Genomic DNA, 122,604 nt, shown 5'->3' with positions numbered 1-122,604 from the left:
TCAAACCACTGAGTTGTGAACATGTTGCGTCATCATCCATAGTCAAAATATATATTTGATACATAAACACGGAGGAGCCTAAAGATAAAGACTAGATTCTGAATAAAATAACACACATTTAATACAGCAAGTAATGCAAATATTTTAACTAACCCCTGAAATCACTTAAAGCAGATGAATGTGCACAAATATATTCAAAAAACTGATGCAATTACAAAATCTGTTTGTTGACAGAATCCTGTGTCAACTTGTTTTGAAGTTGCGTCCACGTGTCTCTAAAAGTGAGGTTGGCATAGCTAAACAAATCATGTAAGGTTGCGTACATGATTGTAACTTGCGTGTTTATTGTATTTGTTCTGTTTACTCCACTCTCTGCCACAGTCATAATTTGATGTTTTCCCAAGTGGGCTCCAGTTGGCATCAGCAGGGGTCCTTGTGTTATTCAAGGGGAGGCCGACAAAATAAGGAATACTTTAATTCAGCAATTGTTGCCCTGATTATTGAATTAATGTGTATGCTTGACTGTTGACTGCATGTTCAGATTATTAAATAAACAATAACAAAAGTCACAATGCCATATGTAGACTGTACAAATCCCGTTGAGGGGATTTTCACCCTTAAACTTGTGACAAATATCTCGTAAAACGTCAGTCTTTTTGTCAATTAATGATAGTTTATGTTTTGATGTAAACGGGAAAACTTTGGCACAAATAGATGTGCAGGCCCCTGCCTGTTTGGGCCCCTGGGCTGCACCGACTGTACCTTTAAAGACTCTTGTCCCAATTAAAGCCAAGCCCCGCCTCTGGAGCTGACATCCCATGAGTCATAAAGTTTGATGTCCTGCCCAAAGTTTAGACTCGACTGGAGCAAAAGTTTTTTTTTTTCTAGAAAGTGAGCTGCGGAGATTTGTTCTGCGAACTATGAATCTCTCTCGTAAAGATCTAACCTAACAGCTTCTCTTTGGACGCAAGGCATAAAAAAGTGGGACTCTTGCAGCCAAGCGTTTGTTGTGTTTGTTTTTTTTTTTTTCGTCTTTTGTGGCTACGTCTGCTTTTTTTTTGTGTGGAAAAGTCGGGGCCGGGACGACAACATAGATTCCAGTGTGGAGTAGATATGCGCTTTGTTACGTTCACAAGTATGCCAGCGAGAAACACCAGGAAAGCGCTGTCTTTCACTGCAGACTTCGACAGCTAACACACTTTGGGAGATAATAAAGTAGTCGGCTGTTAAACATTAGAATGACTCGGGATCACCTTTACTGAGTGCCGTCGAGATTTCCTGCTGTGTGAAAAAAAAAAGTTTGGGATTGGCTCCAACTTTTTTTGGGTGACTTTCTGAACGCGACATTTTCCGACGCATAAAGTTTGCAGACTGTTCTGGGACAATGGATCCGAGTCAGCACAACCCTCCTGCCGGACACCAGATCGTCCATGTACGGGGCGACTCAGAGACCGACCTGGAGGCTCTTTTTAACGCCGTGATGAACCCGAAAAACACTATCGTCCCCCCTTCCGTACCCATGAGGATGAGGAAACTGCCAGACTCCTTCTTCAAACCCCCTGAACCAAAGTCCCATTCCAGACAAGTAAGCCCACCCTGTCTCTCCTCTGCCCGTTCCCAGAAATCACGACTCAGCCCATCCTGTGGGGGCTCGGGCCCGCACTACGTGACTGGTAGCCTCCAGTCAGTTCAAAGCTACTACTTTATCCTACCCTGTTTGTATTTGCAGCCTTTAGGATATCACCACTGTGCCCTAACAGGGTATTTGTAGTCGCTCCCCAAATTATAGGATAAAGTAGCATTTTTTAAATATTATTAATAATAGCTGTATGCAGTCAACAGCTTTACTTTTTTATTACAGTACATTTGCTTTAAGTTTTTCCAACAAGTTGCACTTTTGGTAAAAATCATTGCAAAGAAAAGGGGCCCGTGGGGCCTGTGCGTAAAAGTTATAGAGTAACCAAAAGACCCTCAAAGCCATTTGGTTTTGTGGTTTGCCTATAGTGAAAAAACTGGATCCGCAGAAAATAGGAGCATATGATTGCACTTGAAGTGAGAGTTGTCAGATTGAGCGAACCTACAGAGTATATCTGAAGTCGCTCTTCTGTGGAAATGTTTTGATTCGTGGCTGTATCTTTATAGAAGTGTAGCAGTCGTGTGGAAATGCTCAGAGGTTGTCTCTAAAACAGACTTTTTGGTATCAAGATGATTTACAATCTATAAATCATAAGATGCATGAATTCTTACTATTTAACCCCTTCCCCCTTTCCTCCCCCTACCGTTCCCCACAACTGTTACTTGTGGTATGTGGAGTTTTGGAGGCAGTGCGCATGCGTTGTTGTGCAGCGAGTCTGCGCTGTGCTCTATCCCGCACAATAATATTCATGTAAAGGCATTAGAACGCATAAGAAGTTACCTCGACTTTGTTTGAATCCTTACTATTTTTTTTGGTGAACTGATCTCAGTTAAACTGACATTTTTCTATTCAAAAAGAACTATATTTTATTGTGACATTCATATGATGTCCATGGATTAAATAAAAAAGTATTCTGATAATAACTGTTTAACTATAACCCTTTTTACTAATGATAGATAAACAAAGTTTAGTTTTGAACAACTCTGTTTTGATTCCTTACACTATAAGATGAAATGATCAAATAAAAATCACATTATTTTTAAACACTATGGGACTGCATTCACACTGCTTCTCTTCCACCCCCTACACAGGCCAGCACTGATGCTGGGAGCGGCGGAGTACTCACACCCCACCATGTCCGTGCACATTCGTCTCCGGCCTCCCTGCAGTTGGGAGCTGTTACTGGGGGCTCCCTGTCTGGCATGCCCCCTCCAGGTGCTTCCCCTCAACATCTCCGTCAGGGTTCATATGAGATTCCTGATGACGTGCCCCTGCCCCCGGGGTGGGAGATGGCCAAGACCGCCTCCGGCCAGAGATACTTCCTCAAGTAAGTGTGCTGGAAACAAGTGTCAACACTGTTTCTTGCATTTTTGAGCCCTCGATCAAACTGGAGAGTTAGCAACTTAAAAGTTTTTGAAAATGAATGGCTGGCTTTGAAAATAGACAGAGTTTTTATATATAGCACATAGTCATAAATATACCTCAGCCCTCTACAAATCTCTATATGGCCTTTTGAAATTAAACGATCCCATCTTCATATTTTTTGTTCTCTCCTGGCGTCTCACACCAGACCCGGACTGGACCGGACTGGACCACAGCTAGATTGACTGACAAGGGCGCCAAAAAGAAAAGATGGCTCTTAGAATGGGCGCACGTCCACTGACCCTTTTACAATATCATTTATAGTTACAATTTAAATGTGACAATAAAGGCTCTGAGAGTCTGGGAACTGTTGGTTGAGATACATTGAAAGTGCTTGAAAACCGCTTGAATATGTTTCTTAAAAAGCTGTATGGACCCTGCATGCCAGTCTTCTTGACTTTCACGTTCTTGTGAGTGTGGAAAACCCTGCTTTTAATAGCTGGTGTCCTTTTTATCACATCTCAGAATGCAACAAGTCCAGAGGAGTCTCTGCAATATGTTTCATTGTCAGCAAAATGGATATAATGAAAGGAGTCAAGACTTATGAGGGAAAACAATCGTAAACATTAACATCCGAGTTCAACAGAAATGTAACGGAACCTTCCAGTGTGCAACTTATCCAGCGTTATGAGCACATGTTGAAAATTTATTTTACAATTTTTAGAGCAGGGGAAATTGTAGCTTGCACTAACCGTCGAGACAAGTCCAAGATTCCATAGAAGTGTTCTTGAGATTTGACTTTCATAGTACAGCTCTGTTCAGTATACATTATGCTGACAATAAGTTGCAAATCAGCTACACTGCACAATGATGGCCAGTGTGCCAGAAAGGAGACAGTTGCAATAGTTGAATTGTAGGTTATTAAATTTGGTGACCTCTAGAAACAAGAGAGAAGTCTTTTGAGGGGCTGCTGCTGTATCTAGTGTTTCTTGGGTTCAGGTTTCAGTAGAAACAATGGATCATTGTAGCTTCCCCAGACAGCAAAGGACAGATATCTCTAAAAAACTCATCTGCTAACCAGCAGATCTCCACATTAATGATCCAAAGTCAACTTTTTTAAATAGTAGGTTGTGGGTTTACCAGAGCCCTTTAGGCCTGTCACAGAGTTTCTTATTAACAACTTGAGTTGTGATGTTTTTTTTTCATTCTTCATTACTTTCTTGTGTCTTTTACTTAATTTCTTATAGTTCCATGAAAAGATGGATGGAATTATTCCTAAAAGCGAAATCCATATCAAAAGTTTGTGTTAAGATATTTTGCTTATTGTGAAATGTTTCACACTTTTTTAGCTCATGTTTGGAGATGATCTCACATTGAAAGTTGTCATTCTTACTCCTCTTAGAGGCAAGATGTTGTAGGAAATATTACTCTCTGACAAGGGGTCTGAACCAACATGATAGCCTCAAATTTACTTGGATCCAAAGAGGGCTTTCAGTACCAGATGTTTTCAGGTTTCACATCTGGAGAACATCTGGGCCATTTTGAGGAGGCTCTTCTAAAATTGTACAAAAGGACTGGGGGGTAGGAGAGAGAAAACACTATTCTCATAGACTCTCCCAGGATCACGGCAGTTGTTTAGAAACTGACTGATCCAATGCGCCTCCAGACAATGAAGCAATTTTATAAACTGAATTGGAAAACCCAATCTTGTATAACTTCTAGTCCAACAACTATAGTTGTTGCACTATTACGTTTTGTTGTTTGTAGGAATAAATTGAAACAATGTGTAATTTTTTCCATTGTTGTATAACAACTGCGTAATTGTCAAGGTTTGAGTTGAGCGTTGTTTTTTTTTACTGCTTTTATATCGAAAAAAACAGGACTGTGATTGATTATTGTTTAAACATTGATAAGGCACAATGGACCATAGAATAAGACCGTCTTCTACCAACTTGTCTGTTGTGTCAGGAGAACATCTTTCTCTATACAATTAGAACAATTTACTCTCAATCATAAATATGAAATCCTGTTGTAAAAATGTAAATATATGTAGAAGCCTCTGCTCACATGTATTTACAAGTCTGTTCCAAGCTTCTTGCTTTCTGTGGTTTTGGAAAAATAGTTGAGTCGCTCTGTTAAGTACTGTGTTTCAACTGGCGTGTTATACAACCAGAGTAAGTGTAGTACACAATGTTTGTGTTCAAGTAAGGAAAACTCCAGGAGACATCTTCCATACGCCGCACATCAAAGTACAGATATTTGATCTGGAATACAGGCGGCCTCCGCAGAGCTGCTAGAAAAGACACTCCCCTATTTATAAACTGGGGTTGTTTGACCGAGACGTGTTGAAGAAGGAGTGAAGCAGAGCGAGTGAGTGTGCGTGGGTGGGTGGGTGGGTGGTTGGATAGGTGGGGGTGGGGAGTCTGTCACCAGCTAGCAGAGCCGAACAGAGAGCGGGGGCTCACATTTCACTCAGGTGACCGCTGTTATCCTTTAGAGATAAATCAACTCAGGGTGAAAGTTTTTTTTATTTTTTATATATAATCTGTTCCCCCACCTCTGTTGTTTACCCGTACACTATAAGATCATACAGTTGGAGGTGAATGGCCTGTGTGAGTCACAGCAGCCTTACGGACGCCAATGTCCCACTCCCTTTAAAAGCCAGGCTCCGTTTGGTCTGAATGGAGCCATGGCGCTGTGATGGTGCCTCTTTTGTGTCAATGGATTTAAATGGCAGCCATGTGGAGATGACTAGAAGAGGGACCAAGAGAAACTCCGGCCCTCCCTTTGTCCGAGCAGTGAAACAGTGATCTTTATTCAGACCACAGGCCTGTTGAGACTCATGTGAGCCTTCCCAAAATAGACAAATGGTTGACATGAAGTTTAAAGATGGCGGTGAGAGCGCACAGCGGCTTTCTTTTCGAGTTTTACCATGCTGTTCACATCTGAAATGTTCAGCTCTTTTCAGGTTAGGAGTTGATAAAAAGTGATTGACTTAGTGAAAGTGAAAAAGTGCTGACAGCTTTAGTTTGTCCTGATGTTTATTTTTCTTTTGAATAGTGATTAGTGATCAGAAAGTTCACAGACCACTTGATTATTCAGTCCTCTTCCATCAGAAAATTAATTGGCAACATATTTGATAATCAAGATATAATTCCATTAATTTATTAAGGGGGAAAAGGCGGAACTATATTTGTTTACAACTACTCAATTGTGAGTATTTTCTGCCGTTTTTAATTTTGGGGATTCAAACTAAAATTTAAAGATGTCACTTCAGGCTCTTGGAAATTGTGATAAAAATATATATTAATATATATATTAAAAAAATAACAGCTTACTAATTGAAGTGATTGGTAGTTGTAGCCCTTATGAAAATAGGTGTAAGATTTGAGCAATCTCATGCAAAATCCCTATTTTGTTTTGACTATTACATAAATAACAAAAACCTTAAGCTGGGAGAAGACTGGGAGAATGTCAACAAAGTCTGTTGACCTTTCCTCCTCTTTCTTCCAGCAGTTTGCTGTGGCCTTTGATTTATGACAGCAGGGGCAGCGAGGTTGGGTCACCTTGCTTGGTGCTGTGGGTGGGGGCAGGGCCAGTCTCCAGGGCTGGGTCATAAACTAATGAAGGTTTCTAATTTAGACACACCGGTAAACTAGGAGGGGTAATCACTGTTTCCGGGCGCTTATTAAATGCAGCTTTGAATGAGCTTTTAGTCCGTGGGAAGTCAGCCCTAAGCAGGGGAAGGCTTTGGGGGAGCAGCTATTGTCTGCCCTCAGGGGCAGGTAGAGCCATGTGTTGATGGACACTTTTGTCTTTTCTCAATTGGATTTTAAACTGTTTTGATGAGCCTGGTTTCCCACAACTTGAATGGCTGATTTCATATTTCCAAATTGAATTAAACAGTGATTTTAAATGATCCAATTATCCCTTTAATTATATTTGTTATTTTGTACATTTCATACTGTATTATATAGGCTGTTACTAATTTGTTTAAATGAACTCCTGGATAACCAGGAACACTAAACAGACAGAGAACTGGTTGAGCTTCAGTGTATACACTATATATGGGGTTTTCCTGAACATCTGTTGCACTAAATACAAGGCAAAGAGACACCCTATTAGAGCAGGAAAGATCAGTGTTTATTTGGACCTTATGCTCTCATTGTATGCAGTCAATATATGTGTACTGCTGAGTGGGATTTCCATCAAACAAACATAACCATAGTTATATTTAGCTAGTGTAAAGCAGAAATGGCAGGTTACTGTTTTACAATCTCCAACGTATTCCTATTGAGTAAAGAAAAACTATCATTGCATAATTTTAGACAGACCTAGCAGATTTTTAATTTGGTCACCAATAACCGAGTTTCTTGCCGTTCTTTAAATTTGTCAACCTCGGTGTCGGACCTTACTGACAGAAGTTCCTGAATCTCGTCGTCTTTTCAGTTGGACCTCAATGTTCTCATCTTTGTGTAAATCCCCCTTCTTCAGAAGTTTATTTTCCAGAGCATGATATAAACATCAACACGCCCATTTGCTCTCTATGAATACAATAGAGAATGGGCGGCTGTATTCACACATGGGCTCACTCAGAGATTAAACTGTCTTTGTACTAAGGAGCTAAGAGGTTTATGCTGTTTTCTACCTGGTCTGACTGAATTGGACATTTGCGTTCTTGCATACAGCCCCTATGGGTAATGTCGAGATAATTTGTGTAATAACGTGTTTGAAAGGGGCTATATTGTATCACAGCAGAGTTGACTGTGTTCACTGTCTAGCATCTTATGTAAACATAATATAATACCTAAATATTTTCAGTATCAATTGTTATCTAACTTATTTCAACTCTGCTCAAAGCTTGATGTGATAAGTGCGCAAATTGGATTTCAAACTAGGCTGTCACAAATGGTGCTGGGAAGACTGAGCTGTAAGCCTGCGTGAAGCCCTCATTTGGAGCAAATTTGTGTTTGACAAACTTTTGGTTTATTGACCACACACAGACAAGGCCCTTCCTGTTCAACTGGGACCTGTCAGCTCAGTACACAAATGGGACTGTGAGAAAGTAAGGCTAGTGTTTACCAAAGTCTTGATGTAACACCTCCGTTCCAGACATCAATGCCTCCACTGTCACTGAGGGCATCTCCACAGAGATGTAGTATGTGAGAAGTGGATCTTCTCAGGTGGGTTTAGAGTTCCCAAAAAACTCAAACCATAGGGCGTCATTGCAACAGAATAGCACTTGGATAACAAAATAAAGTAACATTTTTATATATGCTGCCAGTTACAGCATGCATACATTTAAACTAAGTGTCACCTTGCTTCTTGTCATCTATAATTTATTCAGTTCAGTTCCTTTGTAGTGCAATCCTAATAGTTTTGGCTAAAGAAATAAAATAAAATAAACCCTAACTGATAAATCTCACATGGCACTCCCTAAAATTACATTTAAATACAGGGTTCATACAATGTCATCATTTGGATAATGCTTAATTTTAACCACCACTGTTTAAGGTTAGGCATATGCTGCATTTAAATATTCTCCTTAAAAAATGTTTGATTTGCAACATAAGCTGTTAAGATAAAAGGTAGTGTCAATAAATTTGCAGTGGCTATAAATTGATTATGTAACCTTTTAATTTTCCCAAAAGCATTTAGAGTAACTATTTTGATGTAATGATAAAGGCTTTGAGAATGTGGAATTTTTTGGTTTAGGTGCCTTGGAAATGCTTGTAAATAAGTCTTTTAAATTATTCTTTGAAAATGAACAGAACTCAAACTGAACCTTCCAAGCCCAACTAAGTCCTGATACTTTGTGAATTAGTTGCTTCGTTAGGAAGTATGATGATACAAACCCTCCTTCAAAGGGAAACTAAAGCCACAATGGGGTCACAGAGGTTGCCCCAATAATCTCTCTTGATGATGTCCTGCTGATAGAGAGGCAGCCAGGCATCCCCAGTCAACCAGAGTGGAGGTGGTCATCCTCATCTGAGAGGCCTGATTACATCTTGCCTCCCTCAGTGCACTCTTTAGTCATTGGCTTTAACCACCTTCCAAGCATTTACTCCCTGGGTGGAGCCACTGTGGCCTGAGGATCCCATTTTTAACATTTGACAACTCAGCTGTGGGGTGTGTTTTATCATTGCTGCACTCCCCATAGCTTCACTCCCTTGTTTCACACCAGTGAAATGTAGCTTTTGACGTCTGGCTTTGAAGAGAGACCATTTCAGTGGAATAAACAGTCAATCTTGTCTCAAATCTACCTATTTGATCTGCTGTTTTTGGCAGGTAGCAGAGCTTATTCAGAGACATTTAAACCACGGAGCAGACTTCTTTTTGGAACGAACATTCTTTGCAACGCCAGGTGCAAATGCCACAGTTTTCATGGACGTAAACAGGCAATCTTTGTTAGAAGGTTTTTCAGACCACTGTAATCAGATGAGTTCTGTTAAACAAGTGCAATGTTCTGACTTCTTCACTTTGATCTCTTTAAGGATATTGAACCTCTGCTACTCTTAGAAGCTGAATCCAGTAAAAGCTGTGGATTCAGTCTTTTCAATATACATTTAACTACTGACAGGGAACAATTCTATCCTGAATGCTTTTAGAATAGAAAAGTCAATGGGAACCAGCTTCGATGTGAACGCCAATGAACAGAAATGTTAAATGCCAAATCATTTAAGGAAAGTCAAGTTGAGCCTTTATGCAAAAGGCCCCCCTTCCTCCTCCTCAGTAAGACACATTATAAATAACGCTGGCACAATAAACGCCACCTTGATAATTGGGCCATCAGTCAAGGAGATGTCAAGTGCCTGGGTGGATCAAGTCCTACCCTGTGCTCTGTTGAGCCACAGTCGACCATGATGATAGCTTGAGCAAAACCTAGCAAGTAAAGCACCTGATAATGGGTCATGTTTGAACCACATTGCTCTCCTTTTCTGCAATACCAGGCCATTTTACAGTCAGTTCCCATGAAGCAGTTAATGAGGGGTTATATTTTGTCTGGGGATACACAACAGAATAACCAAACTTCAGATTGAAGTGTCTACATAATGCAGATGCATTGATTATTTTTATTCTCACATTGTTTTGGTCCACCATCCCTAATAGGATTGCATGCTGGAACACACAAAACATGTTTTTCATTTGGAAACATTTGAAAGTGGTTGATAATGAGAAAATCGTGCACTTCATTTAACAAACTGTGCTTTGAACCTTCTTCTTTCTAGACAGGCACTTTCAGTCAGTCTTATCAGTCAGCTAGGCCTAGTTACATTTTATAGCCTTTGTGATGTCATCCTTCTTGTGGGTGCTCCTTTCCCATTGCCATGTCTTCCTCCGGCCACGGATAATGCTCCCTGTACCGCTCTAATATGATGCTGTGATTGCTTTGCAACGACTCCCAGTCTGTGTTTGCCACCACATTTATACTTTGGTGTTACTTTCAGTAACAGCTGTCAGTCCAAGCAAAGAAATATCTTGTCTTCCATTTCACCATTGCTGTTCTTCCTCCATAGTATTTCTAACCGCAGAGTAACACCGGACAATCTGCCTTCTGTTTTCACCGGCACACACATGCCCTGTGTACGTGAAGGGTCATGCGATATGCTTTTTCAGTTGTGTGGATATATGGATGGAGATTGTTTTTGTTTTGTTTTAAAATGAAAATGTAGTGTGGATGTTACCTAAGATGAGTAGCACTGGCTAATTTGAATTCAAACCAATTATAACAGATTCTAATGGCAGGAGTAATATAACCACTCCTGGAGTATAATACACTCCTGCGTTCTCTTATCCATTTAAACAAAAACACAGTTCTTCATGAAGATAGATTTACTTCAAGCATCATTTTAGTTTAGACAGCAACCCTTTACAAAACTATCAAAAAACAGTAACGTGGTTGGAAAACCGTGAACATTGTTTTTAAATGTCACTGCGTCAAAGTGGACGAGGCCTGACCCACAACCGGTTTACTCTGTGTCCACTGCCCTGCCCCGGGGACGGAGGTTGGGGGAGGGTGTGGTGGCCATCCTGCTGAGCTCGCTGTGGTGTCAGAGACATGTAAAGACAACACCGAGCAGTTGTGACTGTGGAGGTTGCAGATCATCAGCAATTCCTAACAGCAACTGGTGGCCTCCAGCCGTCCCAACAGTTGCCATGACATTGTTTTGTTTTATGTTTCGCCTACAGGAAGCAGTGTATAGCCATGGCCATATAGGGTTCGGGGCAGGTTGAGTGAATGGATTATCTTTTAGTTTTCAAATCTGCCGATGAATTACTGGCTCTTGGTAACTTATTTACCAGTTCTCTGCGTTCCCACGTACAGGCTCTTTGAATACAGTGCAGTGCTGACACACAGTGTGTGGATTTTATCACAGGCTTTTTGATTAGAATCTCCACTGTTTTCAACTGAAGCTTTGTTTACATCTGTTTTGATTGATTTTGAGCTACAAACATTAGCCTCTCAGGCTGGGGTTTGATAGAAAATGCAATATTTGTACTTTCAGCTTTACCAAGAGAGGCACATGTTTAATTTATAATCAAAGTTCTTGGAGGCTTTGAAGTTGTATATTTCCATCCGTGTTTTCCACTTGTAGCATTTCTCTTCGGCATTGGTGTACCAGGATGTGTAGGCCTCTCATTTACGATAAGCCCTCCCTTCCCTTATCCCAGTGCTCCTCTCCGAGTCTCCTCCCCTGTTCTCCCCTCCCCTCTATAATAAATGTCATAGTTTCCAGAGTGGGAAGGAGGCAGTGAAGGGGGCAGGGCGGGCGCTCAGAGTGTAACAGGACCACAGCAACTCATGCAGCCAATGGAATTCAGAGGGATTGCTTCCGTAGATGTTTTTCCCCTCTTTCAGTCTTTTTTTTTTTCTCTTTTCTGTAGTTGTCTCACCCCGCTCCCTGTGACCCCTCTTTCTCAAGGGGCCCCTCCAATCTGAGCAGTCCCAGCTATTTTGCTTGCTTGGTGTGTGTGTGTGTGTGTGTGTGTGTGTGTGTGTGTGTGTGTGTGTGTGTGTGTGTGTGTGTGTGTGTGTGTGTGTGTGTGTGTGTGTGTGTGTGTGTGTGTGTGTGTGTGTGTGTGTGTGTGTGTGTGTGTGTGTGTGTGTGTGTGTGTGTGTGTGTGTGTGTGTGTGTGTGTGTGTGTGTGTGTGTGTGTGTGTGTGTGTGTGTGTGTGTGTGTGTGTGTGTGTGTGTGTGTGTGTGTGTGTGTGTGTGTGTGTGTGTGTGTGTTGGGGGAGGGTTTGGGGATTTGGCAGCTCCTTTGATCAGTAAAGCATAAACAAGAGGGGGCTTCAAAATGGGTTGCATTGTGTGTGTGGGGGGGTGCTGCTGAGTCAGGCCCTCTCGCTCTCTGGCCTGGGATAGAGAGCAGACAGGCAGGCTGGGATTACCACAGAGGCCTAGAAACTCTCTGAATCTCTCACTTCACCCAGCTGTTCCAAAATCTGGGCTAATGGTGCTTTGGGATCAAATTAACAGCGAGTAATAAAGAATCGCAGTGGGTGGAAGGACACGATTATTGTAGGGTTTTCATCTCGAGATTGCTGAGGGTAATACTTAATTGCATTATGAAGAAAGTTGTTGTTTTTTGGTCATGTGTATTGAAATAATTCAGCCACTCCAACAATAATAGCAAGAGTTGTGGTGTTGCATAAACAAGCTACTGGGGTTTGGTGCTTATTTGTTTGAGGTGAGGGGGTTGTTTCAGAAAACAAAAAAAAAAGAACAAGTGAATAGTGGGGTTTTAGGTCGTAGCTCAGTCTGTGCCTTTGTCAGGCAGGTGAAAGCTTTGTAAATGTGGCGCCAGATTGTTAAAGCCCCTGACACTCCACAGTGTCCGAGCCACTTCCAGGAAAAAGGACCCCCTGCGTTGAGCCCTGGGACTGACCCTCCCTCAATAGAGGGGGTCCTGCTCGGGAGAGGAGGGCTTCCTGTATTAGCTTTCCATCTTAATCAAGCAACAAGTACCAACAAAGCACTAATTATCAATGCCTTCACAGAACGCAACACAATGCCCCTCCCCCGCACCCCACTCCCCACTCCTGTCCCGGCAAAGACGAGCCATAAAATAGATGGAGCAACATTGTTGGACGTTACAATAGTTGTTTTGAAACCAATCATAGGTTCTTTTCAAGAAGAAGTGTTCAGCTTACCTACAGTCCCAGATGTTTGGCTAGATTTATTTTCAGTTGTGTACTGTTGTAGTCTACTGCTTGGTTTTGTCCTAATTATTTATAACTCAATTGTAATTCAAAACAAGATGCCGTTTCTGCATTCTGATTCATGGCGTACAACATTAAGTGGATTACAGGGAAAAAATATCCCGACCGTATCCAAACCAAGAATGAAAGCCTTGTGTGAATCTATATTGAATTGTGGGTTCAGACTGGGTCCAAACTGACACAGCTGAGTTTAGCTTCCTGTGACAGTCATCGTTTACAGAAAGCAGGGGTTAGATTTAGTGTTTTCATCAAAGAGCTTATTGAAACTGCTCTGAGTCATCCGTTCCTGCTTGTGACCCGCTGTTTCACATTGATATCGCACCTGGTGAATTTTGTACTAATTACAGGTTGAAATATATCGATGGTCATTTTTAAGCCTTATTTAATTTGGCTATCTTTTCTCCTTACAGCCACATCGATCAGACCACCACTTGGCAGGATCCTCGCAAGGCCCTGCTCCAGATGAACCAGGCTGCACCGGCCACGTCTGTGCCAGTCCAGCAACAGAACATTATGACCCCAGCCAGTGGTATGTACACATTTAGAAATATAGCTTTACCAGAAAAGCAGTACATGACACATATTACAAATCATGTCCGTAATTGTGAGTTCTTCGGCATTTAACTCTGAATTAAATTTCCTTGAGGTTATTTATGGGCTTTAACTTACTTTCATAACATACAGTAGAAGTCAGGAGCAGTCTAGTCTAGTTCTTACATGTTGCTAAGACTCTGTGTACCTCAGTCCTGTCCATGCAGTTGGAATTTGCCCTAGGTGAGCTAAGACGGAGGTAGAACGTGACAGGTCCTGTCTGACATGTTTGGGAGCTCCGTGACTCACAGACTACGGAGTTTACAGATGAAGTCTCTCTGTATTCTAAAATCGTTGCTGTTCTTTCTGGCAAACTATGACTACATTTGAGAAAGAAACAATAGCCAAGCAGGCCAAATGACAAAGATTAATTACATTCTCAAAGATGAAAAATTATGCTACTATTTGTCTTTGATATAATTTTCCCATATAGCCTGCTCATTTTTGTCCAGGCATGTGCACATTATACACCTAGACATGTAACTATAATACATAATTGGTCTTAACCATAATACATAATTGGACATGATTACCGCACAGAAGCAGTAGAAGCAGTTATATCAAATATATTCATGTCTGGTATAACTGCTTCTCTAACTACGGTGTGCTGTAATATGGGGTGGGAATCTCGAGGCACCTCACGATTCGATTAAGATCCAGAAGGCTGCGATGCCATTATAAAAACATTATAAAAATCATTTTTTTCTATACAGAATTTCTTTTTTTACACTTTTTTTAAAGTATCAGTAATGATCCACAATTAATTTACTTTCAAAACAAGTAGAAGTGATGTGACAATTCAACTGGAAGGTTAGATTTGTCAGTATATATCCCTGCATTGCGAAGAACTTACAGAAAAAGTTAAGTCTGCCTGTAACAGCATACTTGTAGTAGTTTAATACAGACTTATTATATAATTTCATTTTATATACTTTGAACAACATAATAAATCTGCCCTTATTGACAAATAAACACTTCACCCTAATAAAACCTGAATGCATGAATGCATCTGTCTCACTGTCATCAGTTCATTAAAAAAACAGTTCATCTGATACACCGGTCAGATTTCTGTGCCTGTATTTGTTATGTGCAACACGTTCCGCCTTTTGCAGTTAACATTGAAAAAATCGTGTGCGTGTGCGTGTGCGTGTGCGTGTGTCCAAATCTGCAGTAAACACTCCACCTCCGCATCACACCAACGTGAACCTTTCGCCACCATTGTTGTTGTTGTTAAATGTCCGCGCATGGTCCGTCTTTTTTTTTCTTCTATGTCCGAACAGGCGCACATAAAATGACGTCAGAGCCGCCGTAGGCGTCCTGCTCGTACACGTGCGCACGCTCGTTCTCGTACATGTGCAAACACGCTTTACAAAAGCCCACCTCTCTCAAACGGCCCGTGGACGGCCAGCTGGCCGCAGCTAGGCGCGGAGCGGTTGCACTCACACTGGTCAAACGAACTATGCTTTACCCGAAAAACCTGTTTGGGCACGGTACGGAAGGACAGTGTGAGTGCGCCCTTATAGTGAAGTAATATTGCTATATGTTCTGCAATTGTATTAATAAAGATCAATCTGAGCAGTGAGTCACCCACCAGCACCTCTCCAACATTATATGTGCTTGTCATCCCTCAGGACCTCTCCCTGAGGGCTGGGAACAAGCTATTACATCAGAGGGAGAAATTTACTACATCAACCACAAGAACAAGACCACATCCTGGCTTGACCCGCGACTTGACCCACGCTTTGGTGAGTTGCTATGGGCATTTCTCTTCATGTTGTTCTTGATCTAAGTAAAATTATATATATGTATGTATATTTTATATTATTATGTCATATTCATCACATTAAGACACTTTGCTACTAGGCACCCAAAAGTCATTGCAAGTTAGATTAATTTTTTTAATATTTATTTCTGCTAAGTCTGAGCTTTTTCTTTCGGTCAATATCATTTGTTATACATTATATAATTCAGGGAACCTACATTGCAAAGTCACTATTATTAACTTTGTGTGAGCTTACCATATTTGACAAATGAAAAAAAACTTGTTTTGCTCAAAAACTTCATAGTCCACCAAGTTGCATTTAGGTGTTTTGGAGCTCTGTGTGAAGTTTGGTGAAAATTAACCTTTTGTTTCAGTGAGTTACAGCCATGTACTGGATATTGTCCTGTGTGTATTTTCTAACAATAATAAATTTTGACGGTGTCTTTATATCTTGGTCAATTTCACATCTGAGTATAAATCAGAGCGTTATATATTATCTGAAAATAGACAACCCAATCTGTCGATATATGGAAGACTGCACTCGTTGACTTTTTCAAAAATAAAATTTCTATTCTGCACTTCAAACAATAAAAACAAACACACACATGATGCTACACTGCGCTTTTAAAGGTTGTGGTGTTTATGACCGCAATTGACTTTCTCCAGTAGAAAGCTTTGGCTAATCCATAAAAGATGTTTCACCATAATTGTAACAGTGCCTTCAGCTCTGTGTGATTGAATGTTGAATTTCACCACACTACATTGTTTCGGAGTGACTAGCCACACTGTTTCAGTTCTTACCATTGGTTGTTGAAACCTGATTTCACCAAACCCCCACTCTCAAAATCCACACCTAACCTTTTGTCAGCCATTTTAGTGTTGAAGCAACAGCTGAGTTGGCCATTAATCCCCCAGGCCAAGCTTAAGTTTGACAGTTAGCTTTCAGTGTGCGGTGGTGGCCGGGGTTGGTGAATTAGTGACAGGACCCGGTACATGTGTTGAGTTTTTTCTGTGGCCACAGGAATGAGCTAATCCTCCTGCGCAAGGAAGACTTCCAGAGATGAAGGCTCCTGCTTATGTCACTCTGACTCATTTACGCTTCAGGTGCCATCCCTTTATTACAGCAGCATTCCCCAGGGAAGCTCACCCTGGTTCACAAAGGCAACATGTGTGAATCAGCATGCAGCCTGTTATCCTGTTTAATTTTAGATTTACTTTTTATCAAGTCTGGGCACTTAAAGGCCATTTTTTTTGGGAAGCAATTGTGAGTCCCACTCTGAAGGCAGGCTGGAAAGTTCAAAACAGAGTTGTAAGGGGAGTGGGGCAGCTGGGAAGAAATGGCGGCTCTGATCGGCAAAACTCTTTGAAGATTTATAAGTCTTGAACACACAAGGCTGCTGGGCCCCTGGAAGTGAGTGAGAGTGAGAGGGAGAAAGAGCTCACGTTAACTCATTATGTGCCATCAAATGTAATTTTGTCACACATTAGATCAAATCTTTTCTATATTTGATAATCCTAATGGCTCAAATTTATACCATGTTGCTTATGTGCTGTTGCTTGTACTTTTTGATCCTTTACATTTTAGCACTTCAAACTACTTGACATGTCATGCGTGTGGCTTGGTGCATGAAAGGGGAACCTAACTGTATTCTTTGTGGTTATTTTTCCATCATATGTTTTTAACTTCTATGCATAATAATGAGCTCCTGAGCTTCAGAAACATCTACACTTCTGTTATGTAGGTCTCCAATCATAAGCCAGCTGCTTTGATAATGGAGGCTAATTTGAGCTTTGAGAAGAAAAGCAGCAGAGCGCCTTTAACTGAGGGTTGTTGCCGGCTGGCTTTCCCCTGCGTGAGGCCCAGTGCAGGCACAGCTCCATTCTGCTCTAGCTCCAGACAGACTTGAATCTCTGCCAGGCCTCTTTATTCTGTGGTCCAACTCTTAATCTGTTCCAGACCTTTTCAGTCAAAGAACTCCAATGTGAGAGGGGAGGTGGGGGGCAGGGAGAGGCAAGGCGAAAGGGGAAGAAAGAAAAACAGAGGAACACAGGGAAAACGCCGACGGGATAAGCATGCATCCTCTTTAAGATACAAGGAGGTGGTGAACAAGCCATGAGTGCACTGTGACTGAGTTCGAAAGGGGGCTGGCCTATGTGGATCTGTTGTTTTCTGTACGTACTACTCTGGAAGAACAGCAGGGGAAAACTCACAAGAAGGATGCTGGAGTGCACAAATAGATTTCCTCTGGGAGTTTAATGTTTGAAATCTTAATGTAAAGCTGTTTGACAGCAGAGGCAGAGAGACATCACATGACAGATGATATAACAATGTGTTTGACAGAGTACTTCACCAGAAAAGTTAGCAGAGTGATTTCAAAATCACTCAATTTTTGTACCCTCTCCAATTTGGAGGTGCAACCCAGTTGCCAAAATAAAAGAAAATGTTGACATTACATTTCTGCAAACCACTGATATGTTGAATCTCAACGTTTCTGAACCGCTGCAAGCTGGTTCTCATTCCCTACTTTTTGAGTCTCCATGGACGCATGTCTGGGCAACAAAACATGTGGTTTTGTTGCCTAGGTTTAGAAAAAGATTGTAATTTGGGTTAAAAAACAAATAAATCTGATTTGTAGTTAAGTTTCACCTTCACATGGGTCAGGACAGGAACCACGACCTCCTGGGTTAAAGGTCCAGTGCGTGTATGACCCGACCATCCGTCCCCACCTCCTGCCCTAAGCAGAGTTTAGGGCTCCTTTATACAACGTCACCTGACTTCTGGAGCACTGAGCGTGTAATATCGATGTGGATGGTTTTACATTGGAGTGAAAAACCTGATTTGTCTCACTCATGCACTCAAGGGTGCCAAATAAGTTTCATAACAGTTGTTTGCGGAAACGTGCAATGCCAGCATTTTCTTCTGGTGACTGAGCTGGGAGGTGAAAATGCAGCGAAAAAAAAAAATGTAGGAAAAATCCACTGACATCGCTTTGAACACTTTTTGACTAATTTGAGTGAATTTTCACATAAGATGCAGGAATTCAAAAGTATATCATATTGCTAAATTTGCATTTCAGTTTCATAAATAAGTATTTTATTAATGATGTGACAGCACTTTAATTGCATAGGTAAATCCAACACAACTTCCTGTTGTGTAAATAAAGCCCATAGAGGCTGGCCTACACTGTTGATATTTCCTGACTGACTCAGTTTTTTCCATCTCATTGCCATGCAGAGCCAGGTCAACACAAGCTGACTTTACTCAGACCTTACTGTTGTACAAGATGATAACATAGTGTTTGTATCACATCCAGACTGTTTCTCCACTTTGCTTATCTCAACACTTGAAACACAACACCTTCCCAAGGGGCCTTTTTTCAAACTTGTTAAATCAACAGCAGACAAATATTTACCAAGCCTTCAAAGGTGCTGTGCCCTGGTCACATAGAGAACTTCCCACAGCTGGCACACCCTCAACCCTACCTGCACCAGGTGATCTTGTGGTGTAATATGCCTGGCAGTGTGATCGGCTGATAAGGGTTTGTGTTGCAGGCTTGTTGTGTTGCAGGGGTGCGTGAAGAAGACAAAAGGCAGACAGCATTAACTTGTCTCTTATCTGCTTGGCCCACCAGCTATCACCGCCCATATGTGCTGCTGACTTCAACCACCCCAACAAAACCCAACACACTCACACACATTCACACACTGTCTTCTCAGCCGGAGCCCGAGACTAGCCTCCCTTTTTTATGCTATCACTCTGGCCCTGAACTGAACCCGTCCTTCGCTCATATCTTACCCACAGATGTAATTCCCTGCTTTGATATGCTCATTGTCTGTGCAAAGTTCCTTCACTAACATTGGTTACTGCTAATGTTTGGTCTGTGAGAGAGTCCTTGACTCTGAGGTTCAGTAGAAACTCTTAAGACTGCATTCATCAACATAAGTTCTTGTGTATCAATGGATCTCTTTCCAAAAGCCATACTCACTTTTTCTTTTAAGGCCCGAGCACAATTTAAACCCCTCAAATTTCCACTGTAAACAACAAAAAACATTTCTCCTCATTAATGAGAGATTTGTGTGAACCCAACCCAATTCAAGCCCGGAAATTTTAAGAGATTACAGCCTGGTCCGAACACGGCAGGTCGTGTCTGGCCTGGTTGGGTTCGGGCAGAGAATCAAAGCTCTAGTATCACTACATTAAAGTCGGTACAACCATCTAGCTTTTTATCCACAACTACCCAGGTCGTTTGAAACTATATTTTCCTTTAATGCGTGGCTTTGTGGATGAGTGAATCTTTCTCCATTCACCTCCGCTTCAAAGCACAGGCCTTAACAGATCTACAGCTGCTGACATGGCCCATGTGCACCACCTCTACCTTGAGAACAGCTAATGGTGCCCTGATGTTGGAGTGATCCAGCCACGAAAGGCCTCAGTATCTGCCAAAGATAAGAAGCAGAGAGAAGTAACACTCTCCCATGGCTTCAGTTGATGTGTGTGGGAGAGAAGAGGCGGCTCCATGACTCTGTGTGTGTTCATGTGCATGTGTATGTGCTGGGGTGGGGTTGTTGGGGGAGGCAGCATGACAGAGAGTGAAGGAGGGAGGGGGTAGACGGCAGGCAGGGTGGGGCGGGGCCTCCAGAGCTTCCCAGGGAGAGCCCTGAGCCACGGTTCATTCAGCTCCCGAGATAGTGTAAACAGACAGTGATTGAATGGTGATGAGAAAGGTGCCGGGGCGGGCAGGACAGCACTGAGAGGCAGCCCCGCATGAAAATTGTGCTCCGTCAAGGCTTTGTTTTGGTTGGTGCTTCACGCGCATAAGCAAACAGCTCTCCTCATTGGTCCCATTACTGTTACACCCCTCGTGGTAAAGAACATTTGCTTCCATTCTCTACTATAGTGATAAAATGTGTGACCTACTTTGCATGCATAGATTGTTGTGCTGCTTTATGTTTATTAGACCCACCCTCGCTAGAGTAAAGAATAACAAAGATTTCACTAGGGAACAGCTGTGTTTTCAAAGCACACCCATTCGTTCTGATAATGTAAACATGTAGTTAGCTCGTTGGTGCACAATCCAATTACATGTTTTAGGTAAAAGAACTTTGAAAGTTGATAGTGCTACAGTGTTTACAGAACCTGGTGTTGGAGCCATCAGGCCAGGGTACGGAGACAGTCTGTCTTGAAGGATAATCTGTGATTTGTTTAGAAGGAAACACAACGCACAATGAAAGGATAAGTCATAACTGATGCAATGTACTAACAAAGCCTGTCTTAGTCAGTGAGTGGGAGGGGATCAGGTCTTACAGGAATAGTGGTTGTTTCAGACACTAGGTAGAAAACTTGTGTTGGGACTTCCCTTGTCCTACACAACCTGCTTCACTGGCTCCACTCTTTTACAAGTTCACCTCAATGCTCAAGTTGTCAATCTTGTTATGCAGCGTTTAAATGCAGCCAGGCATTAATAGGTGTAGTCGCTTATACAGACAGTTTATTTGTAGTATGTGGGGAATCCTATATGTATTATTTTTACATCCCGTTTTGAAAATTGTTGTTAAAGCTGCTTGTATCTTATTAGCACAGAATGGGGAGTCCCATCCCACTTAATTGAGGCCCAGAAGACTTTCCCAGTTTGCCTAAAATAAATTTTGCTGTTGGGTTTTGTTCCCCCACAGAAGACAAAAAAGCAATACTGTCATAGCAGCAACTGCTTTGTTGAAACAAATCTTGAATCACCAATTTAAGATCCTTGTCGTCTCTAGTTCTTTGGCTATAAAGCAGTCAGACTATTTTTACAACGCTTAAATTTACCATTTCGATTCTCAGTATGAAAACTTTAAAATGAGTTACATGCTGCATACAGTAGTGGCATATTTTAACTCCTTTCTGTTTCTTTTGTAGCCCTGAACCAGCAGAGGATCACCCAGAGTGCTCCAGTGAAGCAGGGAGGGCAGCTCCCTCCCGGAGTCATGGGAGGCAACAACCAGATGAGACTGCAGCAGATCGAGAAGGAGAGGCTGAGACTGAAGCAACAGGAGCTGCTTCGGCAGAGACCACAGGTCAGGAATCAGAGCTAAAGCATTAAAAAAAATATTCAAAGGCTTTTTGGGGAAGTACGGCGACCTCATGTAGGAACAATGAACTTGTATCAAAAAGGTCACAAGGTCAATACTCTCACTCTGTGGAAATCCTGCAGTGTAGTAGCAACACACAGGAACCCTTACTGCTCACTAACTGAATGAGGGCATCAGTAAAAGGTTTAGGTTGTAAAATGTAATGTACATCTTGAATAGGCCTGTTAAATATGAGTCATCATTCATAGGTATAGCGGTGGATCTTAAGGCCCCTTTGATCAGTTTTTATTGTGACACCACCCTGCAATGAAGTCTTGTGAGTCATATGTGGTAATGTTATCACTTCCGAACTGTGATGTGTCACTGCGCCGCCCACACAGGGTGGTGTAGCAGAGTCCGGGAGTTTACTCAAGGCCGTGTCATACCACCAGAAACAGAGCTTTATGATTATGAATGAGCGTGCTGGTGACTTTGTTTATCATGGCATTCCCGTGGGTTGTTTAAAGTTCACTGTTTAGGAAGTGACCTGACTGTGTACAATGCTCCAGGCTATAGGGGGGAAAAGATGATTCAGGCTGTCCTGATTAAAAGTCCTCTGAACACATGCATTGTATGCTTAGGTAACCTGGGGTGTCATTTATAAAACAGTGTTTAGAATCCACACTTAAAGTGCATGCACACAAAAGCTGAAATTAGAGTACACAAAAATAAATCTGATTTATAAAACAGTGCACACCTGCAGGCAAATCAGTCCACCTGGAAATATGCACACGTAGATCAGCCTCATATTCCCCCCACATTTAACCATAAATGGTCAATACAAAGCGCCACATGAATAATGATTTAATATATATATAAACTAACCTGCTGATCAATGATTCTTTACAGTGAATCATGGCATTAATGTGAGGGAGAGAAGAAAGGGAATGTTTCTGGTAGAAATCAAGGTTCTTGTGGTTGAGGTAGAGTTCAGAAAGCACATATTGTTTGGTGTCCACAGCAGTGAGGTCATAAAACAAAAGAAAATATTTATTTATATATTGACGCTCTGTTCAGCAATTTTTTTATCTTGGATCTCTACAACCAAAGATGATTGCATCATCAGTTACTTACCACAGTCTCGGGTGGAGAATTTGTTGGGAAGAAAGCACTGATGAAATATTTTGATTTAAGTTTTGAGTTATCTTTTCAAGTACAAATAACACTGCTGGAGTGAATGCCTATGATAAAGTGAATTTATAAATAACGTGTGATATGAAGTGAAATTGAAAAGACGTAATATTATATATGATTCCTCTTAAATTTTAGTTTCAATCTGGCTTCAATTCACCACCTCAACATCTGTGTTGTTAACTCCCCTTGTCTTTAAAGTGTTCATACACATTGGTCAGAGTTTACTTACAGGTGCACACATTCTCCTGTCAGCGTCTATTTTTATATATCACAACGCAGGTTTTTTTTGCATTATGAATGAGACATTTGGTTATTGTCGACATTCTGAAATGTCACGTGAAGGAGAAATCTGATTTGCATAGTGGGAAGGAAAAGAAACATGATTAGTACAGATACATTTTTGATGGAGAGTCCTGATGCCTCAAACTGGTTTCTAACTACATGCCTTTGTGAATGTAATCAAACATTATTTCACTGCATGTATTTCTTCATTCCATGCCCTGCTACCCAATTTTTTCTGGTTTGTGTGCCAATGTATATGAAGTGATGGGTACAGAATTCATAGATTATGCAAGGAAAACATTACGTCTAAAGAAGACAAATGAGAAGCTCTGTTATCAAAACCTCAGGCATTCACACTTTTTTTAACGCCAGTTAAATAAAGAGCTTAATGGAACATTTAATGAGGAGTTGGGATTGTAGACCAGACTGTATACATTTCAAGAGGTCCTCTATCAGACGATAAAATACAAATTCCTGTAACTTTCCAGATAGTTTGGAATACAGAGGCCATACTATGTTTGCAAATACAAGAGAGCAAGATTATAGTAGGAAAGTGTGCAATCATGCAGACTATATGCTTGTGTAGGGAGTTCAACTTTAGGGCAATACTTGCTACACCCAAATGGATTCCACATGGCAGAAATATGATGAAGAACGGGAGGTGATGTATGCAACTTGCTGGTGGCAGGCCAGTGCTGACGCTGCTCAGTCATGCATGAAAAAAATAGAGCCAATAAAACCATAAAGGTTGTTTAGAGTACACAGCCCTCATAATCATTCTTAATCAAAACCAGATTGTTTACGTATGCGCATGGGATTCTGGGATAAATGTAGTCATGGAAGAGGGAAACACCTTCAAACACTGCTGCGAGTACAGGTGAAATAAAAACAAAGGATAAAGAAGACATATTAGGCTTTATATTTATCTTTGCCTCCATAGGTTGTATCCATTTCCTCTGACCCATGACCAATAAAAGCTCCTACTAAGCACATAAGGTGTCTAGCTGGAAGTTTACAGTTTTTGTAAAAACATTACATCCCATTGGCTGCCTCTGTTGTTGTCTATGACCCTGTAAAGATTGAATGAGATTTCCAAACGGTGACACTCGAGTCACTTTGTCTTCCTGCGCAAGGACTTATAGGGGAAGGAGGTGAAAAAGAACATCATGACTTCATATCCGCAGCCTTATCTGATCAGAGCATGATCTGAGCATGTGTAGAAAACAATTGTCTCCAACTGTTGTCGACCTCTCATGTAATTTGACACCCTGTATGGGGAGAAATGGAGAGCGCCATGATGGCAGTCTTTGTGTAATTCCTTAATTTAACATTTTGTGCAGTATAGCAGGGGTAAAAGGCATTTGTGACATTTTATGAAGCGGTAGCTGTGTATTATTAGCTTCTGAGGTTAGGTTGTAGCTCATGGGTTTTGTGCTTTATCATCCACAGGAGCTTGCTATAAGGAATCAGCTGCCTACCAGTATGGATCAAGATGGCATCACAAACCCTGTGTCCTCCCCTATGGCCCAGGATGCCCGGACTATGACCGCTAACAGCTCTGACCCATTCCTCAACAGGTTGGTTTCATACAGAAGCCAGGCGTGGCCTCTGTAGAGCTAATTTTCCTCTCCAATCACAGCCTAGGTGCACTGATTGACATCGGTGCACTTGGCGAGGACTTAATTTCTGGTTCAGCTCGTCAGACTTATGTATTCCGGTTTGAGGGAATCTGTGTGCTTGGCTGTTTGAGAGCTCCCAGAGTTACACAAGTAGTAAAAACAGAAGGCCAGTCTCTGGGCTTAACCCTCCTCACATGGTAATGTCTCATTCACACCAGCAGCTATGTGAAGGAGTTCATTGCACTATGATGACCCCTGGTGTACAACTGCTGCAATAAAGGCAATTTAGAACCTAAATGGTAGTGTAACTTGTGGAAAAACAAGTATAAAACCACACTTTGTTGAGATGGACAACTTCCACAATCTCAGTATTAATGTCACAAAACCAACGGACTGAAACTAGATCTGAAAACGGCCGTGATCAGGAAGGGACAGGAGGGTTGTCTAACTATCTGTAAATGCTGCTCCATGGCATTCTGGGAAATCATTCCTAGCAGTTCAAGCTCTATTTCTTCTGTGAGCGGATGAAGTGAGGAAAGAGCTGAATAGCAAGCAGGCCATGAGAACATGTGGTCCAGTCAGTAGACAGGCCAACCTAATCTCCCCTCCTCCCCCTGTTGCCTCCACTCCCCTATTCTCACAATGGCCTCATTCATCCTGCCTCTGCCATACTCTGCCTACATATTTTTCCTCTGCTAATTAGTATAGGCTTGTCAAATGTCTTCTCTCTGCCTCTTTGTCTCTCTGTTGCCCCATTCATAGTTGCTCTTTTTACTGTATTCTGCAATAGTGGGTGAAAAAAGTGAAGCTCACTGTGGATTACCATAGACGTTCAAATAGATAAAACTGTCGAAACGTGGATGTATGCAGAAGGTCCCTGAGGGAATTAAGGCCACACTTTTCAGCCTGTGTGCTTTTAATAACTGAGTGTGTTTGCTTTGTTGGATCAGTTAATTAGATTCACATAGTTCAGTTTCAAAGTAGTCAAGTGAAGGTCATTAAGGTCATCCACAAGCTCTGCTTAAACAAAAAGCCCTTTCTTCCCTTCATTTGGATGGCAACTCTGATCTTTATTTGTGATTGTGCAGAGTTTATAACCCAGATTTCTTTGTTTTTGTATTTGCAGCGGGACCTACCACTCCAGGGATGAGAGCACAGACAGCGGCTTGAGTATGAGCAGCTACAGTGTCCCTCGCACTCCAGATGATTTCCTCAACAGTGTGGATGAGATGGACACAGGTGAGGCTGGGAACTAAATGAACGTGATTACTTGCCAATGTGGACTGCATTATGACATCTGTCTGCTTGGATAAGTTTCTGTAGTTGGCCACATTGTATTCTCAATTACTTGCTGCGAAAGCGCCACCTATTGACCAAATGGCACCAAATTTGTTATGGCCTTTTAGCTCCAGACCAAATGTGGTTGCAATTTGCCATATTTGGTAATGATTGCTCAAAATTTTGTGGGAGGACTAGCAAAAATACAGATTTGGACACAACTCAAAATGGAAGAACCTTAATCCAGACACAAATGGGTTCGGCTTATATGGCTAGATTCATCTGAACACACAGAACACAGGAATAAATTTTGTTTCTGTGGCGTATGGTTCAAACGTTACAGGCCAAAACGTATAGTATGTTGTTAAAGTGCCACTATCTGGCCAAACTGCACCAAATTCAACACTGCATTCACCTGGAATCGCCATCAATACACCCATCAAGTGTGAAGTAGATCAGATGGATGGTTCTTGAGTTATGCAAATTTCAGACACAGAGTCCTAGCTTTACAGTCAAATTTTGGGAGATGTTGCATCTCTAGCTAGTCACACCACGTACTGTACATGGGGAAATATGCTTAGATTAACAATTGTATTGCATAGCAAATTTGAATAGACTGAAGTACTGTTAAAAGTAAATTACTAACAATGAACTACTGATACTGACAGCGGCTTTCTATGGCCTTTTGCTATTTCCACAATGAGAGCGATGTCGTAATTGTCTGATATCCCCCAAATCTCCCGCTCACAATTAGAACTTAGTCTGTTGTGATTTTTTTATTTTCTCTTGTCTGCTCATAACTTTTGACAAGAAAACAAACAAATAGTACAAAAAGATAGGAATGTGGTTCAATTATCTTTATTATAATGCACCAAGCAGACATGATCTTGCAAACAGTTTCTAGCTTTGCTTTAGTCAAATCATTAAAAAAAAAGTGTTTTCTTGTTCATTAGGAGACCCTCTTCCACCCTCCATGGCAACTCAGCCCAGTCGTTTCCCCGACTACTTGGACGCCATCCCGGGAACCGACGTGGACCTGGGCACCCTAGAGAGTGAGAGCATGGCGGTGGAGGGCGAAGAGTTGATGCCCAGTCTCCAGGAGGCCCTGAGCTCTGACATCCTCAATGACATGGAGACAGTGTTGGCAGCTACCAAGATCGACAAGGAGAGCTTCCTCACGTGGTTATAGAAGATCCGAGTGGGGCACTCCTTACTCCTCTCCCCACACTCTGAACTGCTGCCTGCTCTAATCTGTGAAGGATTCATAGATGCTTTTACAAGACATTTCAGCGAGCCTATCTGGACTTCTGTTTCTGTCTCGGCATGTAAGGCCAACCTCTTATGAGGCAGTATTGTTCTTCTCTTTTCACTGGTGTATTATCTCTTTATTTTGTCTGTGTCTTCAAGGCTGGCCCATGAACAGACAATTACAAGGGTCCCCAAATCTTTCACAGATCTGTCAGTGAATCTATGGCATCTTTATCTGGTGAAGGGGTTGCTCCTTCCCCTGGTCTCCCCTCATAGCTGAGCTGGGCGGGTGCATGTACTCTTCTGAAAGGACTGCCATCGTCAGATTTCACCCGGAGTCTCTGGTGCCTCTTTTTCTTGCAACATAGCGTGAAGCAGCACTACCTAACTGCGTTTGGGACTATTGCATCTAGCTTAAGTAGCTTTATATTTGGCGTTGTATGTTTTTATTCACTTTTTATTTGTTTTTAACGAGCCTGAGAAACCAAAAATGATGTATTTGAAGCATAAAGAACAATACTGATTTGGAGTAAAGGTAATGTGAGGCCCAGTTTGGATATGTGAGCTTTGCTGGGGGGGTGGGGGCTGAAGGTTGGAGCCTGGGGACCGTCTACAATGCTGCTTGGCTGTGCCAACAAGTCTAAGTTAAACCTTTGATAGATCAAGTGCCTTCAGTTGTATTTTTTGAGACGCGAGCAATACGAACAATTACTAGGTTTCTGTAATGCAGCAATAAGCATTAGGCTGTATTCATTTACATCATCCAGACTTTCCTCTATCTAATGTTCAATAATCAAAAATGTATTTTTGTTTTACAAACGCATTATAAGGGGATTTAGGGATTTCTGTTGTTGTTTTAACTCTACTAAGTATTCTCAGTCTTATCCAAGCTTAATTCATGATTCATTTTTTGTTTTATCTTTTTAGTATTCTTTTATTTTTAGGTTACTTCATATGTATGATAGCTTAGATCAAATTACAATTTGTTTCTTGTTTTTAATTTCTCTCATAGGTGAATTAATACACTTTTAACAGGGTTGACTGTTATCACAGCACACCACTTCACCAAGATGAAGTCTGCCAAGACGGAATGATTCAGTTTTGGCTTTTTTTTTTTAAATACCAGATTCTCCTCTTGTCTCTGATTTACTATATACATATTAGTGTTATTGTTTATTTGTTGATCACATACAGCTTTTTCTATCTTTCTGAAACATTAACCAAAAAGGCAGATCTCGTGGTTAAACAGAAACTACAGTTCTTTGATCATTTAAGCCTTGTGACAATGTACAGAATACAAGAGTTACAATGTTTGAATCAGTCTTCATAAGGAGGGAGCAGAGCCCCTCTACGTGATGCTGTGTGTTAAAATGAGAGGTTTATAGACTACAGCGAGGACGAGTTTAAGCAGGTTTGAGAGTCATGTCGAGGGGTAGTGTAGAAGGCCAGGGTTTGACTGATGGCGGCGAGTTATGCGGATTGTTGATTTTTTTTGTGTGTGTGAAATAATTAAGAAACAATCAGTTATTATCTCAGTCAGGAATTGTTGAGGCAGATTCCAAAGATGTTTTTGTAATGATGCGAACACTTATTTTTGCTTCCATTTTCACACAGTCCGGCAACGGTATGATTTGTAAGTCAGCCTCTGTATGAACACACTGTATAAGCTAATGAGAAAATGATGTAGGTTTAAAGTGTTAATGGACATGTTTGCATAGGTCTAGCTGAGATTCTTTTTCTTTTTTTTTTTTAGACGAGATGGTTGTTTTGAGTGACTAACCCTGAGATATAAGGATGAGGTTTCAGAACAGAGAAGCAAGTGATTCTTCTATGAGCGCTCACATGTTTACATTATCTCTGAATAAGAAAGAGGCAACACACTGACAATTCTCTCATAATCACATTATTTTTGATGTTTACACCATAACTACGCATTTGCGTGACTGCAGTAACCTTTGAATAACCGGCCTGCCATGCATGCCTTTGGTTGAGGCCTTGCAGGGTGTCACACTGATTCTGTTGCCAACCAATACTTAATTGGTAGCATTAACTTGATGAAACAATATTCTTTTTTTTTTTTTTTTAGATCAGAGATCATGAACATTTTCTTTTTTAAATCTGTGTGAGAAACCTCTTTTTAGTGTTGATTTTATTGATCATTAAATCATGTGTTGATGATGGATTTAAGATGGATAAACAGTGTTGGTGAGAACAATGCAACTAAAATGAGTGGTACACTACAGTGCTTGTATTGCACGGCTACAGAGTTTTCATTTTGACGCAATGACGCATTTTGTCACGCACCTGATTTTATGCTTACTTAGTGTGTAATTGTCGGAGCATATTAGCCGTTGACTGTCATTGTAGCGGTAGAACTAATCACACAAGTTAAAGGATTTTGTATTTAGAGTTTTCTAAATGCACATGAAATGAATTTATATTCAGTAATGATCTGTTCATGTTTTTGATAGATATGTGCATGTGTTTTAGAACAAAAAATTCTGTTACATTATATCTTGCTTCATATGATACTTTGAAATTGGCCTGAAATAAAGTATATACTTTGTGGTAATTTTTTCCTTGTGTGGTATTGTTTCATTGTATTTTCAAAAATGGATTTTAAATATGCATACATAGGGAATCTTTGCCTGTTCTTATACCCTTTTATTGTGCTCACTGTCATATACTGAAATTGTTGGTTATAACTTTCTTTAAGCGTATGACTTCGATGCAATACAATAACCCTTAGCTAATACAAATACACCCTTGAATAAATACCAGAGCAATGCAGGTGCAAGTATTTAACATGAGCAAATGTACAATAGTGTCAGTTTACACAGCATGTTATCTTTTGCTGTGACCGTCACAAAGAGATAAGTCAAGAATGAGTGACAGCAGTGGGGGAAATTTACTCAAGTACAATTTTACTGTAATATTTAAATTTTATTTGACATTTTCCATGACATGATACTATCATTTTACACCATTTTTTAATGGCATACCACACAGTGATATGTGATTTTTTTTTAATGGCATACGTTACTTTATATGATTTTTTATTATATACGTATAAAAATTGACTGTATATATGAATTTGCTATTGTAGGAGAGTAAGCCTACCTTTATTATGGCTAGAATATATTAGCCGCTGAATTAATTATGAATTAACTCGACTTGTTAAAATTTAGGATTTATTTTACCTTGAAGTAAGGGCACCACACCAAATTAAGACAGGATGTTTATTAAACTTTGGTGAAGGTTTAATACCTGTAAGCATTTAAAGTAATTGATTGTTTAAATTTTATCAGTCTCGTCTTGAACGTTAATTCGTACCACAGCCTTTATCAGTGACCAAACTTTCTGCACAGAACGGAAGACTCTCACAACGACGTAAAGTTATTTATTTGACTACCTAACAAAGAGAATACAGGATAGTGCAACACTGAATAGACAAGTGAAAAAGGGTTAAATGTGGATATAAAAAGCTTAAGACCAGAGTGATTCAGACCTTCGGGGCTGGTTTATAATATCACTGGCGGATTTAAAACTGGCTCTAATTAGCCGGCCAACAGAACTCGGATCAGACTTTAACTGTCACCAACGTTTAACCAAGAGTTGCATTAAAAGGCCAACCTTACTTTGCTGTTGATATTACAGTCGCCCTGGCGTCTTACAGTACCGATGCAGGTTCGTAGGTCCGCGTCCCGGTGTTTGGCGGACCTAGGCTCGGTTTGTAGACTGGATCAGCTGCGCGGTTGGATCGGCGGGACTCGTCTGCTTCCGTCCTGGCTTGGATTCGGCCCTTCAGGTGTCTTGCCTCTGGAGGTGGTTTGTGGGTTGACAAAAAGGTTCTGATCGGTTCTGTGGGGCTGGAGTCGCGAGTTCGATGCAATTTGCCGGACGGACAAAAAGGCAAAGACAGCACGAGGGGTTTTACTATACTTAAAAAAAGATAAAAACGTGTCGTAGAAAACTTAGAAAGTCACGCGATAAAAATAGATTAATAAACGAAAATAATTTAGTAAGAAACAAAATATAAAGTAACGTCTGTTGCTAACTTTGGGTTAACAAAAGAACAAAAGAAACGAACAGCAGGAACCGCAGAAGAGGGGGGTCAGAGGTGCGAAAAGGTAGAGATGCAGAAGAGGAGGTCCGGAGAGAGAAGTGCAGAGAGAGTGTGAGACAGCAGTCTCTTCCTTTTCTACTAAAGAAAAGGGGGAGTCTTGGCATAACACAACTTTGGCTCTGAGCGAATCAACTGCTTTTTACGCCGGAATTCTAATTCTAAGATTAAACTATCTTTGGTTAATTTTCCATTATTAAGCTTTTTGATATCCAATTTAACCAAAATCTTTAGGCAGACAGTTTTAACAGATACAGATACTGAGTGACGGGCCTATTATTAAAACACAAATTATTTCAGGAATTAGACAGAGACTTTGCACTTCTGAAACCACATAAACATAATCACAACAAGATACAAATAATGCATATACTGTTACACACTTGCAAGAATGTCTTTGAACAGCCAGTTGCGATGAAACATCAAATCTTTAACTGTTTTCCAAACTTCTACACAAAGTTCTGTTCAGATTTTATTAATGAAAGTCCCTCTTTCTCCCAACAGAGACCGCTCCTCCGGTTCGAATTGCAGTCAGATTTGACGTTGATTTAGGTTAAAAGGGGTCCTTCATCCTGAAGTTCTGGTTTTTTAATTACCCTAGGAGGGTTTGAGGTTGTAAAACACACCTTATCTCCTATTGAAACAAGTATAAAACGTCTTTTCTCCTGTTCCCTTCCTGTGACACTGAGCAGAACAACCAGACACAAAGAACTCCTTAAACAGCACTTCCTCTTGAGGTCCTACACTATGCATACAATACAATGCCTTTTGAATAACTTTGTCTTATGTTTGGCACATTTTTACACATACAGCACTATGTTTTTTTATAAGAAATGTTTTATGAAATACAAAACTCACCTTTTCAATAATTTTATGGCATACTAAAATATGACTTTTTTCCAACATACTATGACTTTTTCCCACATACTTTACTATTAACCTTTTCACTTTTTAATGAATTGTTTATGACATTTTACACCATGACATCTTCTTTAACATACTATGACATGACATTTTGTGATTTTTTTATGGCATACTATACTATGACTTTTTATGTGAAATCGTTGACACTTTTTTTACAACATACTACAAAATGACCTCTTATAAGAAATGTTTTTATGACATTTAACTTTCAATTTTTTAATATATGTTTTTATGAAATTCTCAAGTATGACTTTGTTTGGACAAACTATACACTGACTATTTTTGTACATACTATAGGGACTTTTTGTCCACTTTTTTCAACAAACTATACTATAAACATCCCATGACATTTTTATGACAAACCATGCTACGCCTTTTTTAGACACTATACTATGACTTTTTTCGACATACTATACTATTACTTGTTTCTGCTTTTTATGACATTATTAATTATTTTTTTTCTCAAATTATTATTCTAGGAATTTTTTTTACACTTTTTCAACATTCTATACTATGACTTTTTCACTTTTTTCGATATTCTAAACAAGGGATTTCACATTTTTATGACATACTAACCTGTGTTTTTTGCGTACTACACTATGACTTTTTATATGTTTTTTAATGATGAACTATACAATGACTTTTTAAAATATTTTTTATGATACACTATACTGTGACCTATACTCGCTTTTTTTGACATGCTATACTATGACTTGTTTTGGACATACTTAACTGTGACTTATTATATATTAATTATTTATGAAATATTAAACCATGACATCTTTGACATACTATAGCATGACATGTTATGTGATATTTTTTATGGCATACTATACGATGAATTTTTATAAGAAATGTTTTATAACATGAAACTTTCACTTTTTAAATATATTTTCTATGACTTTGTTTAGACAAACCACACTGACTATTTTTCAGCATACTATACTTTTTTCCCCCCATTTTTTTTAACAAACTATACCATGAATGTCATGACATTTTGATGACATGCTATACGATGACGTTTTGGACATACTATAACATAACCTTTTTCCCTTTTTGGACATACTATACTGTGACTTTTTTCATTTTTTTCAACATACTATACTGTCTTTTTATTACATTTTTATGAGCTCCTATAAGATGACTTCTTTCTGACATTTTTTATGGCATGCTATAATATGACATGTTTATGGCATACTATACTATGACTTTTATTATATTTTTATGATATAGGATAATACATTTTAAAAATGATGTCATGGCAAGATTTGACATATTTTACGTAATTTATTATGACAACTATAATATGACATTTTTATGATATACCTTACTATGCAATTTTTATGGTGTTTTGTATATTATACATAGATTTTTTTAAATTACATTTGTTTTTTAATTGCTGCAATTTAGAGATTGGCGATAGAAACAAGGATATGCAGTTTAGTAGTGGACAATGCGATTTTGGCGATTTGAAGCAATCAATATGTCTTTGTCATATAAGTGTTACCTGTTCACCTGGCTGAGAGGCTGGTAGGTGTTGAAAGAACAACCACAAGTGGATACAAATATGTGCTTCCACATTCTTGAATCCGCACTCCATTTAATAATAACCCAGCTTTTGATCACAGACCATCTTCATGCACTGGCAAACAGAACAAAGGCACACTTGGGTGTATAGACATTCCTGTAATCAGTCCCAATGCAAAACATCTGCGTATCTCTGACACACGATCATACTCAAGGGTATTGTAGTCTTTTATATCAGACTTGGCCTACAAAAATGGAAAACAAGGATAAACAAACAAAATCAAACAGAACCAGAATCTCTTTAGTGCAATCACAATAAAGATATTCTGATTCTAACCATGTGTCTTATTGTACTGTTTACCTGTTCCAGAATGTTAAGGAAAATAGGTTTTTATTGTATCTTTCGGGTGAGGTGATCTGAAAATAAAGACAACACATGAAAGTACAGTATTTTGTTCTGCATCTGAAGATATTTTACAGGAAAACGGAAAGAAATATATTTGGGATTTTTTTCAGTGCACTTTTCAATAATCGTTCACATAGGACACTGTTTTTCTAAACGTGTGTGCTGTTACTTAACCATGTCCAGATGTACTATGATTCACCCTTTGAGAGAGACATTCGATTACAGATATAAGCAGTATCATTTCCACTGTTTAAGGTTAGAAGCCACGACACATAGTGGTTGTCCTCTATGGTGATGTTGGAGAGGTCAGCAATGCCAAACATTTTGTTTCAGAAGCTGATTATGCACATTGAGAGTTCAGTCACATTGTCCATTCTGTCTTTTTTTGTTTAATAATGAACAAACAAATTACAGCTATTTCAAAAGGGTATTGCAACAAATAGCCACAGGGATCAGGCAAAAAGAAGAATCTAAGACAACAAAAACACTATTTATTCATTTATTCAAATCAATTTAATTAATTACATGTATTATGATGTGTCATTACTATCCCAATAGTTATTAAATATCACATGAAAAAAGAAAGGTTACATTACTTAGGTTGCATCGAAATCTACCACAGATGTAAAAGCTTGAACAATAAGTAAGAAAACATTTGTTGTGGCAATATTCTCTGTGTGTAATGTGTATGGTAGCAAAACTCACTGAAGGTAAATACTGTATCATGCTAAATAGTGGATGTGGATTCAGAAACTTAACTTGGAATATCAAGATGAACTCGAAAGCAACACAGCAATGTTTTCTTTTCACAGTGTGAATTGGTATTTTATCCTATTCGACAGCACTACAGCATGAGTATGACAAACAGACCACAAAAACAGTGACCTCAAAGAAAAGTAGTTGGTGGCCAATATACCATGGAATAAAATATGCAGAGTACTAAGGACAGAACACAACTTCCGTTCACAGTAAATACAATACAAAACAATACAGTATACTTGGATAACAAATGATATGAGTTTATAAAATTCCATTTTAACATTATTTACAAATGTAACCCCTTACACCTTACATCCATAACCTCTATAATTTGAGCAGCGGATTGATCTTTTTTTTTTTTTTTAGCAATCTGTGACCCAAATTCAAGAGTGACTTCCCAGTATCTCATCCAAATTTATATCTTTCATCCAATCATCATTGCCAGAGCCAGACTTGAGCAGAGAGTCTATAAAGTCTGAGTCTGTGTTGATCCCTGGAACCGTGTTGTCTCCCTCAGGGAGGAAGTCAAAGGTCAGACGGTTGGCCCGGTTATTCTGATAGCTGTTAGAGCTGGGACTGGCAAAGTTGCCTGCTGGTACCCTCTGTTCAGGAGAGGCCTGGTTAAGGTTTCCCACTGCTGATGGAGATCCCATCATTGGTTGGCTTGGTCTTGGGCCTGTGTCTCTTATCGAAGGGTTAAGAGGGAGCATCCCAATGTCTGGTGCTACCTGGTTGGGAGGGCCAATGTGCCTCTGTTGATACGGGTGGTTTGGCATGTCCAGCTGCGCACCTTGAGACTGTAGTGGATTGGGTAGCCGCCGAACACCAAGTCCAGTTGTCACTTGCTTGTTGGCTGAGCCCCAGCCCATGCTGACATTTTTCATCAAGCTTCCTAGACCTTGTCCTGGTACCCCTGAGGAATGCAGGTCAGCTGTCATTCTCGGGTGTTGGACACCTGCTACATTGTTCATCCCAAAAGAATTTCCGTGCGTGTTTGGCCCCAGGAACCTACCTTTATTTTGATTTAGTCCAATTCGATTCTGATTGTTTTGTTGCTGGAATGGACCGATACAAGTACTCGGACGACAATCAGTCCCAATACCAAATCTGCGGTCTGATGGTGAAAGACTCATCTTGGGACCAGACCCACTTGGGAGGTGACATGACATGGATTGTAGGTCATTCTCAGGGCCACTGCTGGAAGTCTGTGTGGAGTTTTGACCTAAAGAGATACCAGAAAAACTGATTACAATGGTCACTTGTTTCATTTACAGCATTTCTAACGTATCAGACCTGTACAGTACCTGTGAAGATGTTTCCTTGCTGAACTCCCACCATACTTCTTGACTGCTTGTAATCAGGCGGCGGTCTCGTGAGATGACGATTGAACTGATCGTGTGCACTGTCTTTGTCCTGAAAAGGAAAGATAAAGTTGTGAATACTGGTTATGTGATTAATCAAGAACATATATATATGTATGGTGTAAGAAATGTCTTACTGAATTGCTAATGGTGTGCTGTTGATTAAGTTGTCTCTGCATCGCCTGAGTTTTGGCTGGGCCTTTTTGCTGGTTGTTGGGTGCTGGGGGCCGTGGCTGTGACTGGGCTGACATGACACCTAAGTTTCCATTGGTGGGCAGCCTTGGACCAGGAGGAATACCCTTAGAAGAAGAGACATATGATGGTTAAATATTAGTGTCAGTGGGCTTACAAATATCTATTTTTGCCTCTTGGAGATTGGAGCCAAAGCTGTTGTGGAAAACCCCAAACAATGCAATGGTACGAGTTGACCGCTAGATGGCGAAATTCTACAAGACATCATAGATCTGTGTCAAAGATGCTATTCACCCTCCAGAATGTGGTTAAGGCTACTCCCTCTGCAGATGAAAAAGGGAGACTTGGAGAGAGGCTTTTTTTGGAAGGGGGAGTGCGAGCCCTCCTCAAGGCCTGCTTCTCCCTTGATAATTGTGTCTAAAGAGAGTGGAAAGAATCCCTGAGACAGCAGGAAATGTGTGCCAATGGGGAGTTAAGCGCCAGTACCATGACTACCTCCATTTAATAAGCTCTCCTTTACTGATCACTGTGTTGTGTTTGGCAAGAAGGCATTCCATCCACTAGAAACCCATTTGGCTCGTGACACTATCATACTGATTAAAATGTTGTAGTAGGCAGCACTCAAATGAAATTGAGATAGCCAAACTAGCTTTTTGTTTGAAGTCTTGTCCTGGATGTATGCTTTTGTAGATAAGCTTTCTCCATCATGGCTGTATGAGATGTTATATATCCTTGTAATGCATATTGCTTTTTTAGGCAGTTGTGCAGACCATCCAAGCGCTCCAAGTAAAATCTTTCTTATGAATTTAAGGACACTCACTATGCTCAAGCTTCAACCAAGTGCAAGCATTTATCATAAAGGAGGTTAATGTGCACCAAATCCAAGTCAACACACGCTGTGTATACAATGTCAGTCATTGTGTTAACTTAAAATGTTTCCCAGGGTGAAATGGATTAGAAATCAAACAGTGCATTTAGCAGAAGCTATTACTTAGAGGACAGATTCTTTGCAGAAGATGCATCTCTATAGGGTGGTGACTTTGTGGTCCCAGAGAGAAAAACAGAAAAAAAGAGAGGGAAGTAAGTATATATGTGTTGTGTGTGTGTGTGTGTGTGTGTGTGTGTGTGTGTGTGTGTGTGTGTGTGTGTGTGTGTGTGTGTGTGTGTGTGTGTGTGCGAATGATAATGAATAAAGGCTGAAATTTGGAGAACTAACAAGACAGGATTAGAGAATGAGGGAAGTTGAAACTCATCAGGAGTCACAAGTCATTTCACATAGTTAATATTCGCCTTTTCGCCGAGTTCAACCCACACAGTAAACCAGGCATGGCAATGAGGTTACACAGGGACTAAAACATCAAAACAGTGGTTTCTCCCGTTACTCTAGAAAGACTGACTTTGATTCACTGTATCCAGTTATCGCGACTGTGAGAAATTGGGACCATCACAGACATTTTCCCTACAGGGTACACTGGAGAGGGCTTATTCCATCTTTGTTGTAAGAAAAACCCAATGAGGGGTGTTTTAGCATGTACAACTGAGTAATCCCTTCTGTCATCCCTATGTGTCATAAAGCTGTTTTCCATGTTTTTTCCCCCCTCTCATTCTTCACAAGCTTGTTGTTAATGAATACCACATGTGGCTCAGGCCTCAGAGAAGGAGCAGTGCGATTTAGTCTCCCATCTTGCGGCAGTGCAGGCAGCTGACAGTGATCCAGGCCCAGCCTTGCAGGCTCTCACACTGCACTTCCTCCAGTCTGGACTCAGGACACTGTCCCTGGGGAGCGCCTCGGCATCTGGACTTGGCCGCGGCTCCCTTTCCCAGGAAACAAGTACTCCCTTCACAGCACTGTCGAAGTGACCTAGTGGGCTCAACCCCCATGGCCCCACTCTTATCCTAGCTGAGGGATGTGGTGCCACAAGATCATCAACAGTCATTATTAACTGGAAGCAAACCTTTATCTTAATCAATTTGGGGTTCTGTATTTTCAGTAAGGAGAGCACTCTACTCTGTAGAAAGCAAAGTATGAGTACTTGTGTAGCATTTAAATGGAAATCTGCATTAGCTGGAGCTAATCACTGGGATGATGAAATTGCTGCCAAATGTCTGTCTTTACTTGATCTAACAGTGCTGTCTTGCTGTGCAGAAGTATAAGTCATTGAATAAGATTGTCTGCCAAATGTTATAAATGTTAATCTGAATATAAACGTTAAGATAAAATTAAAAACACAATTCATTAGTGTATCACTATAAAGAATAAGAAGTCAAATATACACAAAAAACTTCATTTCAATGAAATCAAATCATTTAATGCTAAAAATACTAAGTAGTTGAAATGAAATGTATAAACCTACCAAGGATGCCTTTCAATACAGCAGGTCCAATATATAGTTTATATATTCCCTTAAAATAGGGCTTTCTGCACCTGTATGGATGGCTGTATTGCATTCAGTCACAAAATTCCATACAGATTTTTATAAAATTGCAAGGAAATCAATATGCTCTATACAGTGGCACAAATAAGGAATCATTTTTATTTCAAAGGCCTGTAATAATTTGCCTTCCATTTTGTCATTTACACTGTCATCGAATGCAAAAGGTATTCTTTTTCTTTCTTTAGCTTAAACACACAACACATCTACACTTCTGATGTTAGCTAAATTTTGTCCTTGAAATAGCATTGCCCACCAACCAAAGTAACTCAGGTTTCATAATGCATTAGTGTCCTCTACAGTACGCTGCCAGAGAATGTATTCATACTCTTTTTTGTGTGTGACCTCATAGCTAGAGAGTTGCAGAGTAGTGGATTTGAATTTTGACATGTTTGACTCAGCAACCGATTATTAAACTGTAAGAAGCGTCAAACAAGCACCAAACTCACATCTCTGGCTGTTTTTAAAAAAGGTCCTCAGCTTCACTCAGTGGGAGGAAGCCCACTGCTAGTTGCTAGTGTTACACAGGGGATCAGGGCACTCTTTCAGGACCTTTATTTCTCTGGCATTACTAATTCAATTCACTGTGGGAAGAGACTCCACTCTTTTTTCTTCTCTCTGTGAGCTGTCCCTTCCTCGTTAGCTACACTTTTAACCCTGTCCATGCTGACTGCAAAAGGCAAACATCATTATCAGCCTTTTTAAGCACTTCTCCTAAAATTATGGTGGCTCTTTTTTCCTCTTCACAATTCCTATGCTATCGTATCCCTATCTTGATTGCATATATTATTTGTTCAAACAAACTGCACATTAAAACACAATGGGAAGGTTGTCTCACCAAGCTTCTACCCAAGCTGAATTTGAGCACAGCCGCATGTCCTCAGCATTTTAAAGACCAGAGGTGACTGAGCTTTTACTTTCAAGAGCTCTGGGCTTTGGAAAAGGTTGCTTATTTAATCATTTATCAAAACCAATTTAAGGGCTTTCATTATTTGATATCCCGTTCTTCTGAGTCTATTCCCCTTTTTTCTCTCACAACTGTAATTTTTTTTATTATGTATGTTTTTTTTACAGCTTATAATTTACACTTTAAGGGGAAGCAATACAGGCAAAACATATGTTTTCATGCACTGGTTTAGATTTAGATTTTGGGCTATTTTGCCTTTTCGTCTTTCACACTAGTGGAAAGAAAACATCCAAAATACACATTTAGGTGTTTATTTTACTACACTTTGTATATTTGTGTCTGTAGATTTCTCCTAAGGTAACCCAAAGTTAGCATTAGATAATGCCTAATTTGCTTATTTAAACATAACATTTCAGAAAAATGGAAATCCAATAATAATTGTCTGTAATGGTGAAATATATTAGTATATTGTATCACATTTTTTACCCTGTTCCTTTGTAGCGTCTTGGAAAATTATATTTTACAAAATGTATCTTAGGGCTACACGGTGGTGTGGTGGGTAGCACTGTCGCCTCACAGCGAGAAAGTCCCTGGTTCAAATTCCGGCTAGGGCCTTTCTGTGTGGAGTTTGCATGTTCTCCCCGTGTCTGCGTGGGTTTTCTCCTGGTATTCCGGTTTCCTCCCACAATCCAAAAGTGTTAGGTTAATTGATGACTCTGAAATTGCCCGTAGGTGTGAATGATTGTCTGTCTCTGTTCGTCTCTATGTGCCCTGCAATAGACTGGCGTCCTGTCCGGGGTGTACCCCGCCTCACGCCCAATGTCAGCCGGGATCGGCTCCGGGCCCCGCGACCCCAACAGGGACAAGCGGTTGAAGATGAATGAATGAATGAATGAATGAAAATGTATCTTAGAAGCCTGATTTATCAAAAGATTTTTCTCATACTCTGAGCCAGAAATGTTCCTGTCAGTAGCATTAAACCAGACTTTCCAGATTTATTCCTATCTATATTCTAAAGGTTTCTACTGAGGGGTTTGTTCAGATAATATTCATAGCCTGATTTATAGAACATCTTATTTGTCCTTACTTTTGATAACCATCTTAATTAATGTGCATATATGTATTTTATTTATTTATTTAAAAATTGTATTTGAAAGGGACCACGTGCAATTAAAACCATAATTGTAACCATTTGATGCATTGCACCAGGGTTAGATAGTATAGGAATGTGCCGTGTGTATTGGAAATAGTCCCAAAAATATTTTTTGTTGGCTTTGTGTACCAGCATTTCTTATTCATACACTTGTAGAAATCTTCTGATACTAAAAACATTATAAACTTTAAGGACCTTTTGTGCACAGGCAAACATTCTGTTTAGAGTGTTCATGGCTCTCTGGTAGTGGTAAAACAGTTTTTTTTACCCATGTGTGATGATGTTTTTGTCATCCTACCTTGTTTACTTCCATGTCTGTATTACTCCCTCCCTCTCTGCCTCCTCCCACCCTCTCCCAGTCACTCAAGCACTTCCCTTGATCTGTAGAGGTTATGAGAGCTCTCTTGTGTGGCTCACATTATCATTTCGCACAAAGACAGCTACAGATACTGTTAGAGCAAAAATGAAAGAGGGGACGGTCTAAATCTCCCCAATCATAACAAATCAGTGATTAAACCTCCGGCACCAGGCTAAGTAGATTACTGTCATTTTCCACCACTTGTCCCTTGTAGCTAACAACCTCCAATTAGCAAATCCCGCTGTGCATATCTGTGCCCTGACGGGGAGCCACCATGACAAGCAGAGAAATTAGAAGTCCTGCATGTTAATTTACCATGCTCTGGCAATCTGTGTCATCATCAAAATACTTTCAGGGGAAATACATATTCAATAGAGTCACAGCAAAGGCACAGTCAAGCATCTAGAAAAATGATAATAAAGTCCCAAAACAAACAGCATTCCATTGTTGTTCCAGACAGCAGGTTGACTGCTGCGAGCAAACTGAGAAATCTGATTGATGGGGAAGACTTCTGAGAGTGAGTTTGACTGCTGTGCATCATGCTACTATACCTTCAGTGGTAAAATTATTTACTTAGTGTAAGCAAATACACAATCCAGTCATTCAGCATCTGCTGAATCAATAAAATCATACATGAAATGTGTAGCTAGTCAAACTTTCAGTAAACAACTCTCTCAAATCCAAAAACTAGAAAACTACATACTGTATGTGATGTCATCAAGTATAGACAATGGATTGTGAATTGGGAGAAAGTATATGGGTATATTTAACAATAACAAGACTATAATAGAATAAAGCTCATTTGGGTATAAAAAAGAAAATAATTAAAAGCAGTCTCTCATTCTTTTACTGTGGAGCAGCTCCACACTTTATACCTGACGACATCACAAGTTTGAGACTTCTGTCTCTGGTTTCTGGCTTTGAGAGAGAGCAGCTCATATTCCCAAATATTGATTGAACTTTCCTAGACCATGGAAATAACATATTAGAATTGTTAATTCAGGTGGCATTCCCCTTTAAGTTATGGCACTTTATTGGGGCACTAGATCATGGTTATTACTATTAACTAGACATATACGTAGCTCATAATTTTATTGCACCAGATAAGTTGTATTTTTGCTATCACATGATAGTATACTGTACGCACATGTTGCATGAAAACCTTGTAACTCAAATGGCATTGCATTGATTCATATATGTCATTATCAGAATACAGAAAGCTTCTAATACAAATATTTGATGATAATGTAAATAATCAACTGGCGGACTTTCATGGTGATAGCTATTAGTTATATCACATAAATGACAGATATAGACCTTTCAAGTACAGTTTTGGTGATTTTAAGATTTACAGCTCATGTTCCATGTTTGATATAATTGGAACTGCTCAGTCTTCAACTGCAGCAGCCATTTAGCTCCAAACACATTTGGAGATACAAGGTTTTCACTTAAGACGAACAGACAATCCTGTGTGAAGTAATTTTGGACAGGATTCTTACCTGTCGCTGTTGTGACAGTTTGAATGGCAGCCCTGCAGGAACTGACTTGGGTTGCAGACAAAGAGCCCCTGACGTGGAGATCTGTTGGTTCTGGAAGTGGAGAGCTGAATGTGGCTGATTCTGGCCAGGAGATGGTGACTGCTGCTGCTGCTGCTGCTGCTGCTGCTGCTGCTGCTGCTGCTGCTGCTGCTGCTGGGATGAAGTCTTGTTCACTGAGCTTGCCATGATAGGCATCGGCTGGCTAGCAGAATGGGGCGCTTTGGGACTGAAGTGCAACGTGGGCTTGGTGCTGAGAACCTTCATGTCCAAATGATGGGATCCATTGTGGCCATTTGACTTGAAGAGGCAGTTGTTGATCCCTTTACTCTGAGGGCCAATCCTTTGCTGGCTAAGTGGGGCCCGGCTGGATACCTTGTCCTGGGGGAAGGCGCTGGTGGACTGATGGGTGGTCATGGCAGGAGCCCAGTTGGTCAACCCTGCAGGTGGTGTTTGGTGGTGGTGATGGAGCAGCGAGCTCGGCTGCTGCTGGTTTGCGGCCATCTGCTTCAGTTGCTCTGCGTGGGATATTTCTGGCCAGCAGGGCAGGCCTCTGGGGTGTCCTACCTGAGTGTTAGCTTTCTGCGATGTGGTAGTAGAAGTGCTGCTGGTCAATGTGAAAGAGGGTCCTGCTGAGGCTGGTCGAAGCTGTGGGGAGTCACCATTAACTTGGCCAAAATCTGGAGAGTGCTCCATCTTTATCGGCTTATCCATTTGGGAACACAGACTGGCAGCTGCCCCTGCTGAGCTTGGCCGGCCTAGATCCAAACCGAATGCATCATCCTGCTTCAGCATCTTCTCAAACTCCAGGTCATTCAGCGTTGGCACTGTCTTTGTCAGCTCATCAAAAAGATCTTGGAGATCTGGGTCAATCTGACCACCACCTTCTTCTTTGAAATCAAAAATCATCTCTGCATTTGATTGGTTACAAGAGGGGACCTCAACGGGCTCTTTTTTCATTTCTTTCAGGGTCATGTTAAATATGTCTGACCCCACTCCATGGGGCATCATGTAATTCTTCCTCTGCATGCCCATAGTTGAGGACACTTGCAGAGAATGAGACTGGGTTAAGTTATGGTTGCAGGGCCCATGTCCCAGACCACCAGTATCCACACGGACCCGCTTAAAGTCTGATCCAGAAAAAACACAGGAGAGCCCATTCTGCTTTGATGCATGTCCTGGTGCATGTCCCTCAATCTTCCTTCGCAAAGATCCTTGAAGCTGCAAAACACAAGAGATTGATGTTTTAAAAAAACAGTTGAAAATACTTGACACCTCACCAACAGTTCATTAATTTATTATTTATAGGTTAAGTCACTTTTTAAAAAGCCCTCCATTGTAATGCAACTTGACGAGTTACCCACAAGAAAAGTTTCAAAAGCCATCTTGTGGGCAAATTTAAATCACGGCGATAGTTCTGAGTATGGGTGTATGAAATTTTACACCCAGCTCAAAGTATCATCATGTAAATTAATTCAATTTCACAATTTGCTCTGAGGCCTGTAGATGCTGCACACTCGACTAGCTCGTGGAATTTAGGAAGATTACTTTTATTAATAGACAGCGTTTTCGTTCAGTAGGTTAACTTTTGAATTTAGACCAGTGGTGACATCTCAATTGCTTTATTCTGACAGAAATCAGCCAGTCACATCCCTTTATGAAATTAGGCAGATACATTCAAAAAGCACATACATATACAGTATATAGTTTTATTTAAACACTTGCAATGCATCAATGAGGCAAAATATTTTAATATACTGTAGTTGTAGCGCAGTGAATGGGCTGAGAAGAATCTGATAAACTCGACAGACTGCAGAGAGAAGAAAAGGGTCTTTGTTTCCCTCATTTGCATACATTATATTTTCTTCCATTGTGCTTCATTAGATAGAGTTTCTCCTTTGTGGCTGAGATTCTGCTCAACATGCTGGTGCACTGTGCAGATATCTGACTTCCTTTTGTCCTACCCCCATGTCTTAATTTAAGGTAATAAGCACATAGCCATGACTCGCAACTCTAACCACTCGTAACATCTCCATAAAGTGAAGCATTATAAACCTTAACAAAATGTGCACGTTATCATGGCAAAATGTATATTTTCAGGAGCAGATATCATTGTCATGTCAACAAAAACAATGGAGTTTCTTGCTTCATGTGAGCCTATGGGTCATTAACAAAAATTCAGTGAGACATCTCAATCTCAGGCACACTTAAAATGACTGATTATCTGACCATCTTTTAATGTGGTGCCTGCATGGAAAGAAAATGGCCTGCATTGTACACCAACCTGAGCAAGGAGAGGAGTATCAGTGTGTTGCGTATTTCACTGTGGGAACAAATTTGAGTCATTTCCACCTGCTGGCACATATTACATTAAGATGATTCATAGCCTGAGGGTTTGGAGTGAATCCTGCAGTTCACTACATTTCTACTCTGTTCGTGTCTGCATTACCTCTGCTAATGCTTTAAACAGTTGTTCAGAGGTACATCTACACATTTTAATCAAGGCACACATAAAAAAAAATGTGGCCTGCCTCCTTTATTAAAGCTGATAGATGTATAAGCCTTTCAATTGAAAGGATGCGGATGGTTGTTGATGATTACGTTGTAATGTGGTTCTGAGAGGGTGAGAGAAAACTATTAATAGTTTTAAATGTATACTTATTTAACTATTAATGTAAAAATGCACCATATGTGGTTCTAATGGGCCAAACCATTTAAAACATGTAGTATGGTCCTGTAGGTGTGGTGTAATCCAGTCTTTATCTAATAGTTCAGCTCAATTATCCTTTTGTATATCAAAAATCTAAATAGAAAATGCAATGCTTGCGAAAGAAAAGCCAGTACGATTTTGAAGGAAGATTTACTTTGCCACAAAAGTAAACCTTAGTAAAAAAGTTCTTAACTAGAGAGAAAGAAATCTTGTCAGATGATGCAATGACTGGCTGGATGATACAAAATTATTAACTTGGCTTTATACAGACACACATACAATTTTAACTTGGGGCTGTTCCATACGTTCATTCACAGTGAGTCCCATTCACTTGCTCCTTTTTGCCATCTTCACTGAGATCCAGACTATTAAACATTGTCCCTCTCTACAGACTACAGACTGGACATCTGTTTTTCTCCAAATGCAGATGAAAACAGGCCTTCTAGTGTGTGCAGGCTCATGCACACTTTCTCTCATTCCAGAGGGCTTTTTTTTTTCTGGAGACGACAGACAGGAGCGTTCCTCATGGTTCAAGGCACTGTCTGAGAAAACACATCATGAATAATGGAAAGGGCAGTGGATGCGTTGCAAAAAGCCATTGTGAGATAGGGTTGCCTCACTACTGCCTCTGTGCCATTTAAAAGAATGGACTCCAGTCAAGAGCAGTTCAAATTCAAAACTAAAGCTTCTAAAGAAGTGCAGATGAGACTTTTCATTTGGGTAAAAAGAACAACAATATCTGAGCTCAAACACACTTATTGCATATAAAGGACAATCCTGTTCACTCAGTGCTAAGTACACAGAAGCAGTGGCCTCTTAGCTGGCCTGAAATCCTCATGACAGATATCCATGTGATCTGAAAATAGATTTTTTGATTAACATTTAATGAGCTTAGAAGCTCTGAATCACTCTGAAAGTGACTCCTGCTGCACGAGAGGCTCAAACATATGTATTATATACAGATCATTTTAGATATGAAAGCAAAAGTGCTTACATTTATTTTCTGTGTTGGCAAAATGTAATTCAGCCCACTGTCAACGTCTAGATTAGAAGTAAGCAGAACTTTCATTTAAGGATTTTCTTATTACGACACCAACAAAAGATTTTATTTTGCTAGAAGCTAGAAATTCTCCAATCTTAATTCACAGCCACGATAAACAAATATAAAGCAATATGCAAAGTGTTTTAAAGATTTTAACGAGGTGTAACTTTGTGTGGAATCCATCCATCCAAAGTGCTTTGACTGAACGACACAATTTCCCAGAAAATAATTTGAATAAGCGGATAAAAATGAATTTAGTTTTTGAGCATAACCTTTTCGATGCTGCTTACTGATGCCCTTTGACTGTGGCAGTGAGGGACCTGACCGTGGCCATGTAAACAGAGGCTATCTATTCCTGGGAGCTGGAGGGCTGGTAGCCCTTATGTCAAGCTGAGCAGTGTGGTGATGCTGAGCACTGCGGATGGGGCTCTGGGTGAGCCATCACAGGGACGCAATACCAGGCCTCCTGGTACTCTCCGTCAGTCCAGTGGCACAGCCCACAGAGCTATGCATGCTTGAAGGGTGTAGGTTTACGAGTGTTCGAAGGGTTTGTGTCTGTGTTTCAGTATGAGAGTGCGGCTCAACAAAAGATCGAGCTCGCCAGCCTTTAATCTATTCACCAGAGCCCTGAAACATGTTGCAATCCGCTCCTGCGAGAATTAGAAACCTTCCTCTCGGCGTTTGACATGGAAAAAACAGTCCCAAAATAAAGGAATAAATACGACTATTGTGTTCCTAGGGAGACATAATATTTATGTGGTTCTGCAGGTTGCATACTGTTGCAAGAGGGGATTTCAGCTTGTTTATTGCCAGATAAGAAACAAGAGCCCTCAGACCAGTGCCAATGATCAGCTGTCATACAAAATTCAGCGTTACGCTTGCACAATGCTGAGAAAGTGTTGAGGGCTTATACTAGCTCTCTAAGGCTGTAAGCCATTATACTATATCCAGAATAAAACATCCTGGATAACTTGAACAGTTTAATTATTTAAAGGATGGTAAGGAAGCCGAGGCTGCTGCGATACAGTATGTACATTCACAAGGCAGTAAATAGATTCAGTCAAATCAGGTCAAGAAGGCTGTCAGATCGGCAGTCAGGTGTACACAATGCAGGGCTGCACAATAAAGAGTTGAATTTTAATTTTTTTTAATTGCCATCGCAATATCAACTTGCATAATTAAGACATTGTGAAAGACACTCAAGTAGTTTTTGACTTAGCTGAAAGAGAGTATCAGTAGAACATTGCACTTCGAAATGTAACTATCATTCTTTCTTTTATTGGTATGTTTTGTGTTCAGTACAATTTGTTCAATCAAGTTTTTAACATTCAACAAGCAATTTGTTTTCTTGCATTTAGCAATATACTGAAAGCAGCAGAAAGGGAGAACTGAGAACACTTTAATAATCTGTTTTATTTATCATAAGTAATGACGCTATCACATATTTTCTTCATATCAGGCAGCCCTGGCACAATATTTTTGATACTATAAAACAACTAAAACGTTCCAGGATACTCATGATTAGATGCTACCAAGAGGAGAAAATACACAGACAATACTGGCTATTTAGCATTTTTAGTTTGAGTCTAATATTAATAATATTTTGGCTTTGAGCCTCACATATATATTAGTTAAAGATCATGCATATCACTAAGAATTAAGGAAATTATATAATAACTGAACTTATATCTTAAAACACATATACAACACAAGCATAGCTTATAAAAAGGCATGTTTTATGACAACCCAATAGGAAATGATGAACTAGATTTGAAAAAATTAGAGAGCTGCCACTTTTAGCATTAAATTAAAAGAATTGCAGGTACCTTTAGGTGGATAATTGAATGGCTGACAAAATTATAACATTGTTAGGCTTGGTCCTGTTTTTTTACAAAAAGAAATCATACATATTCCTCTAACAAAAGAAACATATTTAATTTGTTTCTATAGGGCATGTGCCATAAGGTTGCACAGGGATGTGAGTATAGATTCATGATGTGCTTCCCTAATCAGGCTGGCGCGTGTTGGGACGAAACAGCACACTGCAGAGGTGGGCTACTTTTGGCTCATCAGCACTTTGCATCCCCACACTTCCTGACACAGTTGTATTAGATTGAGGCTGCCCTCCAGAGAGAAGGCAGGAGAGAAGGATGAGCAGCAGCAGCAGGAAAAAAAAGAGAGGCAGCTTTGTGGCAGCCTCTGGGAAATGGGAAAAGATGATAAGAGCTCCTTTGAAGAGAAATCATCCATTATGTTTACTGAAGGCAGATTTTTTTTAACAGTTAATGTAGCTCAGCTCCAACATTCCATGGAGAAACTTGCTATTTTAATAAAAGGCGGCTTGCACGCGCGCACACACACACACACACACACACACACACGCACAAACGCACACACACACACACACACACACACACACACACACACACACACACACACAATAATGTTGGCACTTCCCATTCAAATTTCAGCTCTCCAATATCCACATGCACAGATTAAAAGCCAGCATTCCAATCAGTTCTTGCTTTGGCATGACTTTGGTTCAGAATCAAGCAGATGAGTTAAATGTGATATCCCCGGGGCTGAAGAAGGCAGGAGGAAGCAGCTCTGAAAATAAGCACAGCCCCCAGAAGAAAACATGTGGGGCCGCTTAAAAAGAAAGTAACAAGCAATGCTGGTATCTCTGCAGTCAACGGTCACTGCACGCACATTACAATGATGAGAGTCCTGAACTGAGAGAGAGTGGTAGAGTATGTAAGTGAGTGAAGGTATGTAAAGCTGCTCTTTGATAGCCTGAGTCATTATTAAAGTAGATTTTCAATACTAATGTATTCCATCCCTGTTAATGGACTAAAACACTAGTTATTCTTGTCCTGGTCTGCTAGTTTGAATGACCAGTTGTATATAATATGCATTGAGTACATTCTCCTGTCAGGGAGATTTCAAGAGCTGTGGTTCCTGTCCATCAGATTCCCAGGATGGCAAGATAGCAACAAAGTGATCTTCGGAACAAATATGGGGTGTGTGAGTGTGTATGGGAGGGGGCAGGGAGACTCTGTCAAGGCATCACCGCAGAACCAGCTAGGCCACGCCATTGCAGGCATACCACAGGTCACCAACATCGCAGTGACAAGCCGTCACATCACATCACCCTTGGCCATGTGGCTCACAGAGCTCCTGACACTGCTGTCGCTTCTCATCTACACGTCATTCTTAACCACAAAGACATTTACTGAGGAGGAGTGAGGGCTCCTCGGACTCAGGAGCAGTCATATGCAGCAAGCATTACTGTAGCTTTCAGAGTAAAAAGGATCAATTTAATGGGTTATATAAAATTGGGAAACTACAGGATGTGTTCAGATGTACTGGCCATAACACATTGAGCAAACTGAAAAATATTTTCCAGGTTTAACTGCCACATCCTGATCTTTGGCCATAGCATAATTTTTCCTACCACCTTTGTCTTCATTTAGTCATTGTAACAGAGAGAGAGGAGATGGACAGGAGGACGTCCCACCATTTAACAAGCCCAGAGCTAGTCACAGATAACCATACAGCTCTTGCCTTCCAACTGCATATAGGCTAAGCTGCTATTGTAGCAGAAAGGGTTTAATTTAGTGTTAACACAGGCTTACATTTTCATTGGTCCAACACCCTATGAGCTGGAAACCTGATATCAGCTTTTACTATTCCAATCCACATCTAAAGTGCAGTGGTGCATGCCGTGCACCAAAAATGAAAGGACACGATGCATCTACCATGATGACATGTTTCTTTTAATTGGTATACTGTATGTGCACTGCGTCTGCTTAAATGTGAGAGGCAGGAGGTAAACTATTTTCGGGCTGGGAAACTGCTTAAGGGTGTGGGAAGGTTAACATAAATCAGAACATTAAAGGATTCTTAACAGCAAAGGCTTAAGGATACGACATTTCAATCTCTGCAGACACCAGAGGTCACTGTGAGAAAAAAATTCTGCAAAAAATGAAAAACAATTCCTCAAGTTAACAATCCTGGATGTTAGGATTATTCATTTATTACATTATCACTATCATATTTAATTAAAATTATAACAACTACATAAGTGAAACATTAGGAAATTAGGCCACAAAAGATAGTACACATTCTGACAATTTTAGCTTCTCTGAAAACAAATCCCTTGTTTAACAGGTCTAAAGCTCTCTGAGAATGTTTGCCTTAAAAGGCCATTGCCATACAACCACAAGTACCTTTTCCCCAGCAACCGTCAAACACAAGGCCTGCCTCCGGTCATGCCACAGGAAAAGGCCCATAAGCAGGGAACAAGTTCCCTTCCTGTTTTCAAAGACGATTCCTATGGCATGCAGAGCCGTTTCCTGCTCACTAGGCTCATTTCACCATCTCAAACATCTGGCTGCTCTTCAGCATGCAGCTGCAGCACGGTGAGAGCCAACAGTGCCACTGCTGAGTTGAGCAACACAGTGCAGATATTCCAGTCATAACCCAAGAAAGAAAAGCAGCCTCTAGCTTCACTCGCATCCCACAAGTGAGCATTAGTATCACTTTATTAGAGCTATTTAAATTACAAATTTCTAGATGCTCCCTTTCAAGCACAGTGACTGTAGTTCCAAATCAGGAAACAATATTGGTCAATATCTGATGTGTTTGCAGCAAAGTGCTCTGTAGCAGCATTTCTGTGGCGATTTCCCAGTGAAACAAGGATCCATTTTATATCCCGTGAGAAACCTGGGCTGAGTGGTTAATGCTGTGCTAATGCTGCTTCACTCATCCAGGTCTTGATAAGCCTCATGCTTTTAGAGAGGGGAAACACATTTAGTGTTTTAACCACTTCAATGGAGAAAGCTTGGAAAAATCCAGTAGTTGAAACGGGTATACTTGTTGAGTTTTGTCATCTCTCTCAGCTTTCACTTCAATTATACACACACATGCATTTGACGGGGAAGCAGTCACACTAATCTGCAGTCCTGTTCTGAAACAATCCTCTGCTAGTTCGGTTTGAAAAGGGAATGCTGCAGCTAGAAAGTAAGAAGAAAAAATAAATGAGTGGGAAGCTTTGTTTGACTCCCACTCCTATCAGCTCTGACATTCCAAATAAGGTCTGTGTAGACCGGTGCTAGCAGAGACGGACACAGAAAACACTGCAGAGCTCTCACAGACTCCAACCAAGGAAAAAGTGTGTGTGGTGGTATTGGGGGAGGGGAGGGGGGGCATTGGGGATCATGGTGCAGAAAATATGTGACCTCTAAAAATGTATCATCAGCTTGACATTTCCCAGAAGGACAAAAACAAAACATCACATGATACCGATATATCCTAAATATTAGTTAGATACCATCATCCATGAAAAACAAACTATTCGATTCGGTTGGCCTCGATCCGGATAGCTGCGGCCTAAAAAACATCACCCATTCTGAATGTTATCACTCCACTTAATGGGTGTTATCCGTGGTATTAGCCTCATAGATATGGGTTACAAGGAGCCTGCTACACCTACCAGTGGGTTAAGAAGGCAGATATCTGTTCACATGGTAACAGACTCTGTTAGCTTGGTCAAGACCTCATGGTATCACTTTTTAACACTCTGGGAGACACATTGTGAATTCAAAGAAAACAAACATGACTTGGTTAGTTTTAGGCAACAGAACTACTTGGTATGTGGATGAAAATATTGCTGTTATGCAAAGAAACGTTGCATATGAAAGTTAACTTAGTTAAAAAGTCAGCATTGACTTTGTTTTCACATGAACACCAGGCTCCTGAGTCATGTCCTGTGTGTGCTTACTCAGTTTCAGTGTTTTCATACTAGTATACTGTTGTCGCTCTTCATACTACGTCATCTTACATTGCTGCGGTCGAGCAGTTGAGCAACACGGAGGCGGGCCAGACCAGGCTTTGAAGCCAATTTGACAAAGTGGATTTGCCCTTAGTGACAACCCCATAGAGAATTATCACCCAACTCTACAGAGCTTTGTAGCCTCTTTGATCTCATCAGCACATTTACCCTTTGGTTCTGTCTCACTCCTCTCATCAACCCTGTTTCCAGCAGTAGATCGTTGTTGCTCTGGTTGAAAAACTCTTATCTAAACAGTGCTAAAAGTAAAAGTGGATACTGGACTTAAATTTGTGTTGGCCAGAAATACGGCTTCAAATGGATGCTAATGTTTTAACTGGAAGTGCAATTAGGCAAGTGACCGAAGTCTCACTCCAGACACTTTACAAAGTACATTTTTTTAAAACTTCTCTGCTACAATTAATATTTTGTTTAACATAATTTTCTCACATAGAGAGTTAACTCAGAGAAGGGGCAGAAAGCACATTTAATCTTTCTCCCTCATTGAGATTTTCTGCATCTGACCTCCCCCCACCCACTGTTGCTGGTGCCCGCACTAGTTTAGACTCTTCAGTGGATACATTCTACTGGCTTCTACCGAAAGTTGACAAGCAGGCCCGAGTTGAGATAAGTGTGCAAACCACCCATCCAGTTGACTAAACACATCAGAGAGAATCACGGAAGGATGGACGGGCATGGAGTTCGGGCTGCCTGTCCACAGAGCTTATGTTAGCAATCTGCAACTAAGTTAAGATTTTGGCATCCTGAACCTAGCATCGGTCAGACCCAGACTCAGATAAGAAGTATGTTGTGCACTAAAATCTGCAACTAGCGGATGTATCAGAATGGTAAGTGTAGGCAGCATCTTTGCTCAGATGCAAGTCACAATAGTCAATTGTCAGATATTTCAGAGGCCATAAACAGAGGAAAAACACATTCTTGAGTCGAGGAGGGGGGTTACACACATTAGTCACTTGAGGTGCGTTTCCATTCTGCTTGAATACCTGGAATGAGGTGGGCCTATCTCGCCAAAACGCCCCTAATTTGCATATGAGTCACTCGAGCGGCCGTTTTTTACTCTGTGGGAGAGCGGGCCGTTTTCTCCCCTGAGAGAAGCCTAGTTGCTGATTGGATGTAGCTCTAAGCAGGATGTGGTAGTACAAATGCCACAACAACACAGCGAAGTAGAATAGACACTGTAGAATAAATAAATAATTGTATTCCAGGGGTTGCCTAAATTGGCTTACCAGAGCCCTGCAGGTGCTGTGCTCAGTGTCTGGGAAAGTGGTGGCTCTCACAGTGGCAGAGAAAGTTCAAGGTTGCAGCAGAGCATATCTCTCTGAGCAAGTTTCTGCATGCAGGCAGCTCTTTTGTGTGTGTGTGTGTGTGTGTGTGTGTGTGTGTGTGTGTGTGTGTGTATGTGTGTGTGTGTGTGTGTGTGTGTGTGTGTCAAGTGGGCCTTGTGAATCAATGCTTTAGGTCTTTTTACATGTCGCAGCTGGTGAGAAAGAGACAGTGTGCTCTCAGGTAATCTGTCCAAGTGGAAAAAAACAACTTTCCCAAGATGTGATAATTCCTATTCATTCAAAGTTAAGGAAAACACTAAGCAACTGTTGTGTTTTCAAAGTGATTATGAGGATTTGTGCTTGTAAGACATTTGTGGAAAGAAATGATCTCCTAAGCATCCCATCTCATCCAAAAATAGTCCCTAGCAATTAAAAGCAATTCCTCTGCACCTACAGTGGCATCTGGTCAAGTAAACATCTAGTCTGTTGCTTGGATATAGACAAACTGTTTTTGGTGGTGAACATTTGCTCTGGTTTAAAGGCCCAATTCTTCTGCTATAAACATACACTACAGCCACTGAATAAAATGAATTCCTTTTACCACATTAAGCATAATGAATTGAATTCAAAAGGAGCATTTATGAAAAATAAGATTCTACTGCTCTTACAATTAAATCCAACTTCAAACTATTTAGTAAACTGGTAATAGACCAAATGTTTAAGTTACTTGTATTATTGTATGATTGGTATAATGTATGCTAAATTTACAGCTAAATGGACAGTGGACCCTGAAAACACAGCAAAGAAAAATGCTAAGGCGAGGGACTCACGGCCATGTGGCTATCATCATGCATCTACTAAAGGAGGAAGCACAGAATCTGGCCATGCTCTCTTTGGCCAGTCTGTAGCAATGGGCTGGAGAACTACAATAACCTAACCGGACAGAGGCTGTCATTTGGAAGATAAACTAGCAGATTGCAGCGATGGTACAAGTTGGAGGAATTGGATTGGGAAGTGGATATACAAGTTAATCAATCTCTCGATTCTAGGCTTCTGTACACAAGTTCCCCAGCTAGCATTATGCCGTTAATGGAGGCTGAGCAAGTCTTAACAATTCATTCATTCCTACATGAACAAGTAAGCATGTGTAATATTTCAATTAAAAATGCAACATTTTATGAACCTGCCTTTGCATTGTGTTTTTTTGATAGAAATGCCATTCCAACAAAAAAACACCTACCTTTAGTGCCAATGTGTTTGGGATATTACATTATATATTATGCTGCTGTCACATTAAATTTCATCCCGTCACCCAGTCAAGGCTGTGAACTATCTGCATTTCCATCCAAGGATACAATATTTGGTCTAGGTGGAAGAGATTATCCTGCTTGCTTGTGTGGATTTCACAGCTCAACTGGCAAAGCGTCCCTTCACTGACTAGACAGCTGTTTTTCCCCCTCGCTTTTGCTACTTCAGGCAAAACAGATGAGCTTGGTGATTCAAAGTCAGCCAAGGCAGCATAATAGAGGGGAAAATTCCCTCTTACCAAGGGAATTAATTCACTGGGAATGACAATGAGGACAAACGCTGATAAACAGAGGCATCAGTATGTTAGTCATTGCTTTGAAAAGCTGTTCTGGTATAATGTACTAACTACTGAAAAGAGCATTCAGTTAAACATATTTAAATATTGTATATTGTAGTGTCGCAGGTAGTTTTACTGTCACAAGTACAAACAGTGTCATTGATGTAATGCATGTGGCAAGCTTATTATCCAATGGCAGGACTGCAACATCAGTTTCCGACCTGCAGATCTGGCACTGCAGTTTGAGTCAAACCAGTGGCACCAATCTGTGAGACAGGAAAAAAGCAGCTTTAACACTCACCTCTAGGGGGTGCATGTGTAAAAAATGCCACACAAAAACATCCTGTGGCCCAAAAATAAATTTCCCCATAGTCTGCCATTATACAACTGTTTGTTAATCTGTTGACAAAACACATTGAACTTCTACCACGGTCAATTAGTATTAAACATGAAGGTTATATATATTATTTGAACCCAAGGACTTCCCCTTGAGGAGTTTGTGAGTTAAAAGCCAGTTCCATGAGGTGGTTAAAAAAAGAATAAAATATGTTGATTTTTGAAACTAAATAATTAAAATTCAAGATGCTCTGATCTTGTTAAGTTTCTGTGAACACAAATTTTATTATAATAATTCTAAAACTAAGGAGCATGCAGTCGTAAATTCTTAAGACCAACTATTGATAGTTTAAGATATATATATATATATACATCAGTATTAGCCACCAGTATTAGCAATGATCTTTCATTGTTACAGGACAGAAAGTTACAGAAAATATTCTACAGTACATGCTGTAAAGTATACTGCTATTCAAGGACACACTCCACCCAACTAGACTACCTAAGCAATCTGTCAAGTGAACAAGGACGTGAAGTGAGAAGGACAGAGTGGGCTTCAATAAATTTCTCACATTTGACCATGCCTGTGTGTAGCTGAACCACAGAACACCATGCTGTTAGATTATGGCATTAAAAGGCTGGCTTTGTTGCCGGATGTGGGAAAAACATCCAATAGACTCTAAAAAAAGCACAGGAAGGAAACTGGGGGTGGGGTGGCATTGAGTAGCAATGGGGGTGTGGTGGTGGAGAGTGGGAGTGAGAAAGGAATGTTCTCTTCACTCTCTTTCTCCCTCTTGTTATCATGCATACGCACACATAATAACCCCACTTTCTCACTAACAGCTATGAAAAGAATGCAGCATCAGTTTTTCTCTGTAAGCAGAAAGGCAGGAGAATGAGCCTTAACCTGCTTAATGATCGTTTGCCTATTATATGAACCATTCCCTCTGACTATGTACTTACAGTGGCTGATTAAGTGTTTTTTAGTTATCTCTAACCACAAGAACCAAAAATATATTGCAAACAATAACATTGATGGTATTCTTTTCTTTTACTTACCTCACAGGATTAGGTCAAGTATGACTATGTGCTATAGCCAGTAATACTTCTCATTCTTTGGAGACAGCGGAACATTGATGGAGAAGAATTGCATAATTCATTGATTAATGATCACTGGGAGGCAGCACTTCATCTAACACATACATCCCCTCCTTGTGCCAGATAGAGTCTGATATGGTGCAAGTTTGTTTTAAGGATCCACTTAGCTAGCATACGTTTAATGAAAGACGATTCTGGTGTAGACCACTCATGTCCTGAGTTATGGCCAACGAGAGTACTACACGTTTAACATTATTATACATACAATGTTATACATTGTCAACCAATTCCAGAGATGAACACTGAGAAAATAAAGAATGAATAAAAATAAAATAAATAAAAATTGGCTGCTGACCACACTCTGCTGAACAAACTACGTAATGACACTATTTCTAAATCACCCAGAGCATTATCTGTTAATTCATCCAAAGATCATACTAATAATACGGCTTGATGTGTGTTTAATTGGACTAAAGGACCATTGAAGAAGTATGGGCTTCAGTTTTTTTCGGTAAGTGAAATTCTAGTAACTTTTAATTTTATTTACATTAACAATTTTTATTTCTCAACAGACATATTCAAGATAATACTTTGCCAACACCTGTCCATGTTACATATACATTTCACTCTATATCAGTTTCAAAACCATAAATATGGTGTTTGGTGTGCAGTGTTTGCAGCAGCGTTGTGGGGAATTATATTCAACATTAAAACATTTTTATTATCTCATTACAAATGAGTCTGTGTAATCTAACAGATCAGATCACAGAACTAGATTCTATCTGCAGTGGTAACTGACCAAGGGGGAGACTTTCAGCTCGCTGCAGTAGCAGTTCAAGTTCAGGCAGCAAAAAGCGTCAAAACACCGGACACCGGACTGTAACCGCTGGTGCTGCGGTTTGCACAGCCTGAATTGAAATCAACACATCCACTATGTAACTCCGCCAGCTAGTTAGCCTTTGCTAGCTTGGAGCTTTGAACCAGGCTTCATGTGGCCCTCCTCAGCTCCACCGCGCTCCACCTCTGTGCTCATTTTTGGATTAGCTAGGAGCAGGTGAGGTCATGACACTGTCGAGATGGCCAAAGCCACTGGGAGCCGCCCACTTTGAGCTTCATTTTGGCTATGATATGCTGATATCGGATGATAATTCATCGATGCTAATATAGAATATTGCACATCCCTAATCTAATCAGGTCAAGTTGACTTTGGTCGTTGTAGAACACTCATGCCTTGGGTTAAAGGCCAGCCAGTAGACTAAACATATAATTCTGGTTTTGCCTTTCGGTGGTAATGAATATTAACTCATGTTTTATTAATATATTGTAACCTTTTTCGGATTTACTCTACTCCCGCTTAAAAGCAGCTCCCACGTAGTTATAGGATTCACCTCCTTAATTGCTTTAAGACTCATTTACATATTCTGGTGGCAACATTCACCACCTGGCTTTACCAGATGGATTAAAACATACTTTGTACTTTTTGAGAGTGGAGAAAATTAGATAAAAGGCGTGAATGGGCCAAAAACAAGAATTTAGGAGAATTGGGTTTCATTTCTACAATACCGTGAGAGCCTTTCAAGGAGAGGAAGAAGATGAAAACGAAAGCCCTAATGGAGCAGGAATCCCCTCCTTGAACTTCCCTTTATTAATATGGTTCTTTTCTCTTTAAGATTAAAATACACATAACCACAGAAATGGCTGTACCCTGTAATGCAATTCAGTACTATAGCACATTATATTTATCTGATACTTAAACTTCAGAATCACAGTCTCCTATAGCTGCCATGTTGGGAAAATCACACAACATAAAGTCAAGATGATAGTTACAGATATGTTTACGCAATGTCAAAAATTTGGCTGACAGTTAGGAAAAACTTTAACTAAAACTTAGATGCTACGGCAAATACATCCTCCCATCCATCATCCAAGCATGACTCTGTTACTGTCTGCTTCAGTGTGAGACTCCATGTTCCTCCTCATTACCTCTTCATGTAATCCTTTCGCAGTAGAAAAACAGATTTCTCTCACTTCTCATGCAAAGGGCACATAGTGGTTACATTGTAAAACATTACGCATGCTTCACACAATGCTTCACACAATTTTCAACTGTTGGCATCATTCGATCAGAGGAACTGCCAGTCAAAAGCATGCCCTATGCCATCCACAGGGAAGGACTTTGTTTTAAAATTATTATTTTTTAAAATAGCCTTTAACTGCAAAACCAAATCATCAAATTAGTAAATAGATAGCTTTCCAATATATGCCATAATAACTACAGGCTGATATTAGTCTAAATAGCCACCAAACCATGCAGTACCCCTGTCATTTAGGCTGCTTCCTGCAGATGATTCGACAGGGCAGATAAAGACCAGAGATCGTCCCCTGGTTTCACCTCACATGTGCTGTAGATTCAACAGCAGTGTCTGTGTGCCTCTAGGTAACTTGGTGGAGAGAGCAGGCGCCAAAGCGTAGCTCAGCACCGTGACACCTCACCACAGCAGAGCACTAACACAAACATTCCAGCTGCCACTTCTCAGCCTTATTGGCAGAGCTGAGGCAAGAAACAAGACCATCTATGTTCCTCCTCTAGACCCAGATCTGATGCACTAGACAGGCTGGTCTAGCTGTCTGAAATATTTGAATTAGGATTTGACAGCTGTGGGATTTTAAAGGCTGATATAGCACCCATCGTTACTTTGAATCTGACCATGTTCATGCCAAAAGAAAGCAAGAATTTAGTTTCCTGAGATTTTTACAATCATATGTGTTATATGTGTATTGTACTCACACAATATCCCAATAGCATTGCTAAAACAAAGTCTGATGGGGCAAAGAAGTGACCAGTTCAATGATCAGACAGCTAACAGTTTAGCCTGATTATCGGACTCTTTATTTGAAAGGTTAAGCCAAAAGTAAACATGGCGCCTAATTAGGGTTGGTGTATGTTATCAACGATGGCTTGTTACATTGCCAATTGTTATTTTGGGGGCCGATTGTCATGATTTTATTTTGCTAATTCAATGATCTGCCACAGAAGAATGGGCCGCTGCTCATATAGCTGCTCATCAGGCAACAGAGAGACAACGAGGAAAAACTGTGCTCAGAGTCCTGCCCTTGCGGTGCGTTCTCTTGTGCAAAGCTAGACAGCCAGTCAACACTCAAAAGTCCTCCAATAGGCACGCAATGCTTGACTTGTCTTGTATTTCACTGAAGTCTTGTTTCCTCTTTTGGATTTTTGACTCTTGTTTTGTTAAACTGAAACATTACAGAGATAAAAACACAAATCAGTACACAAACATTAACATAGTGTACATGTACAGAAGGTAAGTATACACACATACGTGTGTTTACAGATATACAGTACCTGCAAAAATATAAAGCAAACACTGTACTCTAACAATACTGCATTAAAAACATACCTCAACTACTTCAACAGCTACATGTCACAAAGGCAGGTAGCAGAAAGAGCTATAACTGTAACTGCTAGCTAGCAAGCATATGTTTTACCAAACCAAGAGAAACATTTCTAACATGACACTCCTTTAAAAAATGTAAGCATTTGGTAATTGTTTACACATATTACCTACATACAAATAGTCTACAAGGCAGATCACATCAGAAATGCATTCAGCAGCACTTTAATCCAGCACGGTCTGTCTTGCTGGTCTGTGCTCAACTGAAGAATGTGCTTGAATGAACAAGTGCCAGCTGGCATCAGATTGCACTAGATTTTAACTTATTAAGCTCACTTTTTAACTCATTAAAGAACTTTTTCAAATTATTTACTTTAAAGGGCAGCACAGAAGGCATATTTTCACATTTTACTTGGTGAATTAGGGATTTATTTTGACCAAACCAGAGTTGGGGAATGTTGGAACAGAGATGGTTTGTCAAGTTTTATTTGAGTTAGAATGAAGTGTGTTTTATGATGAGTTAACAAGACATGCTAGTCCTAGTTCAGTGAAAGAGAGTGACTTACATTCAGTAGGTGTACAGTTTTATTTTTCTGTTAAAAAAAACAAAGCTCAAAAAGGTGAACTCGCCCAAAGAAATTGTAACATATCGTCCAACCCCACCCCTAATGTTTTTAATAATCCCTTGGAAAAATTGTGTGTACACAACTAAGGCAAGTACATTAGGTTAAAGTTACATTGTGATGGATGTTTACAACTGAGAGTTTGGGTAATCATTTTATTGTACTCCTTTGTTTTCTCCTCAAAATAAATTGGTCTGAACTCGTATATATGCCCAGCCTGACTCCATTTGAGTAATATTTTCACCTTCCCAGACATCATCATCAAGATATCTTGGCAAGTATAATATGATCAAAACGAACAATAGGAGAAAACTATGAAAATCCAAGAAGTTATAACATGGAAAAATCATTTAAATTTCTCACTGAAGGTCAAACTAATTATATTGTTTAAATGGGCTGGCAGCTCCCATTTGGGAAAGGGTGAGGCAGCCATGACGCTCCAAGATAAAATCCCACCACACTGCACTGCGATGATTTACTGTAACTAGTCGGCTGTCTTAAAATAAAAATAACATGTACATTTGTTGTAGCCAGGCAGCATACTGTACATCAAGCTGAAAAGGATCTGATATTTAATAAAACACCAACATAGGCTCAGTATCTTGGTTTAACCTCAATTCAATGCTCATGTTAGAAGATAGGACAGTATTCACTTTGTGTTTTGCCACGTATTGTTATTGTCACTGCTGAGACAGAGAAAGGGGTATGCATATTAAACACTTTTTCTTCAGAGGAAAAGAAGATGAAGAAAAAAGGGACATCAAGGACTATCAGAGGGAAAAAAACGGTAAAGATGTATACTTGAGCTGAATTTGATAGTTCCTGACATTCATTTCTAAAACAATGTCAGCAACATCATTTCAGACATGCAAACACTGTCAATGTCAACTACAATTGTGACTTTCACCTTTTATATACTTCACATCTCCAAAGAAAACTGTAGCAAAGAACCAAACATTACCACTATGCAAATGGAGCTGAACTATGACTTAGACCTCGGAGTACAGAGGCGGGAGGGAGAAGAGAGAAGAAAAAGTGAATGCTTGTGCCTCTTTTCAGCACTCCGCAACTCTGGAGCCTGGGAACTTCAGCAGCTTGGCTGGGCTCTGAGAAATATCCTGAGCTGTAATGTAAACATGTCTGAACTCTGATCCAGCATAGCCCTCCCCTCCCCCTCCCAGTTTAACCCGGAATTCTGTGCTAGGGGTTTGCCAGTGACATCAGGAGCCCACTTTCTCATTTCCTGAGCAGGGTAATGACCCTGGGGAGAATAGGCTGTTTGAAGTCCTGCAAAGAAAGCTGCTTTGCTCTGAACCCAATTGTTCCTGAGCAGAGGAGGGAGATGGCTGATTACATTTGGCTTTGAATGCTTTTGTCTGATAAATAAATCTTTTATTGAACCTTTTAAAGCCAGGCTGGAGTAACAAATTTCATAGAGGTGAAGACATTATGTTAACATGAGGTCGACATCCACACCCAGTTCTCCAGTGGCAACTGTGATAATCAGATCTGTTTACAACAGCAGCTACAACGAGTCCAGGAAATTCTGACATATCAGGTAGCTGATTGTCAGATAAGTGTGAGAACAGTCATAGATAAGCTCCTGTTCATCCAAGCATTACTCAACTAAAACAAAAACCATCATAACTGCCACACAATTTGAATGCCAGAATCGAACAGGAACCGTTAATAGTGGGTTTAAAACAGTGGCCGTGTTGTAAACAAGGCAGCAAAGTACTGTTTGTGTTTCCTTTTGCATGCAATTTGTCCTTTCAATTCACCTTCCACGCACCGCACATAAAATACACCTGAACTTGCTCGTTCCCACAGGGTTCCAGTTTCAGCACTGGGTAGCATAGCACTTGTGGAAAGACACTCCAAGGCACTTCCCTCCACCCCACCTCTTTTCCACACAATCCTGCCCTCTCTTCAATTAAGTCAAGCAGGAAAAACCTGACAGACCTCAAAGAGCTCTCTTAGCAGAAGAAATCACATCAGGCATGAACGGCTACCTCTACAAGGCCCCCTCTGAAGATATAGATGCACATAAACATGGTCCACTCTTGCCTCCAGCTTCACATATATTTTTATGTCTAAATTCCAGATGATGAAAAACATGTTTCCTGAGTCAAATGGATTTAATAGCTACAACGGAGCACAAATATATTGGTCCTCCTAAAACTCCCCATTGACTTCACTGGTACAGATGGGACTTTTTTTTGTGTCTTGAGGTCCATATAATGTTCAAAATTCAAACAAAGTGCTGGCAACAACGGGAAGCATGCTGAGAGCACAAATCAACAACAAAGGGATAAAGTGGGGACTCTCTAATGCAAACCCCTTGGGAATGGAGGTATTTCAACCCAGTGAAATGCTCACTTGGATGAAACGCTGAATAGTGGGGTAATTCATATTCAAAACATGAAACAAGTATCCACCCATATTCACAAGAGTCTATTGCACTCTAATTTCCAGTTGGTGGATCATGAAGGCCATTTAAAAAGTGCAGCATTTTTGGAACTCATTTGCCCATTAGGTCAGATTGCACATTGGAGGATTAGACAAATATTAGGGCGGCTCCCAGTCATTTTGGTCCTGATCAAGTGAATAATTTCATCGAGGACGGTCCTAACAAATATATCACACATGAAAGGCTCCATTAAACTTGTATTTCTTATTGACTAACCTGTAGATTTTGTTTTCAGTTAATAGATTAATTGTTCAGTGTTACAAAATGTATTTAAGATTAAAGATTTATGAATGGCCATCACAGTTTCCAAGACACTGCCTCTTCAAATTTCCGTCCAAAGAGTCCAAAACCACAAGTATTCAATTTACAAAAACATCAAACTGAGAATAGCAGGAAATTCTCACAATAGAGATGTAGAAACCAATAAATTATACTTTTTTCATTATGATACATTTTTTTCCACACAATACACATCACATCATACATGTTTTTTAATCATGTGAGAATAAACAATACTAAACACATATACATGACCTGTTATTCATAGCTGCACTGGGTAAAATTAGCAGAGTGGACACAAAAACAACACAAGCTGCACCACCAGGGAGGAGATGTTGCAAGGTTGATGCTGATCATGTATTTTCTACAATGTTAACACTGTGTCTGAAGGTAAAGCTGTTACCTTGCAAACTCTGCTAGAGGCCGCGGACTACAGCCAAGGACTGCAACGATGTCTAGGGAGGAAAGGCTTTTAACCCGGGCTGGGCAGCAGTTCCAGTACAACAACTGGCTAAATTTACCCTAAAGGCCAGGCTGTTATAAATTTTATACAGCAATAGAGCAGACCTGGCCCACCTGGACTGTCAGAGGCACATGTTCCTCTGAGCATGTACCCACTTATATTGTATCACACCTTGAAGACTGAGGATGAGATGGGTCTCTACATGATTTCGGCAGCCCTCTTCAAAGACAGACACAGCTTTCCGATAGGGTGCTGAATAAAACATGAGGCGTGTGTGGTAGGGTGGGTTGTGTGTGATGGGTTGGTGGGTGGTGAAGTGGGGAAGAGGGAAGGAGAAAGAGGGGTTCTTAAGACACCACTAGTAGACATACTGTCTAACAGATGATCCATGAGTGCCTTTGATTTGACACATCCTCACTACCCTGCTGGGTGTCTGGAAGCTTCTGTCTTCCCAGATTCATATGTTTGTCCTTATTTTTGTTTTGTTTTTTAATATGTGTGTATGTGTGTGTGTGTGTGTGTGTGTGTGTGTGTGTGTATGTTTTGGTAGCATGGAACTTGTTAACCAAATTAAAATTAGTTAGAAAAGAAAAGAACGAAAGTGTGCTCATTTCAGCAGGAAAAGGCATCTCAAATCTTGCCAGGTACAGAGATGTCCCAGATTCACAGAGTGTTATTTCTAACACGTTGCTGTTGCTTTGGCATGACACCACATTTGCTTATCCTCTATTTAAGACAAATTATGCAGAATTTACCATTTATTTTATATAGAGATAACATTAAACGTGCCTTGAAATACGAATATCACAATATTTTCACATGAATATATCAAGTAACACTGGTTTATTTTGTCAGAAGATAAACCAAGTAGTGCAGTTCACACAAAAGGCTGTTGTAAAAGTGTTTTTATGAATTACTGTACTTAAACTGCATAATGAATAAATGCTCATCTATTATTCCACCATTACTCTGCTTTGCTGAGCAATAAACATGTGTCGTATTGTTTTTTTAGTTGCATTTATGACATTTTACTGTTTCCCATCATTCACTGATACAACGTCCACACAGTTCATGGAAGCTTTTACTGCACATAATGTCTCATAGGTCTTTTCCGGGGAAAACCCACAGGTGCACAGGAAGTGATACATGTTTCTGACATTAACAACTCTGTTTGGAAGAGGGTAGTGGGCAACAGCTACCATGACTGGACAAGCAAAAGAGAGCCACAATGACTGCTTAGCACTAAAGATGTCCTCAAAATAAAAGAGAAGAATCTCTTGGTCAAGCACTTAAATTTTCATTTGACATCATTATACTAGAACTAATGATTTGTTGAGGATCCTGACTTATGCCATCATGACATTATTAAAAGCTGCGGTTTAGAAGATTGAAAATTCTCTATAATATACAGTATTTAGTAAATGTATGTCACTAACCCAAAAGGGATTGGAAAATAAAGCTCCTTTGAGAAATGTCAGTCATCAGTGAACTTTGTTTTGAGCCACTTAAAAAATATCTGGTGTCTTGGTTGGCTACCCAAAGAGATGCTTGTTGAAGCTTGTACCCCGCTCTCCCTCGAGGACATAGCAATCATGATCACGAAATGTATGTGTAGCTAAGTTGTTTAGAACACATGTATGCTGGTGTTATCATAAAACTATGTTTACTGGGGAATAGAGACATTCATTTCATGCACGATTTAGTCAGAAGATGATACTGTAGCTCTTAACTAAGTCAACATACTGTCCAAACAAATGTCATCCAGAGGCAGTAATTTCCTGGAAACTGACAGGCCACAGCATTAGCTTTGTGTGTGATATTAACCTACCACTTCCCGCTTCCTTAAAGACAAGCTGTGCTTGCATGGTTGGTGCTAAAAATTTATGAACTGCCTTCGGATATGACTGTGGAATGTCCAGAACATAATGTTACATGGCCCTCACTTTTATTACACAAGGCAGTAAATCCTACTGATGTGTATCAGTTAAAAAGCTGCTGTCATATTTCTCTGAACAAAATGTAATGATGATCCCTTCTGTTTATGTGGTGTCAATCAGGAGACACAACGCAGACATAATATCCACATTGGAAACATGTTTCTGCCTGAAATACTTGAGTAAAGTTGTATGAAAAAAAACTTTTTCATAAGCAAATGTCTTCAAACTTCAATCACTTTCCATAGCGTACTCGTGCCAGAAGGGCTGCAACTAATGATTATATCTATTGTCCATCCATCTGTTGATCATTTTCTCTTTTAATCAATTAGTTGTTTAGTCTATAAAATGTCAGAAAATAGTTTAAAAAAGAAATCAATGTTTACCAAAGCCCAAAATGAGGTCCTCAAAATATGTTGTGATGATGATATAAGATGATATAAAAAAATGCTCAAACTGATTAATCAATCATTATCAATCAGTTATCAATAGCTAATTTTGCAATTCGAAATGTGCGGCTTTATAAAGGAAAACTATATTGCATATCTGAAAACATCATAGGAACAGAATACTGTGACATTTTTACATTTAAATGAAGGTGTTTTTTAATTTTATTTTAAAGACATATTCCACACCCAAATGCACTATGCATAAGTAGAATTGGATTGTGGCAGTCTTTAAACTATATCTTGGAATGAGCACTAATCCCAAATAGAAGGAGGAGATTAACAGATGGCTTTACGGCAGTATATGGAGGCCTATCTTAATGTCTTTTAATCAGAGCACTATGAGCTGCTCAACTCATCACACAGCTACAGTCTATACAATGAGACAGGCTTAATCACATCAGGCTTACAGTGTGGTCGTGCTGTCAATAAACAGCACCCACAGCGATTTCAGTCCTCACTAAAGGGGACTTAAAAGTAATTCAGACCAACCGACAGCCAGCTATCCCTAAAAGAAAAACTTTAGCCTTCCCATGACTACATGGAAGTGATCTGTGGGATGAACATGGATCCTTGCTGCACCCGCAGGGTTGGGCAAAGCTGTGGGCTTCACTGTGGGTGGCCCCCATGGACCTGGGCTAATTGTTTCACATCACAGGCGAGCCAGGCTGAGATCAGACCACCGGCAGCTCTGATTCAGGCAGCTCAACAGCCAAACAGGGTATGCCAGGAAGCACTTACAGTGCACACCCCACCCCACACTCTCACACACACTCTTCATCCATCATATATGACCTCAAGAGAGTACAAGGAATTTATTTTTCTACACCCTATTTAAGTAAGCCGTCAATCCACTGGTCAGTCGGTGGTTGTAGTTACCTCAGTGATGGTGTAATAAAAAGTGTGATTGTTATGTTTCAGTGTCAGCATTCATTGCCATGTTGGCTGGACAGAAGGTACATGAAATGAAAATACAATAAAAGGTGTCACACAAAAAAAATACTATGAGAGTACTCTCATAGTAAAAAGTGAATTGCTGAACAAGTGACACTTTTTGTGTTGCACTTAAAAAAATGATTGCCATTGTGTAGTGATTTGCAACATTTTGGTTTGTGAATCTTTAATACAAAGCAATGTCATGTGATCCCTCATCACTGTCCTAGGGCTAATAAGATATCCAAACACGTGAGTATTGTGGTAGTATGTTTTGTGATACTGTATTGATTCTCAAAAACAAGGTATCAATGTGTGTTGTAATGTATCTTCAGCCATTTGACTCTTCCAGCTCAGTGTAACAACGTATCCGTATGGTGTTGCGTTCTTTACACTATGACAGTTTCCCTCAAATTAGAGTTTTTTTTTAATTGTAGTACATCACCTTTCTAACAGTGATATATTGATTCACAACCCCTGTATCATGATAAGAAACGTATTGCCAGATCCTATAGCAAATACACAGCCCTACACCATCCCATGGTCTACGTGTTCATCCAATTCAGTTATTCTTTCCTTCTTTTATTTTACTAATTTCTAAAATCCAGCAGATGGAACTATCAAAGACAAATGTGAAAGAAAATTATAGCAAAATCTAAAATAGTAAACAGAATTTTGTTTTTTTTCACAACCTGTTAATAATGTTGCAAGTCATCAGATTTATCTTGCAACCCCTTTGTGGAGGTATCTGAACCTCAAGTTGTAAACAACTGATCAAAACAAAAGAACAACTGACCAATTTTGACCGTTTGTACAGGGTGCTGCAATTGTGCCAAACACATAAAGCTTAAAGAGTTTGTTGGCATTGTGCCTTTATTGTGCAGTTCACAGTAGAAAGTGACAGAAAACATAGGGAGAGAGAAGAGGATGACAAAAGACAAAGTTCTTTGGCCAGATTGAAAATGGGGATGTTCGCGGTCACGTGGTTGCTGGTTCAGACCACTAGATGACCAGGATGCCTCAAGCTCTGGCTTTTTAAAAGAGCTGATGCTGTATGGTAAACACACAGAGTTGCAAGTGTGCAAACACATCTGCATACAAAGCACTTTCTCTATGAGCGCACGCGGCTCTAGGCCTGTAGTTCTCAGATCTGTCACTAGAACAAGACTGGGGAAATAACACAATCCTCCAAGTACACACAGGACTGTTAATCACCAGGCATCCCTCGCTTACTGCTTTTTCAAGGCCTGTTTGACTTAAAGTAAACATGTGCAGGAAATGTATTCAGTGGCTCTAAACATTTATATGGGGGCCTTGTGCTTCAAACAGTTTCATGGCCAGTACATCTATCAAGAAGGTGCTTAGTGAGCCATTTGTTAAAGGCATGATAATAGGGCATGACAATGCATAGCATGCTACATGCAGCGAGGCTGTATCACTGTTTGTCAAGCCTTTAGTTTGTGTACTCTATCTGTATTGTTGATAGAGAATGTAAGATAGTTGCTGAATACTGATCTGATGAAACTTAATGTCTCTACATTGTAATACAGGGCTAATATTGCAAGCACTACTCTGACCCATTTCTGTGCTGAATGTATCTGCTGGTACGAAGGGAAAGACTTATGAAAAAACACAATCTAATCAATCAATGAATATCCAAAAGCTTTCGATGAGTTCACACAAGCATTATGGAAAACCATTCTCTGACTCGTTGGATAAGTAAGCTCTCATCTCTTCTTCTTCCCCATTTCTCCAATTTCATCTAAAAGAATATCCTTTGTTAATCTGGTCTCAATGAGCACCGTTGTTAAGTGCTGCTCACTCTGCACTCCCAGCCAGTCATAATCCATTGTGCTGTTTGCCCCTTACTTGGTGTACATTTCCATCGCAGATTCCAATGTGAACAGTCAATAACATGCACAGATGTGGCCATTGTAGAAGCCTTACTTTTCAATTCAGAAGAATGTAGTATGGTGAACTACTGCACCCCAGGAAATATATGAAACTGGTTGTGTTTGCTTTATAGCCAGGGTTTAGAAGTATAAAGCTGCAAGAGTTATTCAATACTTTACTCGATTGAAATCAATTCTAGTAAGAACTCTCTGCAGTTTTAATGCTTGATAGATGCTGTATAAATGAATTAAAGAGAATTTCTGCAATGGCTGCTGTTCTGCTTCATCCAATCATCATGAGTTGTGAAAAATCATATTAACCTCAGGGTTGATATAAACATGTACGCCAGGACTTCATTTCCTCCTCACCATTTTGCTGCACTCATCAGTTTTATGTAGAACACACTGCTCCAGAGTCAACATCGGTAAAAATGAAACAGTACATGATAATGATGTTGCCTGACCTCTTTTAGACAGTCAATATAATCCATGGTGTTGTGTCTTGCCTCTCATCAAGTTCCACAGCTGTACTGTACCTTACAGCATGAAAACTAAATATGTGGAAAGCTAGAAAGCTAACCTTCACTTTATATTGGTACTATAAATCATAGAAAATCTACTTTTCTCATGTGCGAATGCCTTGATCAAGGCTTAAGCTAATACAGTTGCATGACATGTAGAGGCAACCCCGTGCCCATTTCCACTGACAGTAAATGAACTGACAGAACAATCATCGCTGCCCTTTTATGGCTTTACTGGAAAACAAAATATTACAATGTTTATTTTTCCATCCAGCATCTCAAGCAAATCTAGAGCAGGAACATCTGCAAGCTTTCACCCTTTTGACATTATAGTGAAACACTGCTTGGGAAATAATTCATAGTCTAGATGCTGAACTCCCTCATGCCCAATGAAAGAAAACAACAAAATAAATCTCCCATCTTACTGACTGTGCCCTTAACATAACAGATGCCATACAGGAAGTCAGTCCTATCAGCACTGGCAGGCACGCAGAAAGCCTGCTGTGTTTTACACTCAAGTTTCCCTACAACATTTTTTGCAAGGCTCTGTTGTTGAGGGGAAACATGCAAACTATGCTGTCCTTCATTCTCAATATCCTTTTCTCTGAAGATTCTCAAAACAACTCAAAATAAGGTCACACCACTCCTTGTTTTATACAGGATCCCTCAGAAACAAACAGACCCTCTTGTAAAGAAACACTTTGAGAAACCCTGTTCAATGACAGGTAGCATCCTCATGAGAATTCGGTAATTCATGTGACAAAAAGGAAATTATCTGTACTGCAAAAATGAGATAATGGTGCATATTAAATGGGTTAAACAAGCCACACAGAATGCATCAGCATCCCTCCGTTTGGATCAGCAGCACAGTAGAGATGCTGACATGCTTTGCAAAACATCCCCATGGCCCAATGACCCCAAAACCATTTCCTCTGAATGGATTGCTTTGCAAACAAGCTTTGTGCTCCTGTATCATCCCATCTACTTTAAGAGCCTCCTTTAAATCATCAAAACCAGGAATCTAGAGTATGTTACACTTTTTTATATAAGTATATAAGCCTATTTTTGTATCCTCCAGTTTGAAAAACTTTAGTGCAAAATGAACATAATGTGCAAGGATCAGAACATAAAGCGTCAATTGCAGTTGGGCCGCTGTTTTTTCGACATCATGATAAATCGTTATACCGATAGACATTTTAATATCATTTTTATATACTGTATATCGCTATCGAGATATGAAATGTCCTATATCGGGATAGTGGATTTGGTCATATCACCCAGGATTGAGGAGAGGTAGACCAATTAACCAGTTCTACGATTAATCGGGCGATTTTTGCTATTTTAAAATAATTAGCACTGGCCAGTGCATGAGCAGGTTAAGCTGATTATCACATCTGCTTAGCTTAGCGCATGCTCATCACACGTGCCTGTGCACGTAAAGCGAGAAATTAGTAAATAAAGTTATCATTATGATTACTTTTTTTTTTTTCACTCACTTAGATTACAGCCATTTGCCATGCGCCAGTGTCACAAACAAACAAACAAACAAACATGCTTTAAGATCGTTTTGGGAAGATACTTAAGGTCTTGAGTCCTGCTATTACTACTAAGTATCATGTACCTCAGGCTACGATAAACACTTCCCCAAATTTTCTCAATTATCTGTGTTTTGTTGTTCAAAATAGATTAGTCCATCTGTTATATTTTATCAGATGGAGGAGAAAAAAAGAAAATTAGCCAAAAATAGCATATCAGCCATGGGCTGCCATGATTTCTGGTCATAGAAAACCCCATATGGGTCGACCTTTAGTCTCTAGTCTGAGTTTTTCTTGTGGGCAGTTTGCTTATCATCACAAGTAACCGCAGTCATATCACCACCACCACCAACATCCTCCTCATAATCATACCCACCATGGTGTCACCCTTAACACCAGCTTCATCATCAGCCTTCATCATCATTATTGGTGGCAATGATGAACATCCATTATCACCACCCTGACCACCATCGCCAACTCACCGCTATGCGCGTGGAAACCTTCTGCTCGCCCTCTGAGCCCTTTTGATCCCCGTTGGCCCTGCTGTACTCTGGAGGTTGGTGGTTCGATCCCCGGCTGCCCTTTGTCTTTCGGTTCCCAGGACCTTGATGGACTATGTTGAGCAGGTGAAGCGTACTCTCGTGCTCCCGGTCCGAGCTCTCGGCCTGACCTCTCTGGTAGCGGTTCTCGCAGGTGGAGTGGTGCCTCCTGCACAGCTCTATTCGGGCTCGCAGACGCTCCACTATGGCGTTGTGCAGCTGTGGAACCGCGGAGCCTCTGGAGGTGGCCACCACCGACCCGTTGCCGACCCCACCGGGCATAGCTCCTAATCCGACACCCAGCATGGGTACGAATGCTCCTGCAGCAGACTGAGCAGGGGTCGCTTCTCCCATGCCCGCGGGTCCCCGACAAGTTTAAACTGAGGTCCACTGAGCTTCTAATGGACCACAGTACGGGCATGGAAGGAAACGAGACTGAAGGACTCAGCTATGATCCCATGTGGAAAGAAAAACACTACACTGCGAGCACAAAGTCACTTGAGAGAATCACGATGTGCTGTTTGTTAAAAGATATTATCTCGTCAAAGTGACAGGAATGTCACAGCGATGTAAAAGATTAAAATGCACTTGCTTATAAAGTAAGATAAGGTCAGTATGAACTCACTCTAGTTTCCACAGAGGCATTAAAAGTCCAAATGTTGCTGAATTTGACTGGTGATCTCTTCCTCAGGGGTGTTACTATGTCAGCTTATAATTAAAACGGAAATGATTTTCCAACATGAAAGGCTCGTGGATTCGCAGCTGGAATGAATCCACTCTTGCTTAAAGACTCGACCTCTGCTCACATAAATTATACTCACTATGAATCCCTTGGATGATTTAAAACCATAGCACGCACAACTTCAGTTCCACCGATGGGCACATACCTGGTACAATGTCATCTTACTTTATCTCTAACGCGCCACACTTATTAAATAGTCCGAAAGAAGAGTAAGACTACCGGCTCTAAATTCAAAGTGAGAGATTGGTCGCCAAAATAGGAGAATCTACCAACACACAAAATCCACTAAACTTCCACACTCACGGCATTTTTGTTTGGATTTTCAGTCCTTTTCTCTGTCTAGCTTTTTCCATCCGGAGAAGAAGGATCTGGTTGCGAACTACGCGTGGAAAACCACGCAGCCGAAACGCAGGGAGTCGTTGTATAAACCGATTGAGATCCGTCTCAAATAGTCCATTGACAATCGTTTGTCCGTGTGGTGCACCGAGGCAATAGCGGAACTACAATACACAGACCCTCATTGTATGAACATTCCTCTTCTGACATGATACACTCACACAGATGGAGCGGGGCCCAGATGCACACTCTAGTGGAGCTAAGGGCGAACTGCCCTGCGTGGCCTGGACCAGGACAGCAGAGGGAAAGACCTCATTAATGCTTGTTAAATATGACACGATGACATAATGGTGCATGTGCAGACAGTTGGTGATGAAGCAGTGACAGATTTAGTAAGATATGCTTTCACAAATCGTGGGATGGCGTTTGAGATCTCTCAATATATAGGCTACGTTACTGGTTGCGGTGTGTTGGTAAATAGCCTACAGTGAACTGCATACACACTCATAAAATGGTGTAGATATTTTCCAATGAAAAAGGAACCGTGCACGTTGACACACATGCAACGCGTACATGTAATGTAATATGATGTAAATATTTTACTTATATGATCATGTCACATTCATGAAAATGTTACTATTTATTATGTGCTCAATTTCGCTAATGCACTTATGGTAATGATGCCCTTTTTAAGCAGAACATCCTAACCAGGTGCAGGGGGCGCAAATTAGCCTTGGCTAGAAATCCTATATGCAAGTCATCTGCATGATGTTGTTCTAACCTGTTAAAATGTGTTATTTTGGGGGTTTTTTTGTCCCTCATAAATAAACTAATAAATATAGAATCCAATAAAGAGCTTCAAATGTTTCTCTTGCTTTAGGCCGTGTGGTTCACATTTGGTTTCACAGGGAATGATATAAATATCAAAAACACACGGCACAAACTCATTTACACTGAAGGTTCTCTAACACTTTGGCCATTTGGTGTCAACACAACAGACAAACAGATGTAATTAGCATCAAATAGAATACAGTGGACAGTCAAATTATACAAACTTAAAATGCCTTATGGTAAAGTAACAAGTCAAATTATGTCACCAAGATACAAACAATAAGACTGCAAACCAAGTGACAATGAGAGGCATTATGATTCCAGTTAACCTGCAGTCTCACTGTACTCACTGTCTAAGAACTATGTCTGACTAGTCAACAACACGAGACAAAACACTGAACACTCATTCATTTACAATGAGATCACAAATATGAAGCATACTTAGCTGACGCACACAACCTCCTCCAAAAGATGATAAACATCGCACATATCGATCTTTTAACTCTCTGGACTAAACAGGCAGACATACTTAACTCACTTAAAAGGAGCTGATTGGCTCCCTACATGCTTCTGTACACAATTGGGGTCCTTCATTTTCCAGAACTGAGGGCGGCTGTTGTGCCTGAAAATCTTAACACTTGTCTACTAGTTGACTGCTGACTTTATGTGAGATTTAGGCCATTTGGCACCTTTCAATTTCAAATATTAGTAAAGTGAATTAAGTTGCCTCTCAAGACAGTTCACTATAAGAGATATAGACCTACTCTGCGTTCTAATACCCATACTACCATACTACTTAATAACAACTATTTAGTATGCCCCAATACATAGTATGTTAAATGCATTATGCCAAAAATACCAGTATGTCCTACTACATCTGATCAGATTTTAGTAGTATGTTCCACTTACTGCATTCAACAGTATGTACTTTGCAAGGGCAACTGCAGGACATACTAAAAGTAAAAAAAAAAAAGTATGTGATTTAGTACTCAGCCCAGAGCTTCACTCATTAGTCATCTGCTAATTTAGGTTGAGGATAATAGGCTGCTCCAGACTTGCCCACTACACTGTAAATGAAGACTTGTACTGGATACCAGCCATGGGGTTACATGGTTGCAACCACAGACAGACGATCACACTAACATTCACAGAGACAGGATGCATGTTTTTGTAAAGCAGAAGGAAACTGAGGCGCCCAGAGGAAAACCACACAGACATGGAGAGAACATGCAAAGTCCACACAGAAAGAGCAAAAGAGTCAACTAATCAAATGCAGAGTTGCCTCGCTGCATTTCACAGCACTAAAAGTGATTAAAAGTACAACAATAACAGTAATGGAATAGTTGAGGGTTTAGCATCCTGCCCAAGGCTGCTTTGACAGGGAAAGAAAGATTGGCTATTGTGGTCAGCAACTTGTTGACTCTGCAGTTATGGGACAATCTCTTGCCACACTCAGCCCACCTTGCTGACCTGGAAGTGGGACCTAGAACCAACCGTCAGACATCATAATCATTACACTGGCCCTCCTGACTGCTGAAGCAACCTGCACTAGTAAATGGTAAATGGACTTGTACTTATATAGCGCCTTTCTAGTCTTCTGACTACTCAAGGCACTTTCACACTACTTGTTACATTCACCCAGACATTCTCACAGACATCTACATACCATCTAATCTAATCTAACCATTCACACCACATTCACACACCCATGCGCAGCACAGGGAGCAATTTGGGGTTCAGTGTCTTGCCCAAGGACACGTGGACCAGGGGAGCTAGGGATGGAACCAACAATCTCTCGAATGGAGGACGACCCACTCTTCCACAGCCGCCGCCCCATAGTAGAATCACAAGATTACCATTACCATACACGAATGTCTATTTCTGCGTATGTTAATTGTGAGCGACAAAAAAGCCAGAGTCAAATTCCTTGTATGTGTTACACTTACTTGGTCATTGAAGCTGATTCTGATTATCACAAACGCATCGGGACAACAGGGGGATATAAAGTTGACAGCCTGCAGCAATACTTAAGAAGACCTTAAATCAATTATTTTATTATGTCAGTAGAACTGAGTTTTAGTCATTTAAGCTAATATCAGTATTAACTTGAATTAACACATTCCTGGGATATTGTGTGTGTGTAGGCCAGCAAGGATATGGAAATATCTGACACTAAAATTGTAGCACATATACAGTATTTCTGTCATAGAAAATATTTCTGGAATGTATTAATGTTGTATGTAAATAGATTTTTTAGAACAGAAATCTAACTAGAAACAGGTTCCTATCCAGAGAAACTCCTAACACTTGCAAAGATGTACAGTCCTGCTCCCTCATAACAGATTCCTTAAGGGTTATAGGAATTTGTAATGAGAGAGGATCCACACATATCAGTATTGTGTAGTTTTCTGTTGTTTTTTTTGCTGCCTATAGCAGAAGTGGACCAGAGAGGGCCTTTAAGCTGACACTGGCTAGTATCAGTATCACTGGCATTCATATGAAAGGAAGCAGTAGAAATAATCTTTTAATTGCCCGTTTATTTTTTTTAGCTGCCCTCTTATTCAGCTAGTCAATCTGTCATTGGAGTCTTGGTTGACTAATACATTTTCAGCCGATTAGACATTTTTATTTTGTTTTGGGGGGGAAATAAGAGATTAGTCATTGTTTCCACTGGAAAATGAAAGTCATACCATAAAGCACAATAAAAAAAATAAAAAATAAACACTCAAGTACATGAGTTAAACATATCCTGGAGAAATTAAATGTGTCATTTTTCAAAGTCAAAATGCTAAGAATAAAATGATGATGGTGGCACTGCATATTTGTAAGTTGTTTTTATTTTTTATGAAAAGATTTCAATATACAGGCATAACTACTGAAACTCCTGGTATGTCTGTCAGCTTCCAAAAACTCACATCTACCTAGTACTTTATCAATGCAAACAGATGCAGCTGCTGTCCTACACAACAGGGGGCAGCAGACATTCAACTTCTGAGCATTACAGCACCAATTAAGAATGTGTGGGCTGAGAGATGAGTAATGGCACAGAGGCTGCAGAAAACAGTGTTTTGGTTTAAAGAGGAAACTTAACGCCAAACTTTCACATCTTGATTTATTCTATGTCCACAGTTTAAGTCTACCATGATACAGGAATGACAATGTCTTGTATTCTTGTGTATCCCAAATGAACTGTACCACATTACCATCACACTGGCATTGTTTTGTCATATTGCTTCACAAAATCAAGACAGTTTGCATACATCAATGTTAGTAGAGAGAAGGTTTCCTTGTTTGGGTGTTGTTGTCGTTTTTCCTTTTTTACAATTTTCAACTGCAAAATGCACAATAAATTAATAAATTAACACACAAGCAATCTGCAAATGCTTTACAGTAGTAGCAATAACAGTGGTTAAAAAATGATCTCTACTAGTACAGTACATCAACCCAGTGACAGTCTGACAGTAGATCTGAGCAGTGTCCTCCATCTCGCCCAGTCAGGCTGTCATTTAACATACTACAACTCACAATCTACCACAACACATACACAGCTCTTCTGCTTACAACGGGTATCTCTAGATAATAAATTACACATCTATTTCACTTCAGAGACTGACAGGGAGACAGGCTTTTCTTCAGTCTTTTCTTTCCTCTCCTTCTTTTGCGTTTTCTCACAGCTCACCTGGGAAGGGCTTTGCCAGTGCAACTCAAACTGCCAGCCTCCCCATTCCATGTATAGATCATAAAATTCAATTTGGGAATTTTAAAAAAAGAATTAAAGACAAGCTGTAACAAACTTAGCTTAATTTAGCCTGACCCCGTTCTTATGAATATTACTTGCTTACATGTATCAGTAAAAAATAATGATAAAAAGAATACAAAAAGCAGTAAAAATGGTAGAAAAACATTAAGAAGTAAATCTTAATGAAATAATCAATAATACCATCTAGCACTGCATGGCCACACTATTCATAGAAAGATCAAATAGGTATTCACCTTTCAGTGGTTCCAGCCCACAATGAAATACTGGACTTAAGTTGAACTAGAAACTGATCATTCAGTTGTCCTAAATACAATATGGCTCTCTCTTGAATAAAATTGTAAATAACCAAATGTATCCAAGGCAAACATTACAGTGATAACATTAAGTAAATATAAGGCAAATTAAACAAATAAGAGTTTAGGACATTATTCTTCCCTAAAATATTTTTTAAGCGTCTATGATCCCTGGCAAATCATCATTGTGGCAGGTTTCCTTTGCAAGAAAAGCACAATGATACATTACTGTAGTGCACCTTTTGTCTCAGACAAGTGCATCAAACAGTCAACAAGATTTGCTGCAAATATGTTATTCTATTAATAATTTACATACAGGAAACAATTACTCTTCAGACACATAGCTGTAGTGTGTGGCATATCAAAGTCCAAAGACATACACCAGGGAATGGTTAAATTCCACCAGAAAACATAAATATGCTATTCTCCTTCTTCTTAGCTTGTATTTATGAGAGAGAGAGAGAGAGAGAGAGAGAGAGAGAGAGAGAGAGAGAGAGAGAGAGAGAGAGAGAGAGAGAGAGAGAGAGAGAGAGAGAGAGAGAGAGAGAGAGAGAGAGAGAGAGAGAGAGAGAAGAGGAGTATCCGAACTCCTTGGAGAAAAACACCTCCTGCTTTATTTTACTCCCATGTCAATAATATTCTTGGTCAGTGCACATTTACAATGAAATGTATTAGAATATCATCTGAAGGTACAAGATGCTTCTTCTTATCTGTCTTTTTCTCTTCATTCTGTACAATTGGACGTTACTGACTTTGCACTTGCATTGGAATCATTGGCCTGTCATCCAGCCTGACAGCTGGTTTGGGTTCATACTTAATTAAAACCGAGGCAACAGCCATTCGCAGTTATCATTAAGGCTTCTGACGTGGGCCTGTACGTATTTGTAAGGCTGTACCCCCCCCCCCCCCTCCTTACCAGACATGCACTGCTAAGCTGAAATGATTGCCCGCAGTGAAAATAATCTCTTCACTGCTTCTGCAAGACTCAGCACAAATGATAGATTGAAGTGAAAAGAGAGAGTCAGCCTGCATGCCAAAATTGGAGTGCATCTTGGCATTCCTGAGACCAGTAAGCATACTCTTGCAGTATATTAATATGGTTATCGACCAGTTAGCCTCTGCTACTCTTTTAAATTACCAGCTAGATGCAACTGTTGCAGAGAGAGTGAGTGGGACAGCTTTGATGAAACACTTCATTGTATAGAATTGATGATAAGGATGATATTTTCACACACATTATCAATTGTTCGTTGACAACAAACAATCTGCATTAAGAGCTTTGGCAGGGTGCTTCACCTGTATGGCCTGATATACTGCATGTTAGCAGTGCATTACAGTAGAAATCATCAAGAGAACAGGCATAGGATAGGTTATGGCTTTGTGTCCAAATATTTCAGTCTTAAACGAGCCCAGCCAGTATTCATAGTAATGATAGAAACATGATACTCGAGATGCTTGACTTAAGGTTGGAATTGACTTTTTAGTTGTCACTGTTTTGTGCAGGTCAGTGTCAGGACTTGACCCCCTTGGCAGGTTCAGTAGACTGCCGCACGTCGGTCCACTCTTGCATGGTGCTCTGCAGTGCCTGGGTCTTCTCCTTGTCGACTTGCACATAGTCCACCTTCTCATCAGAGGTCACAGAGGATGTAGAGGGCTGCAGAATGATAAATAAGGTAGGAATGAGAGTCTGGCCCTGAGGGACTGCGGTGTGGTAGCAATAAGATCATATGCTGTTACAAATTAGGTCTACAAAATCATCTGTTTACTTTTCTGTGTGGGCTGGGTGACCCAGGCTGGAAGTCCAGCGCTAAGTAGTCCACGTTGCCACACTTCCTAGGTGCCGGACTGCTGGTGCCGCTCACGGCTGGGGAGGTAGACGCTGGGTTCTGCTAATGGGGACAAGAGGGAGGTTTCACTCACACAGGGTACAGTGGATCATTAAAACAAAGAACACAATGTGCTATCTCAATCTCCCCTCCAGCTATTGGGTCTCACCATAGCCACATAATTCTCCTCACTGTCTGCAGAGTCAGTGCTGGTGATGCTTTGTGTAGAGATGGGTCGACAGTGCTGGGAGGACATGGAGTTCATGGCAGGCCTGAAGCAAAGCAGACAGGTCTGTGAGTGCTTCTACCTTCTGACCTCAGGCAGAAACGAAATACAGCACCAATCTGACCATCAAAATGTGTGTGTGTGTGATTGTGTGTGATTGTGTGTGTGTGTGGCCTTGGGTAACCTAGCTTGAATGACTGATATGAGACTCACATGGGCCGTGTCCAGGACATGGTGACTGGGCTCTTAAATGGCAGCTCATCAATGATCCCATTGTTCTTCAAATCAAGAGGTGTTGGCTTCGCTGTGGAAAACAAGAGCAGACGCTGTCAACAAAAATCTTTGTCTTCGTAAAAACAATTAACAATGCCAATTTTAGGGCTCCAAAAACCCCCCTGAAAAAGCAAACTTTCAGATCAGTGAGAACCTTGCTGTCAAAAACTCACATTTCCTGTTAGGTTTGAGGTTACGGTTGATGGGTGGTGGTGTGACATCACTGAGGCGACCGGGCCGGTGACACAGGGAGGCACTGCTCCCCTTACGGGCAGGTAATGTTGCAGAGAATCCTGGGAAATCAAAGTGATGTGGCCCAGGGCTCATTGGGATGTAGATATTCTTAGGACTGTCAGCTTGGGCAGCGCTGAGTGGCGAGGAGCCGGGATTCATGGGCACATAGTTGTCATCCGAGTTGCCGCTGTCTGAGCGAGTCAGAGGCGCTTTGGTTCTCTGGTGTCAAAAGAGACAGAGGGCATATGACTCTTTTAAACTCTCTAAGCTCAGTGTTGCAGGAAAACTGCAACACTCTGAAGTAAATATAGTAGAAATGCATTTTCTATCTCTGCAGTTTATGATTTGAGGAGGGAGTGCAGTTAAAGGGAGATAGTGACTCACCAGGTAGGAGCTGAACCCATCATTGACAGACTCCACAGACTGGCCTGAGTTGTTGAAATGGATGGGACGGTGATGGCTGTTAGTTTCAAAGGAGGAGCCTGTGGAGATAAATCAATATTTACCACTGCCATAAAGTCTCAAAGGAAAAAAAGTGCCCCTCAAGTAAAAGAGTACAATGCAAATGCAGACTGATTTAGACAAAAATATCTGACATATCAAGGAGGAAACTTGCGTTTCTCATGAAACAAAAAGAACACAAGTGACATTTCATTAAATGCTTCACTGGGTTATAATTACTCCTTGCAGTGCAGGTGTGTGAACAGCCTGTATCCTCACTAACCAGGGTCACAGGTCAATTCTTGTCTCTGGCAATACAAGGCCCGAGCAAGGGATTGGCGAAGCAGAGAACACATCATAATAAGAGGCCGTGCATTGTGTCTGCAATTTTTTTTTTTTTTAATTGCTTATCAGCCTGGAACGAGTCATTCTGGAGCAGGCTGTATGGCTTGAATTTCATTACCGTCTCATCACAACAGTGACTGCTAGACTGGCCTGTTTGTCTCTGCTCAGCTGCTCAGCTGCTAGCGTTAAATCAGTAAAATGAGAGATAGAGGAAGATGGAAAGAGTGAGAGAAAGAGGGGGAGGAAGAGGAAGCGCAAAGTCACTGCAAGACCACGAGAACATACTCATTGAGTTAGACTTGCATTAGAAAACAGGAAACAGGTTAAATGTGCGATTTCCAAAGATCTATATGAGTCAACTGAGATTGTGTTTGAGGAATGTATTCAGAAAGCAGTTAAAGTTCGAATTGCATTCAGTGTACCTCTGTGCAGCCTGATGTTCTCGACAGCAGGGAGGGTGTTCCTGCGTGGGATAACCGACACTGCAGGCGTCACATCTCCGTTCTGGCTCCCTACTGACTGGGGACTCCCCCACTGCCCCTCTGACCCCTGACTAGGTTTAGGGGGCCTGGGAGGAGGAGCACAGGATGACTCTGAGCTGGAAGGTGTCAAGGCATTGTGATTCTTATCAAATGTCCGGGGGATCTGGTAAAAGGAGCCAGGTGTCGTAGGAAGGTCGTAATTGTCAGTTGGACGTTCGTTACTGTGCATTGTGGCAAGGGCATTGCAGGGTGTCTTGAAGGTGTACACCTCCTCATTCTCCAGCTCAGTGTCACCTAGACCGCCGTGAGCAGGTGCCTCAGAGCTGTATCCTCTTGGAAGCACGTAACAGGCCTCCTGGGGGGAGTCATCATGCCCTGGTAACTGGTGTTTTCCTGGCTTGGGAAGGCTGTAGAAGCCGTGCAACTGAGCACCCATGCCATTGAGACAGTGGGAAAAGCCATGAGAGAGTTTCTGCACTGCAGAGTCGCTCCCCGCAAACAGATTGCTTCGTGTGGCCTGGGAGAAACTGGCACTCCTGCAACAAGACATACACATTTTACACAAATGCACAAATTAAGTCTTTACTGTCTCCACTTTCCACAGTGCCTAAATGCTCCCTCAAAAACAGAAATCTGTCTCATACTCCAATGCCAGCCTATCTTAAACAATGGCAAATGGTTGACAACAATCTCTTTTTAATGCATTTCCAATGTAATTGACCACATAGCCACTAGATGGCACTGTAGCACTTCAGGTCTCAGCACAGTTTAAAAAAACAACACACCTTGTCATCAGTGCCTGAGCACCTTTATTTAGCTATAACATACACATTCAGTTTTAGTGTTCTTAATATTTCCTTGAAATAACGATTTGTTGACATGTTTTCTGCATGTCAAGAGGGAGAATGGTCTGACTTTCCCACAGTTCCTCAGCCTCGGTTAGACACCCTTGGGACATGCTTCATTTATTCTGGCTCCTTTGTAGGGCTTGACCTTGAGTGCCAACTTCAGCCACCATACAGCTTAGAGATTTCTAGCTAGTTAGTTGAGCAATGGTCCGACTTAGTTGGCCAACGCAAAGATAAAACATCCCCAATGAGACTTTTTTTTTATGTCTGTACTAATCTCCCTTGAGATGTTATGCATATGTGTTAGCTACACTGCAGGTTTCAGATAGTTACGTTCAATCTTGATTATAGATGTAACAATTTTAAATGAATAATGCATCAATGTAATACAATTAATATTGACATAACATTTTGCTCTCTCTGACTCCATTTCTTTTTCATGTCAGATGGCACGCTGTGCTTCATTAATTCTTTTTCTGTCTTCTCAGGATTACAATCATCAATCAATAATGTTCTTCATCACTCTGCCTTCCATCATCGTGGCTGCACAGGGGCTTTTTACATAGATTAATTCATACCATTGGTCATCAGAGCAGTGGAGTTTCATTCTGGCGTGAATTATTCCCCCTGCCACCAGATGCCTGTCTTAATTAGCAGACCCACGAAACAGTATCTAGTGAGGTAGCGACAGTAATATCTGCATAAAGCTGATGAGATGGATTGTGAGGTTTGATTTCCCGGGTTTTGCAGAGGTCCAACGCAGCAGATTTATGTGCAAATGGTGTGGCTGAGAGGGCAGTTCTACCCTGTGCAAGTCTAAACCTATAGGAGTGATGAATTGCAGCCTCAACCTCATTGATCATCTACTGTGCCGGCTATCTGCTGAATGGCATCATTATTAAAGCTGCCTTTTGATTCTTGGAAGCGGGCATGATGGCAGCCGGAGGTGATGTGAATGTTAATGGAAAACTCAGGAGTGCATTTAACATAAACACTTGGTCCTTTTGTTCTCCTGCTCAGCATATAGCAGATAGTCTATACACATACAGTCACTTAACAAGTATTCACACATCCTGACTTGTGCACAATTTTTTTCTTTCAGTGTTTAAATGATTGATCGACTGATGGTTTGAATACTTTTCTGCTTTATAGCACTACTAGATTAACATTTTTTTCTTCATAATTGCAATGAAATACTATTATTTTTCTGATATTTAATATAGTGGATAAACCAAAAACAGGTATTATTTTATCTTCCAATAACTGCAAAATAAAATTGTGTTCTCTTTTAGAAAATGTAATCTAAATCGCCTGTCCCCACCTAAACCTGTAGCATTTAATAATTAAAATAAAATCTAATTATAACAAAAACCTTTGACAGGCTTTCTCAGGCTTCTGGATTTAGATTAATTTGCAATCGTTATTCAGAGTACTTGTAATACATTATAACATTTCCACAATGCTTTTTGACATGTGCACACAATCCCACACAAAGCAGTTGGATAATTTCCCCCCCGTAACAGTAGTTCTAACCCTTAGGGGTTTCTAAACTGAGGAAGCATCGTAAACCTGTATGTTGACCTGCATTAACGGATAACAGGAAACTGACACAGGACGCCTGAGGGTCGTGACCTTTACCGTGCACTCTCTGTCTTCCTGCTCATGCACTGATGGAGGAGGAGGTAGTCCTGGGGTGCACTGTTGGACAGGGAGCTATGGTGTGTGTGGCGCACAGGCACATCAAAGGTGAAGAGGACAGGTTGGCTGGAGTGAATGGGGGCAGAGGACTTGCGTTCTCCCGTCAGCGGAGCCATTGAGCCGGTGACATCTGCTCCAACAGATCGGGGCATATGGTGTAACCTGCCATCTGCAGACAGGAGAAATTGAGGTTATTGATTGTTTAATACATAACATGTTTTTTCATGAACACATCTTATGGTTGTCTCTTCTTGTGCATTTTTTTGCAGATTGGACATGCTGTACGGAAAGTATCAGCCTTTACATTTTAAGTTAAGGGTTCTAAGCCTTTACATGACCTTGCCTTGCATAGAGTCTTGTATTCAGTAGCTTTCAGTCTGCACTCTGATCAATAGAGAAGAGGGATCTGTCTCAAGGGAGCAGAGCAAAGAGTATCCTTCTGTTTTTTGGGCTGCAGGACACGAGTGATTCAACAGCACAAGATCCAAGTTATCCTTTTTGATCAGTCAGTGTGCTTTGCTCGATTTTATTGAGTAGTATTGTTTTGAACAGCAGGACTGTGTTAGCATCATGGTCATAAAGTCTTATTGTTTGTGTGTGACATCCCTGATATCTGCATTGAAAGGCTACAAAGAAAAGACAAATCTGAGAAGGGAATGCTGCAAATAGACTAGGCAGGAGGCCAAAGTGAGGAGGCACACACTGAGATGTAGGAGTAGAGAGTGGGCGGCCCACTGATCCATCGACCCATGGTGCTGTGTGCAACACTAGCTGATAGGAGATAGGAAAAAAATCTCCACCAATCATCTTTTGTTGGTACTCTCCCTTTCTCTTTTTGTTCAGTATATGCAAGGTTTTCGAGCATGTTTATACAAGAACAATGAGATTAAACTATTTCAAACTGGGAAGAAAATAAATTAATTATTGATTATTTTAGGGCCCCATCAATATGGGTCTTTTAGACTGATACCAATTTTAGAGGGAAACAATTCACTGTTTACCAATGTGGCGGGCAATATAGTTCATTTTTGAGCTGGAATAAAAATAGACCTTTTTTTTGGACTGTGTACCAATTTTGCACTGGCATAATTCTGCAAAGGTAATCAGATGGCTGCTTTCTCAAACAAATAACTTTATCAAAGACATGTATTATGCATCACATTATATAAACAAATCAATTCTAGAATTGAACACTGAGAAAATAAATAATACATTTAAAATAGTAAATTGCAATATGTTAAGTATGAGTCAATTGCTGACCATTTAAATAAAGAAAAAAAACACCATTCTCCTTCTTTATCAGACCTTTAAAAAGCACCTTCTGGCCAAACTGCCCTTTAGGAAGAGGGCAGTGTTCTGTGAGTCATAATGTGAGCTGTTCATACAGAGTGACCACAGCCACTGTGAAAAACAGAAAACACACACACACACACACACACACACACACACACACACACACACACACACACACACACACACACACACACACACACACACACACACACACACACACACACACACACACACACACACACACACACACACACACACACACACACACACACACACACACACACACACACACACACACACACACACACACACACACACACACACACACACACACACACACACACACACACACACACACACACACACACACACACACACACACACACACACACACACACACACACACACAGTATGTGAGCATGTGTGTGTGGGATGGTTGGAGGGAGGGGGTATTCTGAAGCCCAGTTAGCTGAATGAGGTCACATCCATGCCTGAGGGGAAAAAGGCCTCTGCTGTGGGGTCTCTAGGCCAGTGGACATCAGTGAGATGCCCAAGCCCACAGCCACACACACAGGGACTCCCCCCAATGATCCTCAATTACACCATTGTTCTGAGCGATTCCATTCTCCCTAGACTGGTTAGGCATCATCCCCTTTCTCCACAAAAAGCTTTGTAAAAGCTTCCATCCAGTGCGGTGAGTACTAGGGCCCACTAACATGGGTAGATATATTGATTTGTTGTAGAAAGACAGCTCCTCCCCCCTGCCAGAGTGCATACATGGAAAACACACACAGGCTTAATGACTGAAATACTGAGGACAGAACAACACTTGTGTACAACACAAAAGTAAAATGTAATCTTTCGTGGAGTGTGTGCAAAGAGCATGTTTTCTGTGTGTGTCCAAAATGATTTTTGATTAACTGCTGCGCGTGAACGTCAGAATCAGAGGGAGAAGAAAGACGACCGGTCCAGCCTGCTGATGGAATAGCCTACATGGCTCATCACTGACACTAATGGGTCTGATGATGTATGTTACCACTGGGAAGCAGTTCCATCAACTCAGTCCATAACGCAGAAATAGAGAAAAGAGCAGAAAACATAAACACAGAAACTTTCCCCTAGGTGCTGCTTCTAGTTATATTCCCTCAACTTGCTAATGTTGTGTGACGCTCAATATAAGGTGGTAATAATGTGTATTAACCAAAGTGAGATGTAATGTATTATACTACATCTTACTTAGGAGGAAAAGGAATACAACTGGGAGGGACTGGCAGAATAAGGGCGAATTATAGTTTTTGGAGTTACGAGCCTGATGTCATTACCAGAGTCTGTTTTCTCAAAGACTAAGCACAAACCTCAACATCAAACAAGGCATTTAAGAGACAAAGAGTTCTTCCCATGACATTCCTCAGCTTGAAACAAACACCAGACTATCAACAGCAATGCATTAAAAGACCCTTTTGGTTGGTGAACGACATATGGTTATTCTGGGTCAAAGAGCTCCTAAGTTCATGAGCAATTTTCCAATTATGCTCCATAATACATCACCTACTACTGTCTCATCTATTCTGTGGCCATAATCTAATAGAAGCTGGCTGCTGGACTCAGGGGCCAAAATTAGATCCCCGCTGGATCACTAAGGACAAGAGTATCTTTGTTGGGTGCTCATTTCCTCTCAGTCAGATTTAGACGAGGACATATGATAATATAATCTGAAATGAGATATAAAAATAGACAAGACCACTGACCTAATGAATTTAAAGGGTGTCTGATAGAAAAAGGAGGAAGCATTTGAATGTTCTCAATACAGCAGCTTTTCATCAGGATTGCAATCGTCCCATAAATAATCCATACAAGATAATCATCTTAAGTACACGTGGTGCACCTGCCTTTAATTCAAGTACAAGAAAAATGTAATTTCCTTAATGGTTTCATATGAGATTGCACTTATAAATATAGCCTCAGGGCTGAGACAGCTACAAAGAGTGTTGCAAATTAACCTTAGATATGGCTCTGCAGGGTGGCCTGGTAGTGGGGGGTACATCATCTTGTGACACAAAGGTCAGGCAATGGGTTTGATCCCCCCACGGGTCCTGTCAAAGCGCCCTTGAAAAAGGTTTCTACCTGCTCACTCAGTTTAAGCCTGGAAAAGAACACCGACTAAATAACTAAGTGTTCAACTGTTTTATTTTCACTGCTGATTTCAAGTATAAAGAGACATTATTTGTTGTTCTGCATGGCTCTTTGAAGCAACACTGTTTCCCAGGAGGCCACATAGTGGGGTCCATTTGCATGGGTGGTTAGCGGGGGGGTTGGGAGCTTTCCACGAGACATAACTGGATAAAGGAGAATGCTAGCTGCAGCAGAGATGGGTTAGCTGGATGGTTGTTAGCACTGAGGGAGTGTGATGCTCAACAGGAGGAGGGAAATCGGCCTCCTTGCTCTGCTAGTTATTCTGAAGTGAACAAAGTGATATGGCTGTTTCATTCTCTCCCTTGAAAAAAGCTCCAAAGAGCATTAAGCAGAGCAGACACACAGGAGCACTCCCTGATCACATTACTCCCCTGTGCCTGCCCGCTCCACAGACTCATGTGAGCACCGCCCCCTCGACTACACTGCGACATCAATTTGCCTCAAAACACTGGACTGATCAATCACCTAAAAGGCTCAGACTGGTTGGGGCTAACGAATTTGCAGAGTTTGGTTAAAGTGTAAAACAGCAGCTCATTTTCAACGCTCTGACCTCATTTCTGTGAGGGTGGATAAATACTGCAGCTGTGCAACGGTAGGATGGGCATAGATGAATGGATGAGGCAATTTGTGGTGTTGGACGAGTGTTGGATTTCATTATCTCATTGGAAAAAATGCAAGACTTACCTGGAAAGTGCTGTGGCGCTGAATGCAGGCTACTACGCCAAAAACGGATAGGCTAATTTGCTCTGACAATACAGTGCATTACAGAGTGGGAACATGCTTGGTGTGGAAACTCAGAAGTAATGATGAATGGAGAATGTGCTACTTATGAATGCTCCCAAATACATTATACATTGTACTATAGTAATTTACCCAGGATGCTTAATACAATCCCTCCAATAAATGTAAGTGTATTTTTAGGGTGACTACATTAGATTCTGCGCCGAGCAAATTCCCTCTGATTGTGTTTATATGCAGCTTGGTCACCTGTGAAAGGCCACAGTTTAGTAAAAAATAATGTCTTTTTTGGGAAGAAATATAAATATCCCCCTTGTGGTCATTTTGTGTAGTCTTTTTTTATTTTAAGGCTGACCCCAAGATTATAAAAGAAGCAGTGGTAAACTCTTCATTGACAAAAAGCAGAGTGTCCTCCACCATGCTGTAAATCTGTATTCAGCTTCCCAATAGGATTGTAATGATACATTTATCTGGATTGATATGTTGATTAAATGGTCAACCATCCAATATCATCGATACAATAATGCTACATATCATCATTTTTAAGATGTACATTTATTTTCTTTTTTCATTGAAAATAATGGTTTATAAAATTGTCAAATCATTTTTTGGTTGCTTTTTTAGAGATGATATTGTCTCATATTGATCACAGGCCACTGAATTAAATTCAGTCGAACTAGTATTGTGGCAGACTTTGTGCTATCAATACTGTGCCGTAGTTCAAAGAATCCATATAATATAATATCATGACAAAAAATTTGTGATGTAAACCCCTACTGGCCACATAAACTTCTTGGCATCCAAACAGTTATATGGAATATCTGCTAACACTTCATTCCACAAGAGGCAGCTCTGTAATCACACCTTTATCTGCACCAACACTACCAGCCTACCGATTATGGTGAAAGTTTTGTGTATGTAGGATGATAGAAGAGGGAGGCCTATCTGCATAACAAAAGCAGATTATACTCCAAATTGCTGATTACAAGATGAAGCGAGGTATAAACATCTACTACATCAGATGAACTGCATCTAAACAGTCAGCCAGAAAAAAATATCCCATTCCAAAATATGTGACTGTAGGCTGGGTAGCAGTCACCAATTACAGGGATTGGCTTCGTCAGCCAGTACTAAACCTGTCATTTGAACAGCTGAGCTGATGCCAACTTAAAGATGAAAAATGATGCATACACAACCAGGATCTGAACACATAAATCCACAAGGATTATTTCCCTAAAAGATAGTGGACGTCAGATATTCTAAGATGAAAATGGATTGAGCAGTTATGTATGTGGCATAAAATCATCTCTAAGCCATGACTGACCTGCAGATATTTGAAGAAATTCAAAGAATCAGCTCGATTTCAGAAAACGATGAAACCGCTTTGGTTTGCCTCTTTAGTGAAATCCCTGCCTTGTTAAAGGAAGTTTACGTGTTGCCAACATCAGTCACAGTTTAACTGACATTACTCAGACACAGCCACTGGTGAAGAGGAAAACAAACAATCACCACAACTTTACCATCTTTCAAGTAAGTTCCTCTTTAATCATTGTTGGAAAGTCTGGATTTCACAGACTACAAATCTCAGCCTTTCTTATGTAAGAATGAGCAAAAGGGGAAGTTCTGAGTACAATATTTCCTCAACAGTAACATTTTCATTATTTTGGAAACTGGCAACCTCGATTAGATTGCAAGGTCCCAATGAAGCGGACACATTTTTAAGTCATACTGATGTGCAGTCAACAAACCATCAATCTGGCTTCACACAGGGGGCTTAATGCAAACCCCCTTTCAATAAAGCTAATCTCTTTTCAATGCACGTTTGGCAAAAACTGCTGAGGCTGCAGTTGAAAAATGCTGATTAAGTAGTTATTCTTGTTTTTCCATTTCACACCATCTTAAAAGGCAACAGTTAAACTGAAAAAAATACTGATTTTTTTTTTCTTTTTCCTAGGGACAGCCAGGAGGGGAACAGACAAAATGAAGAGGACGAAAACAAAACAGAGTGGGAGCTGTCATGCAAAGAACAAAAAATCTAAAGAAGAGGACTGCTGAGAAGTAAAAACCTCATCTCTTAGCTGAGATTATCCTTGTCTTGGAGTTCAAACAGCTGGGTGAGAGCAGAACAAAGCCCATGATAGACGAAATGATGTTCCATTCATTAGATTGTGCTCGGGGCTGAGTCTCCCTGGGTGCAGACACACGCCACACACCCAGCCATCAGAATCTGATAACAACAGCGTTAACACCCATCAACAGATTGTAAGAATTATTGAATGCAACTTTGTACTGATGTGAATGTATAAGATGTGCTATAATGTCTGGTCACAGTCCAGTTTCTCTTGAAAACTCTTGTTTTGGTTGACAGCGTGAGCACAAATATACTTGCATCACTTTATTCTGTTAAAACAATTTTTATATTGTTTTTATAATCAAAATGTATCCCAAATCTTTGACACGGTTTACACTTTACACATCCTGGGACATCTACATTCTGCAGGAATTCTTTATTTTTAAAGACTTCTTTGATGATTTTGATGGTGCACAATTTATTCTCAAGTCTCTGGTCTCCAGCGATGCTTCAGATGCTGCCAGTGGTGTTGTGGGATGCACGGCAGTGGCAGCAATAGCAAACCGACCTCAGACTGCTCTGTGGCAACAGAAACCTGACCTTCCAGTGCTATGGAGTCTCATTATTTCAACAAAAAATCAATGCACACGAAGGGCACTTTGGGAGGGGAAAAGGCGGACGTGCATGTCTGGAGACTGAGAAGCCAAAGGAGAGGGAATGTAGAGGTTTGAATACACTGTATGTGCCTGTAAGTATGGATTAAATATGTTGTACAACACCAGCTTGTTTTTGTTCCTTGAAACAAGGCACAAAATATCTGTATAGAAATGCTACTTTTGGTATTACTTCTTTCCTAAACAGTTCACCAAAATTTTAGGACACTTAGAACTTAAGACACTATTGTAAGTGCATTAGGTAATATAAGTTTACTGTACTGTGCTCAAATTCAAAATTGATATTAATAAATACATGTTTTAGGCATCTGGCTCCCTGTGCACACATGCACTAATAGAGGATTCTGGTTACAGAAACAATCTAGTTACTTTGAACAAATGCTTCTTTTTGGGGGATTTGTTCAAACTTGATTGTGGGAAAAAGTGATAGTCCTAGTATGTAGATCAATACTAACGAATGTAATTTGTGATGTTCAAAGCATTGGAAAAATAATGTTTAAAAAAACTGGACATTCATTTTTATTCCCAGTCACTTTGGATAATCCACAGACCTTGATTTGAACAATTTTCACAAGGACTACTTTCTACTGAAGACATTATCCATATGCAAATTGTAGACAGTGTGTTCTGTGGATTATCTTAGCAGAGGCACTTTTTCCGCAGTATTTTCTAAATGTTGCAGGAGCATGAACAAAATTAAGTTCATCTATGTTTCTGAGGCAAATATCTTAAAATATCAGCACATCAAACCCAAACTATCTTTACCCTTTAAATGATTTAACTTGAACTAATGTCCAATGTAAAGCAAAGTAGCATCTAAAGACCGAGAATGTAAAATAGTCACTGTGCGTCTGCGTGAGTGTGGAAAAGAATAGTTGTGTAACTGAGTTTCTGTCATGCGCTGCCCTTGGCCAACCTTCCTCACAGTCCCATTAGGCAGCTTACTACTGGCAAGTCAACTGACTGAAAAAAAATGTAAGTTCAGATCAAGGTGCTGATATAACCTCTGCAGCCACAGACTCAATCGTCTGACAAACACTTAACACTCCTTAATACTTACTATTGCCTAGCTAAGCGTGTTAATCTCTTTCACAATGATTTAGACTTCCTATTTTGCACTGCAGCTTTATAAGAACAACAAATATGACATTGTGTACAGTATGTAACATCAGGCCTGCAGAATGCAATCAATATGAATCTCAGACACCTAGGACGGTATGGTCTGGTCCTTTGTGAAAACAAACATGCTATCTGCATAACTTGCCATTTGTGCTTCTTCTGTTTGTCTCTGTCAGCTTGTGTACTTTCCACAAGAGGAACTAACTTCTCAGGTTTTTTTTCCTACATGGTTTGTTTTCTTTCAGAGAGGGAATTCCCAGTCTGTTAGGTGACACACCGGCCCAGATCTGCAGCTGTCTGCCAGGAGGAAAAGCCAAAAAGTATGTTTATGAACAGTTATCACTTGTTAGCTTCAATTACTATCCACCTATATGAGTCTCTTCATCAAACTGTAATCAAAACCCACAAGTACAAGATTTGGCATCAATTGATAAAAGCTATGCAAATTAAACAACAGTTAATGTGTTGCTGGTGTGAAGCCGTGGCTCTGCTCCATGACCACTATGTGTTCACAGGCTCAAAGATCAAGATAGTAGATGTTGCAGGAGGAATACTGATGCAGGCGAGGAGTGCCCTCCTCTCACCTACTCTTTTACTCTTTTTAGCACTCACACACATGCTCAACTACATCAACGTCAGCATCAATACACCTTTTAGTTTCTGTCAGTGGGAGTGGGCAAAAGCATTTTCCAAGTGCGGTGACTGTATTATTGAATTTGTTGCCATGTGACAGCAGTAACCAGGAAGCTCTCTTTTTTTCCCTTACAAATGCACACTGCTTTGTTAAATTCATTTTGGACAGCACACTCACAAGTAGTGCTGAAAGAGTTAGTTAAAAGTTGATTAGTTGATCCTTAGAAAACTGTTCTATTGATCCTTAGAAAACAATTTTGGTAATTAAATATTCCTTCAAGTTATTCAGCATTATAAAAATGCCTTAAATGCTGGCCTTTTTATAACCGTACTGTAAAATCCTTATCTCTCCAAACAACAGGACACTATTTGGGAAGCGGTCTGTTTTTCAATTGTAGTCCCAGTAGTACCAGTCATGTTTGAGCATGATTTGGTTGCATGCGGGTAAACAGTCCGTGTGGAGAGTAAAAAAGGCCAAATGCCGGCCGAAATGCAATGTATGGACCCATCAGCTATTGTCTGACAATGATTCAGCTTTTCATTAGCTTTTTGTTATTATTTATCTGCATCCATTTGTAGATATATGTTTATAGAGATGCCATCTTTCAACTCCAACTCCATCCTCGCCTCTCAAGTCGCTAATCGGACCATTAACAATGACTGCCCCACCCTACCCAGACGCTAAATTGTTAACACACCAATAGCCGATGGGTTCTGAGATTGGTACAATCCCTATGTCTTTTCTTAAATGTAATTACTGGTAAGTCTCTTCTGTTGGTACCCAAGTAGTTGTAGTATCTATTACAGTATCTCGAAAAAAAAGAGAATTTGTGATTTTGGGCTATAAGCTGTACATAAAACAGACATGACAAGGACTATGACCACCGTTTGTAACAATCAAAATGATTGCGTTATTACCTCCCTCAAGGAGGTTATGTCTTTAGCTCTGTTTGTCTGTCTGGACTGGATCCATATAACGGGGCAGATACACAAATAATTTGTTAATATTGCGAGACAGGACTGTATTGGGATCCTCTGGGACAACACAAAACTTGCGGGAGCTGGTGGATTGAACATAGCTGCGGGTGGTAGCCATGGATGTATAAAGAGAACAGTGGGAGCAGGCTGTTAAAAACAAACTACAGGTCCTGGGATTTAGCCAGCACTTGCCAGGGGGATGGAGTTACCAAATTAAGTTGAAAAGAAGATTATAGGAGTTCACAAACTGCTTCTTTGTTTGGTTTTAGAGGTGGCAGCAGAACACTGTCTCTCTAATCACTGACCAAATGTACCAATAAAATGTGATTCACAATCTTGAATCTGTCCAATTATCTCCTGTAATTCAGCACACTTGTAATTAACCAAAGAACATGGTTTTATTTGAATTCTATCCAGATATTCACTTCTCTTCTCAGACACCACTGCGTTTCTCATTAAAGCGTGAAAAGGAAAAGAGACTCGCTGTCACCCCTGTTGCAGTACCACTCCCCGCCTGAACAGTTAATGATGCATCGGCAGGGCGGGATTAAGGAAATAGTCTCATGCAAGGCTCCAGAACATTTACCTGACTCACAAAAGCATCTGAGATGGCTTAATTGCAAACTGTGAAAGGGCAGGCATTTTCAAAACATACCAGGTGACTAGATGAACCATCTGTCAATCAAACACTCGCCAAAGTCAATCAGGAGAAGTGAGAAAACATCTTTTCCATTGAGAAAAGCCTTCACTGTCGTTCTCTTCTCTAAATATAAAAACTGGTAAAACTGATGCCATTGCAGCCTCTAAACTAACCTCTTTAGGGGTCGCCATTGTGGTTTTGATGGAAGCCTCTCGTGTTTTCGCACCCCCCCCCCCACTCCAGGTGCAGCCTTTTTAGTTACATAACAGGTAGTTTCAGCCAAAGCTGTCTTATTAAGTTTTCCAAAATATACCCATTAAACACTAGCTAACGCTACACTCTGAAAACAGTTCAGCGGAGCGCTGCCACGGTAACAAGAATCTGATACCACACAAGGGAGTAGGGAAGGGAGTTATTCTGGGGAAGAGAAGGGTGGATCTGCATAGAAGTCAACAACATTATTCCTTGGAAAAGACACTGACCTGAAAAGCCTCTTGTCAAATTGGTTTTACAAGGAAGGTGCATGTTGTGTTGACTTGTTGCATTTGTGTGTGTGTGTGTGTATGTGTGTCTGTTTTAAGAAAGTAAAATAGACACCAGGAAGAAGGAGCACATCTTTCTAAGCGTCAGTGAACAAACACAATCAGCTGATGGGTCTCGTCAACATTTCAGAGCAGCAGTGGGTCAGCTCTGAATGGTCTCATTAACCACCATGGCTCGTTCTCCTCATAAACTTCTTTGCTTTTCCACATAATTATGACAACAGCAATGACATTATAGAGAACCAGTTGTAAATCGAGCAGCTATGAATTTGAGGATCAGATACATGAAAGAAAAACAATACTATTTTTTCCAAGATGGTTCAATTATGGAAAAGTTGAAACTACTACTACTACTACTACCACTACTACTACTACTACTACTACTACTACCAAGCACATAAAGATAGGTATAAGAACAGGATAGACTTGTTATGCTTTGTTATAAGCTTTGCATAATCATTGAAACACTTGAAGACTTTGGCACAAATGATGCTGAAATTCATGATTTTGCTTTGAAGAAGCTGCAAGTGTGTTTTCAGAGAATAAGCTAGTAAAAAGAGGGGTACTAACAACTTCTAATTTTTGTCGCCTATTTAAATAAAGTATGGAAAATGCATTTGGAAGAACAGAAGAACATAGAGAGGCAACAGCTACGCATTTCACTGAAAAGTTCCATAGCAAAAAGACCTGATGTGAATTATTGTTCACTCCATTACTGCCACTGCTAGGAGTGACGCGGAATGGTCCAACTCTCAGCAGAAACACACAGTTTTATACACGATGTTTAAACTAAAGGGACTGCAATCACTGAAGCTACTGTCATGACATAAACCCTTTTACTCCTCCAATCCATTCTCCCAGCCACACCCCACTGGCTGCAGTTTAGTTGATACAGTTCATAACAGGACCTCACAAATTACTGCGTTTGGACCAGGGGGATCCCCTCCTTATGTGAGCATTTTTACACAGCTGTTTTTCATTCCACACCTGGACATATTGCCTGTTACAGATGATCAACCATGTGCGCAAAGATTAACGTCCACCAGCTGCCAGATGGCGGGAAAACAACATCATGAGTGCAATCTGGATGGGTAGGAACAAGAATATGAGGTGTGTGTGTGTGTGTGTTTCACCTACTAAATATACTGTATATGGTCAATTTCTCATGTATGGCAGAGAGATGCATTGATGCTACAACTACTCATAGCTTGCATATCATGAGCTAAAATAACATATTCATGCTCACTATTATAGCAGGTCTGTGATCACATAACCAAAGAAGAAGTATCTGACAATAGTGAGCTCAGTTCACCCGTAAAGACCTCACTCACTGCTGCTTAAAAGGAGAATAGTTAAGACATTCGATCATTTCGATCACTATTTTTTTTTATTTTGAGTCATCACTTCGTCAATGCACTAGATGAGTTTTTTTGTCGCAAGATATCATAGCAGAGTGTTATTTGGGTAATTCAGGTAAATAAGCAAGATGTGCTCTTCTCTGACCCAGACGGAAGCCATTTTACATGAAAACATTACTGGATAAACATGTTATCAATAGCATGTTTTACCCGATAGACGCTTCAATCCAGCGTGCCACTATTGGATTCATTTTTTTTAAATCATCAGTAGCCCTGACCATTCTCATGCAAAAAGATTTAAAAAAGAAGCTGTGGCAAAAAAATAAAAAACAAAACAGAGCCTGTGTATCGGATACTAACTTTTAAAATGACCTATATTAAGAATAATAATTTCCATCCTGAACACAACAGGCAGAGATTAGACCCTTTCTTTAACAAAGCAAATGAAGAGAAAAATCAATAAGACTCTCAGACACTGTGTCCATTTATTTGGCAGGGATGTTACTATTCCACTTCTCAAAGAACAAAGATGGAAAAAAGACCCAATTGCCAATGATATCATGTGGCTGGACCTCTGCTGCAGATTTTTTTTTTGATGAGAACTAAGATGCTGTTTCAAATAACAAAAGAAAGCACAGTGGAAGGCTGATGAAAAGGATGAGTTACTGTGCTGTGTACAAAACACTGTTGTTTTGTCCAGCGTATATGCCTTAAACACAAAAACACATTCAATTCATTCAGCAAAGATACAGTATATGATCCATATTATAAATACAGAGGCTAATGTAGATGTGTGTATCTAGTTTACAAAATGTGTAATGTGATGTTTTCAGATTGCTTGTTTCAGAGACAAACACTTGTATGTATAGGTATTCAGCTTATTATTATATAAAAAGGAGAAAAGTAGAAAATCATTCATAATGGAGGAGCAAAGCCAGCACGTGTTAAAGCCTATTTTTGTCTACAAATTAAAAGTATTTTCTCATTTTATTAAGAACTTTAGTGCAGAATAAAGATAATGTGCAAAGATCAGAATGTAAAGCGTTGTGTAAATGTTGTAACAAAGTTTGGCCACTGTTTTTTTGACTTTGCAAAAGAACTGATATAGAAAAATATATCTCATAGACATTTTATATAGTTTTGCCGATTTATATTATTATATTGCACAGCCCTACTTGAATTACTAATAGCTTATTAATTTTCCTGCTTATTTTCTGTTGATTGACAAATCCATTAACTGACAAATGATTTACTAGTACTACATCATACTGGAAGAATGATTTTCTACAACACCAACACATTGTTTGACATTTAAGTTTTTTTTGCAGGAGACCAAAAGCAGATTTCTGAGCTCACATTAAAGATGGATAGAAATAAAAACTAAAAAAATATTATTGAATTAACTAGTTGGGTTACTTTAGCCCATTTGATTTAAATGAATTTTTTAAATCAGTATCAGTTTATAACTTTGGCCTAATTAACAAATGACAAAACTACTAAAAAGTGAGATTGTGGAAAGAAGTACGTAAACAGTAGCAGACAGATAGAACAGCGAGGACAGGTCAGGGTTTCCTACCGGGGTTGTCATCTGACTGGTTGAACCCACACAGCTGGCAGATGGAGCGGACCCACTTGTTCATCTCCTCCTCAGTCTCAGCTACAAGATAAAAAGTGCGGTCTGAGGTCTTGATGTCAAACACAAAGCTGTCCTGGAACTCCTTCCTCTTAAAGGTCAGGCCAGCGTCCACCTGTTCGCAGCAGTGCAGGTCGATGACCCGGATGGGTTTCTTGGAGTGGTCGTTCTTGTAGTACTCCAGAACATCAGGGTCACCACTCATGCGCCCGCTGCGAAGTATGAACCAGCGTTTCTTCCATGCCTGCAAAATTATATGGAAAGGTAAGAACAAGAACTTTTATTTTCAAATTTAAAATCAGTATTTATGTGCATTTTAAATGCTTAACAATTATACAGATTCAGCTGGATTTCTTACTAAATGTGAAGCAGAACAAGCACACTAAACAGCTGGATTTCAATTGCGATGTTGATCAAACAGACTGCAGAGAAACTAAAATCTACTTTAGCACGCATGAGGTTGTGTGTGGTTTGTGTGTGTGTTGGAGCCTGTGGGGGGCAGCAGGTGTTTACGCCCTCCCAACGTATTTCCTGTGCCGATATGACCCTCTGTGAGCTAAGAAAGAAGCAGAACTCCTCCAAAACAAGACTGCAGGCTCCTCCCAATTCAAGAAGTGGTGAATGGCACTGCTTTTCTCCAGTCAAAACCGACCTGTGTATGATCATGTCACTGAAGCCTCTTTTGAGAGTGTAAATAAACACCCCTTGTCATAACCACATGAAAGGCAGCATACGTGCATGCTCCAACAGTGCAAGCAGTAATGATGCAAGAGCAAGAAACCTACAATGCTACATTTCACACCAATAACACCATTGTTTTATCTGTCAACTGGAAAAGCATAAAGGAAGAACAGTGGCCTGCATATGTTTTCCCAGTAGCTGTCTTAAATGGCCTCTGTGTTCTCTGTGCTCGGAGACAAAAGAGGAAGATAGACCAGGAAGGGAAAGGGGGAGTAAAAGGGGGCTGTGGGGGGATTTTTGGACATCTGCCAGTGATGCACTTCCGCCAGGCAATGTCTCTCACATGCAGGCTGCTGACACACAGGATCCTGCAGGCCCCGGCTCTCTCCATCAACAGATATTGCTGCAAGGCTAACTGCCCCACACCCCCCTCGAACCAGACTGACACCATACAGACGCACAAACACACGGGGCAGAAAAATGCATTGCACTGCATTCATATCATAGAGGCATTACTAATCTTCTCTGGAAATTTGCATGTAAAAGTTATTACCTCTGAGAGGCATTTCATTGGTAAAATTAATGATGCTGAATTGGTTGCGGCAGTTTCAGGCAGTGTCCTGGTATATTGTGCATACCGCCTGTCCAGGCTTATCGGGATACATAAAACAGAGCCATGGTTAATGTTACACCTGTGCTTTTAAATAAAGCTGCAGTCTTCATTCTGCTCAGTGGTCATGGCTGTGGTGTTTCTGTATCAATCAAATCAATTAAAGAGTGCATAGTGCACATACTCTTCCATTTTCTGAGATATCACTATTTGGATTCTCCTCCAAAAATGCTGACCTCTTAAATTGTGTTTAAATGTACAAATGCAGGTTTGTCCTCAAGAGAATGCTTATTTAAAAAAAAACATTTTTTTAAATGAGCTGCAACTAAATAATCAAACCTCAAGATGACACCTTTAAATATCTTGTTTTGTGCACCTGTTTAAAATGCTATCATTTTTATTGAATGTGTGTTATCAGCCTTATACACATGGAACAGAAGGAGCCTGCTACACCTACCAGTAGGATCAGAAGGCCATTATCTATTCACATGGTAAGGGTCAGTGTAACCTTGGGTACCATGAAAGGCCATATATAAGTAGAAGTTATTATTATTATTATTATTATTATTATTATTATTATTATTAGGACTCCTTGGTGTCAGTTTTTAAGGCTCCGGGAGTCCCCTTGTGAATTCAAACAAAGATGAACAATTCTTGGTTAGGGTTAGGCAACATCGTTTTCTATGTGGTTAAATTCAGGACAAGATTGTGGTTTGGGTTAAAATAGTAAGGTCTGTGGTGTAAGTTAGGAACATTATATAAGGAAAATTACATAAGGAAGTCTCAAGTGATGGTTAGGATTGGGGCTAAACCTCGAGTGGTAAAGGTTAGATGGTTAGGGCCAGGCATTGAATTAATTTGTTAAGCTTAGTATTGGTGGGTGGGAAGTGAGTCTCACAAATTTTTGCAAGTTTTGGGAAATCTAGTCTTAACTTCTAGACACAACCCCTTTTAATACTACTCCCTATCATTGTTGCCATACCGCTTCAAACTCTATACTTTATCTGGTATTGATAACTGATAACACCCATTCAATTGGCTGATAACCTTCAAACGGGGTGTTTGGTCAAACAAAAACAAAGATATTCAATTTGCAATCATAACAATTTTAACAGTTTATATTATAATTTATAGTACATTGTTCCTTTTAGTATCTTACGGCCCAAACTATTCAACTATATTAAAGCAAATCTAAATAAGTAGTTAGAGAGTGGTTGTTAATTATGTGAATGACTCACATATTTTGAGATGAGATCATTCCTTATAAATAAATGTTACTTGTCTTATTTTGACTTGTTTGTAGCTCTGTAAGAAGGCAACAACAAGGTAGCAACACATACTTTCTCTTTTTTTCAACAGGAAATGCAGATTGTGATCTTTGTAGCTGAAGAGGTGTTGGGGTACAAGACTTTTTCAATCTTATTTTCAGACTGATACACTGATAAAAGCTGCAGGCAGTATGACCTAAATGGTGTTGATAGTAGAGCCATGCTGCTGAGTACATCTTTCCACTAGCCCCAGTTCCAAGAAGTTTAATCAGCGGAACTATGTGATGATGAGTCGTGCAGTTATATTAGCTAATTTCTCACCATGGGTGGTTGTTTACTAAAGCTGGGGTATACTGGTAAAGGGTGTGATACCAGATTCCAAGGAAAGTCAGATATGTTACTCCTCAAGTTTCCCTCTGATTGATTCAATTTGAGTGTGAACTCCCTTATTTTATGAAAATACAGTAGTCATTACACCCCTCCAAAACACAGGGAACTGCATACATTTCTTTTTTTCCACAAAGCTCTTTGGCTAGTGCCATTAATCATAGAGAAATTGCTATAACTCTTGCAAACCCCATTTAAATAATATTGCCTTTTCTGGAAAGAAAGAGCATCACTTAATTGAGAGCTGGAGCGCTGCCCAGTTTGAAGAGGTCAGTGCGACCCAGCTGGGTTATTCCTGGCATCCTTCAGCTGCGGCCAGCATATTAACCCAGGACAGCCACAGCTCTCAACCATAGAGGAAAGATAACTCGTTTAGCCTTATCACACCAAAAATAGAATGAGTGTTTTCCACAGGAAAAGCAGTTGCTGCTTAATTCAAGAACAAATTAATTTACAGCTTGGTCTGAATGAGAGAGCTGAATAATGTTTCCCTTTGTTACACTTTCTGCTGAGCTCCTCACAGAAATCTTGCATGCAAAATTAAAGGAGATGTCTCAAGTGCATTCAGTTTCGAATCAGCCTTATCAATAACACAACTGGCAGTGAAGCTCGCTCTCTCTCTCTCTCTCTCTCTCTCTCTCCCTCTCTCTCTTTCTTTCTCACGCACGCTTTTAAAATTTGAGCAAACTTCCCTGGCGAAGTAAATCATGGGGGAGGAGGACACAACAAAATGAGCTAACCCACCAACCGCCTGTCCTACAGAGCATGTCTAAGCCCATCGATCACTGTCTAAGCTCTGGGAAGTGAGGGCTGAAGCTGTAAAACTAGGCTGAACTCTTCCGGCTCTTTCCCCTCCCCCTCATGGCTTCAGTTAAAGCTGCATCACTGTTAGTGGGAAAACAGGGCTCAGCCGAGACACACTGCCCTTGTTAACAACTGGACTGGACAGTCCACTGGACCACTGAGCCACAAATCACACCCTCATCAAACATGATATCATGCATTGTTTGAGAAATATTCTGAAAACAAAATGTTATATGTCGTAACTCCCATTTAACTGACATTTGTTCATCATGTTCTGCTGCACTTTCCACAGAAGAGAGAAGTCAAAAAAGACAAAAAAAACCCCATCTTGATTAAAATCTACTGTTAATGAGAAAACATAACGACTGAAAGTCTGTAAAAACAAAACAAAAAAAACCCTGCCTGCCTGCGCTTGAAGCTATCCAAGAAGAAGAGCAGCCACTCGTATCTATGAACACAGCGTTTATTCCCTTCAGTCTTATTCAATCATCCAATAAAGGCTTGATCTTACCTTGTTCCAACATAGTCTCATTTGTCCTGTGCTGATGGCAGCCAGCTACAGCCAGTACAAAGGATAACACGTCTGCATCTATTTTAGATGACTGGGAAGGAAAACCTCCAATAACAAAACCGCACTAAACAATCTTTTGAGCAAGTTCACTTCTAAAAATAAGATCAAAACTAGTTTGTCTCGCCAATTCCTTTTGTTTCTTTGCATGTTTATAAGTGGACATGTTTTGTTCTATTTTTGGCAGACTGCAAAACAATGATACTGTTGGAAAACAAACAAATTCATACAAAGGGGATACAATTATCTGGTATGTGTTGACAGTTCTCCAAGGCTTTATGCCACATTTTAGGAGATAAATACACAGCGACAGCAGCAATCGTTTACTGCATTTGCATATATCTAATCCAACCCTGTAAAAACGAATCAAATCTCATGCTTTTGAATGCAACTCATCACTGCTGTTCTGACTAATGAACTTAGAGATGGTTGTGGCCTAAACAATTATCCAAGGTGTGCCTTTTACAGTAATAGAGCAATACATAGTGTGTATGTGTGTAGTGGTAGGCTGTGTCAACAGGCTGCCTGATAAGCATTAGTCCACATGTTTTTAAATGTGCATGAGCAAACATTCAAATTAAACACATAAGTTAGAGGTTAGAATAGTCTTGTTTACCTCTCCTCCTATTAAATCAGGAGCGGAGGAGACATCAGGTAGTTGTGTTTGACCCCTCCTCTGCTTTACCTGCTGCTGCAGTACACACAGTACACAGCTGCACAAACACCGACAGTGTGGAGCTGCAGCAGAGCCCTGTAACCACCTCGCTTGTGTAAATTTTCTCATCTATTACCAGCTTTTGTAAAGGTCATGTGTTGTGGCAGGGTGATTTACCTCTTGTGACACAGAATGCTTGGCTACAGTTGGACTGGGGGCCTCAGGCAACATGTCTACCATTTGATCTGAGCGACAGCACAACAGCACCCGCAGATGTGCCCTGTTCCCACACACTAACACCACCGTGATGAGACCGCATGAAAATGCATTGGTGCTGAGCCATTACTGCTTAATTATAGTAAAAGGTGAAGTGAGAGGGATCCCATCAGTGTTCTTGGAGGTCCCACTGGTGGGCCTCTAAAGGATGGGACAGAGCATGGAGACAATTAAAAGGGGGAGTGGTCGGGGGGATCTTTAGGATCTTATTTCAGCCAGTAAGAACTCCAAACAGTTTAGTATGAGCTTTCACATATATGGAAGCTCTATACATATCCTTTGATCTTTTGGTTGCATATTTTTATAATTATACTATGTTCTATTTATTGACAATACTGAAGATTTCAACATCCTTAACCGTGGCTTCTTTTGTAAGATAAAAAAGGGTTTTGTAGGAAAACCTGTTAATATCCCTCAAGTAAGATATGGAAAAAAGGATAGTTTTGGTATCGGTACCAAAAATCAGGCATCAAATTGGTCTTTTTATCTAAAGTTTTGAAATAATATCCATCTTAACTTATTTTATCTTAAATTTCCTGTATAAAGCACCTTTTTTTAAAGGTTATATACTAAACTTTATCATGAAGGATTTTACGAGACAACCAACTGCTCATATCAGCATAAGGCAACTTCTCATTTAACTCATCCCAAATGTTTAATGGACAGCAGATATAGTCCTCTTACAAGGACTGCCTGTAATACATTCATCCCACATCTATTCTACGTGGGTGCTGTTTTCTAGCTTTTTAAAGCTAGAGAAGAACAAAAGAGAAATTTTAGTATATATTTAGTACATGTGTGATTTCATTTTTTGTCCCTTCTGCTGCTGAATAAGGCTTGAATTGTCTTTCCAGAAAAACACCTCCCAACAAAAGAGCAGAAGCAAGAACCACTTTGCAACGCATGAACAAAAAGGTGGAACTGCTATAATGGCCACGATTGTATGAGTGAATGCCTAAAGACTTGGGATTCTGGTTAATGCAGTGAGAGGGGGCAGAGCTGGACGGGCTGGCAGCAGGCAATGACGAAAGAACCCTGATTATGTCAATCAATAGCGGGTCAAGCATCAGCCCACAGTCCAGGAGCAGATGGGAGTTTCAGCAAGTGAGGGAATGTAATGCAGTTACATTTGAAGAACATCACCTGGCAATCCACACACAGCGCACAAACACATTTCAAATTTGTATTGTAATGCTATACCTGGTAAAAAATCATGAAAAGCAAAGCATTAACCTCTTTTTTTAGAGGGGTGAGGGACATGGGATGTTCAGGGATATGTAAAAAGTCAACAGTAGATGCCACATAGAAGTGGTATACACCAACTCACAGCTGGGAGCCTGGAGATCAATGTGAGATGCAGCTCATGTGAGCTCTTGTTGAGCACCCATTTACATTTTGACAGTTTAGTGTATAAATGCTTAGAAAAGGATAAAGTATAGGATTCCCATACACTTGCTCAATAATGTCTCTGGGTTGATGTCATTTGCTACACAGATTTGGTGTACACTTGGTGAACATGGTCCAAAGTCCCTCAAAAATACCACATCAAGACACCCAGATCTTGAAGAGCACGACACACAAAATTCATGCCCTAATTTAGAATGAAAAACTTTTTACATTTGGAGATTTCTCTTTGAACTGCTTTTTGTGCAATTGCTTGTTGAGCTCTACTATTCTGTAAACTGCCAATACAACCTCTTATTGTCAATATACATAGGAAAGCCATCCATGTTCTGAATGCCCTAGGTCTATAGTTTATGGTTGTAAAGTTTCATGAGGCTGTGATTATCCTAGAGGTCACAACAGGTAATCAGTGAGGTCAAATTTCAAAAAATGGTCTCACTACAATGAAATGGATATCCTAGGGGACTAACATCATCACACATGAAAACAATTGGGCTCATTGAATCCACAAGAGTCTCAGCTTTCCAGTCAAACCCAATTTATTCAACAACAAGACAGTTTAGGGACCTCAGTATGGAGAATTATTAAAATAAATGATTTTAGAATAGGCAAAAACATAACTTTGTACAATTGTACTGCATGACAAAAATCGCATGTTTTACCCCCAAACTGCATGGGATTTAAGTGGGCATTTATGTGAAGAGAAGACTTGTGGGTACCCTTAGTCCTGTTTTCATTCAGATATCTTGAGGTGAGATGTCACCCCCTTAAAAAGGGCCATGGGAGTTTTTCTCTCACCAACATCTTGTCCAACTTTGGAGAATTATTTAGCCCCCTTCCTAACAAGTTAGCATGACAGAAAAATTAGGCCCACAACAGGATAGTCCACAATATGTTTGTCTTCTCTTCTGTGCGTGACAGGTGTCATATGTCTGTATTTACCTATGTGGCATTGTAAGAGTGAGCTTAAATAAACCACAAATGGACATGAGCGAGCATGAGGAAGTTCCTACAGTTTACACAGGGCTCCCCATCTCGGCTTGGAGCGAGATGTTAAGCAGGCAGCTGTCCCAGACAAAGTTTATATAAAACACACGTTTCTGGAGCATTTCCAATACCTTCACCTCACAAACCAAACAGGAGTCCGACAGTGTGCCAACAATGTGTGGCCATTTTGCATTTCCAGCACCTCCAGCCCACTATCTGTCTCGAACAGTGAAGAGATCCAGATGCTCCTGGGTTGGACACGACTCTGTCCCATCCGTGTACCCGGAGAAGTAAACATGAAAAGATCTTAAACAGAAATGCTGAGAGGCGTTTAAGTCCAACGGATGCATTAATGGACTGGTGCAATTTAAATCAAACTGCTCAGGTTTCCCAATAGTCAAAACACTGACCTTGAAAGGCCGGCAGCTGCAAGACATAACACATGCAGATAAGACCCAAACACGCCCATACATTTCTTGTGTGTTAATAAAGAAGGTGGGAGGTTAGCCATGGAGCGCTAAGACAGACATGGTAGGAACACTTCACTCTTGATCTTTCCCTCATGTGGAGAGTTGCCAAGTTCACATTCTCCTTTAAAGCAAAACATCAGCTTTGAAACCCATTTAGTGCATGTACAGTAGAGCCCGATGTGGTTCATCTTTCACAACATTACAGGAAATAGGATTCCACATACAATGTCATCATATGACAGTGATGGAAAGCTCCATCCAACAGGTGTGATGATGATAAAGAGGGATGCTGCATTTGGTACCTGCAGTGCTCATTCACTCACTTCACAGGAGCAATGATTTGCAAAATCTGTAGCGCATCCTATGAAAAACAACCTCTCAAAAGCTCTCAGTAGATATAATCAGCCTCAATTTGCACTTGAATACTTCCATCGTTAGGAAAATGAGTAATCTCTTGCCATGTCTCTGTATCAGCAAAAGGCTGGGCTTATTTAGCGTGAGCCCGCCCTGACAGTTTGACTAACGGGGAGCATTATCTTTAATCAGAACTCTTTGTGTTACTTCCCCTGCCTCTGACATCTGCATACATGTATGGAGGGTATGCCTTGAGCATCTCCTGGTCTCTCTGACTCCTAACAAGGTGACTTTAGATGCACAACGGATAAAACACAAGAATTAAATTAAGAGGGAACTCTCTGACACAGTCTCTTTAGAGAAGAGAAGAAACATTGACACAAAAAGGGAAAGTCGGACTTCAGCACCTTCAATCACACCATCACTCCAGCTCAAACATCACAGTGGCTATGCTAGCTAATCTCCTCACCCACCTGTGTGCATCGTTAAAGTCAGCAACTGATGTTACATTCAAGATGTTGCATGTATGACCAGCAAATACACTGGAAAATATAGTGTACCTGGAGCACACCAGCACACACAATCTTAAACAGTATAGTACTTTAATGTCAAATATCATCAGTGCAGGATGGCCTGAACCAACTGAATCATTTCACTAAATGAAGAAATACACTTTTTCAGTGGTTCATAATTTAGTCATCAATGAAGTACACTCAATAATTGGCACATTACAAGAACATCTTGTACATTTTTAGAACACTTAAATTGATCACTTTGTAAATTATTATTTAAGACAACTAACTGCAATTTAAATCATTCAAGTGGCATGCTGCAGACACCATAATTGTTTTAGTCTTGATAAATCAACTAAGCTATGTAACTCCGGCCATGTAAACACTTTGTTGTGCTATTCAAAAATTGTACTATTTTGGTATCCACACACAAAACACAGTGTTCCTAAATGCAGTGGTGTATATTTATCTAAACAACAACAGCATGACAAGTGGTTGAGAGAGAGAACGCTTTTCAGTAATATATGAAACTTTTTTAAGGCCAAACAGGATGAGAGACATTCAATTTTAATGGGTTTCTTAGACATTACTTTGCCGCAGAGGATTTTCCAGAGATTCTCTATGGGGTTTAGATCTAGACTCTGGGCTGGCCATATCATTGTTTCAATATTCTTAGCTTCGATGAACTGCTAAACCTGTTTGTGTCAAAATTTAAACATCATAGAGAATCTCTGGAAAATCCTTGGCAACAAAGTAATGTCTAAGCAACCCACTACAGTTACTGAACTGTGGAAGAGACTGAAGAAGAATGGACCAAGATCAAACCAGAGCAGTGTGAGAAACAAGTGATGTCCTGTGGGTGCAGATGTGCTTAGAAGCATGGGCCTCTACACTTCCTATTCATTTTTGAATCCTATAAACCTAAGAAAACACTGTTTATAACTTCTCCTCTGACACAATGATTACTGTTCTCTAATTTTGCACACTTTTCACAAAATAAAGGTGTTTGTTGAAGTGCCTTGGTTAGTCAAAAAACATGCTGATACAACAGTGGTATAGCCACAGCGGATATTCTATAAAACACAATACAAAAAATAACAATACAAAATAAAAATGTTTCAGAATAAATCAAGTATTTATAATTTGTGCTCTAATTTGGATTCCCAGTGTATTAAGCAGAAGTGCTCATTTATCATGACTGAAACAATCAAATGGATGAATGCATTAATGAGATAAATGTCAAACGTCTCTCCTGTATATATTTTGGGGCTGTGAATCTCCAAGATGCTAGCATTAGTGCTTTACCTGAAAACCTTGGACACACAGGTCAGTGATCGACATCACTGACTCTGCTGGTCTGACATTGTCTTATTTTGTCTCCCTGTATTCTAGTGATCTATTTGTACACCCTACATTGCTCATAGTTTATTCTTATCTGAGCTTTAGTTATAGAAAATGTCAGTTCCTACAACTAAACTGCAATGACTCATCACTGTCTGGCTCTTCAGAGAAAGAATAAGCATAATTTTAGCATTAAAAGAAGCGTATCCTAATCCAAAAAATATTCTAATTGCAGAGATGCAATTCCCCTTCAACATCTTGGTTAAATACCTAAAAATGTTTTACACAATCACTTTTTCCTGAATCAAATTATTTATCACTTTTATACAAAGAAGCTGTATTCAATCGAACTAATATAACCACCATGACCACAACCTCAGCTGCATGGCACTTCCCTTACACATTTCTAACACCTACAAAGTATTGCAGGAAGGCAGGTGTTTCACATTAAAGAGAAAAACAAATTTAGCATATGTTCAGCTGTTAGTGTTAAATTTCATGATGCAACTGCCTCCACGGGTCACACAGTATCCTTAGTTGGTTCAAATAAAGCCTGAAGTGACAAAGGTTCAAATTATACAAACTATCGAACTTTTGGCTGACATCCAAAACTGCACAGTTATTTTTGGCCAATTTCATTGTAGCTCTACCGTGTCTGTTGTGTTTAACATGTTGTACATCACCTGTTTAAAAAAAGAAAAGCTTCCCTGGATTATTCTGACTGTCAACCTAATGTCTCAAGAATTCGTATAATTATTGAGAGAGAGAATATGCCTGCTTTATGGATGTATTTTGTAGCTTATGATACTGTTAAAATAAATTATTTTCACAGGCAATCACTCCACAAATAGTCTAATTAACCTGATGAGTAATGGCCTTTACTGTACTACACCATTTACAACAAAACAAAAACTACTAGTACTACTACTACTACTACTAGTCCTACTTCACAAGAAGAAAATAGCCACTACCTAAGGTTCCGCCTGCAGAAACACATATAAACCTCACTATGTAAAATGCTGTTCCTTCTCCTTGCTATTTCAAGATATTTAACATAAGCATTTGGTGGTTAGTCTAGTGTGTTTAAGTAATCCATATTTCACATCCACTAATTAAAAGTATGTTTATTTTAACTGGAGTTTAAGGTTTATGTAAACTATAAAAACATGAGAGTTTCCTGTTCATCGCAATCTACTATCATGGTGCATTTAAGCTGAACCTGCACAAACAGAGTTGCTCAGGGGACATCAGAAAGGCGTGGTGTATGCAACTGTTTTGAGTGTAAAGCATACAAAGCACACGTGCTAAGTCAGCTGTTGCTGGGTAAAGAAATGCTAAAAAGGAAAATGAGATAGCTGTCAAAAACCTTTTTTTGTCCACACATTACCACACCAAGGCAACCTCAAATGTCAGCACTGGTATTCATATTTTTGAACATAAATGAAAACTGTATTTGCTTTTACTATAGTACAATTACTTTTTGCACCATTCTCATTTGTATGTCTTTGTTTGCTGCTGAGTGAGAGTCCAACATGCATTTCTACTGGCTAACATCACAACTGCAAAGCTCACTTGCTTCAGAAGCCCAATCAAATGACAGTCATATGATATGTAAGCTCCTAGTACATGTACAAGTTGGTAGCCTGAATCCTGTAAATGACTTAGTGTTTGGATCCAATCAACAGTGCAGAAACTAGATTTCTCTAAATGGGAGAAAAAAAACTGTTGTTTTTTTTCTCATGAACTGGTCAATTTGAAGATCTTTGACTGTTTTGCTTCTATAATTCCAGAAAGAAAACATCCAAAACACACATGTATGTGTTTATTTTACTACATGTTGTCTATTTGTGCCTGAAGATTTCTCCTGAATTAACCAAACGTAAAACATTAGATAATGCTTCATTTGCATATTTAAATATTTCAGAATACTGATAATAATAAATTATTGTCTTAATGTAAGCAAGCTACAGGGTTGGTTTTGTGGTGATATACAGTATATTAGTTAAATTATTTTACCCTACTCATCAGTCTTGAAAAATGTATGGAATTTGACATATCTTTAAGGCTGTGTTCTTAAAACAACTTTTTCTTATACAGACATCTCCACTTCAGTAGCACATCCAACAAACCTTCCATTTTTATTTCTATCTACAGATGGGTTTTGTTCATTCATAGCCTGATTTATGGAACATATAATTCCTAAAAACATATGGAAAATGTATATTTTGGTATGGCTGTTGACAGTATTTACGGATTTAGGGAATGATAAAAAGAGATCTATAACCCCCTCTATAAAAACCTTTGACTCTAATGTATCAACTAACAAACAAGATTTTTGAACCTGACCAAAACAGACAGTGGCACAATCTACAAGTGTATTAGGCTCTTGTAAGTTTCTTTGCTCAGCCTTTTTACGATCCATTTCGTTATAGTCTGACTCATATTGTAGTTTAAGCACCAGTAAATGAAACCATCACCCCTGTGATCGTATACTTTCTCAGAGTTCAGCAAATAAGTAAAATCATTCTCACTGCTGGTCCAAATCACAAGAGAAAAATCAATGGGATCTAATTTCCTTCAGAATGGCCTAGTCCTGATAGATAGAAATACATTTATATACTCACAGACCAATTTAATTTCTTTCCCCGTCATGGGACCTCTGTCACAACCCTTCCTGTAGGTACCATCCAAAGGAAGTCTGTATCTGCTAGTGGTGCAATAATTAAGTTTTCGGCAGAAAACACACAGGCTAAACCAGAGTTCATGGCAAAGGACAGCATATTCAGACAAAGGTTCAAACAAGGCCACTGTGGGATTTTCACAATGAATGTGAAAAAATGGATGTCCGTAAGTATAATTTTGTGACAAACTTTTATGCATTCATTTCTTATACAGGTAAATTAAGACTATCAACGTACTGCTGAACATAAAACTAAGATGACCTACAGATAACGACAATTTTGATAAGTAGTTAAAAATGTCCTAATGTTCCCCGTTTCCAGCTTCTTCAATGGGAATATGCTGCTTTATAGGTTTTGGACTGCTGGTTTCAAATTCTCGTTATTTTCTGATTCTGTTTTATACCAAGGAATCAATGATTAATCAGACTAAAAGAGAGGTTTAACCTGAATAATGCTACTAAAATGAAGTTAAACACAATAAACAAATGATCGTATAGGTCTCAGCCTTATGTCCATCCAACAGAGCTTGTTAGATGTACACGCCCAACAATGATAACCTGATTGATTTTTGATACTGCAGTGCAGTCACATAAAGCCACCCCAGTTTTGTAGCTTCAGGGGCAAGGCCCTTTTAAGGGCCCACAGATAAAGTGGAACAAGGAAAATGTCTGTGTGAGCGCTGGGTGTCTGTCAAAGCAGGAACTGGGAGGCGTTCTCCGTTGACCTCTGAGGGCAAGGACTTCCCAAAGCCCCTCTGCAAAACAACAGCAGACCCGGCAGCTGACAGTGGGACACAGGCGACTGCTGCTCCGCAATGCTTGCCTTGAAACCTCACTGACTCCCCCCACCTCCTTTCCTCTCTCTCGGATGTACCATCCACAAGGGCAAGACGGCAAAGCCCTTAGAAACTGGCAGCGTGGAGAAAGCAGGAGCAGCAGCTACCAGCCTGCCGATACGATCTGTCTGGAATGTGGCAATGCTTTACTGTATGTGAACAGACACGTTTGTGATGTCAGATACAACAACGGGCAGATGGGAGGGTTTAGCCAACAGCAGCTCGATCCCGACCTGAGAACAGGATTTAAATTGTTAACAGTATGACAGGTCGCATGTATGATTCATATTCTGTGAAAAAGTACACAAAGTAAGTTTCATACATGCATGATTCACTTAGAGGACTTATTATTTTGCATATGTCAACATTAGACATCACAAAGAGGTAAGAATTTTCGTTCCTTTACAAGTCAAGGACATTTTTAACAGTATATTTATTTGTTAGGTGCAGCTACACATAAAATGTTGTTTGGGGGTTAATGTAGCAGACATGATGAAGCATATTGTCTGACCACCAACTGATGAGTAAAATTACCTCAACAGAACTCTGCAAAACACACAGGGTAAGTGCTGGATTAGTCAGTTGTTTTCATGTTCCTTCTGCTTATTCTGGACATTGTTCAACAAAAGCAACCATGCAAGCCACTCCCACCTACCCTTAAACCACTGCCCACCACTGGAGCTCGATCAGCCCCTGAAAGGAGATAAACTCCAACCAAAGTGATTCATTTAGCAGCGCAGAGACATGACAGCGCGACTGTTTTCCTTGTGGAGATGCAGCGCGTGTAAAAAAGCGACTACACACGTCTGCAGCACCGCTGTCACATGTTTGTCGGGGGCTGGGGCAAAGAAAGTTTATGCTCATCATGTGTTTGCTCAGCGATGAGTTGTTGTAGCAAGAATGAGTCACTGCTGAGAATTAATAGCATTTGTAAATAATTAGCAAACATTTAACCAGGACTAGTCATGCTTGTTACTGAGGAGAAACATGTTGTCTCCTGTCTTTACCCCCGCTTGCATCCAGGCTTCAACTGCCACAAGTGTTTTGCTCCCTGATTTTGCATATAATTTGCATTCCAGACCTGCGGTGGTAGTACCAGTTTTTACTCTCTCCTAACCCCGCACTTGATTCTGCACCGCATATATGTGTGCCACATGTTTTGGAAACCATCTGTCAAAGGTCATAGGAGACTTTTTTTTAATACAACTAACTACTGATTAACAAACACAGGCCTCATCTGGCTTAGGGAGGACTGTGGTAGAAACGGGTGGAATATTGACAGGGAAAGTGTTGTTAAGGATTAAAACACCTTTTCATTGTTGCAAATAATCTCCTAAAAGAGGCATAACAGTAGGAGTTGTGGAGTTGTACATGTCAGTTACAGCTTTCAAAACAAGACATTCCTTACAGCTCCACAACTCATTCCAATATAATGACCAATCAAATTTCTCAAGGAAACAAAACACACCTTCAGGCTGGTATGTCTGCGAGTATGTTAAAGTAGTATCTGAAAATATCCCTCTGCATAAGGATGTCAACTATGTCAGATGTCAGCAACACTGGTGAGTAAATGGCCCCGATTGTCCATAGCCTGACTTTAAGTGGAAGGAATTTCAGATGGACAGATTATCGCATTCACAAGTCTGCCTGTTGTGGACACTCCATCTCATGACACAGTTTTCTGGCTGAAACTGTGTGTGTGTGCAGTTGTTTATAGGTTATTGCTCAGGGTGAGAGACAGGGTGAGAGGGCTGAGAGGCCATTCCATGCTCTCTTGCCTGAGGAAGGCCATTATTTTAGCTCCATTATGCCCTGTGAGGGTTTTTTTCTTGTTGTTTATACAGTACTGCTCTGACCCAAGCAAGTTTTTTCCTCTGTACCATTGCAGCTGCTCTTCCATACGGACCACGGTGGTCTCTGTGTAAACATTCGCCAGCTTTAAGTGGAAGACAATGAGGAAATGACAGGACAATGGGGGGGGGCTACATTTGAAGACATTCAAGGATGGATTTCCAGATGAAACAGAGAGATGACATCATGGCAAAGTCAGCTAGTAGGAACATGGGGAGGCCTGGTAATGCAACACCATACATAAACAGTGGACAGCTGTATTTATAGGAGATTGTCTCATGGTTCTATCTGCCTCCATAAATCCTATTATCTGATATGTAGCCATTCTCCTGCCCAGCACCCAGCAGGAGACTAGCAGCTTTGGCTTATAAAGACTTATCAAGGCACTCAAGTGCTGTGCAGTTATCACTGTTGTTGTGACATCAGTCAGCTCGGCCAAGATGAAAACTGCTCACATCAATGCTTGATTAGACATTAGCTCATCATGATCAGATAAAGCCAAATGGCAGTTTGGGTCTGTCTGTGTGTGTCTCTGGGCTATTTAGTCAAAATTATAGACAGCTGTCAGGTATTACACAGGCTTACCTCCATATTGCCATAGGGCCCCGCAGAGGGTATCTATGTAAAACCTGTCAACTGCATTTTCATTAAAAAAAAAAAAAAAATACATGTCTAGATCCTAACAGATGGAGAGTGTATTTCAGAAAAAAAAACATGTGGTGCCTCCTGTAGGTCATTAAACAGAGAGCAGAGGTCCAGGTGGTAGTGGGATGCACCTGCTGCAACAGGACTTGAATATCTGAGTTTGTATAAGCACTCATCTGAGATGCAGATGAACAAAACAAAAAGAGCAGTGGAAGAAAACGCACAAACATGGACAAAGTGGAAGATGACTTACATATCTTCTCAGTTTTTTCTCCGGTGGTGACTTCCTCAGCCAGCCTTGGAAGATGATTTCACCGCCGCTCATGTTTGTCAGTGTCTACTGTTTTTTCTTGCTCTACAACTGCCGTCTGTCACTAGTACATGACGGCTCCTGAAGGCTCGCCTGTTCAAAGTGCTGTCGGCGTTTGGCTCTCAATGATGCAGTCTGCTCCCCCCATTTAATAAAAATCAAAGTAGTGCTGGTCGGAGATGTTGTCGGGTCGCTCCTTGTGGTATTGTGCGTAACAACCGGCGCGCAAAAACACTCAGATGGGGAGAAAAAAAGCGCAACTCGACTCTTGGGGAATTACGCACGGCCAGCTGTTAATGAGCCGCGGGGAAACTCAACTGATGCAGGGTGAGGAAGTATCGTAGAGTGTCTTCAGTTTGTTTTCCCAACTCATACCACGCCCACAGAGCAAAGGGAGGGATGGGCTGCGCTCAGATGAACAGGATGGGAGCCCTGCTCTCCACAAAGTAGCTCCAAGGCCCCGAAACGAGTTTAAATAATAGAGGAACCGGTCGATTTGTAGAATGTTATTTATCTATGTTCACACAAAACAGATGTTAAAGTATTTCTGTTTTGTTTCTGTGACAGAAACGCATCTGATTTCTCATCACTATATCAGAGGCGTTTTGCCTTACCAAATATATCTGTGTATCAATCTTAGCTAAAAGATGGAGATGAATTTGAATATTTGCTGTGCTTTGAAAAGGAAAAGGTAGAATTAAGAGTCTATAGCTTTTGTTATTGTCTGAGTAAGAGATTTGCATTTTCTCCACTGGGTTGAAGGGGGGAAAAGCACCATCTTGTGGAAAGTTGAAATACTGTCAGCTGCTCTGAAAACCGACAATTTTAAATGGAAGTTGACACAGGTAAATAATTTGATGTAATTGTGAATGAATAAAAATCCTTATCATATATGCTAGTAGGAAAGTCATACACAATTGATAACATTCAAATGAAATTCCATTTGGACAATAAGTCATCTCATATATACTGATGGTTCTCATATTAAAGAGCACACTCATTTAACAATTTACATTTAGACCTCAAAAACCAATAAAGACAATGTTGAATATCATATTTATTTGATGTTTGCCAGACAGACTTCACTGAAATATCTCCTAGGATGATGTATTTTATAGAAGACAAGAATGAGAAAATCTAGGGAAAGGAATCACATCTTTTATGTTGTCAACACCCAGAATGCACTGCAGATATCGCTCAAATCCCAGTCCAAAGCCACCATGAGGGACGGAACCAAAACGCCTCAAATCCAGATACCTGCAAAGAAATAAAAATGTCATTACAATTCTGTTGGCGTGTAAGGAGGTTTCTTTTAAAATGCTGTTAATGTAAATGTGTTTTTTTTTACCAACTGTAGGTGTCTTCTAATCCAACCCTGGAAAAATATGATAAGTAATGTAAAACACAAACTCCAGACTGACAATAAATGCTCTCTAGCATCACTTTCAAGTGTTATCAATACATGTGCAAGAACTAAATTAACTTTATTTTCAGAATTTCTCTTCTCCGCCTAATTGTGGGTGACAACTCAGAACAGGTGGTGTACATATTAGGGTTGGACTTAGAGAAATAGATACATTCCCCTGCACATTGAGCTGATAGGATACAGGCAGTGTTATCCACCACAATTCCAATACTCAATTTAAAATTGATCAAAACTAACTTTCAATTTCAAATATCAACATCAAAAGCAGGAGTGGTGATTCCCCCATTTTAAATACATTTTCTTAAAATTGACTATATGGTTTTAATGTGGTATATAAAAAAAATAAAGTGGTTATATCACACTTGATGCTATGTATCTTTTTAAAGAAGAATTTCAAAATGTAAATGACAGTCGTCAGGGCATAAACCAATAATCTGTTGATCTTGACAAATCAAGACTTCATAGTCTAATAATGGCATATACGTCTGTGCTAGAAGAAAATGTCTGCATCGAAAATTGAATCAAATTGTGGCCTTATAAATGTCAATGTGTCCTTTAGATTTAGTTTTCCTACCACTCAATATGTGTGGTGAGTCAGGGGGTTTAAAAATCTGCTAACCCATCTGAAGAAGTCAGTCTGGATTTGAACATCTGAACTGCCTAACTCTTTGCACATGTAGCCCTGTGAGGTGGTTAGAATTCAAATAAATGTCTGAGTCGTTGTGGAGGGTTAAAAAAATAACAACAGTTTTTTTTATCTGAAACGGCCACTTGTGAAATGCACCAGCTAGTGCAGAATGACACTACTGGGATTATGCTTGATCTCAATTATTAAAATGCAAATACATTTAAAGCAACTCAGCAGATATTGACAACTTGTAGTCTGAATATTTTAGTATGCCTTCCACTATTCCTAGAGTATGTGTCCTTACTCTTCCAGGCGAGCCCTAAGCAGATCCAGCCTTTCTTCCCTCAGCGAGCCCCCACAGAGCTCTCCAACCCCTGGCACAAGAAGGTCCACTGCAGCTGCCTGCACACAAACGACAGGCGGCATCAGTGTAGATATGCAAATAGCTGCAAGGACCCAACTGACATTACACGGAAAGAACTGAGTGGCTAATCATTGATTCAGTCTGCCTTTTTAACAGTGGTACACCGTCTTACTGTATGCTCAGGATGGTCCTGGTTGTCTCTTGCATAAAAAGGCTTAAGATCATAAGGATAATCAGTGACAAAGACTGGAATGTTTCCGCAATGTTTCACCAGGTACTTCTCATGTTCTGTCTGAAGGTCACAGCCCCACTGTAGAAAAAAATGGCTAAGGTCAATGTGAAGCTCTGTGAAATGATAGTGTTAGTATCAAACATACAGTAGAGTTGGAGTAGAGAGAGTAGAGTTGTGAAGAGAAAATAAAACAGCAGCACTTACATCTGTTGGGAAGGTAAATTTCTGGGAGCAGTGGTTTAGGATGTCTATAGCTTCACTGTAGGTCATTCTAAAAGTAGAGTAAGATCGTATCAATCATTTAAGGCCTTCAACATTTTACTTTATTCTTTAGCTGATATAATTTGATATGCAACGTTTAGAAAACCATAGACTTACACAGGGAATCTCTTCTTCAGCATAGTTTCTAAAGTGTCCTTAAGAGTGTATGATCGCAAAAGGAAAAAGATGTAAGTTGACATAATAATGAAGTCAAATGCAGGTTATGTACCCAAGTTAAATAAGTGTCCTTCGGGACTCACCCTGTGTCCAGGAGTCACATGCTTATGAAACAAATCCACATCCTCCGCGCAGTAAGCCAAGACATGCTCTGTGGCAGATCTGAACATGTCCTCCATGACCTAAGGAGCGGGGCCCAGTTTAATTATTAAAGCTTTTCTGGGCAACTGTGCATAAGGGCAACTTTGAAAGCCACATAAGGGAAGTGTAAGATGTGAACTTCGGTACACAGAAATCGATGTGATGTGACATCAGTTCCCTTCATCCAAGATCCTCCTCATGTTTAAATGAAAGAAGAAGTCTGTGATGACTGTGTTTTATTAAAGGTTACCAGGTAACTTTGATGGGAGGCTGCAGTTTGAGTCACTGTAGTTATGTTATAAATGGACTTATTATATCAGAAGTGTGTGGTGTGGAACAAGCAGTTAGCGGGCTATAACCAATGTGCTACTTTGATCGATATCACAGCAGCACCTAGGTGCAATATTATATTTAAGGACAATGAAAGTGTACCTTGGTGAGATCCTCTAAGGACTGTGTGAAGGAGACCTCTGCCTCCACCATGTAAAACTCAGCCAGGTGGCGTCTGCTTTGGGAGTTCTCTGCACGAAAAGTTGGCCCAAATGTGTAAGCTCTAGAAAAAGCCCTGGAAGAATATGAGTGACATGACATAATTAGAAATGTTCTTCCATGTACAGTATAGGTCTGTGCCTGTATCTTACTCTCTCAGGCAGAACACACAAAAAGGGTATGTCAGTTTTACAAATGTGCAAATGATAACTGCAAAATAAATCCACATAGTTTATCTCACCCTGACATCACTTCCAAATGAAGCTGCCCAGACACAGTCAGGAAGGCTGGGACAGAGAAAAAGTTCTCATCTTCTTCAATATCTGGGCCCGATGGCTGTAGTAAAAGCAAACAATGTTCTTAATCCTTCTGTTAAAAGACGGAAAAATAAAGTCTGCAACATACAGTATATTCATCAATTAACATGGTATTGGTGGTAATTAATAAACACGTGTTCATGGGAGCATTATCTAGTGTGTGGAACATTAGAACAAGTTTCCCTCAAGACATAACTGAGAACGCAGTTGTAGTTGTACGGTAACCTAATTCAGGTGACACCACATGTAAACCATCGACAGACAGCTAAAACACACCTGCAAATACTCACCTCAACCTGAAAGAGCTCCCCTGCCCCTTCACAGTCATTTGAGGTGATGACTGGAGTGTGAATCTGCACAAAGCCATTTTCCTGGAAAAATTAAAATTAAAATGAATAAAAATAATAAAATAATAAATACAATCCATAAAAAAACTCCTCAACTGATGTTCTCACCTTGAAATATGAGTGAACTGCTGTAGCGGCTTCACTTCGTATTCTCAACAGGGAGCTAAAGGCGTTTGTTCTACACCTGAGATGAGGAAACTGGCGAATATACTCAAGGCTGTGTCTCTCTTTGATTTTGATAGGAAAATCCTGAAAGAAGAAGACAGAGTGACAACATTGAAATACATTTCTCATACAATGGCTACATACATACACAGTGATAGCATAGATAAGGTATAACTTGAAGCTAGCACAGTGAGCACAGTGAGTGAAAATGTGTGTGGGATGTCTGAGGCAACTATTTTCTTTACCACAGGGTTACACTCTCCAATGACATGGATTTGGTCTGCTTCCAGTTCAACTGGCTGTTTATGGTGTGGACTTTTCCTTAGAGTACCTGTGACTTCAACAGCACTACCAAATGTCAGCAACCTTAATTTGAGAAAAAAGAAAAGAGTTAAAGATAGTTAGTGTATCTTGAATATGAGCCCCTTCATACCTAAACCTACATTCTCAATGGTAATATGCACGAAATGAAACTCAAGTGCTTACGGATGATTCAGCTCTGAACTGCCGATGATCTGCAATGACTGCAGAGAGCTCCCATCATTCACATGGAGAAAAAGATTAGCCTTCTGAGGTCTAACAGAGCGAACCCATCCCTACGATAGGAACAAATAAAATCAAAGTACTATCTGTTCCTTCTGGCAATGCAGAAACATCTTCTTTTTCTTTGCATGTAATGGTCATAAACCTGGATTTTGGTCATTTAAGCAACTCACTTCTCATTCTTTCTCAATAAGTCAACTAAATATATACACCATGGTATCAATATCAGTAAAAGACATACTCAGATCTTTACTTACTGAAAGTAGCAATACCACAGTGTAAACATTCCTGCATTTAAAATCTCACTTAAGTAAAAGTACAAATGTATTGTGCATTATGTCACATTTCAGAATAATGTATATATATTGAATTATAGAAATATATAGAATTGTAAATATTGATAAATGAATGCACTATTACACAATGTTTCAGCTAGTAAAGGTGGAGCTATTTTTAATTACATTACTCCATGTAGGTTACTGCTGGGTAGTTTAATCCATGATAATAAATCATAATTTAGTTGATTTATGTTGTATTAATAATCCAAATCTGCAAAGTAACTACAAAATAAAGCTATCAAATAAATGCAGTGTAATTGAAAAAAAAGTACAATATTTGTCTTCAAAATGAAATGTAGTAAAACTATAACGTAGCATAAATTCAAAATATATGGAAATACTCAAATAAAGTCAAAACAGACTTAAGTAACGTAATTGAGTAAATGTAGTTATTTTCCACCACTGATCAATATGCAGTTATGACTGGAAAGCAACTAAGCTAAAAATAAGTATACATAGTTCAGTGTGTACAGTTAAGGATTTAGATAAATGATCTGATGATAAACGATCTTTGAGGGGACGTTAAGGGTATCCTCATGTAAAGTACAGTATACTGTATGTACAAGTACAGTTAGCCCTGTTTAAGATGCTGCAGTGGGAAGAATTCATATATATATATGTGCAATACTAATGGTTTCCTCTGCGCCTTGGTGTAAATTTAAAATATTTTAGAGCATTGTATATGTTATTCATGTTATTCTTATATTTTATATTTCCCCTGTGTTTATATTGCTCATATTTTTCAACAATTTCTTATTTGTTATTGATGCTCCTTCCATGTTTGCTATCCACTTTGCTAGTGTAATAAGTAAAGTTCCCCTTTGGGGGGCTAATAAAGGGATATAGTCCCTATATTGTGGTAGCTAAACCTGAAAGGTAATATTACGGTTGAATTACGATATATTCATTCCATACGGTGAAAATAACGTGAATATACAGTAACATGTTGGGTGTAACGTTAGCTATAAGGCTAAACAGCGCTTTACTTAAGGATTGTTGTTAGCATTAGTTAGCACACAATATCAAGTGATAACAGCAGGCATGACTGTTACCTGTATTTTCACCTTTCCTCCCAGTTCAGCACCTGAAACTGCCTCGGACACCCTTAGTTTTGCTGGTGTCTTCTCACAATAATGTCGAACACCGAACACTAGTCCCCGAGACACTGAGGTGGTTGTTGCACCGGAAAGTGTTTTAGCTGCAGCCTGAAACATGGTGACACACGCTGCTGCACCTCGAGACACTGAACCCGCTAAAAGCACAATATGTTGCGAGAGCTCGAAGATACAAGAAACAACATATTCAATAGTATTTTTTAAAGATGTATTAGGTTCTGCTTCGACTCGACTTTCACGTTGTGTCCCTTGTCTGACAGCAACACTTCCTGTTTGGGTGTTTCGTCATTCGTCCAATTCAGTCACGTGTTTTACGATAACCCAATCAGCTGTCGGTGTATTACAGTAGTCCTTTTGTTGCTTTGGGGAGTTGTAGTTTTCTTAATGATACATTCATTTCAATTATATCACTTTTCTTAATATATAAAATATGTACTAAATATAAGTTCAGGACTAAGACTTCTAGGCTGGAATACTGCAACTCCTTATTATCAGGCTGCTCCAATAAGTCTGTTAAGAGTCTCCAGCTGGTCCAAAATGCTGCAGCTCGAGTAGCCTACTAACTAAAACAAATCGAAGTGAACATATTTCTCCTGTATTAGCTTCTTTGCACTGGCTACCTGTAAAATCTAGAATATAATTTAAAATCCTTCTCATTACCTACAAAGAGCTCATAGTACCATATCACCACAGACTAGATCGCTGCGCTCTGAGAATGCAGGGCTACCTGTCGTTCCTAGAGTCTCCAAAAGTAGAATGGGAGGCAGAGCCTTCAGTTACCAAGCTCCTCTCCTGTGGAACCAACTCCCAAGTGTTATTCCGAATACAGACACTGTCCCCATATTTAAGAGTAAACTCAAAACTTTCCTTTTTGATAAAGCTTACAGCTAGGGCTTACGAGCCCTTAGCAATGTTGTTATTTTTAAGCGGATTTTGTTCCTCCATTATGCTGCTATAGGCCTAGTCTGCCGGGGGATAATCCTTTTCCAGATACTCTGAGCTTCTCTCCTCTCTGTCTGTATCATTCATGTCTCATCAATGCATGTTACTAATTCCACTTCTTCCCCGGAGTTGTTTGTGCTTTGTCGTCTCGAAGATCTCTGCTGATAGTGGTGGTGCCTGCTGCCGTGGTGCTGCATGACCGTTGCTGCTGCTATTATAATCTATAACCTCAGCTGTGCTTGTTTCTACTATTCTGCTGTATTAACTGCCATAACATATAAGTCATATTCACATTAATATAGATATTATTATAGTTACTGTAAGTGTGTCTGTCTCTGCCTTTGTGTCTGTCTTTGTCTCTATCTGTCCATCTGTCGGTCTTTTCTCTCTTTCCCTCTCCTTTTCTTCCTCCC

At 40.1% G+C, this 122,604-nt stretch overlaps 4 protein-coding genes across 6 annotated transcripts; 1 reads left to right on the top strand and 3 right to left on the bottom strand.

Annotated features, from left to right (window-relative positions):
- The first annotated feature begins 880 nt into the window (after positions 1-880).
- On the top strand, positions 881-29,792 carry yap1 (Yes1 associated transcriptional regulator). Its single transcript, XM_083913392.1, has 8 exons — positions 881-1,585; positions 2,728-2,963; positions 13,634-13,752; positions 15,446-15,559; positions 21,476-21,633; positions 24,553-24,680; positions 25,849-25,961; positions 26,954-29,792. Exons 1-8 carry the CDS (start codon positions 1,385-1,387, stop codon positions 27,187-27,189), a joined length of 1,305 nt encoding a protein of 434 aa, XP_083769518.1. The 5' UTR covers positions 881-1,384; the 3' UTR covers positions 27,190-29,792.
- Positions 29,793-34,763: 4,971 nt separating this feature from the next.
- On the bottom strand, positions 34,764-73,072 carry maml2 (mastermind like transcriptional coactivator 2). Of its 2 annotated transcripts, XM_083913776.1 has the most exons (6): positions 71,804-73,072; positions 42,890-44,146; positions 36,486-36,647; positions 36,292-36,400; positions 36,000-36,209; positions 34,764-35,900 (listed from the first exon to the last, which is right to left on the bottom strand). In XM_083913776.1, the coding sequence occupies exons 1-6, from the start codon at positions 72,212-72,214 to the stop codon at positions 35,371-35,373; spliced, it is 2,679 nt and encodes an 892-aa protein (XP_083769902.1). In that variant the 5' UTR covers positions 72,215-73,072; the 3' UTR covers positions 34,764-35,370. The 2 variants fall into 2 exon arrangements, with proteins under 2 accessions (XP_083769902.1, XP_083769901.1); XM_083913775.1 differs by having other exon boundaries at positions 34,764-36,209.
- A 3,728-nt stretch (positions 73,073-76,800) lies between these two features.
- Positions 76,801-114,970, bottom strand: gab2 (GRB2-associated binding protein 2). 2 transcript variants are annotated; one of them, XM_083914365.1, is made up of 10 exons: positions 114,650-114,970; positions 98,011-98,311; positions 84,136-84,364; positions 81,590-82,185; positions 80,766-80,863; positions 80,321-80,600; positions 80,088-80,178; positions 79,818-79,920; positions 79,589-79,711; positions 76,801-79,476 (listed from the first exon to the last, which is right to left on the bottom strand). In XM_083914365.1, exons 1-10 carry the CDS (start codon positions 114,719-114,721, stop codon positions 79,333-79,335), a joined length of 2,037 nt encoding a protein of 678 aa, XP_083770491.1. In that variant the 5' UTR covers positions 114,722-114,970; the 3' UTR covers positions 76,801-79,332. The 2 variants fall into 2 exon arrangements, with proteins under 2 accessions (XP_083770491.1, XP_083770492.1); XM_083914366.1 differs by having other exon boundaries at positions 79,589-79,708.
- An 848-nt stretch (positions 114,971-115,818) lies between these two features.
- On the bottom strand, positions 115,819-121,492 carry nars2 (asparaginyl-tRNA synthetase 2, mitochondrial; the record flags this gene model as incomplete). Its single annotated transcript, XM_083913721.1, has 14 exons — positions 121,187-121,492; positions 119,740-119,849; positions 119,499-119,619; positions 119,197-119,337; positions 119,032-119,112; positions 118,666-118,760; positions 118,368-118,500; positions 117,878-117,976; positions 117,735-117,772; positions 117,561-117,627; positions 117,297-117,434; positions 117,065-117,162; positions 116,055-116,081; positions 115,819-115,963 (listed from the first exon to the last, which is right to left on the bottom strand). The coding sequence occupies exons 1-14, from the start codon at positions 121,346-121,348 to the stop codon at positions 115,819-115,821; spliced, it is 1,455 nt and encodes a 484-aa protein (XP_083769847.1). The 5' UTR covers positions 121,349-121,492.
- Positions 121,493-122,604: the final 1,112 nt, after the last annotated feature.

The sequence above is a fragment of the Echiichthys vipera genome, assembly GCF_963691815.1.
Source record: "Echiichthys vipera genome assembly, chromosome: 5".
NCBI classification, from domain to species: domain Eukaryota; kingdom Metazoa; phylum Chordata; class Actinopteri; order Perciformes; family Trachinidae; genus Echiichthys; species Echiichthys vipera.
Note: the sequence above shows the minus strand (reverse complement) of the source record. Positions and strands in the feature narration are given on the sequence as shown.

Coding starts and splice junctions, on each gene's coding strand:
- gab2 (XM_083914365.1), bottom strand. CDS start 114,721: ATGAGCGGCGGTGAAATCATCTTCCAAGGCTGGCTGAGGAAGTCACCA. Junction 80,864..81,589: donor GAACATCAGGCTGCACAGAG/GTACACTGAATG, acceptor TTATCTCCACAG/GCTCCTCCTTTGAAACTAAC. Junction 79,477..79,588: donor CACCCAGCCCACACAGAAAA/GTAAACAGATGA, acceptor ATCATTCTGCAG/CCCTCTACATCCTCTGTGAC.
- yap1 (XM_083913392.1), top strand. CDS start 1,385: ATGGATCCGAGTCAGCACAACCCTCCTGCCGGACACCAGATCGTCCAT. Junction 1,586..2,727: donor CAAAGTCCCATTCCAGACAA/GTAAGCCCACCC, acceptor CCCCCTACACAG/GCCAGCACTGATGCTGGGAG. Junction 21,634..24,552: donor TGCTTCGGCAGAGACCACAG/GTCAGGAATCAG, acceptor TATCATCCACAG/GAGCTTGCTATAAGGAATCA.
- maml2 (XM_083913775.1), bottom strand. CDS start 72,214: ATGGGAGAAGCGACCCCTGCTCAGTCTGCTGCAGGAGCATTCGTACCC. Junction 44,147..71,803: donor AGGTTTCCACGCGCATAGCG/GTGAGTTGGCGA, acceptor TGTGTTTTGCAG/CTTCAAGGATCTTTGCGAAG. Junction 36,648..42,889: donor AACTGTCACAACAGCGACAG/GTAAGAATCCTG, acceptor TCTTCTTCTAAG/GGTATTCCTCCTGGTCCAAG.